This window comes from Rhinoraja longicauda, chromosome 8 (genome assembly GCF_053455715.1).
Source record: "Rhinoraja longicauda isolate Sanriku21f chromosome 8, sRhiLon1.1, whole genome shotgun sequence".
NCBI classification, from domain to species: Eukaryota; Metazoa; Chordata; class Chondrichthyes; order Rajiformes; family Arhynchobatidae; genus Rhinoraja; species Rhinoraja longicauda.
In genome coordinates, this window is record NC_135960.1 from 5,676,609 (window position 1) to 5,820,787 (window position 144,179).

Genomic DNA, 144,179 nt, shown 5'->3' on the forward strand with positions numbered 1-144,179 from the left:
ATTGGCCTGGAAATCTGCACGTTGTCAAATCATGACCTTTCTTTTGACCATTGAAACTCCTGGCTCTGCTAAACTGACAAGATTACTGTGAGTGATGTCCTTAGGCAATGATAGCCACTGGCTGTACTGGTCTCACCAGCATGCTGTGAACTCTTGTTTAGTATTGCCCCCATATCCATGTGCCCATCTAAAAGTCTCCTAGACGCCACTATCGTATCTGCTTCTACCACTTCCCCTGGCGGGGAGGCACGGTGGCGCAGCGGTAGTACTGCGTAGCGGTAGAATTGCTCCCAGGTCACGGGGAGAACGTACAAACTCCGTGCAGACAGCACCCGTAGTCAGTCTGAAGAAGGGTCTCGGCCTGAAACGTCACCCATTCCCTCTCTCCTAGGTGCTGCCCGACCTGCTGAGTTACTCCAGCATTTTGTTGTCTACCTTCGATTTGTACCAGCATCTGCAGTTATTTTCCTGCACCCGTAGTCAGGATCGAACCCGGGTCTCCGGTGCTGTAAGGCAGCAACTCTACCGCTGCGCCACCGTGACTGCCCCAGAGGTCACACAAACAGGATTCCACAACGCAGTAAACAATCTATTTTGCTGCTGCAAACTCAACTAAAACTTGCTAATTGAGAGTCAGCATTGTTCTTCAGCAGAACCCAATGTACGTTTACCAATGTCCTCAGGCATTGAAATCCAGTTGGTGATCACACAGAGAACTGCTGACTAGCCCCAGAGAACAATCGAAGATAGACACAGAATGCTGGAGTAACTCAGCGGGACAGGCAGCATCTCTGGAGAAAAGGAATGGGTGACGTTTCGGGTTGAGATCTTTCTTCAGACTGAGAGTCAGGGGAGAGGGAGACACAGAGATATGGAAGGCTAAGGTCACAAAGAATAGATGTAGAATGAGGGCCATTTGGCCCCTCAAGTCTACTGCGCCATTCAATCATGGCTGATCTATCTCTCCCTCCTAACCCCATTCTCCTGCCTTCTCCCCATAACCTCTGACACCCGCACTAATCAAGAATCTAACTATTTCTGCCTTTAAAATATCCACTGACTTGGCCTCTCTAGCCTTCTGCGGCAATGAATTCCACAGATTCACCGCCCTCTGACTAAAGAAATTTCTCCTCATCTCCTTCCTAAAAGAACGTCCTTTAATTCTGAGGCTGTGACCTCTGGTCCTAGTCCTAGTCCTAGAGTAATGGGAACATCCACTCCGCACCCACTCTATCCAAGCCTTTCACTATTCTGTACGTTTCAATGAGGTCCCCCCCCCTCATTCCTCTGAACTCCAGCGAGTACAGGCCCAGTGCCGACAAACGCTCATTGTAGGTGAACCTACAAATTCACGGGATTGCTCTTGTAAACCTCCTCTGGACCCCTCTCCAGAGCCAGCAAATCCTTCCTCAGATGTGCTCACAATATTCCGAATGTGTCCTGACCAGCGCCTTATAGAGCCTCAACTATGCGATGTGAATGTGAATGTGAATACAGATCAAAGAGGACTGGAGCGGCTAGGCTTGTATACACTGGAATTTAGAAGGATGAGAGGGGATCTTATCGAAACGTATAAGATTATTAAGGGGTTGGACACGTTAGAGGCAGGAAACATGTTCCCAATGTTGGGGGAGTCCAGAACCAGGGGCCACAGTTTTAAGAATAAGGGATAGGCCATTTAGAACGGAGATGAGGAAAAACCTTTTCAGTCAGAGAGTTGTGAATCTGTGCAATTCTCTGCCTCAGAAGGCAGTGGAGGCCAATTCTCTGAATGCATTCAAGAGAGAGCTAGATAGAGCTCTTAAGGATAGCGGAGTCAGGGGGTATGGGGAGAAGGCAGGAACGGGGTACTGATTGAGAATGATCAGCCATGATCACATTGAATGGCGGTGCTGGCTCGAAGGGCCGAATGGCCTACTCCCGCGTCTATTGTCTATTGTCTATTATGTGAATGTGTGAAAATACAGATCAAAGAGGACGATACTTTCACACAAAAGCGTCATTGAGTTGTTTTTTGATTGTACTCACTTTCTCTCATTGCTGCCTCAAGGGTACAGCAGAAAGTTATGGGAGTTGTGTTCAAGGCAATAAAGCAAGTGAATAGTTATTTTGTTTGATTGATCTCTGAGACTTTAAGCCGATCAAACTAAGTGGTTGTTTGTCCTTTTTATTGTGGTTTGGCTCGACGTTTGAACAAATCAGCGTAAAACGGATTAGATTCACTCTTTTAAATTGATATTTGAATGATTTATTTACAATGCAGACACGTTTGATTTTGTTTCTGTTTTATTATCATCCACCGTTAAATGTCAAGCAGCAAATATGGTTATTCGGCGTTCATTGCATTATTGATCTTGGGAGACGAAAGAAAGTCCACAGTACAAATTCAGCACGAAGAAACCACAGAAATGTGGCGCAGCGGTAGAGTTGCTGCCTTACAGCGCCAGAGACTGTGGCGCAGCGGTAGAGTTGCTGCCTTACAGCGCCAGAGACTGTGGCGCAGCGGTAGAGTTGCTGCCTTACAGCGCCAGAGACGCACAGATATGGAAGGGGAAGGTCATAAGGAATAGATGTAGAATTAGGCCATTCGGCCCATCAAGTCCACTCCGCCATTCAATCATGGCTGATCTACCTCTCCCTCCTAACCCCATTCTCCTGCCTTCTCCCCATAACCTCTGACACCCGTCAAGTGATAAATTGAAGATAGACGCAAAAAGCTGGAGTAACTCAGCGGGTCAGACAGCATCTCTATGGAAAAGGAATAGGTTACGTTTTGGGTCGAGACCCTTCTTCAGACTGTGAGTCAAGTGTAATTTATATATATATTTTTTGTGCATTATTAGTTTAGTTTAGAGATGCAGCGCAGAATCAGGCCCTTCGGCCCACCGAGTCCGTACCGACCAGCGGTCCCCGCACACCAACACTAACCGACACACACTAGGGACAACTTACAATTATACCAAGCCAATTTGCCTACAAACCTGTGCGTCTTTGGAGTGTGGGAGGAAACCGGAGCACCAGGAGAAAACTCACGCAGGTCACGGGGAGAACGTGCAAACTCCGCACAGACAGCACCCGTAGTCGGGATCTGGCGCTGTAAGGTAGCAACTCTACCGCTGTGCCACCGTGCCACCCTGTATCTGTGCCTATGAGCCAGTGATGCTGTTGCAAGCAGGATTTTCATTACTACCTGTACCTCACTGTAGTTGTGTGCACATGACAATAAACTCGACTTGACACTTTGTGTCCTTTTGGTAATTAATAACTTATTATAACTTTAGACACAAAATGCTGGAGTAACTCAGCGGGACAGGCAGCATCTGTGGGGAGGATTAATGGGTGATGTTTTTAGGTCGAGACCCTTCTTCAGACTGAAGTCCAAGGAAACTCCCTCTCCCCTGACTCTCAGACTGAAGGACTGTCTCGACCCGAAAGGTGACCTGTTCCTTGGAGGCTGCCTGACCTGCTGAGTTACTCCAGCACTTTGTGGCTATCTTTGGTGTAAACCAGCATCTGCAGTTGCCGAGTGCAAATTGGGGGATCAGCACCTCATATTTCGCTTGGGCAGTTTACATCCCAGCGGTATGAACATTGACTTCTCTAACTTCAAGTAACCCTTGTTTTCCCTCTCTCTCTCTCCATCCCTCCCTCCTTCCCAGTTCTCCGACCAGTCTTAGTGTCTCCGACTACATTTTATCTCTGAAATATAGAAACATAGAAAATAGGTTATTTCGGCTCTTCAACATTGATCATCCAAAATCAGTGCCCCATTCCTGCTTTCTCCCTAGCTCCGTTATCCCTAAGAGCTATATCTAACTCTCTCTTGAATACATCAGGTTAATTGGCCTCCACTGCCTTCTGTGGCAGAGAATTCCACAGATTCACAACTTTCTGGGTGAAAACGTTTTCCTCATCTCAGTCCTAAATGGCCTACCCCTTATTCTTAAACTGTGACCCCTGGTTCTGGACTCCCCCAACATCGGGTGACATGTTTCCTGCATCTAGCCTGTCCAATCCCTTAAGAATTTTACATGTTTCTATAAGATCCCATCTCATCATTCTAATTTCCAGTGAATATAAGCCCAGCCGATCCATTCTTTCATCATATGTCAGACCTGCCATCCCCGGAATTAACCTGATGTATGTACTCTGCACTCCCTCAATAACAAGGATGTCCTTCCTTAAATTAGGAGATCAAAACTGCACACAGTACTCCAGGTGTGGTCTCACCAGGGCCCTGTTCAACTGCAGTAGGACTTTCTTGCTCCTAAACTCAAATCTTCTCACTGTGTTGATACCTTCTCCCAGCTAACAATGATCTATTCTACATTTTAAACAATAGACAATAGACAATAGGTGCAGGAGTAGGCCATTCGGCCCTTCGAGCCAGCACCACCATTCAATGTGATATCATATCATATCATATCATATCATATCATATATATACAGCCGGAAACAGGCCTTTTCGGCCCACCAAGTCCGTGCCGCCCAGCGATCCCTGTACATTAACACTATCCTACACCCACTAGGGACAATTTTTACATTTACCCAGCCAATTAACCTACATACCTGTACGTCTTTGGAGTGTGGGAGGAAACCGAAGATCTCGGAGAAAACCCACGCAGGTCACGGGGAGAACGTACAAACTCCTTACAGTGCAGCACCCGTGGTCAGGATCGTCATGGCTGATCATTCTCAATCAGTACCCCGTTCCTGCCTTCTCCCCATACCCCCTGACTCCGCTATCCTTAAGAGCTCTATCTAGTTCTCTCTTGAATGCATTCAGAGAATTGGCCTCCACTGCCTTCTGAGGCAGAGAATTCCACAGATTTACAACTCTCTGACTTTCCTTGGATCTCTATTCCCTTTGCCCTATTTTCACACCTTACACTTCCTTATCTATGTATCTCCCTCTCCCCTGAGTCTCAGTCTGAAGAAGGGTCTCGACCTGAAATGTCACCCATTCCTTCTCTCCAGAGATGCAGCCTGTGTCGCTGAGTTACTGCAGCATTTTGTGTCCACATCTTCGGTTTTAAACCAGCATCTATCTGCAGTTCCTTCATATACATACACTGATCAGCCAAAACATTATGACCACGGACAGGCGAAGTGAATAACATTGATTATCTTGTTACAATGGCACCTGTCAAGGGGTGGGATATATTAGGGAGCAAGTGAACAGTCAGTTCTTGAAGTTGATGTGTTGGATGCAGGAGAAATGGGCAGGAATAAAGACCTGAGCGACTTTGACAAGGGCCAAATTGTTATGGCCAGACAACTGGGTCAGAGCATCTCTGAAACGGCAAGGCTTGTGGGGTGCTCCCGGTCAGCAGTGGTGAGTACCTACCGACAGTGGTCCGAGGAGGGACAAACCACAAACCGGCGATGACAGGGTGTTGGGCGCCCAAGGCTCATCGATGCGCGAGGGCAACGAAGGCTATCCCGTCTGGTCCGAACTGACAGAAGGTCGACTGTGGCACAAGTCACAGAAAATGTTAATGGTGGTCACGGGAGGAACGTGTCACAATACACAGTGCATCGCACCCTGCTGCGTGTGGGGCTGCACACGGAGGACCAACAGCACATTAGGCAGGTGGTCATAATGTTTTGGCTCATCAGGTCATAATGTTTTGGCTCATGGGTGTATATACTGTATAGTCCTTCCTACACTTATTGTTTGACTCTACACTTTTGTTGAGTGTGAATCAATGTACCAGCCCAGATTTGAACCTGCGATCACACCGTCATCGGGTCATCAAAAAGCAAAGGTCTTTAGCGGCCTGCGCCACAGCGGTGTGATGACGTCATAGCACGGCCAGGTCAGCTCTTTAAGGTTGGCGGCGGGAGCGTGAGGGTGAGCGCATGCTCAGTGGTGGCTGGTGCCGTGGAGCGAGCAGGCCGCGGGTAACCCGGGGCAACGGGGCGGCCTGTCCGCCGGGTCAGTCAGTCAGTGCCGTCCGCGATGTGGGCGGCCGAGGAGAGGAGGCCGCTGCTCGGCCCGCCGCCGCCGCCGCACCACTCCGGCCAGGGCAGCCGCGTGTTCAAGCGCCGCTGGCTGGTGCTCGGGGTCTTCTCGCTGCTCAGCTTGGTGCAGGGAATGGTGTGGAACTCGTGGGGGCCGATCCAGAACTCGGCCCGCCGAGCCCTGGGCTTCACCACCCGCGACATCGGCCTGCTGGTGCTGTGGGGGCCCATCGGCTTCGCACCCTGCTTCCTCTTCACCTGGCTCATGGACACCAGAGGTAGGGGGAGGGGGGGCAATGTGGGGGGGGAGAGGGGGCAATGTGTGGGGGAGAGGGGGCAATGTGGGGGGGGAGAGGGGGCAATGTGTGGGGGGAGAGGGGGCAATGTGAGGGGAGAGAGGGGGCAATGTGGGGGGGAGAGGGGGCAATGTGGGGGGGAGAGGGGGCAATGTGGGGGGGGAGAGGGGGCAATGTGGGGGGGAGAGGGGACAAATGTGTGGGGGGAGAGGGGGCAATGTGGGGGGGGAGAGGGGGCAATGTGGGGGGGAGAGGGGGCAATGTGGGGGGGAGAGGGGCAATGTGGGGGGGAGAGGGGGCAATGTGGGGGGGGAGAGGGGGCAATGTGGGGGGGAGAGGGGGCAATGTGGGGGAGGAGAGGGGGCAATGTGGGGGGGGGGGAGAGGGGGCAATGTGGGGGGGGAGAGGGGGCAATGTGGGGGGGGAGAGGGGGCAATGTGGGGGGGGAGAGGGGGCAATGTGGGGGGTGTGAGGGGGCAATGTGGGGGGGGGGAGAGGGGGCAATGTGGGGGGGGAGAGGGGGCAATGTGGGGGGGGAGAGGGGGCAATGTGGGGGGGAGAGGGGGCAATGTGGGGGGGGAGAGGGGGCAATGTGGGGGGAGATAATGGGAGGGGGTAATGAGGTGGGAGGGTAATGTGTATGTGGGGGGGGGGTAATGGGAGGGGACAATGGGGATAATGAGGTTGTGGGTGAGGGGAGAGGGACAATGGGGGTAATGGAGTGGAAGTGTAATGTGTGTGGGAGAGGGGGTAATGAGGTTGGGGGGTAATGGAAGGAGAGGGGGTAATAGAGTGGGAGGGTAATGTGTGTGGGGGGGTAATGGGGCAATGGGAGGGGAGATGGACAATAGGGGTAATGGAGTGGAGGGGTGATGTGTGTGGGAGAGGGGGGTAATGAGTTTGGGGGTAATGGGAGGGGAGGGCACTGGAGGGGAGAGGGAATGGTGTAATGGAGTGGGAGGTTAAGGGGGTGGGGGTAATGGGGAGGGAGGTGGTAGATAAGCCAGAATGAGGGGTAATGAGGTTGGGGGGTGATGGGAGGGGCAATGGGGGTAATGGAGTGGGAGGGTAATGGGTTGGGAGGGAGGTGATAATGTTGGGGGCAATAGGGGGGTAGGGGGGAGGGATTAGGGGTAATGGAGTGCGAGGGTAATGGGGTGGGAGTAATATGGAGGGAAGGTGGTAGATGAGCCAGAGAGAGGGGTAACAGGTTGGGGGAGGGTTGAGGGGAGGGAGGTGGTAATGGGTCAGTGAGAGGGGTAATGATTAACAATGAGGGTGATCAGCCATGATCATATTGAATCTGAAGTAGGGTCTCGACCAAAATTGTCACCCATTCCTTCTCTCCAGAGATGGTGCCTGTCCTGCTGAGTAACTCCAGCTTTCTGTGTCTATCGTGATCATATTGAATGGCGGTGCTGGTTCGAAGGGCCGATTGTCCTGCTCCAGCACCTATTTTCTGTGTTTTTACGTAATGGGGTAGAGGGGGAGTAATGGGTAGGTATTGGGTGTGGGGGGGGGGGTTAATGAGGAAGATGGGGTAATGGAGTGGGAGAGGGATGGGGATAAGAGGAGCATGGGAAAAGAGGTAGCTAGATGGAAAATGGACAGGCATGGAAAAGGGGAGATGGGCAAGGAAAAAAGAGGGATTATGGGTACAGACGGTGAAGAGGGGGTGTAGAAAGGGGGGGCGAGTGAAGGATGGATGGGGAAAAGAGGAAGGTGGCTTAAAGGAGTTGAGATGGAGGAAGGAATGAGATGGGGAAATGAAGAGACAGGAAGGACTTTCTGTAGCGGGAAATGAGATGGAAAGGGGCTTGATGTGGCAAGGCACTCAAGGCACTCTGTTGATGGAGGGAAATGGTGTTGAAAGTGGATGGTTTGGAACATTTTTTGCTTGTGTTCTGGGGTCTTGAATCTACAGTCACGTGATCATTTTTTCAAATTTTCTGGAGCTTGTTGTGTTTCGTGTGCTGAAAGTCAAGCAATAACAGCTAAATTAATTCCCACCCTCCAAAGTAAGCCAATGGGGCTAATTGTTTTAATCTTAAAATAAATCTTTCTTTTGACATTCTTGGAGTAACTTTCTCAAATATTGCATGGTCATTAAAATTGTTGCAGCCAAGAAAATAGGTCCGAGGGTTTGTTGTTAGGCTGGTCAGTCTGTGTAAGGAAAGTGAACAAGGTAGGCATGCATGCCTGTGTCCCACGCCCATCTGTAGAGCTGAGTTACAGATCTCAGATGGCATATGCACACTTGGACCCTGAGTTCCAGTTCTGCTTCCAAGATGACACCCAACCCAGGCAACCATTTGCATGCTAGCCACAGAAGCAGATCTACAATCGCATATCACAATCGCATATCACAATCGCTCCGCACTCTTAAAACTCTATTCCTGCAGCAACATTTCTTACTTTGACGATGATATACCGTAAATGGCTCGATTGTAATCATGTATTGTCTTTGGTGAAGCATTTCACTGAATAGAATATACATGTCCTTCACCACGCTGCCAAAAATTGTCCCTGGCATTCACATTCCCTAAATCAACTTTGGAAGATGTGGATTACTTTCTCTATCTCAACAGCCAACATCAACAGAGACAACTGAGACTCGCACCGGAGGGGGAGGGGGAGAGGGAGGGGGGGAAGGGGGCGACGGGACTATATCGCACTTTATTGTTTCTTTGATTTCTATATTGAACTTCCCTTTGCTTATTGTCTACTGTGTGCTATGTTTATATATCTGCTGTACTGCTGGAAGTAAGAATTTCATTGTTTCGTTTTGTTTCATTGTTTCCGTTTCCATATGACAATAAAAAATTGTTGATGGCTAATCGCAGTGATATAACGGATAGGACAGGTTCGGAGGGATATGGGCCAAGCGCAATCGGGTGGGACTCGTGTTGATGGGACACGTTTGTTGGTGTGGAGAGGTTGGGCCGAGGGGCCTGTTTCCATGCTATGTGACTCTTAAAGGGGTCTGTTCCAGTTGTGCGATTTTTAAGACGACTGCTGGCGACTGTCAATGTCGTAGCAGATCGTCAAAATTTCCTTTTACCCAACGACAATGACCACGACAATACCGAGTCAGGTCGATGCAAGTTACTTTTTTTTGTGAAACGAGCACCTGGCTAAGAGATTACACCGTCTTCCGAAACATCACAGACTTCCCACGCTTACCTGACCGCCAAACTGTCGCCTCCAATCTACCTGTCAAATGTCCTAGACAATAGGTACAGGAGGAGGCCATTTGGCCCTTTGAGCCAGCACCACCATTCAATGTGATCATGGCTGATCATTCTCAATCAGTACCCCGTTCCTGCCTTCTCCCCATACCCCCTGACTCCGCTATCCTTAAGAGCTCTATCTAGCTCTCTCTTGAATGCATTCAGAGAATTGGCCTCCACTGCCCTCTGAGGCAGAGAATTCCACAGATTCACAACTCTCTGACTGAATTTTTTTTCCTCATCTCCATTCTAAATGGCCTACTCCTTATTCTTAAACTGTGGTCCCTTGTTCTGGACTCCCCCAACATTGGGAACATGTTTCCTGCCTCTAACGTGTCCAACCCCTTAACAATCTTATACGTTTCGATAAGATCTCCTCTCATCCTTTTAAATTCCAGTGTTTGCAAGCCTAGTCGCTCCAGTCTTTCAACATATGACAGTCCTGCCATTCCGGGAATTAACCTAGTAAACCTACGCTGCACGCCCTCAAAAGCAAGAATATCCTTCCTCTAACTTGGAGACCAAAACTGCACACAGTACTCCTGACGGTAAATAAATTGGTTAAACAAAACTATCTTCTGTCATCTTCAAATGCCTTTTCTTAATTGAATATTACGTGCTTCTAAATGCATCTGCCACAAGGGTTTTTCAGGAAACCTCCAGCAGAACCAATGCGTTCCCGTGGGAGACTTGGAATACTGGTTTTAACGGGACGTCCCGGACTTTTTCGAAAGACAGCGAGAACCCGACTGCCAATACTGTTGTCCCCACTGTCTTTGTACCAGCCTCCCCGGTATCAACATCTTTTACTTATCCAGTCCCGCTGAAAATCCCACGGCCACTCTTCCTCCCACTGTTGGGAGATCCGATTCTTTGTAACCTGCTGCAGTCAGCTCGAAGAAAATACACACTAAAAAGCTGGAGTAACTCAGCGGGACAGGCAGCATCTCTGGAGAGAAGGAATGGGTGACGTTTGGGGTCGAGACCCTTTCTTCAGACTGAGAGTCGGGAAACGAGTGATCCCTGGACGTTGGTAATGGTCTGGCCGGACCTTGCTGTCCTTATGGTCAGGTGTCCATACCCCCTTTAATAGCATTGCAGTAACTCTGTTTGTCTTTGTGTCAGTAGTGTCTGTCTTTGTGTGAGCGTTTGCCTTTAAACGTAGTGAAATGCTTGTGTATGTGTTTGCTTCATTGATCAAAATAAATAAACGAATGAAAAGAGTTCTCGTAGTGCAGTGCCTGTGTCAGCGTTTTATTTAATTGGTCAAAATGAATGAGACTAGAATCTATGAGTGAGATGCCATGATAATGTACTTAGAAACACAATAAATTCAGTCTAATTTTTTTTTTAATCACCAAAATCAACTTTATTACAACAAACTATATTCCTCTGAAAGATGGATAACTACATGCCAAAATCTTTTTTTTTTAAACGGACACTTCAAACAATTACAAAATATGCTTAAAAATTTCACTGGCCAGACCTTGCTCTCTGTTTGTTCAAGTGTCCACCCACCTTTGACAGCATCGTGGTCTAGATTTAGAGGTACAGCGCGGAAACAGGCCCTTTGGCCCACCGAGTCCCCGCCGCCCAGCGATCCCCGCACATTAACACTATCCTACACACACTAGGGACAATTTTTACATTTACCCAGTCTATTAACCTACATACCTGTACGTCTTTGGAGTGTGGGAGGAAACCGAAGATCTCGGAGAAAACCCACACAGGTCACGGGGAGAACGTGCAAACTCCGTACAGACGGCGCCCGTAGACAGGATCGAACCTGAGTCTCCGGCGCTGCATTTGCTGTAAGGCAGCAACTCTACCGCTGCGCCACCGTCTCCGCCCCCACTCCATATCTGGCTGTTGCAGTTGCACTTCTGTCAGCTGTCAAAACGGATTTTGACAGTTCCTGTCGGACCTTGTCTTCTGATCCTGGTACCTGTCTCCAGTTGACGTTGGTAGTCGACAATGAAATTCACCCGTCCTCAGTACCGGCGACAACCTAGCAAACCTGGGGACAGCACGCGACAGCGCCCGCAATAAGCTGCGATATCTGGCGACAAGCCAGCTGTTGCCGAGAAATTTCTAGCAGGAAATTTTTCCCGCGACGCGCCGAGATCCGCTATGATTCATTGAAGACTCCTCACGATCATGCCCGCGACACCCCGGCAAACGTTCGGCGACAGCCTAGTCGCCGGCAGTCGCCTTAAAATCGCCTAAGTGGGACAGGCCCTTAATTCATCAGCAAGTCCACTGCACCAGCGCAGAGTTTGCACAAGAAAACTACTTTTGAAGACCAAGACTTCAAAATCCTGCATTAAGCTCACACAATGGTTAAGCGGCAGTGATGCTTCTGTAACGTGGAAACGTCAGAGCACTGGAGCTCTGCAAATAAAGCTGCCTGTGCAAAATTGCATTTACATTGGTTTACCAGATCTATCAACATCAGTGTCCATTATCAGGCCACCATCTCCAGCAATGGGACTCTGATCAAGCTTAATCTGATCTAATCTGTGCTCTGGGGTATTTCCATGCCAGATGCTCGAATTCTGAAACCGGCCTACTACTCTGAAATCAGTCACAGTAAGAGATTACCGGAAGGACAGAATAAACATTTCAAGGATGTTCTCCATTCGCCATCAAAAGATTGTAGCATCCTCACATTGGCATGTCTGACCTGTGACAGCTCGGATCTGAGAAGGAACATCCAGAAAGGTTCTGAGCATCTCCAATCTCTGATGTTAACATGTGGAGTTGAAGAAATGAACTGCGTTTCAAACACCGTACTTAGTGCCCCAGTTGTGTCAAAGTCTTTGGAGCCGAATTAGGCCATTCGGCCCATCAAGTCTACCCCACCATTCGATCACAGCTGATCTATCTCTACCTCCTAACCCCATCCTCCTGCCTTCTGCCTATAGCCCCTGTCACCCGTACTAATCAAGAATCTATCTACCTCTGCCGTAAAAATATCCATAGACGGCCTCCACAGCCTTCTGTGGCAATGAATTCCACAGATTCACCACCCTCGGAATTTTTTTTTAAATCCTCCTCGTCTCCTTCTTACAGGAACGTCCTTTAATTCTGAGGCTATGACCTCTGGTCCTAGACTCTCCCACTAGAAACATCCTCTCCACATCCACAACTATTATCTGTGCTTAGCAGCCCTATGATCCTGGTTTCCTAAATATTAACTTCCATACTTTTTCTGCATAAATCAGCAAACTCTTTGTCTCATGTTTTCTCTTTTGGAACCACTTATTGTCTGCATCAATCTCATGACCGTCCTTACTAATATCATCCTTGCTAACATCATCAGCAAATCATGCTGTTATTGCTCTCTACTATTCCATTACTGATAAATGCTTGTCCTTGTATCCAGAGATCGACGAGGCAAGGATGTTGTATGCATGGATTTTAGTAAGGGTTTTGATATGATCCCTGGTATCACAAAATGCTGGAGTAACTCAGCGAGTCAGGCAGCATCTAGGAAAGATGGAATGGGTGACGTTTTGGGTCTCGACCTTTCTTCAGACTGATGTCAGTGGGGCGGGACAAAGAGAGGATATAGGTGGAGACAGGAAGACAGAGGGAGGAGGGGAGAGGGGGGGGGGGGAAGAGAGAGACAGAGGAACTATCTAAAGTTGGAGAAGTCAATGTTCATACCGTTGGGCTGCAAGCTGCCCAAGTGGAATATGAGGTGCTGTTCCTCCAATTTCCGGTGTACACTACTTGATATGATCCCTAATGCGAGGCTGATCCAGAAGATTAAGGTACACAGGATTCACAGTGAGTTGGTCATATGGATTCAGAACTGGCTTATTCATGGAAGACGGAGGGGTGCGGTGGAAGGAAGATATTCTGGCTGGAGGGCTGTGATTAGTGGCCGCATGGATCTATATATCTCTTCTTGAGTCACGTTCTGCTCAAGATTCCACATTTGCAGTTTCTTCTGCCTCGATGTTGCATCAAAGTTTGCTGATGGCACACAGAACTGTGGCATTGTGAGAGGAGAATGCAGTGTAGTGAGCAGTCAAGGGTCAGGACGGGCCCAGTGAATGGTCAACAATATAATATGCCAAAATGAGTTCAATTCAGTTTAGTTTATTGTCACGTGTACCTTGCTACAATGAAAAGCTTTCGTTGCGTGCTATTCAGTCAGTGCAAAGACAATGTATCAAAGCAATTGAGCTATTTACAGGATACAGATTGATAAGGGAGTAGCATTTAGTGAAGAAATGTTGCTGTAGGAGTAGAGATTGTGGAGCAATTGTAATGTGTGATTGTAGATTTGCTCTGTGGCCAGCACACAAATAATAGCCTGGGTTGGGCGCCATCTTGGAAGCATTAAGTTTATCTACATTGGGGGGAAATGTAGATAAAGACGTACAGGTATGTAGGTTAATTGGCTGGGTAAAATGTGAAAAATTGTCCCTAGTGGGTGTAGGATAGTGTTAATGTACGGGGATTGCTGGGCGGCACGGACTTGGAGGGCCGAAAAGGCCTGTTTCCGGCTGTATATATATGATATATGATATGATATGATATGATAAAATAGAAAAGCAGATTTTATGCAGCATTCAAAGGAGTATGGGTGCCCTTGTACACAAATCACTGACAGTTAACATGCAACTAATTAGAAAGTTAAATGTACAATGGCCTTTAATAGAAATACAGGTGGTACAATTACTTTTATTGGAAAGGCAAGTGGTACAATGCCTTTAATGTCAAGAGGATTTGAGTATGAGCGGACATTTTCCTATGGTTGTAACGGTGCCCCACTAGACTATAATTGCAAAGTGCTGGAGTAACTCAGCAGGTCGGGCAGCATCTTGGGCGAGAAGGAATGGGTGACGTTTCAGGTCGAGACCCTTCTTCAGACTGATGTCAGGGGGGGCGGGACAAAGGAAGGATGTAGGTGGAGACAGGAAGATAGAGGGATCTGGGAAGGAGGAGGGGAAGAGAGGGACAGAGGAACTATCTAAAGTTGGAGAAGTCGATGTTCATACCAAGGCGCTGCAAACTGCCCAGGCGAAATATGAGGTGCTGTTCCTCCAATTTCCGGTGGGCCTCACTATGGCACTGGAGGAGGCCCATGACAAAAAGATCAGACTGGGAATGGGAGGGGGAGTTGAAGTGCTCGGCCACCGGGAGATCAGTTTGGTTAATGCGGACCGAGCGCAGGTGTTCAGCGAAGCGATCGCTGAGCCTGCGCTTGGTTTCGCCGATGTAAATAAGTTGGCATCTAGAGCAGCGGATGCAATAGATGAGGTTGGAGGAGGTGCAGGTGAACCTTTGTCTCACCTGGAAAGACTAAGTTACTCCAGCACTTTGTGAATAAATACCTTCGATTTGTACCAGCATCTGCAGTTATTTTCTTAGGCTATAATTGCAATACTGTTTTGACTTGTGCTGTTGGATAACTACTGTATCCTAGTGCAATAGGATAGACTACTGTAGAGGAGCTTATCCTTCAGAGCTGGAATAGAGGACTGGCTGTCCTTTCCAAGGAAGAACTTATTTGCTATAAAGTGCATGCTTCAAATGTTCACTACGTTGATGAAGGGAGGTATTGTTTACTTTAGACTTATAGATAATAGGTGCAGGAGTAGGCCATTCGGCCCTTCGAGCCAGCACCACCATTCAATGTGATCATGGCTGATCATTCTCAATCAGTATCCCGTTCTTGCCTTCTCCCCATACCCCCTGACTCCGCTATCCTTAAGAGCTCTATCTAGCTCTCTTAAAACACACTAATCGGCCTGTTGGCCCACCGAGTCTGCGCTGACCAGTGATCACCCCGTACACTAGCACTATACTACACACTAGCGACAATTTGCAATTTACAGAGGCCAATTAACCTACAACCTGTACTACTTTGGAGTGTGGGAGGAAGTCGGAGCACCCGGAGAAAACTCACGCGGTCACAGGGAGAATGTACAAACGTACAGAAGGCACCCGTAGTCAGGATCGAACCCGGGTCTCTGGTGCTGTAAGGCAGCAACTCTACCGTTGCGCCACCATGCCGCCCTCTATTCTATGAGATTAAGCTCTAAACCCACCGGAGTTCAGATGAATGAAAGGTGATGTCATGGAAGTATGGGGGGGGGGGGGGGGGGGGGAAAGACTGCTGAGTAGACAATGCAAGCGAAGAGGTGATGTTCCCCCTGCCTTTGGGGTGGAGCCAGGGACCCAGAGGGTGAAGGCGAATCTCTTGTTCTCTATTCAACAGGGGCAGTAGTTAGGTATACTCAAGACAGAGATCAACAGGTTTTTGAACGTTTAACGGAATCAAAGCTTTTGAAAATTAATTAACTTTCTGGATTTGGCCTCGTCAGCACAGCAAGTATTTATTGTCATCCCTAAATGCCCTTGGTCGATACAGGTGGGTTAAACCACTGCAGTCCTCCTGGGTACAGTACTCCCAAAGTACTTTTGCTACCTGGATAGGAAAGTGGTGCTGAGGTAAAAGATCATCTGTGATTCAACTTGAAGTCAAGTCAAGTTTATTTGTCACATACACATACACGATGTGCAGTGAAATGAAAGTGGCAACGCCTGTGGATTGTGCAAAAAAATAATTACAGTTACAGAATATAAATTAAAGTTAATGCCGAGAAGACAGGTACAAGGTGCTGAAAAGCTGCTGCTGGCTTCTGTGTTTTTTACATTTTCTTTTGTATGCTTATAAATTCTGAGGTGCAGTTGGTTACAATGACATTTTATGGTCAAGTTCATAGCTTTAATTAGGGGGAGAGCAAGTATCCTCGAACAAATGATGCAGTACTTTACGACTTTTAGCCATCTTGATTTCTTGGCTGTATCTTCTGGGTCATTTGTGTCATGGTTTGCTGTGTACACATTCATTTAGTGGTCTCATTACAGAGATCTCATTAAAGCTATAGAGCGTGTAGATTCTTGGGTTGATCAAGCATAATTATCAGGATAGGCAATGTAATGGGGCTATTTTCATAAGGTTTAAACTGCGAGGAGTTTTAATACAATTCTCCAGGGTTTTGATGCTAATAGGAAACTCGGACTGGTGATAGCAGTTTCCTTTAGCTAAAGAGTGGCTAACCTTTAATTTACTTCGCAAAGATAACCATTTCCCGATCTTCAAGTTGATGTTGTGCATTTTGGCTTTCACTATTAGACTGTTATGATCTATGAATTATTAATTGTGTGGTCTGTATCAGCAATACCAGCCATGTACCAGAAAAGATGTTTCCTTCTCATTCATAGACTTGCTTTTTATTTATCCACGGGCCACTTCTAATTATGCAACCATATAGCTGCCTACATTTGGGCGGCAAATTGGCGCAACGGCAGAGTTGCTGCCTTGCGGAGCCAGAGACCTGGGTTTGATCCCGACTGCGGGTGCTGTCTGTACGTTCTCCCCGTGACTGCGTGGGGTTTCCCTGGGAGCTCCGGTTTCCTCCCACACTTCCTACACTTTGTAGGTGAATTGGCTTTGTTAAAGATTGTAAATTGTCCCTAGTGCGTAGGATAGTGCTAGTGAATGGTAATCGCTGGTCGCCGCGGACTCGGTGGGCCGAGGGGCCTGTTTCTGCTTTCTATCTTTAAACCAAACAAAACCACCTCCTTCAGTTTTATAACATTTAACGATGAACGAAAAGAATGTGGAAGAATAAATGAAAACTGACATGTTGTAATAGTCACTGAGTGTTGTTCCAATTCCTCACGCCTTCGTTATATTGTGTAATAAAATATTCATGTAACTCCTGGTGTTTTGCAATGTTTTCCTTCCTCCAACTACGTGTTTCTCTTATCGATGTTGTCTGAACTTTAAATGTGGTACTTTAGTGATTATTAATATCCTTTTGGAATGTAAATTTATGAGCATGATAAAAATAAGGTTACAGTTGCAGTACAGGGGTTATGGGGGGAAGGCCAGAGAACGGGATTGGGAGGGAAAAATAGATCATCCACGATTGAATGGCGGAGTAGACTTGATGGGCCGAATGGCCTAATTCTTCTCCTATCACTTATGAACACTGAAAGATCTATTAAGGGGTAAGTAGTTAAAATTTTTGAAAGGTGCGTGACTAAGTGATGATTATTCACAAAGTGCTGGAGTAACTCAGCAGGTCAGGCAGCATCTCAGGAGAGAAGGAATGGGTGACGTTTCGGGTCGAGACCCTTCTTTAGACTGAGATGCTGCCTGACCTGCTGAGTTACTCCAGCATTTTGTGAATAAATACCTTCGATTTGTACCAGCATCTGCAGTTATTTTCTCGTGACTAAGTGATGAAGTACTTGCATTTAATGTGAGTTTTCTTGTTTGGGTTTTAATTTGTGGAAAATTGAGTATTCTGTTATTTTATAAGGGGAAAACACCAGCATATGACTTGATTTTAATAGCTTAGGTTAGTTTATTGTCATGTGGACTGAGGTAAAGTGAAAAGCTTTGTTGCATGCTATCCAGTCAGCGAGAAGACTATGCATGATTACAATCGAGTATACAGATACAAAATAAAGGGAATAATGTTTAGTGCAAGGTAAAGTCCGATTAAAGATAGTCTGAGGGTCTCTAATGCAGTCGATGGTAGCTCACTACCGCTCTCTAGTTGTTGATAGGATGGAATGGAATACTTTATGGAATGGAATACTTTTTTGTCACATGTGACTAGGCACATTGCTTGCATACCCAATATATGGTTCATTTGCCTGGTAACAGCTGGGAAGAAACTGTCCCTAAATCTGGAGGTGTGCTTTTTCACTTCTGTACCACTTGTTCGATGGAAGAGGGGGTGAGACTTATCCTTGATTATGCTGTTGACCTTGCTGAGGCAGCGCGAAGTGTAGATGGAGTCAATGGAAGGGCGGTTGGTTTATGTAGGGAAAAAAATTGCAGATGCTGGTTTAAATCGAAGGTAGACACGAAGTGCTGGAGTAGCTCAGCAGGTCAGGCAGCATCTCTGGAGAGAAGGAATGGGTGACGTTTCGGGTCGAGACCCTTCTTCAGACTGATGTCATGGGAGGGGGCGGGACAAAGATAAGATGTAGTCAGAGACAGGAAGACTAGTGGGAGAACTGGGAAAGGGAGGGGAAGCAGGGACTGTCTGAAGTTAGAGAAGTCAATGTTCATACCGCTGGGTGTAAACTGCCCAAGTGAAATACGAGGTGCTGTTCCTCCAATTTGCTCTGGGCCTCACTCTGACACTGGAGGAGGCCCAGGACGGAAAGGTCAGATTGGGAGGAGGAGTTGAAGTGTTGAGCCACTGGGAGATCAGGTTGGTTGAGACGGACTGAGCGGAGGTGTTTTTTTCCTACGCGTTTGGTTTGTGTGATGGTCTGGGCTGCATATCACTCATTAGTCAGAATTGGCATTTGTTCCAGAAATTATTCTATAGCGGCGAGTTTCCTTATTTGCAATAAGTCTGCCATGTACTGGAAACGATGCTTCCTTCTCAATCACTTCCTTATAAATCCTTCCTTATAAATAGTAAGGAAGAAAAAAACTCTTTTCGTGCTGTAAGATGCAGTCAATCCAAGTTGCCTCTGGGAAAGAAAGACGTGTCTAATGTAACATGATCGTTTGGTATCCCAAACTGCTTGAAAGGCAGTGATGAACTTTTCAACTTCTTTAGTCCTAGGGTGGTGAATCTGTGCAATTCATTGCCAGAGATAGCTGTGGAAGACACTCAAAGGAGATTTTTTATAAGGTGGAGATTGACAGATTCTTGATTAGCAAAGGTGTCAGGGATATGGGGCAAAAGCAGGAAAATAGGGTTGAGAGGGGAAAGATAGATCAGCCATGATTGAATGGGAGAGTAGACTTTATCGGCCGAATGGCCTAATTCTGTTCCTAGAACTTGTGAACTATCTATTTCCCAGTGTTTAGTTTAGTTTAGAGATACAGCGCGGAAACAGGCCCTTTGGCCCACAGAGTCCGCACCGACCAGCGATCCCCGCACGTTAATACTATCCTACACACTCTCGGGACAATTTGCACTTATACCAAGTCAATTAACCTACAAACCTGTACATCTTTGGAGTGTGGGAGGAAACTGAAGATCTCGGAGAAAACCCGCGCAGTCACGGGGAGAACGTACGAACTTTGTACAGACAGTACCCATAGTCGGGATCGAAACCGTGTCTCCAGCACTGTAAGGCAGCAACTTTACCGCTGCACTACCGTGCCGCCCCAGTGCCTCAGAACTTCTGCTAAAAAGCTGGAAGATCCAAGCACAAGCTCTAGTGTTGCCTTTGCTCCACTTAATTGACAGCTCCTGGACACGTGACCTGCACCAGTGGGCTTCTTGTGGAGTCTAACGAGAGAATGTAGACGCTCCCAATTTCCCAGCATTCAGGAGGGAGGATTAATCTGCCCTCTGAATGCACACTGGCAGACCAGGTGCAGAGTCCCGTTTAAATCAATGGGAAGCTGCAGCTTCCAGAGGAATGGTAGAGAGAGACCCTTTTTTAAATTAAATTCAGTCGCTTTAAAACATTTTCTGAGAATTTTAGTTTTACAAAACAATTTTTTTTTTCCTAATATTCCCCAGATGTTTTTGAACTCGCGAATGCGAAAGACATTCACAATCAATAAATTTTAAACAGCAGTTTTAAAAGCTGGTGTGCTCGAGGGCTGGGCCTCGACATCTGTCAAAGCCTTTCGAAAAGTACAGACGGCCATGTACACAGACGGGTCTCGTATTATCCTTCTCAGAGCCCTGTGCTTTCAGGCCTGGGATCACGTGCGCAACCAGCATCTTAACATAGAAAATAGGTGCAGGAGGAGGCCATTTGGCCCTTTGAGCCAGCCCAGCCATTCAGTGTGATCATGGCTGATTATCTACAATCAGTAACCTGTGCCTGCCTTCCCCCCATATCTATGGGGAGAAGATTGGTCTATGGGTGGCTCTCTGACCATGTTCACTTAATTTAGTCTAGTTTAATTTGGAGATACGCGTCTGTGCCGACCAGTGATCCCCGCACACTAACACTATCCTACATGCACTAGAAACTTTGAAAATAGGTGCAGGAGAAGACCATTTGTTGAGTATAGGAGCAAAGAGGTCCTTCTGCAGTTGTATAGGGCCCTAGTGAGACCGCACCTGGAGTACTGTGTGCAGTTTTGGTCTCCAAATTTGAGGAAGGATATTCTTGCTATTGAGGGCGTGCAGCGTAGGTTTACTATGTATGGCGGGACTGTCGTATGTTGAAAGACTGGAGCGGCTAGGCTTGTGTACACTCGAATTTAGAAGGATGAGAGGGGATCTTACCCCGGGGCACATCACAGAGGCCAATTAACCGACAAGCTCGCACGTCTTTGGGATTAGTTTAGCTTAGAAATACAGCCTGGAAGCGGGTCTTTCAGCCCACTGAGTCTGCACTGACCAGCGATCACCCGTACACCAGTTCTACCCGTACACACAAGGGGCAATTTGCAGAAGCCAATTAATCTGCAAACCCTGCACATCTTTGGAATGTGGCAGGAAGTCGGAGCACCCGGAGAAAACCCACGCAGTCACAGTGAGAACGTACAAACTCCATACAGACAGCACCCGTACTCTCTGGAGTACTGTGTGCACCGCACCTGGAGTACTGTGTGCAGTTTTGGTCTCCAAATGTGAGGAAGGATATTCTTGCTATTGAGAGCGTGCAGTGTAGGGTTACTAGGTTAATTCCCGGAATGGCGGGACTGTCATATGTTGAAAGACTGGAGCGACTAGGCTTGTATACACTAGTATAAGAAAATAACTGCAGATGCTGGTACAAATCGAAGGTGTTTATTCACAAAATGCTGGAGTAACTCAGCGGGTCAGGCAGCATCTCAGGAGAGAAGGAATGGGCGACGTTTCGGGTCGAGACCCTTCATCACAGAGGGGGAGTTCGACGAGAGTTTAGCTGCTCCCCCTTAGTGAAGAAGGGTCTCAACCTGAAACGTCGCCCATTCCTTCTCTCCTGAGATGCTGCCTGACCTGCTGAGTTACTCCAGCATTTTGTGAATAAAGTCTTGTATACACTGGAATTTAGAAGGATGAGAGGGGATCTTATCGAAACATGTAAGATTATTAAGGGGTTGGACTCGTTGGAGGCAGGAAACATGTTCCCAATGTTGGGGGAGTCCAGAACCAGCGGCCACAGTTTAAGAATAAGGTGTAGGCCATTTAGAACGGAAATGAGGAAAAACCTTTCCAGTCAGAGAGTTGTGAATCTGTGGAATTCTCTGCCTCAGAAGGCAGTGGAGGCCAATTCTCTGAATGCATTCAAGAGAGAGCTAGATAGAGCTCTTAAGGTTAGCGGAGTCAGAGGATATGGGGAGAAGGCAGAAACGGGGTACTGATTGAGAATGATCAGCCATGATCACATTGAATGGTGGTGCTGGCTCGAAGGGCCGAATGGCCTCCTCCTGCACCTATTGTCTATTGTAAGGCAGCAACTCTACTGATGCACCACTGTAATATGCTGCACTCCATCCACTTCATTCAAGTTGCCAGACCATATTTTATGCTCTTCCAGGAGGGAAGCTGGGGCCTGAATTTAAAGGTTATTTGAAAGGTGAAATATCTGACATTGCAGTTATTGCTCTGCAAGGCAATAATCCAAAATTTGAAATCTCATACAAAGCTGAAATTCAGAATTTTCTGACTGGAGGTAAATATGTTAGCCAGGTGCTATGAAAATGTGGTTATTGTTATTCTTAAGACACTGCAGTGGAATAGTTTCCTGAAACATGTGTGGCTCAGTAGACTGCTCGGTGAGGAATTGGTCTGGATTTTCCAGGGGAACATTTGCAAGTCTCTGTGGAGTTGCTGGAATTTCCCTTTAGAAGTGTCACAAAATTTGGAATAGCTGTGAACGTGAGTGAGGAGTGATACATTTGCTGGCTTTCTCCCCTTTATGTTCATATCCTGCAGAGCACTGTTATGGCTGTTTGGTACGTATTTGGAGTTGGTGGCACAGCGGTGGAGTTGCTGCCTCACAGCGCCAGAGACCCGGGTTCGATCCTGACTATGGGTTTCTCACGGAACAGAGTATGGGTGTGTGATCGCGCGGGTTTTCTCTGGGTTCAGTATGACAAAATTAGTTCAGTTTAGTTTATTGTCACGTGTGCAGTGAAAAGCTTTAGTGTGCTCACCAGTCAGTGGAAAGAAAATACATGATTAAAATCAAGCCATTCACAGTGTACAGATACACGATAAGGGAATAACGTTTAGTGCAAGATAAAGCCAGTAAAAGCCGATCAAAGATAGCCAATTTCCTCCCACACACTAAAGATTTACAGGTTTGGAGGTTAATTGGCTATTGTAAATGGTCCCTATTGTGGAGGATAGTGCTAATGTATGGGGTGATTGCTGGTTGGTGTAGACTTGTTGGGCCGAAGGGCCTGTTTCCACACTATCTCTAAAATCTAAAGTAAAGTCTAAAGTTCTCAGAGACTGGACTGCAAAGAATGTACTGATTTCCTTTCCAATCTCTTTGGTATGTTTGACACCAATCTAAATTCTCAAATTCCTGTGGAGGATTTAAACTCTGAAACATCAATCTAATAGCAAACCCACTTCTTCACCACCTTAGGCAGTCAGGCCTACAGTGCCCTCCGTAATGTTTGGGACAAAGACCCATCATTTATTTATTTGCCTCTGCTCCACAATTTGAGAATTGTAATAGAAAAAATCACATGTAGTTAAAGTGCACATTGTCAGATTTTAATAAAGGCAATTTTTACACATTTTAGTTTCACCATGTAGAAAATACAGCAGTGTTTATACATAGTCCCCCCCGTCCCCCCGTCCCCCCATTTCAGGGCACCATAATGTTTGGGACACAGCAATGTCATGTAAATGAAAGTAGTCATGTTTAGTATTTTGTTGCATATCCTTTGCTTGCAATGACTGCTTGAAGTCTGCGATTCATGGACATTACCAGTTGCTGGATGTCTTCTCTGGTGATGCTCTGCCAGGCCTGTATTGCAGCCATCTTTAGCTTATGCTTGTTTTGGGGGCTAGTCCCCTTCAGTTTTCTCTTCAGCATGTAAAAGGCATGCTCAATTGGGTTCAGATCGGGTGATTGACTTGGCCACTCAAGAATTGACCATTTTTTAGCTTTGAAAAACTCCTTTGTTGCTTTAGCAGTATGTTTGGGATATATACATTAATGACTTGGATGAAGGGATTAAAAGTACCATTAGCAAATTTGCAGATGATACAAAGCTGGGTGGCAGTGTGAACTGTGAGGAAGATGCTATGAGGTTGCAGGGTGACTTGGACAGGTTGTGTGAGTGGGCGGATGCAAGGCAGATGCAGTTTAATGTGGATAAGTGTGAGGTTATCCACTTTGGTGGTAAGAATAGGAAGGCAGATTATTATCTGAATGGTGTCAAGTTAGGAAAAGGGGATGTACAACGAGATCTGGGTGTCCTAGTGCATCAGTCACTGAAAGGAAGCATGCAGGTACAGCAGGCAGTGAAGAAAGCCAATGGGATGTTAGCCTTCATAACAAGACGAGTTGAGTATAGGAGCAAAGAGGTCCTTCTGCAGTTGTACAGGGCCCTTGTGAGACTGCACCTGGAGTACTCTGTGCAGTTTGCGGATGACACGAAGCTGGGTGGCAGTGTTAGCTGCGAGGAGGATGCTAGGAGGCTGCAGAGTGACTTGGATAGATTAGGCGAGTGGGCAAATGCATGGCAGATGCAATATAATGTGGATAAATGTGAGGTTATCCACTTTGGCGGCAAGAACAGGAAAGCAGAGTATTACCTGAATGGTGACCGATTGGGAGAAGGGGAGATGCAACGTGACCTGGGTGTCATGGTGCACCAGTCATTGAAAGCAAGCATGCAGGTGCAGCAGGCAGTGAAGAAAACGAATCGTATGTTGGCATTCATAGCAAGAGGATTTGAGTTTAGGAGCAGGGAGGTTCTGCTGCAGTTGTACAGGGCCTTGGTGAGACCGCACCTGGAGTATTGGTGCAGTTTTGGTCTCCTAACCTGAGGAAAGACTTTCTTGCCTTGGAGGGAGTACCGAGAAGGTTCACCAGATTGATCCCTGGGATGGCGGGACTTACATATGAGGAAAGACTAGATAGACTGGGCTTGTACTCACTGGAATTTAGAAGACTGAGGGGGGATCTTATAGAAACATATAAAATTCTTAAGGGGTTGGAGAGGCTAGATGCGGGAAGATTGTTCCCGATGTTGGGGGAGTCCAGAACCAGGGGTCACAGTTTAAGGATAAGGGGGAAGTCTTTTAGGACCGAGATGAGAAAACATTTCTTCACACAGAGAGTGGTGAGTCTGTGGAATTCTCTGCCACAGAAGGTAGTTGAGGCCAGTTCATTGGCTATATTTAAGAGGGAGTTAGATGTGGCCCTTTTTGCTAAAGGGATCAGGGGGTATGGAGAGAAGGCAGGTACAGGCTACTGAGCTGAATGATCAGCCATGATCATATTGAATGGCGGTGCAGGCTCGAAGGGCCGAATGGCCTACTCCTTCCTGCACCTATTTTCTATGTTTCTATGTTTTGGTCTCCAAATTTGAGGAAGGATATTCTTGCTATTGAGGTCATGCAGCTTAGGTTTACTAGGTTAATTCCCGGAATGGCGGGACTGTCACATGTTGAAAGACTGGAGCGACTAGGCTTGTATACACTGGAATTTAGAAGGATGAGAGGAGATCTTATCGAAACATATAAGATTATTAAGGGGTTGGACACGTTAGAGGCAGGAAACATGTTCCCAATGTTGGGGGAGTCCAGAACCAGGGGCCACAGTTTAAGAATAAGGGGTAGGCCATTTAGAACGGAGATGAGGAAAAACTTTTTCAGTCAGAGAGTTGTAAATCTGTGGAATTCTCTGCCTCAGAAGGCAGTGGAGGCCAATTCTCTGAATGCATTCAAGAGAGAGCTAGATAGAGCTCTTAAGGATAGCGGAGTCAAGGGGCATGGGGAGAAGGCAGGAACGGGGTACTGATTGAGAATGATCAGCCATGATCACATTGAATAGTGGTGCTGGCTCGAAGAGCCGAATGGCCTACTCCTGCACCTATTGTTTATTGTCTAATTCTTCTGTCATCAGCTGTGGAGGTCTTCCTTGGCCTGCCAGTCCCTTTGCGATTAGTAAGCTCACCAGTGCTCTCTTTCTAATTAATGATGTTCCAAACAGTTGATTTTGCTAAGCCTAAGGTTTGGCTGATGTCTCTAACAGTTTTATTCTTGTTTCTCAGTCTCATAATGGCTTCTTTGACTTTCATTGGCACAACTTTGGTCCTCATGGTGATAAATAGCAATAAAAGTTTCCAAAGGTGATGGAAAGACTGGAGGAAAGAGTAGGTGCTGAGAGCTCTCTTGTACCTGCATTAAGGAGGCAATTAAACACACCTGAGCAATTACAAACAGATGTGAAGCCATGTGTCCCAAACGTTATGGTGCCCCAAAATGGGGGGAGACTATGTATTAACACAGCTGTAATTTCTACATGGTGAAACCAAAATGTATAAAAATACCCTTAATAAAATCTGACAATGTGCACTTTAACCGCAGGGTTTTTTATTTAATTACAAATCTCAAATTATGGAGTACAGAGGCAAACAAATAAATGATGGGTCTTTGTCCCAAACATTATGGAGGGCGTTGTAAGTGTACACCTCCAGGTATATGCAAATACAATCACCGTGTGCATGCTGCATTTAGAATATTGAGATTCAGGTGACCTTGGTTCTGGGCAGTAGTCGCAGTAGGATGAAGAGTTTTCCCTTAGTTCAGCATTTAGTCTCCATTTCCACAGAAGATTTTACTTCACTTTAGTATTTTACTTTACGGATAAATCATGGATAGAGCACCTTTGGCCACTGAGTGCACGCCAACCAGCAATCTAGTTCTATCCTACACGAGGGACACCACTGAAATCTGACCATCAAAGCCAGTTTGCTTGTCGAAAAGATGCAATTGGTGGAAACCTGCAATAGAGACAAAATGTCAGAGATGCTCAACAGGCCAGGTTGCACCTGTGGTGTGAGATGAAGGGTTAACATTTCTGAATTAAGAGGAAATATCATTAATCTGAAACATTAACACTTTCCCTCTCCACAAATAACTTTCCAGGATTGCATATTGTTGTGCAAGTGAATTCCGTCCAAGTCTTTTTCTGCTCCCTTTTGCCAAAACATCTTGTATTGTGCTTCCACTCCAATAAACTTCCATTGTGCGTGACTTGTTTTCATTTTGGGCGAGTTCCTGATTTTGTACTGTTGAGACTCGTCACATATAAAATGTGTGCAAAATATTTTAGTTTCCACATCGGGAGACATAAATCACTCTTCCCACTCCGGTGTTTCAACTTTCTATACTCTTGTTTTGTGCGTTAGTTAATAAGCAGTAAATATATATTTTTTAATTTTGCACCTTTATCTGTGGTTACTCTTCGGTGTTACTTGGGTGCTCCATTTTTCTGAGCTTGTACTCAGTTGTAGCTTGGCAATCATGTTGTGCTACATGTTGTGATTGGTATGGCAGGTGATCTCACCAAATAAACATCTACATCCCCATGTGGTCCAATTTACCTCAGGATGTAGTTCTACAGCTTTTGTCAGTCTTGATTTTTTTTATCGATTCATTGATCTTTACTGCATGTATGAGGCTTGCATTTTTAAGCTGAAGGATAATGAATGTATGTTGGCCAAATTTGTCATTGATTGGATCACAACAGGCACAGGGAAAATTTTACTGAAGTTTAATTTGGCTAGTACATAATTAGAAATGGCCCCAAAACATTTGATATATTGGATCTTGTTCCTAAAGTCAGTTGTGGAGGCGACACTATGGTCCCTTGCATCGGTAGCCCACGTAAGCCTTCCATCTTGGAGCCCAATATTTACTTTAGTTTATTGTCACGCGCGCCGAGGTATTGTGAAGAGCTTTTGTTGCATGCTAACCAGTCAGTGGAAAGACAATACATGATTGCAACCGAGCCATCACAGTGTACAGATACATGATAAAGGGAATAATGTGACTAACGTTTAGTGCAAGGTGATCAAAAATAGTCCGAGGGTCTAAAATGGAGTTGATAGTAGCTTAGGACTGCTCTTTAATCATTGGTAGGATAATTCAATTGCCTGATAACAGTTGGGAAGAAACTGTCCCTGAATCTGGAGGTGTGTGTTTTCACATTTCTGTACCTCTTGCCTGATGGGAGAGGGGAGAAGAGGCAGTGTGAGATTCTTCCTTGATTATACTGGTGTCCTTGTCGAGGCAGCATGAGATATAAATGGAGTAAATGGAAGGGAGGTTGGTTTGTGTGATGGTCTGGTCTGTGTCCACAATTCTCCGTACTTTCTTGCGGTCCTGGATGGAGCTGTTCCCAAACTTGGCTGTGATGCATCCCGATTAAAATGCTCTCTGTGGCGCATCTGTAGAAGTTGGTGAGAGTTGCTGGTGACATGCCAAACGTTCTAAGGCTTTGATGTCCTTCATACAGTTTGCTGATTTTCCATGAGTGACTAGTGAGAGTATTAAGCATTTATCCCACGTTGCACCTTTTTAAGCTGCGAACATCCATATCTAATTTTGTCAAGTCCTGTTTGTGAGATGCAGTGAGTTGGCTCCTTATTGTTCTGTTGCCAAACCTATTCCAAGGATTTCAGTTCTTTTGGCAGACTTTACCTGATACTCTTTCCAAAGCTGGCTTTGATTTTTAGTTTGTTCGGTCTTGGACTTTACCTTGGTATTTTTGGATGGATATTTTTTTTATTCATTTGAATTCATTCACAGGATGTGGGTTTCATTGACAATCCCCTCACTAATTGCCCTTGAACTAGATGACCATGGATTTCAGAGTGTAGTTAAGAGTCAGAGGAAGGTCAGAATGGGGAAGGTTGCCAGATATCCTCCCGTTTTAAAACATTTGTGGCTCAGATGGTTTTTGGAAACAATCTATGCAATGCATAAGGGCATTTTTTTTCATGATTGCAGTTACTGATACGTTCATTAGCACAGAAACACAATTTATGGCTCAAGGAACGATTGTGGTTATTTTTCGTACCAGTCTAAACTCCTTCCATAACTATTTGTTAATTGGCTGGAGATGGGAATAAACTGCCCCGCACATCTGCATGCTTTTTATTTCTAATCCACGTACTTATCATAACTCTGCCGCATTCCTGGCCATTTCTGTTTCTTCACAATTTCTTTCCGATTCAGACTCTTCTTTCTCAGAGCACTGTTCCTTTCCCCAATTCTTACATAAGTTCTTTGATTAATATTGTCAATTTGCTGTGGAAAAATCCCATTGGCAGAAATTTGTTGATACATTATTATGCTAAAGACGAGAAGGGATCTTATCGAAACGTATAAGATTATTAAGGGGTTGGACACGTTAGAGGCAGGAAACATGTTCCCAATGTTGGGGGATTCCAGAACAAGGGGCCACAGTTTAAGAATAAGGGGTAGGCCATTTAGAACTGAGATGAGGAAAAACGTTTTCAGTCAGCGAGTTGTGAATCTGTGGAATTCGCTGCCTCAGAAGGCAGTGGAGGCCAATTCTCTGAATGCATTCAAGAGAGAGCTAGATAGAGCTCTTAAGGATAGCGGAGTCAGGGGGTATAGGGAGAAGGCAGGAACGGGGTACTGATTGAGAATGATCAGCCTTGATCACATTGAATGATGGTGCTGGCTCGAAGGGCCGAATGGCCTCCTCCTGCACCTATTGTCTATTTTGTCAATCTCAAAGTGCATGCCCATCATACATAATGCGATTTTTGAGTATTATATGCCCGCTAAAATAGGATTTATTTACTTCGGCTGTTTAAGTAGATTTATTATTTTCTGATTCCGCATTGTTATTTGGTTTTGACTACCATGTTAATTGTCATGCGAAGATCACTCTTACTTCAACTCCACAATCAGTACAAAATGTGTTCCTTTTTCTCCATTCAAATATCCCCTCCTAAAACATGTCCCTGTGGGCGTTGGACTAAATGTGACATCTATTTTTATTCACCTTCTGCAACCTTATCGTGTTGATAGAAATTCCCATTGTGGTACGTATATTATTCTTTTTTTTAATTTCAATTAACCGTTTTCACGTTGCTCTCCCCCCTGATCCATCAATTAATTTTCTGAGTCTCCCATTTTTTCCTTTTCCTACACATATAAATTTGGTTGACACATCAGTTGAATAGCTAATGCATGTCCCATGGTGGTTGAATTCTGATTATGGGACATTAAAATAATTACTTGCAAACTTGGCAAAACATCCTGCTGTGTTATTTAAAAAAATTATTAAATTGCAAATGTTGACCTTGAAGGTTTGTGCAAGATCGTTGAACTTGTGATTGGCACTATATCCAAGCCTTTGCAGCTTGACTTGTAACAATAACATACTTGGTTCTGTTCATTCTCCTGCTTTTGAGTGTGAAGAGCTTGTGGATATCTGGTTTTTCATCTTCTCTACCCGTGATCCGTTCAACTATTTGCCAGGTTGGATTTCCTTCTCTCATAAGGTCATAAGTGCTAGCAAACAGAATTCGGTCATTCGGCCCATCAAGTCTACTCCGCCATTCAATCATGGCTGATATATCTCTTCCTCCTAACCCCATTCTCCTGTTTTCTCCTCATAACCCCTGACACCCGTACTAATCAAGAATCTATCCATCTCTGCCTTAAAAATATCCATTGACTTGGCCTCCACAGCCTTCTGTGGCAAAGAATTCCACAGATGCACCACCCTCTGACTAAAGAAATTCCTCTTCATCTCCTTCCTAAAGGAAGGTCCTTTAATTCTGAGGCTATGACCTCTGGTCCTAAACTCTCCCACTAGTGGAAACATCCTCTCCGCATCCACTCTATCCAAGTCTTTCACTATTCGGTATGTTTCAATGCGGTCCTCCGTCATTCTTCTAAACTCCAGCGCGTACAGGTCCAGTGCTGTCAAACGCTCATCATATGTTAACCCACTCATTCCTGGGATCATTCTCGTAAACCTCCTCTTGACCCTCTCCAGCGCCAGCACATCCTGCCTCGGATATGGTGCCCACAATTGCTCATAATAGCTCTCATGACTGCCAGTATCCACTGCACCTACAAGCATCTGCTTTAGTGATGTAAAATAACCATGCAGGAATCTTTCAAGTTTGGATTCTTTCTTTCGTTCGTATGTCAACTAAGTGGGCGCCCCCATCTTACCGCGGGCCTCCGGTGGCCGCCGCCTTTGCCCCGCCGCGCTGCTACGGCCGCCACCCCTCGTACAACGCAGGCGGGCAGGGCCAGGGCCAGGGCCAGCACCACCCTGCCTCCCGGGGGCAGCACGGCCGGGTTGGAGGCGACTGGAGGTCGGGACAGAAGCCTCGCCGGCGTCGCGGGGAGACTGGAGCCAGTGGTCTGGGCCCTGTACCCGGGGCCTGAGGAGCACCGGCAGACGGCGCTCCCCGCCCTTGGGACAGCAGACCACCGCCCGGAGAGAACCGCCCCGGTCTCGACCGTCCCCCCAAGCCGTGGGATCAGCCGCAGGACTACCCCCGCCCCCACCATGTCTCCACTCTCTTGTGTGCATGCCATATGTACAGTCGGCAAGTCGTTGGTTCCAGCGGCTTTAGGGCTTGTCTATTTAGCACGTGAAGCCTGGGTTCGGCGGATTGCGCGGAGGAAACCACCAGAAGGTTCTACGGGCAGAAAGACGATCCCAGCAAAGCGCCGTGGAGCGCAAACAGGGCAGAGTGAGATACGTAGGACACTTCTGACCATCCACTGCATCCCGACCTGTCCCCAGCCGTCTCGACTATGTCTTGCTGCTGGGGCCCGATAGGCCGGGATGAGAGAGTGAGGCCGATGATCTGTACAACTCCCCCTCACTTAAATCCAAGTCAAGCGCAAGTCATGACCTCAACCTCAACCTCGGCCAGCAGACCGCGGCTGGCGGCGATCCCAATCAGCGGCCGAAATAATAAAATTGAAAGTGAACTCAAGGTCATCTTCGAACCCGAAGGACCAACAACAACAACATGTCAACTACAACAATCAAAAGTGGCAATTGGTGCTTCAGAGTACTGTAGTTGACGCTTTGCTGCAAATTTTGCCAGTTCCGTAGAACTACCCAGGATGGACGACGAGGACATAAAGAGCCCCACCCCAAGGTTGTATTGAGTACACTTAATGATTCCATCCAGTGGATCAGCAGCAATTGGTACCAGATGGGCATAAATCCGTTCAGATGTGTTAAGGTTGGCAGAGTATCTGCATTTCAACCTCAAACAGTACCTCAACAGGATCAGGACCTTCATCCCAAAATGTCCATGCTGAACATGACGGTAAATTAAACTATCTCCTCTTCATGTACATGGTCCGTATCCCTCCATTCCTTGCATATCCATGTCTATCTAAAAGCTTCTTAAATGCCATTTAAATGACCTTGGGCATGGTTTAATTGTACACATGCCAAGTAAGAAAGCATCTGGTGATTTATCTAGCTTGTCACCTGGACAAACACAATATTTGGTAACGTTTGAACCATCCACTATTTATTTATTTTCAATTATTCCACTCTCTTTGTATATTGACCCTTCTGAGCAGTTTAGAGAAGAAATGGATGTAAAGGTATCTCCATGCAACATGTGGGGAACAGCATTCCACAACTACACATTGCAGGTGTCATTTCCAAACTGCTATTTGAGTCAGCCTTCTTCAGAGTGTACTGTACGGGGTGATCGCTGGTCGGTGTGCACTCGGAGGACTGAAAGGCTTGTTTCTGTGCTGTATCTCTAAAGTCTACAGTAAAGTTTAAATTGACTAACTTTATTTGAATATTCATTTTCCTGCTAGTATTCAAGTGTGCTCTATTTTGTGATGTAATTTTATTGGTGCAGTATGCACTTTTGATTTCAAATTTTGCTTTCTTCACAGGCCTGAGACTAACTGTGGTACTCGCTGCCTTGCTCATGACGGTTGGCACCTTACTGAGGTGTATTCCCATAAATAATCTATTAATTAAAAGATGGTAAGTTGATTCTCAATAAGTACAACTGTTTGTGTTAAGTGATATAATTTGTTGTCCATCTGTAACTGGCTATCAGGTGCAGGTCAGACTGCATTTGGAGTATTGTGATCATCTTTGGGGCCTCGTATCTGAGGAAGGATTTGCTGGCGTTAGAATGTGTCCAGAGGAGGTTTACGAGAATGATCCCAGGAATGATTGGGTTAACATATGATGGGCGTTTGCAGGCACTGGGGCTGTACTGCTGGAGTTTAGAAGGATGAGGGGGGGATCTCATTGAAACTTACCGAGTAGTGAATAATATATTCCTAATATATTCCTTTATTCGTCCCACACCGGGATAATTTACAAGTGCCTGGATCAAGTGGATGTGGAGAGGATGTTTCAACTAGTGGAAGAGTCCAGGGCCAGAGGCCATAGTCTCAGAATGAAAGGACGTATCTTTTGAGGAAGAATTTCTTTAGTCAATGGGTGGTGAATCTGCGGAATTTATTGCCGCAGAAGGCTGCAGAGGCGAAGTCAACGGATATTTTTAAGTTCGAGATTCACAGATGCTTGATTAGCGTGGGTGTCAGGGGTTATGGGGAGAAGGCAGGAAAATGGGGTTGAGAGGGAAAGATAGATCAACCGTGATTGAATGGCGGAGTAGACTTGATGGGCAGAATGGCCTGATTCTGCTCCTAGACCTTTTGACAATTTAGCACTGGTGTAAGTGATAGCTTAATGCTCCAAGAGCCTGCTCCAGATATTGCACCAGAAAATGTAGTAGCCGAATGACGTGGTGAACCTTGCAGGTCCACAGAGGACATAGGCTTTGGAGAATCTCTTCCTCAAAATTCACGGCAATAGAATTTGAGTCCCTAAACTAAATGTTGCCTGCAATTGTTGTGGAATTTTCAAGAGCTATGAGTTAACAAAATAGCTGTGCCTTGGGATTTGGAATTTATTGACTTTTTAAAAAAAATGACAATAGACAATAGGTGCAGGAGTCGGCCCTTCGAGCCAGCACCGCCATTCAATGTGATCATGGTTGATCATTCACAATCAGTACCTCGTTCCTGCCTTCTCCCCATGAACTCTGCTATCTTTAAGAGTTCTATCTCGCTCTCTCTTGAAAGCATCCAGAGAATTGGCCTCCACTGCCTTCTGAGGCAGAGAATTTCACAGATTTACAACACTGACTGAAAAAGTTGTCTTCATGTTTCTTCCTATGCAGTTAAATTTAGACTTTTAACAAATGCAGCAGCATGGGCAAACTTTTAGTTGAGAGTTCATATTTAAAGTGAATGAATTTTGAAACTTGATTATGACTCTAATTAAACATTTGAACCAGGATGATAAAACCTGTACATTAAAATCCAAGTGTCTTGATATTAGCTTTTAGGTAATGTATCGCATTAAATTTGACCTCTGCTTTAAACAAAGGTAATAATATTCCTTTTATCCCCATCAACCTAAGTAAGCATTAAAGTTTCTGTTGATATTTAATTTGAATGAATATTTATAAGTATATTGAGAAAGCAGATTTGTAGTATAAAACAAAACTATTATACAATTATGTTCTTGGATTTGACATTCATTAAAGGTTTTAGTACTAAATTAGGTCCTTTAAAGGACTGTGCAATCTTAAGCACAGACATGATTGATTTTATGGCTCGTCCTAATGAGTCTATCAGTTATTATGTCCTAAGAGTTTTTTTATTTAATTGAAGTTAACTACCTTGCACTTCCTCTGTAGTAACCACTTGGGGGAATCTCAAATGCTGACTAATGTATGTTACAATAAGATCTGTTCAACATCCAAGGAGCATTATTTCTGAGGTTAATCTATTGGATGAAGTTTGTTCAGTGTTGCTGAGTCTGAATCCCGGAACTTCTGGTTTAAATACACTGCAGAAACTTGTTCAGATGTTTGTACCAGCTCCAAAGTGTCTTTACCAATGTGTCCTTGATGGCAATTAGGTGTAGGCATTAAATGATGACCTTGTTAGTGATGTCCTTAACATGTTAATTAAATAATGAATCCTGCCATATAAGGAAGAATCTTAATAGCATCAAATGGTAGGCAGAATTTGAGCGTGGCTAATTTTTAAATGGCCATGTTGAACTTGCTGAGAGGAGCCGTGAGAGAAAGGAGGTGCCAAATGGTTCTACTTGAAAAGACTTGAATATCAAGTCTTTCATGGATAGCACGGGTTTGGGGGGATATGGGCCAAACGCAGGCAGGTGGGACTAGAGTCGTTGGGACATATTGGTCGGTGCGGGCAAGTTGGGCCGAAGGACCTGTTTCCATGCTGTATGACTTGCTATCAGATTGTGTCCTGACCACCTCTCTCGTGATATCAACCATTATGTAGCTGTGGACATGAATGATCTGACCCCAGTTGGTGGTGGTGTCACTGCATAAAGGGAGTCCATTGACGTACCTTAATGCTTTGGGAAGCTTTGAAAGAGAAAAAGTGCTCCACACTGGAACAAATCAAACCTTGTTTTGCTAATATTGATACCTTGCCTTTAAATAACCAATAGGTAGAGGACTCTGGATCCAAAATCACTTTTGGCTTTTATTATCAAAATTATTTTTTTTATTTTCAACGATTCAGTGACACTTTATTGTCCCATGTACCTGGGTACAATGAAATGCTTTGTTTTTTAATACAATCGGGTGAAGTCTTACAGCAGACTTCATCTGGACAATACATAAAGATTCGCCACGTTTCTGGTGCTATTAAAGTTCTTAGTGCAGTCTTATCTTCTCGCAGCGGTGAACTAGGCCTGCCACCAATTTCCAAAGTAATCGCTGCAGAAAGCACCTTTGATTTCAGATGACGGGCTAGGTATCTGGAGTTTTCTTTAGTCAGAGGGTGGTGAATCTGTGGAATCCTTGGCCACCGAAGGCTGTGGAGGCCAAGTCAGTGGATACATTTAAGGCAGAGGTAGATAGATTCTTGATTAGAACGGGTGTCAGAGGTTATGGGGAGGAGGCAGGAGAATTGGGTTTGGTGGGAGAGATAGATCAGCCATGATTGAATAGTGGAGTGGACTTGAGCCGAATGGCCTAATTGTACTCCTACCTCTTATGATTCGGTAGAGTTGCTGCTTTACAGCGAATGCAGCGCCGGAGACTCAGGTTCGATCCTGACTACGGGTGCTGCACTGTAAGGAGTTTGTACGTTCTCCCCGTGACCTGCGTGGGTTTTCTCCGAGATCTTCGGTTTCCTCCCACACTCCAAAGACGTACAGGTATGTAGGTTAATTGGCTGGGTAAATGTAAAAATTGTCCCTAGTGGGTGTAGGATAGTGTTAATGTGCGGGGATCGCTGGGCGGCACGGACTTGGAGGGCCGAAAAGGCCTGTTTCCGGCTGTATATATATGATATGATATGATATGATATCTGTGAGACATAGAAACATGGAAAATAGGTGCAGGAGGAGGCCATTTGGCCCTTCGAGCCAGCACCGCCATGCCAGGCAGCGGTGTGATAGAATAGAAAATGTCTGCTTGCCTGGGGTAGGTGCAGCTCCAACAACGCTTGGCTCGACAGCGTCAAGAGAAAGCAGCCGACTTGACTGGGAATCCTTCATCAGTCAGGGAATTGAATAAAGAAGGTGGGACAATTGTACAAGATGTTGGGAGAGACTGCACTTGGAATATTGTGTTGAGTTTTGGTCGCCCTGCTGTGGGAAGGTGGTGGGCATATGATACGAGGTGCCAGATAAAGTAGTCGAGGCAGGTACAAAATAACATTTAAAAGACATTTGAATAGGTACATGGATAGGCAATGTTTATAGGGATAGTGGCCAAGCATGAGCAAATGGGGCTAGCATAGATAGAGCTTCATGGTCAGTATGTATCCAGTGGACCATGTATGTGCTGTGCAATTACTGTGCTGTATGTCTGCACGAGCAGCCAATTCAGCTTCTCATACCTGCACTGTCTATCAATACGATCATAGTTGATCAGATTACAACCTCAAACTATCTGAAGGAGTCTGAAGAAGGGTCTCGACCCAAAACGTTACCCATTCCTTCTCTGCAGAGATGCTGCCTGTCCCACTGAGTTACTCCAGCATTTTGTGTCGACCCTCAACCTCAAACTATACTTCCTTCTACCCACGATAGTCTTTGACTCAATAGACAATAGGTGCAGGAGTAGGCCATTTGGCCCTTTGCTCCAGCACTGCCATTCACTGTGATCATGGCTGATCATCCATATTCAGTACCCACCTCCTACCTTCTCCCCATATCCCCTGACTCCGCTATCTTTAAGAGTTCTATCTAACTCTCTCTTGAAAGCATTCAGAGAATTGGCCTCCACTACCTTCTGAGGCAGAGAATTCCACAGGTTGACATCTCTCTGGGTGAAAAAAAAATTCCTCATCTCTGTTCTAAATGGCCTACCCTTTATTCTTAAACTGTGGCCCCTGGTTCTGGATTCCCCCAACATCAGGAGCATGTTTCCTGCCTCTAGCGTGTCCAATCCCTTAATCTTGTATGTTTCAATAAGATTCCCTCTCATCCTTCTAAATTCTAGTGTATACAAGCCCAGTTGCTCCATTCTTTCAACATATGACAGTCCCACCATCCTGGGAAATAACCTCATGAACCTACGCTGCACTCCCTCAATAGCGAGAATGTCCTTCCTCAAATTTGGAGACCAAAACTGCACACAATACTCCAGGTGTGGTCTCACTAGGGCCAAGTAGAGCTGCAGAAGGACCTCTTTGCTCCTATACTCAAATGCTCTTGTTAGGAAGATCAACATGCTCACTTGCTTGTCATGTTTCTATCTATATTTGCCTTAAAATGCACTGAAAGGAAAACTGACTTTGCCTTAAAATGACTGAAAGGGAAAAAAAAATCCTTACCTCTGTCTTACCTGGTATTCTGTAGGTATATGTTGTCTTGCTAAAAGAATATATGCTTGGCATGGAGAGATTGCAGGAAAGACTCATTAGATTGATTCTGGAGATAGCAGGTTTACTGTATTAAGCAAAATTGAGACGACTAGGCTTGTATTCTCTTGAGTTTGAAAGAATAAGAGATCTCACTTTGATTTATAATATTTCTTCTGTGTTCTCCATACTAAGGATCCTGGGGCGAGTTTCCTCTGGTTGAGGGTGTTTAGAACCCAGATTGAAGGCAAGACATTTGGGTCTGACATGGGGAAACATTTCTTCAAGCTCAGTGTTTAGTTTAGTTTGTAATGCATGATTGCAGATCCACTTCTGGGACCAGCACGTGGAGAGTCGCCTGGTTTGGGCGCCATCTTGAATCAGCCATTCACAAGTGCTTAGTTTAGTTTAGTTGCGTAGGATAGTATTAGTGTGCGGGGATCGCTGGTCGGGGTGGACTCGGGCCAAAGGGCCTGCTTCCTCGCTGTATCTCTAAACTAAACTAAACATTCACATCCTTTCTTAAATAAAGACCGATAACACACAATGCACTCCATTTATAGGTCCACCAATTTGATTGAAGCATAACCTCCCTACATGTGCCTTTAATTCCCTTAACAACAAATGATAACATTCCTTTGATTTTCCTACTTACTTAGTGCAGCTGTTTCCTAGCCTTTTGCAAATTATAGTTTAGGACACTTGGATCCCTCTGCATGTTTGCTTGTTAACTTGGGTGTAAAAAATATTAACTCGATTCCTCATCTTATTTTAAAAGATAATTAGATACTCTATAATGCTTTTAAAATGCCCTCACAACCATTTAAGACGACGTATTCAAGAAGGGTCTCGACACGAAACTTCACCTATGTTCTCCAGGGATGCTGCCTGATCCGCTGTGTTTAGCACTTTGTGTCCTTTTTTGTATTCACGGAAATCAGTGTTAAAATTTGGATCCGAGTCGTTCAGTTATGTGAATAAATACTATGCTTCGGGTATTGTTGCTAGTTTACCAGCTAATCTGAGGTTGGGATGAAAAAACGGCCTTGGTTCTGTGGAAGAAATTGTTTGTTCTGGTGCTCCAGCTATTGCGCCATCCAATTTGTTCAGTCTTAAAAGTTCATACACCAGAATATCTCTAAATAAAGCCAAGAAATTTATGACATTATGTCAGGTGTGTAAATAAATTCAGCTGCTTATCGCTAAGCTCGGTGTCTTTAGCAAAATGATGTGCGTTGTTGGGGGCTCATAATTCCTTGGCTGTTCCAGTCTCTAATTTGGAAGTCGTAACCTATATCCGAAGCAGTCTTTATGTGCCACTCTGCTAGAAAGAACCATGCCTCCATCACATCTTAGTATTTTAGCTATTACTTGGCAGGCCAAGTAAATCACGACAATTTCAGCACCTGCAATCTCTTGAGACTAAATCCCAGAGGTATTTGCATGCAAGTATTTAATTAATAACTATTTTGTCAGTAGCAAATGATTTATAGCGGGAAGCGATCCTTAATTTTTAAAGTTTACTCATTTGCCAGCATTTTTAGCTTGAGTGATGTGTAGGTGGCAATTAGGTATCCCTTGGTAAGTATAGATATTCCTAGATCATTTTATCACAACAAATCATTCGCCCTGCTTGTACCTCAGAGACTAGAGTCTGGACAGTTGTACTTCTCCAATCCAGAGTCCAGTTTAATGTAATTTAGCAACGCAGCATGGAAAGAAGCTCTTCGGCCTACCAAGTCCACGCCAGCCATCGATCACCCATTCACACTAATTTTTTGTGTTGGGAGGAACTGCAGATGCTGGTTTACACCAAAGGAAGACACAAAATGCTGGAGTCCCTCAGCGGGTCAGGCAGCATCTCTGGAGAAAATGAGTACATGATGTTTCGGGTCGTGACCCTTCTTCCAACCCCTTTCTTTAAACCTTCAAACCCGTACGTCTTTTGGATGTGAGGAAATCTGAGCATCCAATGGACAATAGGTGCAGGAGTAGGCCATTCGGCCCTTCGAGCCAGCACCGCCATTCAATGTGATCATGGCTGATCATTCTCAATCAGTACCCCGTTCCTGCCTTCTCCCCATACCCCCTGACTCCGCTATCCTTAAGAGCTCTATCTAGCTCTCTCTTGAATGCATTCAGAGAATTGGCCTCCACTGCCTTCTGAGGCAGAGAATTCCACAGATTCAGCATCCAGAGGAAATCCACGCAGTCACAAGAGCGTGCAAACTCCACACATGCAGAAACAGCGATCACGTACAAACCCTGGTTTCTGGTGCTCTGAGGAAGCAGCACTACCAGCTGCATCATTGAATGTACAAAGGATTGATATTACATTTGATTATAAAGCTCCTTTCTTTATTGAAAGAAAGCTTGAGAAGGAAACATATGGGGAACCTGGAGTTAAATGCATTCCTAGGTAATGTGGTGTGTTTGGAGGGTGCTCTTTAATCACTGCTGATCAGTCCACTGGTTTGTCAGCCTGTTATTGAGTTTAAAGCCATTTTGTTGCGATTGATAAAGTTGCTGTTCTTGCCAACCAAGATTGACTGAAACATTTTAAAATGTTCTTGGCGTTGTGTAAAACAATATGTTTCCATAAAGACGATTACAACTACTTGGCATGTTAGCAATGCGGGGACAGTTCCAACAAATAAGTTTTATTACTCCAATGCACCATTTCTTTATTGGCCTTATCCTTTGCTCTTACAAACATTAAGACCTTCCATAAAATACAGGAACCGTTGGATTAATAGCTCGTCTATTTTAGAACTCTTCGTGCTTTTGTAGTAATTATGATTGCTTCTGAAGAATTTATCATTTCAATATTCACTGCAAGCTATTTTTACTCATGTTTGCACTTGATTTTAAAAGTAGAATGAGATTAATTTTCCTCTTGAAAATGATTTCATCAGTTTTGCAGATGTTTGCATCTATTTCCTATTGTGATTTGTGTATTGTGCTTCCAGGTTGATCCATACAGGACAGCTGTTCAATGGATTAGCGGGTCCTGTGGTCGTGAATGCTCCTCCGTTTCTTTCAACAACCTGGTTTGCACCTGATCAGAGGGCTACAGCCACTGCCATTGCATCTCTCTTCAACTACTTTGGAGGGGCCTGTGCGTTCTTGGTGGGCCCGCTGGTGGTTCCGGCACCCAATGGAACAACACCTCTGCTTATTGGCGACCCCAGTCAAAGCAATGACTCCATAAAGGATCACATTCAAGCATTGTTGTACGCAGGTGAATAACAACGTTACTTTCTTAAACGTTTCCGTAATCTTCACCTGGAGTTATCATCTCAATTTTTAGGCACTGCACTTTAGGAACCGTGCTTCAGTTGGAGAGCAGCTAAATAGGAGGCCAAGAGTGATCTTGGAGGTTTACAAAATCGCCTGGGGAATAAATAGGGTGGATGTACATAATCTTTTTTTTTTAATCCAGTATAGGGGAATCGAGAACAGGAGGGCGAAGGTTTTGATGTGAGAAGGGAAAGATTTAATGAGAAGGGAACCTGAGAGTTAACATTTTCACTCAGAGGGTGATGGGCATATGGAATGAGCTGCCAGATGAAGTAGTTGAAGCAGGTACAATAATAACATTTGAAGATATTGGATGGGTACATAGATAGGAAAGGTTTAGAGGGATATCTAACTACCTTGGCTGGTACATCTCGGTTGGTATGGGCAAGTTGGGCCGAACGGCCTGTTTCTGTTCTGTACGACTCTGCAGATGTGAAGACAGAATTGGGTGTCGGAGAGACTTTCTCTTGAACATCAGTTACATGAATAGATGAAAGAAACTGATGTCGCTCTCTGTAGAATGTAAGGAATCTGATGGAGGTATTAAAATCACAGAGTCCAGACAATATTGATTTGAGTATAGGAGCAAAGAGGTCCTTCTGCAGTTGTATAGGGCCCTGGCGAGACCACATCTAGAGTATTGTGTGCAGGTTTGATCCCCTAATTTGAGGAAGGACATCCTTGCTATTGAGGCAGTGCAGCATAGGTTCACAAGATTAATCCCTGGGGTGGAGGGACTGTCATATGAGGAAAGATTGGAAAGACTGGGCTTGAGTTTAGAAGGATGAGAGGGGATCTTGTAGAGACGTATAAAATTATAAAAGGACTGGACAAGCTAGATGCAGGAACAATGTTCCCAATGTTGCAGTCCAGAACCAGGGGCCACAGTCTAAGAATAAAGGGGAAGCAATTTAAAACTGAGGTGAGAAGAAACTTTTTCACCCAGAGAGTTGTGAATTTGTGGAATTCTCTGCCACAGAAGGCAGTGGAGGCTAATTCACTGGATGAATTTAAAGAAAGTTAGATAGAGCTCTAGGGAGAGTGGAATCAAGGGATATGGGGAGAAGGCAGGCACGGGTTACTGATTGGATGATCAGCTATGATCACAATGAATGGAGGTGCTGGTCCCTAGGGCTAAATGGCCTCCTCCTGCACCTATTTTCTATGTCTCTATGTTTAATATTGGTCGAAAGGTGATAAACCAGTGGACTTTTAGCAATGATAATCATGACTTGAGCAAAACTACTTGCACAATAAATCCTTTGAATCTGCCACAAGTATGAGTACAATAGATAATCTCAAGGAAACAGAAAATTCTTACATGGCAGATTTGACTTCTTCTGGTCGTAGATTCCAGAACTAGGTTTCAGAGTTTTGGATTTATTAATTAAAAGTGTAATAGAGGTGTATTTCTTCACGTAGTGTTGTAAACAAAAAACCTAAAAATGGAAAATTGCCCAGATATTCCCTTATGCTGACAAAAAGTAAGATAAATCCATTTTGGCTATTTGCCACTCAATCAGCCTGCGCCCACTCATCAACAGAATGATGGTAGATTTTGTTGAAAGTGCTATCAGGCAACACAATCACCAGTACCCATTTTTTGGGCTCCAAACTCCAGACTTTTAAACTCCAGACCTCATTCCAGAAGTGGACGACATAGCTGGATTCTAGAGGTGAGTGCAGGCGACTAAATTTATCATCCAGGCTAGTCATTTGACCCACTTGGCATTAAGGATTAAAAACTGGTCAATGGGCATCAAAGGGAAAATGTTCCACGAGTCACAGCTTGTGCAAAAGATGATGATGATTTTAATCATCTCGGCCAAAGGACACCACTGCTGAAGTTCCTCAGGGCAATGTCTTGTGCGTTGAGTTTAGTATATTGTCACGTGTACTGAGTTACAGTGAGAAGCTTTTTTTGTTGGCATGCTATCCAGTCAGCGAAAAGACTATACATGGTTGCAATCTATCCGCCCACAGTGTACAGATACAGGATGAATGGAATAACGTTTGGTGCAAGGTAAAGTTCAATTAAAGATAGTCCGGCTGTCTTCAATGAGGTAGAAGTGCATATGTACACAATCAGCAATTAAGCTGTCAAAATGTATTCACAACGCTTCAAGTAAAGCAGACCATGCCTGCAGCATTCTGGCTGGGGTGGTTATGTGGCAAGTAACGTTCATGCCACAGACGAGCCAACATTGACCACCTCCAGCAAGAGAGAAAGTATAACCTTCTACCTCTGAAAGCACCGAATTAACCATCACATAGTTCCCCCATCATCAGAGTATCCTGTGGGTCTTTACTGACCTGAGACTGAACTGGGCAAGTTGAAGTACTGCCATGGCTACAACAGCAGCTGAGAAGAAGGGTCTCGACCCGAAACGTCGCCCATTCCTTCTCTCCTGAGATGCTGCCCGACCTGCTGAGTTACTCCAGCATTTTGTGAATAATCTGCTGATACGAGTGGGTTGACGTATGATGAGTGTTTGACGGCACTGGGCCTGTACTCGCTTGAGTTTAGAAGGATGAGGGGGGGCGGTGGGGGGATCTCATTGAAACTTACCGAATAGTGAAAGGCTTGAACAGAGTGGATGTGGACAGGATGTTTCCTCTAGTGGGAGAGTCTAAGACAAGAGGTCTTAGCCTCAGAATTATAGGATAGGATTTTGGAAGGAAATTAGGAATTTCTTTAGTCGGAGGGTGATGAATCTATGGAAATTTTTGCCGCAGATAGTTGTGGCCAAGTCAATGGATACTTTTAAGGCAGAGATCGATATGTTCTTGGTTGTAATGGGTGTCAGGGTTTATGGGGAGCAGGCAGGAGAATGGGGTTGAGGGAGGGGAGATAGATCAGCCATGATTGAATGGCGAAGCAGACTTGATGGGCTGAATTCTGCTCCTATCACATGACCTTTTATCACAAGATCATGCTTACAGGTAGTTAGTAGTGTGTAGGATAATGTGCGGGGGGGATCGCTGGTCGGCGCAAACTCAGTGGGCCGAAAGGCCTGTTTCGGCACTGTGTCTCTATACTAAACTAAACTTGTCAATCTGATTCCTTACCACAATCAATTTCAAAGCAGTTACCAAGTGGTCATTTGGTTTAATTTAAACAGTATAGGAATGCGTTAGCTTACTGAAAGGATTATGTGTTCAGTTTAACAACCAGACCCTTTTTTCCCCTTTCAAACTGATTGTGTTGTTCACTGATTTCACCGTACTCTCTTCAATGTTAAAAACGTCTTTGTATTGTCCATTCCAAAGTTGCAATTCTATTAAAGCTGCCACATTTTTGAACATGGTCCAGCCGTTCTCTTGCTATACTTTTTCATCATGCCAAAATCTGCACTCCAGCTGAAATCCTAATGGGGGAAATTAAGCAATTGATTAACGTGCAGTCCTTAAATGTCCACTTCTCTGGAGCAAGAGAATCTCGACTGAAATGTCGTTAATTTAAATTGAGTCCTTCTAATCAGCTAACAGAATTCTTGAAACAGTGCCATTCTCCTTTTGAGTATCTATCTTGCTTAAAAAGGAGGGGTTAAAGACAACGAACTGACCAAGTTGCCAAGATCAATTGTGCATAGTTTCTGAAAAGATTGCTGTTGAAACGAGTTCATTGAGGCACTTTGGGGGGCTATTCCCTCAGCATTTTCACTTACATTCTGCTTGAGCTTTTGATGGCACTGGGCCTGTACTCGTTGAAGTTTAGAAGGATGAGAGGGGGACCTCATTGAAGCGTAGCGACTAGTGAAAGGCCTGGATAGAGTGGATGTGGAGAGGATGTTTCCACTAGTGGCAGAGTCTGAATCTGTGGGATTCATTGCCACAGGCGGCTGTGGAGGTCAAGTCGATGGATATTTTGAAGGAGGAGATTGACAGATTCATGATTAGTAACAGTATCAGGGGCTATGGGGAGTAGGCAGGAGAATGGGATTGAGAAGGAAAGATAGAATTGAATGGTTGAATAGAATTGAATAGATAGAATGATTGAATGGCCGAAAGGCCTAATTCTGCTCCTAGAACTTATGAACGTGTGTGAAATTTGTGCTGATAAGACTAAATTGAGTAGTGGTGGGATGGGCGGTAAATTTGTGCTGTTAGTTCTTTTATTACTTTAGGAAAAAAGGAGAACCCAAGAAAGAATGTGAACGCCATCTGAAAATTGCTTTCATCAGCCATTTTCACAAACGTAATCTTAAAACATCACTTCACCATAATATACAATTTTCTGCAAAGATCTCCCTCAGCTTATACTGGGAGTGATGGATTAGAGTGGTTAGGCAGCAGTGGTTTATTTTTATTGTAAGGGATAGAAGGTACATTTATCAACAAAAAAATCCAAGAATATTTTGACCATCAGCTTGATTGGATAAATCGTCATCAATTTTTTAATGTCTCTGTTATTGTAGATATGAGGTCATTTAATTTGAAGATAGACCCCAAAATGCTGGAGCTCTTAGGGCTAAAGGAATCAAGGGATTTGGGGAGAAAGCTGGAACGGGGTACTGATTTTAGATGATCAGCCATGATCAAATTGAATGGCTGTGCTGGCTCGAAGGGCCAAATAGTCTACACCTGCACCTATTTTCTATGTTTCTATGTATCTCAGCAGGACAGGCAGCATCTCTGGATAGAAGGAAAGGGTGATGTTTCGGGTCGAGACCCTTTTTCAGACTGAGTTCGGGGGAGACTGGTATGTTGGCATTCATAGCAAGAGGATTTGAGTTTAGGAGCAGGGAGGTTCTACTGCAGTTGTACAGGGCATTGGTGAGACCGCACCTGGAGTATTGTGTGCAGTTTTGGTCTCCTAATCTGAGGAAAGACGTTCTTGCCTTAGAGGGAGTACAGAGAAGGTTCACCAGATTGATCCCTGGGATGGCGGGACTTTCATATGAAGAAAGACTGGATAGACTAGGCTTGTACTCGCTGGAATTTAGAAGACTGAGGGGATCTTATAGAAACATATAAAATTCTTAAGGGGTTGGAGAGGCTAGATGCGGGAAGATTGTTCCCGATGTTGGGGGAGTCCAGAACCAGGGGTCACAGCTTAAGGATAAGGGGAAAGTCTTTTAGGACCGAGATGAGAAAACATTTCTTCACACAGAGAGTGGTGAGTCTGTGGAATTCTCTGCCACAGAAGGTAGTTGAGGCCAGTTCATTAGCTATATTTAAGAGGGAGTTAGATGTGGCCCTTGTGGCTAAAGGGATCGGGGGTATGGAGAGAAGGCAGGTACAAGTTACTGAGCTGGATGATAGCCATGATCATATTGAATGGCGGTGCAGGCTCGAAGGGCCGAATGGCCTACTCCTGCACCTATTTTCTATGTTTCTATGAGAGGGAGTCACAGAGATGAGGAAGTGTAAGAGATCAAAAAAGATGAAGCTCAAGGAAAATGTAGAATAGATCATTTGAACAAAGGAGGAATCGGGGGGAATAATTTTGACTATAAAGTAATTCCAAACAATGTGCCAAATTAAAAATGCTCAGGCGTTTTATTTGTGGTGAATTTTAGTCTTGTTCTTGTCCATTCCATAAGAATGGATTTTGTCAATCTGTGGCGTTGCATTTTATGTTGCGATAACTTCTTTTTCCTTCCCAGAATTTGCTGTGACTGCTTTGCTGTCTGCTGTCGTGATCGCCTACTTCCCATCCCACCCTCCTCTTCCACCCAGTATAGCTGCTGCCAGCCAGAGATTGAACTACAGAACTAGCATCTGCAGACTTCTGGGGTGAGTTGCGTTCTCCATCGTATCAAGCAACTTGTGTTCACTGGTCCATCTGAAGAAAGGTCCTGACCCGAAGCGCTGCCTGTCCACTTCACCGCCACAAACGCTGCCCGTCCCACTGAGTTCCTCAGGCACTTTGTTTTCCACTGCAGCGGTGTAGTGTATGGTGCTGAAAATTCTGGAGCACAAAACGTCACCTGATCTTGAAATAGAAATTGGTACTGAGCAGAGCCTCAGCGCCAGGCGATCTGTGATTGACAAACACCTGCACTGTCACTGAAAGGAAGGATAACTTTATTCATGAACCATTACCAGCAGTGAGAAAAAGTCATTCCAAGGATGTCCTCTGATGTTTTGCTGATGCTGATTAATAAACAAAAGGGCGCACAGTGCTGGAGTAACTCAGCAGATCCGACAGCATCTCTGGAGAACATGGATAGGTGATGTTTCGGGTCAAGATGCTTCTTCAGACGAAACGTCGCCTATCCATCTTCAGAGATACTGCCTGACCCGCTGAGTTACTTTGTGTCCTTTTGTACCTTCTTATCCTCGTTATCTACCTGTGCTGCCATAATCAGAGATATTCCTTGATGTTGTGAGGTTGAACATTCTGAACCTGCTATTATGACTGCACTGTTAATTAGTCTAGAAGAATATAAAATGGACTATTTAAATCTCCAAACTAAATGGAAAAGCTGCCATTTAACAATGACATGGTAAATGTTGGTTGGGTCTGATCTTCTGATTGTTTGCTTATAGCACGCCGTCAGTCCTTGCTACTAATTGGAGCAGGCCATTGAGGAGACACAAAATGCTGGAGTAACTCAGCGGGTCAGGCAGCCTCTCAGGAGAGAAGAATGGGTGACATTGCGGGTCGAGACCCTTCTTCAGACCTCCTTCAGTCTGAAGAAGGGTCTCGACCCAAAACGTCACCCATTCTTTCCCTCCCGAGATGCTGCCTGACCCGCCGAGTTACTCCAGCATTTTTTATGTCCCCCTTCAATTTAGACCAGCGTCTGCAGTTTTTTCCCCCAGGCCATTGAGCTATTGTTTTCAGCTGAAAAGATGGCTCCCAGCTGATTGGAAAGGTGCAATTTAGGGCAGGACCCAGAGTCATGCAGCGTGGAAACAGGCCCTTCGGCCCAACTTGCCCACAACGACCAGCATGTCCCATCCGCGCTAGTCCCACCTGCCTCCATTTGGCCCATATTTCTCTAAGCTTGTCCTATCCACCACGTACCTGTCCAAATGTTTCTTAAACATTGCAAAAGGACCTACCTCAACTACCTCCTCCGGCACCTCATTCCGTACACCGACCACCCTTTCTGTGGAAAAAGTTACCCCTCGGGTTCCTATTAAATCTTTCCCACCTCACCTTAAACCTAGGTTCTCTGGTTCTCAGTTTTCCCTCCTCTGGGCAAGAGACTGTGTGTCTACCTGATCTATTCCTCTCATGATTTTGTGCACATCTAAGATTACCCCTCAGCCTCAAAGACTCGGAACTTAACAACCCATCACCTGGATTGCCTTGACATCTTCTGACACCCTGGTTTATTGTCAGTGCTGTTGTTGGAATTTTTATATTCAAATGGATTAAAACCATATAAGCATTAAAATACAAGGGGAAGGATCATCAAAGAACTCATTGAGCAGCATCCTCCACTTTAAAACATGCTGTTCCACTTGGAGTCACAATTTTGTCTCCGCTTAGTTATAGTGTGTTTAATCAATTAGCCTTTAATCTGGTAGCTTTTAAAAAATCGTTTGCATACTTTTATAGTAAGAAATTATTCCTTTGTTAAGTATTTGGGGCAATACTTTGATGTTGTTTGGTAAATTTCTAAAGTGTGTTACAAGCATGATAAAATTTCCAAGATAACTTGCATTCAAATGTTTGTTGCCAGAGACCTGACTTGCAAAGAATCATTTACACATTCTTTGTTATTTTCTTTCCACCTGTAGCAATTTCAGATTTGTAATGATTGCGTCGGCCTTTGCAATGCCTCTAGGCATATTAGCGGGCTGGACAGGAGTACTCGACATAATTGTAACCCCCCTCAAGGTGAGCCAGGTAAGGCATTGTGATCTTCCTCACTTTTCTTTCGGTTTTCTCTTTCCCAGCAAAAGTTCAGCAAAGATTCTCGATGTACAGAGGGGCCTTGGGGTAGTGCAGACCAACGGCATCCGCGCCTTGTTTTAAAGTGAAACGACACAAAGTGCTGGAGTAACTCAGCAGACTGAATCAGTCTGAGGAAGGATCCCAACCTCACCTATCCATGTTCTCCAGCGGTGCTGCCTGACCCGCTGAGTTACTCCAACACTTTGTGTCCTTTTGTATATTGACCATCATCTGCAATTCTTTGTTTCATCTACAAGCAATGATAATAGAAACATAGAAACATAGAAAATAGGTGCAGGAGTAGGCCATTCGGCCCTTTCAGCATGCACCGCCATTCAATATGATCATGGCTGATCATCCAACTCAGTATCCCGTACCTGCTTTCTCTCCATACCCCCTGATCCCTTTAGCCACAAGGGCCACATCTAACTCCCTCTTAAATATAGCCAATGAACTGGCCTCAACTACCTTCTGTGGCTGAGAATTCCACAGATTCACCACTCTCTGTGTGAAAAAAAACTTTCTCATCTCGGTCCTAAAAGACTTCCCCCTTATCCTTAAGCTGTGACCCCTTGTTCTGGACTTCCCCAACATCGGGAACAATCTTCCTGCATCTAGCCTGTCCAACCCCTTAAGAATTTTGTAAGTTTCTATAAGATCCCCCCCTCAATCTTCTAAATTCCAGCGAGTACAAGCCGAGTCTATCCAGTCTTTCTTCATATGAAAGTCCTGCCATCCCAGGGATCAATCTGGCGAACCTTCTCTGTACTCCCTCTATGGCAAGAATGTCTCTCCTCAGATTAGGAGACCAAAACTGTACGCAATACTCCAGGTGTGGTCTGTTTATATTTGTATTGGTCTGTTTATAGGTTATAATTGGCAATACCAGACATCACGCTTCCTCGCCCCATGGTCCATTAGAAGGAAGCTTTACTGTAATTGCAACCAATTCCCGTGGCAAGTGGGTTAACAAATCCTACTGCTTTCCCCTCAGAAATCTCTGAAGAATTAGCTGGATGTAATTGTCTCAGACTTTCAATTCAGGATTGTCTGCATTTGTTGCATTTGGGAATTCTTCAGTTTAGTTTATTGTCACTTGCACAGACGTACAGTGAAAAGCTTTTTGTTGTGTACTATCCGGTCAGCAGAAAGACAATTCTTGATTAGTATGGGTGTCAGAGCACATGGGGAGAAGGCAGGAGAATGGGGTTACGTTACAATACGATATGATAGAACTTTATTTAACCCAGGAGGGAAATTGACCTGCCAACGGTCATATAAATACATGAAACATGAAATTAAAGTGATGAGTGGAAAGGATTGAGGATGTGCAAAGATTGGGTTGGGGGGGGGGAGAAAGAAGGAGAGTCAGTCTCGGTCTACCCATGACCGATGGGGTTGGGAGGGAGAGATAGATCAGCCATGATTGAATGGCGGCGTAGACTTGATGGGCCGAATAGCCTAATTCTGCTCCTATCGCTCATGAATACATGTAGTGTAAGAAGATAACTGCAGATGCTGGTACAAATCGAAGGTATTTATTTCACAAAATGCTGGAGTAACTCAGCAGGTCAGGCAGCATCTCAGGAGAGAAGGAATGGGTGAAGTTTCGGGTCGAGACCCTTCTTCAGACTGATCGCAATTGAGCCATTTACAGTGTTTAACGCTTCTTTAAAGAAAATTGGTGCAGTATATCTTGGTTTTATTGGAGTTTAAGTTTTCTGCTGAGCATTCCGAAGTCTAAACATGCAAAAGTCACTGAAAATGTGAAATCTGTGCAGAGATAAACTTGACATTTCAGTTTCATTGTCCTATCATTCGAGGTGAAAAGTGAGAAAGCAAGTTTAAGTTGAAGAAAGGGGGGCGATTGAGCAGACCGAGGGAATGTCCGTGTTAGGATGGAGACCACGGTTTAGATAAACGATGCTCTCGGGGTGTTGTGCAGCTAGCAGATAAATGTGAGCAGTTAGAAAGGAATGCAAGGGTTACTTGAAATTAGAGAAATCAATATTCATACCGCTGGGTTGTAAGCTGCCCAAGTGAAATATGAGGTGCTGTGCCAACATTACTACCAGACCTGAAGCCTGAATCTCCAAGAAGCACAAGGTCAGTCACCAGGTGCATGGGATTAGCTCCCCATCTCCCTGTTCCACCAACCTGACTTAAACATAAACACTTTATTGTATCTGAAGATAAACACACAATGCTGGAGTAACTCAGCGGGGCAGGCAGCATCTCTGGAGAGAAGGAATGGGTGACGTTTTGGGTCGAGACCCTTCAAGATGCCTATCTGAATCCTGGTCCACTCTATTCAATAGCACTGTGGAAGTATCTGCAAAGATTCAGGAGGTCTAGGGGGTTACCAGTTTCTCCAAAGCTATTGGGGATGGGCAATAAACACAGTCCTTTCCAGTCACACCCACAACACAAGAAAACGAATTCACTTGGGCAATAAAACAATCCAGACTGATGCCTCGAGTATTGCTGAAGCAGTGGTGAAAGTTTATCAACCTTCAGACTGAAGAAGGGTCTTGACATGAAACCTCACCCATTCCTTCTCTCCAGAGATGCTGCCTGTCCCGCTGAGTTACTCCAGCATTTTGTATCTACCTTCGATTCCTACTAGCATCTGCAGTTTTCTTTCCTACACATATAGGATTGGATGTTAATTGACTTTGGTACAAAAAAAAATGTAAATTGTGTAGGAAGGAACTGCAGATGCTGGTTTAAAACGAAGATAGACACAAAAAGCTGGAGTAACTCAGCAGGTCAGACTGCATTTTAGATTTAGAGATACAGCGCGGAAACAGGCCCTTCGGCCCACCGGGTCCGCGCTGCCCAGCGATCCCCGCACATTAACACTATCCTACACCCTAGAGACAATTTTTACATTTGCCCAGCCAATTAACCTACATACCTGTACGTCTTTGGAGTGTGAAATTGTCTTTGTAAATTCTCCTCTACCCATCGAATACATTGTCAAAGGAATTAATGCACTACAATGCTGAGAAGTATATTCTATACTCTATCTTCCTCTTTGCTCCATCTATTGTACTTGAGTTTGAACTGATTGTGTCTGTGTCTGGTATATCTGATCTGTTTGGATAGCATGCTAAACAATGCTTTTCACTGCCCATGTGACAATAATGTAAATAAGCCTAATCCTCGAATTACCGGCTATAATTTATTACAGTATTAAAAAAATGCAAGATAGCTTAATTCCTCTTTAAATTATCTGACCTTAACAGTTAACCCATTCCTGATAAAGGATCTGCAGATGCTGGTTTAGACAACAGGACACAAAGTGCTGGAGTAACTCAGCGGGTCAGTCAGCATCCCTGGAGGACGAGAATAGGTGACGTTTCGGCTTGGTACCCTTGATCTCGGAGAAAACCCACGCAGGTCACGGGGAGAACGTACAAACTCCGTACAGACGGCGCCCGTAGTCAGGATCGAACCTGAGTCTCCGGCGCTGCATTCGCTGTAAGGCAGCAACTCTACCGTTGCGCCTCCGTGCCGCGCGCAATAGGTGACGTTTCGGGTCGAGATCCTTCTTCAGACTGAAGAAGGGTCTCCACCCGAAACATTACCTATTCCTTTTCTCCAGAGATGCTCTGACCCGCTGAGTTACTCCAGCTTTTTGTGTAAATTGTTCCTAGTGTGTAGAACAGTGTTAGTGTACGGGATGATCGTTGTTCGGTGCAGACTTGAAGGGCCTGTTCCCATGCTGTATCCCTGAAGTCTGAATTGGTGTACGGGTGATTGATGCTTCGCAAGGTGGGCCGAAGAGTCTGTTTCCACACTGTGTCTCTAAACTAAACTAAAATCAAAACTGAGCTCCTTCCTGCCTACTCCCTTAGATGTTCGTAAAAGAGCATCTGACGCTGTTTTGAAGAAGCGCAGGATGTTTATCCCTGCACTCCTGAATAATTTACTTCCCTCAGCCATGGTCACCTTAAAAGATTGTTCCATCGTTATGTTAAAACATAGAAAATAGGTGCAGGAGGAGGCCATTTGGTCCTTTGAGCTAGCACAGCCATTCATTGTGATCATGGCTGATCATCCACAATCAGTAAGTGCGGCACGGTGGCGCAGCAGTAGAGTTGCTGCCTTACAGCGAATGCAGCGCCGGAGACTCAGGTTCGATCCTGACTACGGGTGCTGTCTGTACGGAGTTTGTACGTTCTCCCCGTGACCTGCGTGGGTTTTCTCCGAGATCTTCGGTTTCCACACACACTCCAAAGACGTACAGGTATGTAGGTTAATTGGCTGGGCAAATGTAAAAATTGTCCCTAGTGGGTGTAGGATAGTGTTAGTGTGCGGGGATCGCTGGGCGGCGCGGACCCGGTGGGCCGAAGGGCCTGTTTCTGCCCTGTATCTCTAAATCTAAATCTAAAAAAGTAACCCGTGCCTGCCTTCTCCCCGTATCCCCTGATTCCACTAGCCCCTAGACCTATGTTGATTGGAGTTTGCTGTGCTTTTAAAAAATAAAAATAAATCTGTTACTTTTCATGTACCTTCAGCGATGGCTCTTAAAATTACTGCATGTCTGTGAAGGTACTTTGACATAAAGCCAAGATGTATGATTGGAGCTTTGTAAGAGCGATTTAAAAAAAAATTACTTTGCTTCTATTTTTAGGTTGATGCTGGTTGGATTGGGTTTTGGTCAGTAATTGGTGGCTGTGTTGTTGGAATACTCATTGCAAGGTTAGTCCCATTTACATTTACTTGTCTTAAGAATCCCACTTGTCCAACTTGTGCATTTTAATCTTTAAACCAGATGTAGATATAAAGCAGCAACTCTAATTTGGCTTGGGTGGGAAGCTGGATAATTATATGGAGTGGTGGAATGTGTTGTGGAACTTGTAATCTGGTCAGACATGTCAAGGAAACTAGATACCAAAAGCTGGAGTAACTCAGCGGGTCAGGCAGCATCTCTGGAGAAAAGGAATAGGTGGCATTTCAGCTCGAGACTTCTTCAGACTGAGAATCAGGGGAGAGGGAGACGAGAAGGAGAGGTTCCTCAGTCTGAAGAAGGGTCTTGAAACATTGCCATATTCCTTTTCTCCAGAGGTGCTGCCTGACCTGCTGAGTTACTTCAGCATTGTGTGTCTATCTTTTGTGTAAGCCAGCGTCTGCAGTTCCTTCCTACACATGTCAAGGAAACTGCCTTTTTAGCAGTACTCCTCCATATTGAGCAACAAAAGGAAGAAGAACTGAGAGGGGCAACAATAAAGCATCTACTCTGGGCGTACAATGCAGAGTTGAAGGCATTACCTAGACCGAAGGAAAGCAGACTAGGTTATTTGGGTTTCATCAAACTCAAGTCAAGTCAAATTTATTTGTCACATACACATACACGATGTGCAGTGAAATGAAAGTGGCAATGCCTGCGGGTTGTGCACAAAAAGAATTACAGTTACAGCATATAAATAAAGTTAATAAGTTACTATTAGTGTCGACAAAAATTTAGTCTCTGGGGTTATAAAAGTTGACAGTCCTGATGGCCTGTGGGAAGAAGCTCCGTCTCATCCTCTCCGTTTTCACAGCGTGACAGTGGAGGCGTTTGCCTGATCGTAGCATCTGGAACAGTCCGTTACTGGGGTGGCAGGGGTCCCTCATGATCTTGCTTGCTCTGGATCTGCACCTCCTGATGTATAGGTCCTGCAGGGGGACGAGTGTAGTTCCCATGGTGCGTTCTGCCGAACGCACTACTCTCTGCAGGGCCATCCTGTCCTGGGCAGAGCTGTTCCCAAACCAGACTGTAATGTTGCCGGACAGGATGCTCTCTACAGCCCCAGAGTAGAAGCAATGAAGGATCCTCAGAGACACTCTGAATTTCCTCAGTTGTCTAAGGTGGTAAAGGCACTGCTTAGCCTTACCCACCAGTGCGGCAATGTGCGTTGCCCACGTCAGATCCTCTGCGATGCGGACTCCCAAGTATTTAAAACTGCTCACCCTATCCACAATAGGCCCATTTATCTCCAGTGGCGTGTACGTCCTTGGATGTTTAGCCCTTCTGAAGTCCACAATCAGCTCCTTTGTTTTAGTGACATTCAAGAGGAGGCTATTGTCCTGACACCAGAGTGCCAGATCAGCCACCTCCTCCCGGTAGGCCTTCTCATCGTTGTTGGAGATTCGGCCCACCACCACAGTGTCATCAGCAAACTTGATGGTGGAGTTTGAGCTGAACCTGGCCCCACAGTCATGTGTGTACAGGGAGTACAGTAGGGGGCTAAGGACGCAACCCTGGGGGGATCCTATGTTCAGGGTGAGGGAGCTAGATGTGTGTTCCCCCATCCTGACCACTTGGGGCCTGGCAGTGAGAAAGTCCAGGACCCAGGCACCCAGGGGTGTTAAGCCCCAGTTCCAGCAGCTTCTCAACCAGTCTGCTGGGGACTATTGTGTTGAATGCTGAACTAAAGTCAATGAACAGCATCCTCACATAGCCCCCCTGGCTGTCCAGATGAGAGAGAGCGGTGTGTAGAACCTGGGAGACCACATCATCCGTGGACCTGTTCGGACGGTATGCGAACTGTAGTGGGTCCATGTTGCGAGGAAGGAGGGCCCAGATGTGTTTCTTGACTAGCCTCTCAAAGCATTTCATGACAACCGAGGTGAGGGCCACCGGTCGGTAGTCATTTAAACACGCTGGAGAGGCATTCTTTGGCACCGGTACAATGATGGATCTTTTGAAGCATGCAGGGACCACGGACTTGGAGAGGTTGAATATTGTGGTGAGCACTGGAGCAAGCTGAGTAGCACAAGACTTTAGTACTCGCCCAGATATACCATCTGGGCCTCCAGCTTTCCTCGTGTTCACACGCGTCAGAGCCCACCTCACCTCATGCTCGGACACCTAGAATGTGTGCACATCCCGGATATCAAACTGCCTCCGGATATCATTGCACAGGTTTTCAGATCAGCATCCCAGTCCCGACCAACTTCAGCTGCTTCATCCTTGACCTGTTCCTCTTTTCCTGAGGCCAGTTATTCACTGTGTAGCACTCATTTTTATTCGTTGGGAATGTTTGCGGTTAATCGTTACCTGAGAACTGCCAAGCAAAAGAAGTGCTGAAGTAAATCTGCAGATCAGGCAGCATCCCTGGAGAATGTGGACGGGTAACATTTTGGGTCAAGATTTTTCTTCAGACTGATTGTAGAGGGGCAAAGCTGGAAGAGAAGATGGGCGGACAAAGCCTGGCAGGTAGTAGGTGGATACAGGTGAAGATGTGGGTGGGGGGAGTTGATAGGCAGATGGATAGACAAAGGCCAGAGATGACAAGACAGAATGTGTGATGCAAAAGGATTGAAGAGTTGCGAATTGTGAAGCTAGAGGGTGGAGTGTAGATGGAAGGGGGAGGGGGGGAATGGGTGTGAATCCAGGTGGGTCACAGGATGGGAAGTTGGGGGAAGGGATGTGGGGGAGAAGAGAGTGGGGGAGGGTTTTATATTTAGCTAAAATTACAGCATTCATACTGTTGGATTGTGAGCTACCCAAGTAGAATATCTAGTTCCCAGGAGCCACCTCTCAATGAAGGCATTCACTGACAATAAAATTCAGCACCACTTTCAGTGCCTTCAGCTGTCTGAAGAAAAGTGCTTGAAGATCGAGACTCAACACTTTCAGTCTATCGGGCACCAGTGATCCTTGCCTTCCAATGTGTTTTAGAGGGGTGAACTATCTACAACGGGTACCTTTGAACATTGCAGCAGTATCGCCAACACTATCTCTGCAAATTAATTAATTAAAATCGTTGAAAACATTAGCGAGGCAGTGGTGCTGGTTTCCGACGGGCATGGTGATGGACGCCCCACACATCTCTGTCCTCCATACAGTTGGCAAGCTCCTCTTTTGTCTCTACAAATGCGTCTTCCATCAACGTCTTCAGCATGGTCTTGTTTGGTCGTCCCGGGTTCCGTCTTCCACGGGTGGGTTCCCACAGCACAACCTTCTCTGCAAAACTCTTCATATTCATTGGGAGTTAAGCAAATGGGTGTCATCATCTCCCAGGCCACCAGCCCCAGCTCTTACGATTAGAGTCAGTGGTCGAATCGATCATTGCCACTGAACTCCCAAAGCACGCTTTATTCTAAGCTGTCATGTCTAGAGGGAGCTAGGCAGACAAAATTATTGTTCTCAAACCTTCTTTGAAAAGTGTTAACATCCTCGTACCTCCATGAGAACAGCATCTCATATTTCACCTGGGCAACTCACAACTCAGTGGTGTGAGTTTTGATTTCTCCAACTTCAAGTAATCCCTAACTCCCTCTCTCTCCATCCCTCCCCCACCCAAGTCGTACCGGCTTCTCGTTCTCGCCTAGCAAACAGCTAACAATGGCCTGTTTCCTTTATCATCGTTACTTTTTTGCATATCTTTCATTCATTTGTTCTATATCTCTCTACATCCCCGTTTATATCTCTCGTTTCCTTTTACGCCGACTCTCAGTCTGAAGAAGGGTCTCGACCCGAAACACCCACTCATTCCTTCTCTCCAGAGATGCTGCCTATCCCGCTTTAGTTACTCCAGCATTTTGTCTATCTTTGGTTTAAACCAATATCTGCAATTCTTTCCTATACATGGGGGATCATTATATAACTAAATTAAGAAAATCACATAAAGTCACAAATACTTTGGAATTATAGAGATCAGCCATGATCTTGGCTGATCTTGGAGCAAGTTCGCAGAGCCAAATACTGCTGCTTGTATTTCTTATGTTGACAGTTGTAGAAGGAAGAAGCTAATGGCATGTTGGCCTTCATAACGAGAGGATTTGAGTATAGGAGTAAAGAGGTCCTTCTACAGTTGTATAGGGCCCTGGTGAGACCGCACCTGGAGTATTGTGTGCAGTTTTGGTCTCCTAATTTGAGGAAGGACGTCCTTGCTATTGAGGCAGTGCAGCGTAGGTTCACGAGGTTAATCCCCGGGTTGGCAGGACTGTCATGTGAGGAAAGATTGGAAAGACTGGGCTTGTGTTCACTGGAGTTTAGAAGGATGAGAGGGGATGTTATAGAGAAGTATAAAATTATAAAAGGACTGGACAGGCTAGATGCAGGAAAAATGTTCCCAGTGTTGGGGGAGTCCAGAACCAGGGGCCACAGTCTAAGAATAAAGGGGAGGCCATTTAAAACTGAGGTGAGAAGAAACTTTTTGACCCGGAAAGTTGTGAATTTGTGGAATTCTCTGCCACAGAAGGCTGTGGAGGCCAATTCACTGGATGAATTTAAAAGAGAGTTAGATAGAGCTCTCGGGGCGAGTGGAATCAAGGGATATTGGGAGAAGGCAGGAAAGGGTTACTGATTGTGGACGATCAGCCATGATCACAATGAATGGCGGTGCTGGCTCAAAAGGCCAAATGGCCTCCTCCTGCGCCTATTTTCTATGTTTCCATGTCTATGTTTCTAAGCATCCGCGATGCTACTGAGAATCCTGACCACCTTCGTTGTGACCACATTAAATATCTTTCACCTGGTTTCCACGTCCTCCCCCTGTGGCGGAGTCTGGGGGTTCCAGAGCCTTATTGGAAGCTGGCCTTTCTCAATGCTGGGGGATTTGCTAAAGAATGAATTACACTTTATATCACACGCAACATGTCACGGTGAAATTCTTTGATTTGTCTACCATACACAAAGTATGCAAAGAGTTGCCACGTATAGGGCGCTGACAAAATCTTCAAAGGTCCCACCTCGTTCTTGGTACCCCCGTTCCGTGTTCCTCTTTGTTCTCTTGGTGGCCCCTCCTCCACGCTGGGTCCCCCTTTGTTATCGGCGGCTCCCCTATGCTGGGTCCCTCTGGTCATGGTGGTTTGGGAGAGGGGGGAGAGAGAGAGAGAGAGAGGAATGGTGTCAACAAACTCCACCAAGAACTGATGTTGAAGATCTCTATTCATTTTTTTTTAATGCATTTGGCCTTCCTAGTCCCAATGGTTTTCAAGTCATCATGCTTAACTTTATAGAGTCATAGAGTGATACAGTGTGGAAACAGGCCCTTCGGCCCAACTTGCCCACACCGGCCAACATGTCCCAGCTACACTAGCTCCATCTGCCTGCGTTTGGTCCATATCCCTCCAAACCTGTCCTATCCATGAATCTGTCTAACTGTTTCTTTAACGTTGGGATAGTCCCAGCCTCAACTACCTCCTCTGGCAGCTTGTTCCATACACCCACCACCCTCTGTGTGCAAAAGATTCCCTATTAAATCTTTTCCCCTTCACCTTGAACCTATGTCCTCTGGTCCTCGATTCCCCTACTCTGGGCAAGAGAATCTGTGCATCTACCTAATTTATTCCTTATGATTTTATACTCCTCTATAAGATCACCCCCCATCCTTCTGCTCTCCAAGGAATAGAGACCCAGCCTACTCAACCTCTCCCTATAGCTCAGACCCTCTGGTCCTGGCAACATCTTTGTAAATCGCCTCTGAACCCATCAAGCTTGACAATATCTTTCCTATAACATGGTGCCCAGAAATGAACACAATACTCTAAATGCGGTCTCACCATCGTCTTATACAACTGCTACATGACCGCCTAACCTCTATACTCAATACCCTGACTGATGATGGCCAATGTGCTAAAAGTCTTTTTGACCACGTTACCTACCTCAAGTCAAGTCGAGTCAAATTTATTTGTCACATACACATACACGATGTGCAGTGAAATGAAAGTGGCAATGCCTGCGGGTTGTGCACAAAAAGAATTACAGTTACAGCATATAAATAAAGTTAATAAGTTACTATTAGTGTTGACAAAAATTTAGTCTCTGGGGTTATAAAAGTTGACAGTCCTGATGGCCTGTGGGAAGAAGCTCCGTCTCATCCTCTCCGTTTTCACAGCGTGACAGCGGAGGCGTTTGCCTGATCGTAGCATCTGGAACAGTCCGTTACTGGGGTGGCAGGGGTCCCTCATGATCTTGCTTGCTCTGGATCTGCACCTCCTGATGTATAGGTCATGCAGGGGGACGAGTGTAGTTCCCATGGTGCGTTCTGCCGAACGCACTACTCTCTGCAGGGCCATCCTGTCCTGGGCAGAGCTGTTCCCAAACCAGACTGTAATGCAGCTCGACCTTCAAGGAACCATGCCCCTGTGCGTCTAGATCCCTCTGCTCTACAACAGAGGCTAACCATTCACTGTGCCGGTCCTGCCCATGTTAGACGTCCCAAAATGCAACACCTCACACTTCTCTGTATTAAATTCCATCAACCATTTCTCAGCCCACCTGGCCAATCGATCCAAATCCTGCTGCAATCTTTCACAACAATCTTCTCTATCTGCAAAACCACCTACTTTTGTATCATTATGGGTCAACTGGGGCATGTCTGTCTTCAAGTAGTTTGGTTTTTGCTCTTGATCCCAGCATCTACAGATGCCGTTGATTGTTTATTCCAGAGATAGACACAAACTGTTGAAGCGGGTCAAGCAGCATCACTGGGGAACATGTACAGGTGCCATTTTGAGTTGGAACCCTTCTGCAGACTGATTATAGTGGAGCGAAAAAGAAAGCTAAGGGAGAGGAGGGGCAAGATAGGACAGAGGAGAGGCAAGATCGGACAGTCTCTTCATCTCTGGCCTTTGTCCACCAATCTATCTGCCTATCAAATAACCCCCCGGCCTGTGTTCACCTTTTACCGGCCATCCTCCGCCCTGCCTCTCCTCTCTCCTAGCTTACTTTCCCGCCTTCCCTACACTGCCTAAAGAAGGGGTCCATCCTGAAACGCTACCTGTGCATGTCCTCCAGGAATGCTGCCTGAACCTTTGCGTTACTGCAGCATTTTGTGTCTATCTACAAATACCCGTATCCCCTCTTATTAGCACAATTGCAGTGCAGAGATTGTTTTAGCCAAAGAGAGACACAAATGCTGGAGTAACTCAGCGGGTCAGGCAGCATCTCTGGAGAAACGGAATAGGTGACGTTCCATGTCGAGACCCTTCTTTTGGCCACTTTGTTACCACTTCGATGTGCTGGCCCATATTGACCTACTTTAGCTCAGGACTCTTGTCTTATTCTCGCAAGATTCTCCCTCATGTTATGAATTATGCCTGTCACACAATATATATGAATGAGGCCATTTAATAATATCACGGTTGATTGTAACTTTATCTCTGCCTTCTCCTTTCCCCATGATGACTTTTCATCTCCCCCCCCCCCACACTCTTTTCAACTAGTATTCACCTCTATTATATGCAGGTCAATAATAGACCTGTTCTATTTATTGAATGATGATCAACTGCAGAACTGTACTTCCACACACAATAGAATCTGATAGTTTATTTTGCTGCTGACATTTGGAGTTGGTGCTGCTTAATCCATTTTTTCTGTCCTTGTGTATTTTACAGGCATGTCAATATTATTGATTTCAATCTGTATCTATCTTTCAATAGTTTTCTTTGCATTCCTTCCTTAAAGCTTTGCCTTGACTGGAGACTTAAACCTGCCATTGTTAAAGTCACCAAGCACATCTTTTCTGCCTTCCCTCAAACCTTTCTGCACCATGTTGTATCCTGTTGATAACAGTCTGCATCCAACTCATTGTATTTAGTTTAATGTAGAGATACAGCGTGGATACCGGCCCACCGGCCCATCTCTGAATGCATTCAAGAGAGAGCTAGATAGAGCTCTTAAGGATAGCGGAGTCAGGGGTATGGGGAAAAGGCAGGAACGGAGTACTAATTGAGAATGATCAGCCATGATCACATTGAATGGTGGTGCTGGCTCGAAGGGCCGAATGGCCTACTCCTGCACCTATTGTCTATTGAGTCTGCACTGACCAGTGATCCCCGCACATTAACCATAAAACACATTACCCTACACACACTAGGGACAATTTTACATTTATACATTTATAGCAAGCCAATTAATCTACAACCTGTACGTCTTTGGAGTGTGGGTGGAAACCGAAGATCTCTGAGAAAACCCACGCAGGTCACGGGGAGAACGTACGAACTGTACAGATAAGCACCCGTAGGCAGGATCGAACCCACGAGTCTGGCGCTGTAAGGTAGTAGTTCTCCCGCTACGTCACCATGCCGCCTTTATCTTTCCTTATCTTAACCTCTTTGCCTTCCTATTTTCCATCAAAGTTGGTCCCTACACAGTCAAACCTGTCAGTTGTCCTCAGCCAACTTTTCTAATGGTCTTCCTACTGAAATGCTGGCTCGTTCATTTCCCCGCAATGTAAACTGGTTTGGGCTTTTTTTTGGTCTCATTTAAAGTATTGCTGTCATACATTTCTCAGAGCAGTAAAGAATCCATGCTTGCAATTGTATTTTAATGCACGCAGTTACCTGACATTCCACTTTTCTGCTTGCTTCCCATTCGCATTTCAAGTAGGTTTATCTCCAGGGACTTCTACTGATGCCTGTGTAATATAAATTGGTTGTTGGTATTCAAGCAAAGGCTGCAACTAAGCAGATTTCCACCTCTAAAGAGACTTGCTAATGCTACATTCCGCTTTAAAATGAGGCTCTGATACAGATACAGACACAGCTAAAGAACTAATGTCAACACCGTAATTATGGTGCAAATGTGCACACAAGGGTTGTTCTCTTCCAATTCTAATTCTTTTAAAATGATGTCTCCCGCTACACGGTGGCGCACCAGTAGAGTTGCCGCCTTGCAGCGCGAAAGACCCAGGTTCAATCCTAACTACGGGTGCTGTCCGTACAGAGTTTGTACGTTCTACCCGTGGCCGAGTGGGTTTTCCTTGGGTGCTTCAGTTTCCTCTCACACTCCATAGACGTACAGGTCTGTAGGTTAATTGGTAGAATTTTCAAATTGTCCCTAGTATGTGTAGGATAGTGTTGGTGTACGAGGATCGCTGGTCGCCTCGGACTTGGTCTGAAGGGCCTGTTTCCGCGCTGTATCACTAAACTAAACCATTGTTAACTCCGTAGTTACTGTTTGAAGCAAATGTGCACATGAGAAGGGCTGTTCGCTTTCAACTCTTAATTCTTTGCAAAAAGATGTGTAAATGGAGTTGGATGTATACTTGAAAAAGAAGAGAGTGCATGGCTATGAGAAGGAGCAAGTGAATGGAGATAATTGGGTGGTTCTCACACTTCAGTTTGTTATCCTTAGGCATTGTGGATGCAATGCCTGATATGATGAATTATGGGGGACCCAATCACTTGAAGCTTGTTTGACCGCTTTGGAGCATTTCCCAGTTTTGCTCCTCAATTGTTTTATTACTTTCTCCTTTTTATGAACGTCCCTCGAAGACTTACAAACGCAAAAATACCTCGGCTGTTGGAAAATTTAGTTGAAATGGGGAAAAATGCTGGAGGGGAAAGAACTCAGCAGGTCAAATGCTTGTGAAAAGAGAAGTTGGTATTCTCGGAGAGATATGTGCTGAGCTAGTGGTAGTGGTTGAGCATTAAGAGGTTCAAGCCTCAACTGATTGAGATGCACTGAATGCATTATTTCCCTCCCAAATACAGCACTTGAACGAAGCTACTGAAGTTGAAGTGAAACATTTACAGGGCCATGGGAAAGGGCAAGTGAGTGGGAGTAGACAGACAGCCCCTTCAGAGAGCTGGCACTGACATGATGGGCTGCACATTTTTATTGTGAATATTTTATATTTTATGATTTTAATTTGTAGACGCTGCAAAAGCATTAATGTTATTGAGCGAGTAGTGCAGGAAAATAACTGCAGATGCTGGTACAAATCGAAGGTATCACAAAATGCTGGAGTAACTCAGCAGGTCAGGCAGCATCTTGGAGAGAAGGAATGGGTGACGTTTCGGGTCGAGACCCTTCTTCAGACTGATGTCGGGGGGGGCGGGACAAAGAAAGGATACAGGTGGAGACAGGGAGACAGTGGGAAACTGGGAACGGGGAGGGGAAGAGAAGGACAGAGGAACTATCTAAAGTTAGAGAAGTTAATGTTCATACCGCTCAATGTTATTGAGCGATGTACTTACTCTGGCCTCCTGTGTTTAGAGATTGTGTTGTTTAGTTTAGAGATACAGGGCAGAAACGGGCCGCTCGGCCCACCGATTCCGCACCGACCAGCGATCCCCGAACACCAGCATTATCCTACACTGGGGATAATTCACAATTTTGCCAAAGACAACTAACCTACACACATTGGGGACAATTTACATTTATACCAAGCCAATTAACCTACAAACCTGTACGTCTTTAGAGTGTGGGACGAAACCAGAGCACCCAAGGAAAACCCATGTGGTCACGGGGAGAACGTACGAACTCCACACAGATAGCACCCGTGGTCAGGATCAAACCGGGTCTCTGGCGCTGTAAGGCAGCAACTCTACCGCTGCGCCACTGTGCTGCCCTGAACTATTTCTTTAAGACATTTATTCTTTGCGATACGATTTTAAACGTATTTTTTTTTAGTAATAGAGGAAAAGGGATCAGGTCTGAACATTATCCCGAGTACTCTCGCTCAAATTCATTTGATTGGGCTGTCGCCTCTGAGCCCGAAGTTTTGAGTTGTCCCGAAAATAGACATCGCTCTGTGAACTGACATGAACACATCACTAAGTATGTTTTGTGTTGCTGAAGGTGCTATTTCCCCAGTGAAACATTAAACATTGCCTGCCAGCTTCTGTGACCTTGTTAGGAGATGGAAGGGACAGCTGCTGTTTCTCCAGGCCAGCAATCGCCTTGCAACCAGCACACCACAAACATCTGATTTAATCATCCAATTTTTTGGTTTTGTTGCCCCTAACTGTGTGCAGACTGTGATTTGCGTCCATCTAAAAGTGATGATCGTCTTTCAAAAGCAATTCTTTCACAATGACAGTGCCTTCACACGAACCCGAGGATGTGACGAGACAATATATAAATAAATGATCTTCTCTGTACAAGTTCTGCTTTTTGAAACTTTTTTTTTTTTTTTTTTTTTTTTTTTTTTGCTGTTGTCGAGCGTGATTCACTGATCCTAGAGAGCCTCAAATTTCACGTTTGATATTGCAGATTTGCAGACTTCTTCAGAGGAATATTAAAACTCATCCTGCTGCTGTTGTTCTCTGGAGCCACGTTGTCATCTGCATGGTTTGCCCTCACCTGCTTCAACAATGTCACCCATCTGCCTATAACAAGAGGTACCTACTGCACAATCAGATCAGATGAGCACCATTGTGGGTTCCGTCTGAATCTGTCTTCCTTTTATTAACCTGCATGAGCTGCGTTTTTTGTAGATTAACAAAATCAAACGCATTTAATAAAACGTCACCTCAAAGCACGAACTTAAATGACACGTATTTAAATAAAGTCGCAGTCGTACAGCCTGGATGCAGTCCCTTCGGCCCAACTTGCCCACACCGGCCAACATGTCCCGTCTACACTAGTTCCAGCTGCCTGTCTTTGGCCCAAGCAGGTGGGACTAGTGTAAATGGGACGCGTTGGCCGGTGTGGTCAAGTTGGGCCAAAGGACCCGTTTCCACACCACACTGTTTTAGTTATGGAGATACAGCGCGGAAACAGGCCCTTCGGCCCACCGAGTCCGCACCGACCAGCGATCCCCGCACACTAACACTATCCAACACACAATCGGGACAATTTTACATTTATACCAAGCCAATTAACCTGCAAACCAGTACGTCTTTGGAGTGTGGGAGGGAGATTTCGGAGGGAAAACCCACGCGGTCACGGGGAAAATGTACAAACTCTATACAGACAGCACCTGTGGTCGGGATGGAACCTGGGTCTCTGGCGCTGTAAGCATTGTAAGGCAGCAACTCTACCGCTGCACCATTGTGTTGCCCCAACTCTGACTCAATTTAAATATTGCATGATTTAAGTGCGTGCTTTGAAATTAAATTTTATTAATTATGCTAATTTTGCTGCGTGGTTTTTCTTTGTGGAGAGCTGATTAACTATGTCCTCATTTTGTTGCTAAACGCTTCCTTTGTCAGTCCACAGAAAAGTAGCACAATGGGATATTCGATCTCCCTGGGAACCCCATGCATTTTATTCTATAGCGCTTCAACATGACAGTGGAATGCAGTCATGTTTTGTTTTCCTTTCTGAACGCTACTTTGTGTACTATCTTTGTCTTCTGAAAGCGTTCCCATTGTTGACTTCAATATTTAACAAGCTGATGGTTAAAAACAACAGCCGGAGAATTGGCCTAGCCCATCTGACAAGACTGCCTCTGTGAGGGAAGCAAGAACCAGCAAATCCAAGTGACAAACCCTCACGCCTGCCTTCAGGAGAAGAAAATATAAAAGAAGTCCACAATTTGAAAAGAAATAGAACAAGGAACTGGGGGAAGGGAACGGGAAAAGCAAACACTGAAGCTTAAAATCTGAAGTGATCTAAAAAGTTAAAAATTAATATCAATAGACAATAGGTGTAGGAGTAGGCCATTCTGCCCTTCGAGCCAGCACCACCATTCAATGTGATCATGGCTGATCATTCTCAATCAGTACCCCGTTCCTGCCTTCTCCCCATACCCCCTGACTCCGCTATCCTTAAGAGCTCTATCTAGCTCTCTCTTGAATGCATTCAGAGAATTGGCCTCCACTGCCTTCTGAGGCAGTGAATTCCACAGATTTACAACTCTCTGACTGAAAAAGTTTTTCCTCATCTCTGTTCTAAATGGCCTACCCCTTATTCTTAAACTGTGCCCCCTGGTTCTGGACTCCCCCAACATTGGGAACATGTTTCCTGCCTCTAACGTGTCCAACCCCTTAATAATCTTATATGTTTCGATAAGATCCCCTCTCATCCTTCTAAATTCCAGTGTATAAAAGCCCAGTCGCTCCAGTCTTTCAACATATGATAATCCCGCCATTCCGGGAATTAACCTAATAAACGTAGGAGACTTTGTGGAGACTGTGTACCCAGTGCCAGAGGGAATAACCTGTGGATTTGTCACCTTTTCAAGCAATGTCTTCATGGGATTATTATTAATGTTGCTGGCATTTTATCATACAGGTCATTTTAAACTTTTCCCATGTGTACCTTTTCTCTAGAATTTAATGTGTGTTAATTGAAAGCTGAGGAAAGGCATGTTGTGATTTCTGGATCATAAGTGATAGTAGTAGAATTAGGCCACTCGGCCCATCAAGTCCACTCAGTCATTCAATCATGGCTGATCCTCTCTTTCTATCTTGTTTATTGTCTCTCTCTTTCTCTATGGGTCTTGCCCCATCTCACCATCCCTCCCCACAGCCCTGCTTGTTTGCCCTCCCAAACTCAATGCCCCTCCCTTGCTCCCCTTCCCTTTGCCTGACTTGATTGTTCCCATTTGTCCCTCTAATTCTCCAGTTCAATTTCCCCTCCCCACTCTCCCACCTCCACTCAGCCTTTTGTTCACTCGTGCCTTCCTCAGTCGCCCTCCACTCGCTCCCCCTCTTCTCGCTGGGTCATTTGCCCTATCTCTCTCTCTCTTGTTCTCCCCTCCTCCTTGACCCCCATTTTAGTTTGTTCACCTTCATTTCCCTTCCTATTTCCTTGAATGTGCAGCACAAATCTTCCCCCCCCCCCCCCCAACGTGTGATAGGAACGGAAATGATAGCAAATTGGCACTCTGCTCTTGTCCTAATGTTTCATGGTTTAATTGGTGTGTGCTCATGTAACGTTAGTATTAAGAGTTATTCCATTTTCTACTTTTAATTGGTTCTCTTTGGCATTACAGTGACTCTATATACATCGTGCATATTAACTGGAGTATTCATCATCAGCAGTGTACCCTTCTTCTTTGAACTCTTTGTGGAGACTGTGTACCCAGTGCCAGAGGGAATAACCTGTGGATTTGTCACCTTTTTAAGCAATGTCTTCATGGGATTATTATTAGTGTTCCTGGCGTTTTATCATACAGGTAATTTTAAACTTTTCCCAGTGTGTACCTTTTCTCTAGAATTTAATGTGTGTTCATTGAAAGCTGAGGTAAGGCATGTTGTGATTTCTGGATCATAAGTGATAGGAGTAGAATTAGGCCGTTCGGCCCATCAAGTCCACTCAGTCATTCAATCATGGCTGATCTATGTCTCCCTCGTAACTCCATTCTCCTCCCTTTTCCCAATAACCCCTGACACCCGTGCTAATCAAGAATCTATCTATCTCTGCCTTAAATATATCCACTGACTTAGCCTCCACTGCCTTCTATGGCATAGAATGCCACAGATTCACCACCCTCTGAAGAAATTCCTCCTCATCTCCTTCCTAAAAGAATGTTTTTTAATTCAGAGGCCGTGATCTCTAGTCCTAGACTCTCCCGCTAGTGGAAACACCCTCTCCGCATCCAACATCCTCTCCACATGTCACGTGCGATTCTATTGGCATAATAGGTTCGTTTTTTGCATGGCAAATCTATTGTTTTTTAATTAGAAGATAATTGTTCTGATTCTTTTTGCTATTGAAGTCGCAAAGTTACATTGTAAAGCACTTTAAAGGTCTCTTGATTGCAGATCTAGTTATTGCACAAGAAGGAATGAAACAGGACCCTGGATTTTTGTACACCAGGAATTGGAAACGTTCAGCTTCATGAACCATTACTGTGATAGATGTACGATAGCAGGATCCATCATAAACTAGTGCTATTTACAATCACTTGTCCTGTCAATGAGGCATGATTGTGAGGCAGCTGTGTATTTGTAAGCAGCGCGCACATTTTATGCAGCTGTCTAACTGAAAATGGTTACGACTGATAAATTTAATGACTAGGAGGTTTGCACATATACTTTATGAACAGAAAATCTCAAAAACCCAGAACAGACGCAGACTGGGCGATCGTTTCGCTGAACACCTTCGCTCAGCCCGCCTGAACCTACTTGATCTCCTGGTTGCTGGACACTTTAATTCTCCTTCCCATTCCCACACTGACCTTTCTGCCCCAGGTCTCCTCCATTGTCAGAGTGAGGCTAAACGCAAATTGGAGGGACAGCATCTCATATTTCGCTTGGGCAGGTTACACCCCAGTGGTATGAATATTCATTTCTGTCACTTCAGGCAGCCCCGCCATTCCCCTTCTCTCTATCCCTCCCCCACCCAAGTCACACTAGCTTCTCATTTTCACCGTACAAACAGCTAACAATGGCCTGTTTCCTTTATTGTTTTTTTTTGTATATCTTTTGTACATTGTTCTTTATCTCTCAACATCATCTATATCCCATACTCCTAACCAGTCTGAAGAAGGGTCTCGACCTGAAACGTCATCATTTCCTTCTCGCCAGAGATGCTGCCTGTCCCGCTGAGTTCCTCCAGCTTTTTGTGTCTATCTTCGGTTAAAACCAGCATCTGCAGTTCCTTCCTACATATATTAATGCCGTTGTTGGACATGCCAGACATCATGTTTATTGATTCCCATTCCCAACCTACATGCAGCAACTGGCTGTTAACTCACAAAGTAGCATATTTGAAGAGGTACCTTGTGCTTGGCACGTGAAGAATGTGGTGATTGGGGTAAGCCGTTCGTCCGGCAACCTCAGAATATTTTTACAGACTGGAAATCTTCACATTTCACACCGCAAAGGCAACTGAACACCAAAGATACTAGAGGAGCAAGATAGACCACTCGACCCTAAAAACCGTAGTATGTCATGGCGCCATTTTAGTAGGCAGAAACTTGCAGAAACATTTAAAAAGATAAATAACAAAAAATTGTGAATTGATAGATGAGATATATTCTGCATTTTAATGGTATCATCACACGTACTGTTGCCCCAAAACACTGATTACACTGCGAGAGGCATAGCGAACGGCGGATTTTGCCTACTAAAATGGCAGACGTTACGCTCCTTTGCGCACTGCACTTCAGTATAGGCGATTTCAACGGAGTGGTCCATCTTGTTGCTCTAGTATCTTTGCTGAACACTAAGGTTAGATGAAAAGTCTTCAAAGAGTTGCAATTTTTAAGGAATGCCACAGACGGCTTGAGTAGAGCAAGGCCCCACCGTCAATAAGACACGTGTTTGTCTGGATTGCCTCAGCTGTCGGGTGAATGGTAACGATTCCTCTGTAGCATTCCCGTTTATCTGCAAATCGTGCGAATGGACTTGCCCCCGAGAGGGCAGAGGTTATGTTTCTTTGATGTCAAAATGTATCAAAAAGGTAGTTTCTGTACACCAACGAGATCTCTTGAGTATCAAGCGTTCACAGCAGCATAGACACAAAATGCTGCAGTAACTCAGCGGGAAAGGTAGCATCGCTGGAGAGAAGGAATGGGTGACGTTTCGGGGTCGAGTTAATCCAGTTTTTTGTGTCCATCTCCCAACTTCTATACACGATACTCTGACTGTTGAAGGCCAATGTGCCAAAAGCCTCTCTACCTGTGAAGGAAAATAACTGCAGATGCTGGTACAAATCGAAGGTATCACAAAATGCTGGAGTAACTCAGCAGGTCAGGCAGCATCGCAGGAGAGAGGGAATGGGTGACGTTTCGGGTCGAGACCCTTCTTCAGACCTTTCTTCTCGACCCGAAACGTCACCCATTCCCTCTCTCCTAGATGTTGCCTGACCTGCTGAGTTACTAGAGCATTTTATGATACCTCTCTACCTGTGATGTAACGTTCAAGGAACTATGTACTAGCACCTCATATTTCGCCTGGGTAGCTTGCAGCCCAGTGGTATGAACATTGACTTCTCCAACTATAGATAGTTCCTCTGTCCCTCTCTTCCCCTCCCCTTCCCAGATCTCCCACTGTCTTCCTGTATCCACCTATATCCTTCCTTTGTCTCGCCCCCCTGATATCAGTCTGATGAAGGGTCTCGACCCGAAACGTTGCCCATTCCTTCTCTCCTGAGATGCTGCCTGACCTGCTGAGTTATTCTAGCATTTTGTGAATAAATACCTTCAGCATCTGCAGTTATTTTCTTATACTACCTGCACTCCTAGATCCCTCTGCTCTACAACACTCCCCAGAACCCTAACATTCACTGTGTATGCCAGGCCCTTGTTGGACTTCCCAAAATGCAACTCCTCACATTTTATTTTATGGTATTAAATTCTATCAATCATTCCTCAGCCCACCTGGCCAACCGATCAAGATCCTGCTGCAATCAGATAGATGGATAAAGACGTGTGAAGGTGTGAAAACGGCAAAGGGAATGGAGATCAAGGCAAATGTAGAATAGATCATTGTTAGCTGGGAGAAGGTAGCAACAAAGCATACAGAGATAAAATGTAGTCGGAGACAGTAAGACTGATCGGAGAACTGGGAAGGGGGAGGGGGAGGGATGGAGAGAGAGTGAAAGCAAGGGTTACTTGAAGTTAGGGAAGTCAATGTTCATGCTGTAAGTTGCCCGAGCTAAATATGCTATTCCTCTAATTTGTGCTGGGCCTCACTCTGACCCTGGACAGAAAGGTCAGTGTGGGAATGGGAGGGGGAGTTAAAGTGTCCAGCAACCGGGAGAGTACTGAGCGGAGGTGTTCAGCGAAACGATCACCAAGCCTGAGCGTGGTCTCGCCAGTATACCTGGAACAGCGGATACAGTCGATGAGGCAGCTTTATGCAAAATGGTCCTGGAATCCACAACCTTTATACAGCGTGGCAAGGCTGACACTTTAGTTACTTCCTCGTCCAAATGCCCTAATTTGAGCGTATGCATCTGATACGGGCTACTTAAATTCCAACTTAAATATTAATTAGATAATGCCAGATCTTAAAAAGGCCCGTTAAGAGGGCTTTAAAAGAGAGTTAGATAGAGCTCTAGGGTCTAGTGAAATCAAGGGATATGGGGAGAAGGCAGGCACAGGTTACTGATTGTGGATGATCAGCCATGATCACAATGAATGACGGTGCTGGCTCAAAGGGCCAAATGGCCTCCTCCTGCACCTATTTTCTATGTAAGATTGAATTTGAAATCAATGGGGTTTGGGGTTCTGTCTTAGAATAATTTATGAATTCTCCTTGTGAATCGAAACAACGGAGAGGCAGTTGTCGACCATGCTGCCCCACGGTGACTGATTCCATGGACACCATAAATATAAAAGCTCTGGGACTGTCAGCCGAAGCATTTGCTTCTGGATTGAGAGGTAGTCTTTGGACTTTAGAGATACAGCATGGAAACTGGCCCTTCAGCCCGCCGAGTCTATGCCAACCAGCATTCGCCCCCGTACACTAGCACCATCCTACACACTAGGACCAAATTCACAATTCTTACTGAAGCTAATTATCCTGCAAACCTGCGTGTCTTTGGAGTGTGGGAGGAAAACGGGAGCACTTGGAGATAACCCACGTGGTCACTAGGAGCAGAATTAGGCCATTCGGCCCATCAAGTCAACTCCGCCATTCAATCGTGGCTGATCTGTCTTTCCCTTTTATCCCCATTTTCCAGACAGATAGCACTTGTAATCACGATCGAACCCAGGTCTGTGACGCTGTGAGGCAATAACTCTACTGCTGCACCCGAGTTAGTGCAAGAATCTTTTGAAGGGAGGGCTATACTTGTGTATTTTAAGAGGTCAAGAGCTACTATCATATCATATCATATCATATATATACAGCGCGGCAACAGGCCTTTTCGGGCCACCAAGTCCGCGCCGGCCAGCAATCCCCGTACATTAACACTATCCTACACCCACTAGGGCCAATTTTTACATTTACCCAGCCAATTAACCTACAAACCTGTACGTCTTTGGAGTGTGGGAGGAAACCGAAGATCTCGGAGAAAACCCACGCAGGTCACGGGGAGAACGTACAAACTCCTTACAGTGCAGCACCCGTCATCGGATCATCTGGGAGTGGCCCACAGAAGTGATCTTTGCTGCTTGCATGAAGAGTTGGCTATCATTTACTGGACCTAAAGTTATTTGTGGGTGTAGCCGTTATGAATGCCTTGGGCTCGCTTCTGCATTCCTTTAAATCCTTCTCCACTTGGTACAAGCACAGGAATTTTAACCTCTGTGCTGACTACAGCTATCTGCATTTGTACATTCTCTGAGATAAACTCCTTCAAATATTATCTCTGTGGCTCACTCCACTGGTGTAGTCCTGTCCCATTTAATAACTGTTCCAGGATTGTCTGTTTTTTCCTGCGTGCGTTTGAAAATCCAGACGTTTTGTGCACAATGAATGGGTACGTTGTTGAAGGCAAGTCTAACTTCTCTATTCTTGCGAATGTGTAGAAAGGAACTGCAGATGTTCTGCAGTCTACAGGTGGGTTCCAACCTGAAACGTCACCCATCCTTTTTCTCCAGAGATGCTGCCAAACCCGCTGAGTTACTCCAGCACTTTGGGTCTATCTTCCATTCTTGAGAATCGTCTTTCCACTCTTGCTGAGCAATATAGTTAGCTCTTTGGTTTTTCCTTTATTCTCTTTTTTCGGTTCCCTTTTTATTTAATCTTTTGATAGTGCACTTTTTTTTTCAGTTTAGTTTATTGTCCGGTGCACCGAGATACACTGGGAAACTTTTTTTGCTATCGAGTCAGCAGAAAGGTTATACATGATTGCAATCAAGTCATCCACAGTGCACAGATACAAGATAAAGGGAGTATTAATAAAGTCCGATTAAAGATAATCTCCAGAGTGGTAGATGATAGGTCAGGACTGCTCTCTAGTTGGTGATAGGACGGTTCAGTTGCCTGATAACATCTGGGAAGAAACTCTCCCTGAATCTGGAGGTGTGCGCTTTCATACTTCGGTGCCTCTTGCCTGATGGGAGAGGGGAGAAGATGGAGTGGCCGGGGTGAGACTCGTGCTTGATTATGCTAGCAGCCTTGCCAACTCATCGTGAAGTGTAGACGGTGTCAATGGAAGGGTGGTTGGTTTGCGAGACGGTCTGGGCTGCGTCCACAACTCTCCGCAACTTCTTGCGGTCTTGAATGGAACTGTTCCCAAGCTATGCTGGGTGTCCTATAGACAATAGACAATAGGTGCAGGAGGAGGCCATTCGGCCCTTCGAGCCAGCCCCGCCATTCAATGTGATCATGGCTGATCATTCTCAATCAGTACACCGTTCCTGCCTTCTCCCCATACCCCCTGACTCCGCTATCCTTAAGAGCTCTATCTAGCTCGCTCTTGAATGCATTCAGAGAATTGGCCTCCACTGCCTTCTGAGGCAGAGAATTCCACAGATTCACAACTCTCTGACTGAAAAAGTTTTTCCTCATCTCAGTTCTAAATGGCCTACCCCTTATTCTTAAACTGTGGCCCCTTGTTCTGGACTCCCCCAACATTGGGAACATGTTTCCTGCCTCTAGCGTGTCCAACCCCTTAATAATCTTATACATTTCGATAAGATCTCCTCTCATCCTTCTAAATTCCAGTGTATACAAGCCCAGTCACTCCAGTCTTTCAACATATGACAGTCCCGCCATTCCGGGAATTAACCTAGTAAACCTACGCTGCACGCCCTCAATAGTCCTGTCTCAATGACACAAGCAGTGACCAAATGGTTGCTATAAATTACCGTGGGATATGGGCGTGTTATGTTCCCATCTCTTGACGTCCAGTCACTCAATTGGAAATGGCATTTCCACAGATGCATTATTTATCAAGTGGATTCTGTAATACTTATTGAGTAGCATTACATTGATGGGAAAATAGCACATGTTATCTCATTTATAATTGACATTAAAAATACAGTTTAGGAATGTGTATTCCACAAAGACATTGTTGATGACAGGAGTGCCTCCAAATAGACTTTTAGACTTTAGAGGTACAGTGTGGAAACAGGCCCTGTGGCCCACCGAGTCCATACTGACCAGCAATTATCTCCTACACTAGCACTATCCTGCACACTAGGGACAATTTACAGTTTTTAACCATACAAATTAACCTACAAACCTGTACATCTTTAGATTAGGGGAAGAAACCGACCGCAGCATCCGGAGAAAACTGTCGTATGAGGAAAGATTGGAAAGACTGGGCTTGCAATCACTGGAGTTTAGAAGGATGAGAGGGGATCTTATAGAGACGTATAAAATTATAAAAGGACTGGACAAGCTAGATGCAGGATAAATGTTCCCAATGTTGGGGGAGTCCAGAACCAGGGGCCACAATCTAAGAAAAACATAGAAACATAGAAAATAGGTGCAGGAGTAGGCCATTCGGCCCTTCGAGCCTGCACCGCCATTCAATATGATCATGGCTGATCATCTAGCTCAGTAACTTGTACCTGCCTTCTCTCCATACCCCCTGATCCCTTTAGCCACAAGGGCCACATCTAACTCCATCTTAAATATAGCCAATGAACTGGCCTCAACTACCTTCTGTGGCAGAGAATTCCACAGACTCGCCACTCTCTGTGTGATGAAATGTTTTCTCATCTCGGTCCTAAAAGACTTCCCCCTTATCCTTAAGCTGTGACCCCTGGTTCTGGACTTCCCCAACATCGGGAACAATCTTCCCGCATCTAGCCTCTCCAACCCCTTAAGAATTTTATATGTTTCTATAAGATCCCCCCTCAGTCTTCTAAATTCCAGTGAGTATGAGCCTAGTCTATCCAGTCTTTCTTCATATGAAAGTCCTGCCATCCCAGGGATCAATCTGGGGAACCTTCTCTGTACTCCCTCTAAGGCTAGAATGTCTTTCCTCAGATTAGGAATACAGGGGAGGCCATTGAAAACTGAGGTGAGAAGGAAACTTTTTCACCCAGAGAGTTGTGAATTTGTGGAATTCTCTGCCACAGAAGGCAGTAAAAGACAATTTACTGGATGAATTTAAGAGAGAGTTAGATAGAGCTCTAGGGGCTAGTGGAATCAAGGGATATGGGGAGAAGGCAGGCACGGGTTACTGGTTGCAGATGATCAGCCATGATCACAATGGCTCGTAGGGCCAAATGGCCTCCTCCTGCACCTATTTTCTATGTTTCTAAAACTTATGCGGTCACAGGTTGAATGTACAAAGCCTGTACAGACAGCGCCCATAATCAGGATCAAAGCCAGGTCTTTAGTGCTGTAAGACAGCTGCTCTACCGCTCCGCCACTGTGTTGTTCACTGATACTTTGAAGAGATTTTGTATTATTGTTATAGCTTTACCACTAGCAAGCAAGTACCCTTTAATGCCACAAAATTCCGTTTGATATGTGATATTTCCATTTGCAGTTGGCTAGTGTCATAGACTTGCAGAATGAAAAGAGGCCCTAGGGCCCAACTTGCCCACACCAGCCACATGTCCCATCTACACTAGTCCCACCTGCCTATATTTGGCCCATATCCCTCAAGACCTGTCCTATCCATGTACCTGTCGAAATGTTTCTTGTACGTTGCGATAGTACCTGCCTCCACCAGCAGCCCGTTCCAATACATTTTGTGTGGGAAAAAGTTACACCTCGGGTTCCTGTTAAATATTTACCCCCTCGCCTTAGATCCTCTGGTTCCTGATTCCCCTACTCTGGGCTAGAGACTCTATGCGTCTATCTGATCTGTTCCTCATAGACAATAGACAATAGGTGCAGGAGTAGGCCATGATTTTGAGAGTACAGATTTAGTGCATGCAATACACTCATAGAATCAGCAGATACAATAAATAGCCAGTAAACTTGTTTTCAGTAATGTTGGTTGAGGGAAGAATGTTAGGGGAGCTTCCTGTTTCTCTTAGATAGACACAAAAAGCTGGAGTAACTCAGCGGGACAGGCAGCATCTCTGGAGAGAAGGAATGGGAGACGTTTCGGGTCGAGACCCTTCTTCTGACTAGTCAGGGGAAAGGGAAACGAGAAATATAGACGATGCAGAGAGATAAAGAACAATAAATGAAAGATATGCAAAAAAGTAACGATGATAAAGGAAACGGGCCATAATTAGCTGTATGTTGGGTGAAAATGAGAAGCTGGTGCGACTTGGGTGGGGGAGGGATGAAGTGAGAGGGAATGCCGGGGTTACTTGAAGTTAGAGAAATCAATATTCATACCACTGGGCTGTAAGCTGCCCAAGTGACATATGAGATGCTGTTCCTCCAATTTGTGTTTAGCCTCACTCTGACAATGGAGGAGACCTGGGACAGAAAGGTCTGTGTAGGAATGGGAAGGAGAATTAGCAACCAAGAAATCAAGTAGGTCCAGGCGGACTGAGCGAAGGCGTTCAGCGAAATGATCACCTAGTCTACGTTTGGTCTCGCCGATGTACGAGTCCACAACTTGATCAATGGATACAGTAGATGGATGAGGTTGGAGGAGGTGCAAGTGAACCTCTGCCTAATGTGAAAGGACCGTCGGGGTCCCTGGACAGAATCGAGAGAGGAGGTATAGCGACAGGTGTTGCATCTTCTGCGGTTGCAGGGGAAGGTACTTGGGGAGGGGGTGGTTTGTGTGGGAAGGGACGAGTGGACTAGGGAGTTGCGGAGGGAACGCTCTCTGCGGAAGGCTGAAAGGGGTGGAGATGGGAAGATGTGACTGGTGTTGGGATCCGGTTGGAGGTGGCGAAAATGTGTTGTGTGCGACGGCTGATGGGGTGAAAGGTAAGGACTAGGGGGACTCTGTCCCTGTTGCAACTAGGGGGAGGGGAGCAAGGGTGGAGCTGTGGGGTACTGAGGAGACACGAGTGAGGGCCTCTTACTCAGCTGGAAAAATATGGCGGCATGGTGGTGCAGCGGTAGAGTTGCTGCCTTGCAGTGCTTACAACGCCGGAGACCCAGGTTCGTTCCCGACTAAGGGTGCTTGTCTGTACGGAGTTTGTACCTTCTCCCCGTGAGCGAGTGGATTTTCTCCGAGATCTTCAGTTTCCTCCCACACTCCAAAGACGTACAGATATGTGGGTAAATTGGCTTGGTAAATGTAAAAATCGTCCCTAGTGTGTGTAGGATAGTGTTAATGTGTGGGGCCTGCTGGTCGGTGTGGACCCGGTGGGCCAAAGGGCCTGTTTCCGTGCTGTATCTTTGGTCGCCATTTGATGATGAGAGCAGGTTGCTTGCTTTGTTGTTCAGGACAGCTGCATTGTGTGGAGGTTTGCATGTCCGTCCAGCAGTGGATCAGATTTCACTACCAGTGAAAATAATTCTACATATCTGAATATCTAGCATCTGGGATTGCACAATACAGGGCTTCAACGTTCACTTAAGAAAAAAAAAGAAATATCTACAACTCCACAAGGATTCCTGTTGTTTATTTGTAACGTTGTAACCTCTGGCCCTCTGGCAGTCATGGCAAGAGCACATTTATAATGACATGTTATCCTTAATAAACTTAAACATCCAAGTTTGAGTTTGTATGTGTATGGATGGATGTTTGTGTGTGTGTGTGTATATATATATATATGTGTGTGTGTGTGTGTATATATATGTGTGTGTGTGTATATGTGTGTGTATGTATGTATATATATATATATATATATGTGTGTGTGTGTATATATATGTGTGTGTATATATATGTGTGTGTATATGTATGTGTATATATGTGTGTGTGTATATATATGTGTGTGTGTGTATATATGTGTGTGTGTGTGTATATATGTATATATGTGTATATATATATGTATATGTATATATGTGTGCGTGTGTGTATATGTGTGAACACAAAATGATGGAGTAACTCAGCGGGACAGGCAGCATCTCTGGAGAGAAGGAATGGGTGACATTTCAGGCCGAGACCCTTCTTCAGACTCTGGCAGACCGTTCTTTCAGATTGGTTATTGTTACAGAATAGAGCAAATTGGATTGAACTCTATCGTGCCATTGACATTTTGAAGGAGTCTGGTGCGTTCTTTATCGTTTATCCTTTTTGAGAAAGGTTGTCTAACATGGTGGTGATGGGGATTAAGTCAGCACAGTTTTGAGGAGAGATTGTCCACCCTGCAGCTGTTTTCTTTGGAACAAAGTGAGTGGAGATTTATTTGAGAGAGATAAAATTATGAAAGGCATGTTAAACAGAAAGGACTTAATTTCTCTTAGCAGAGAGGTCAGTAACAAAGGGCTATAGATTTGTCAATTGGTAGAAGGATTAGAAAGCAGTTGAGGAGAAATTATTTCATTCTGTTAACAGGAGAGTTTGGAACTCTTTTTAAAAAAGGATAATTGGTTCATCACCAATTTTTGAGAAGAATCTGCAGCACCACTTGAAGTGCCATAATCTGCAAGGCAATGTATTGAGACCGAATTCATTTTTGGGCTAGCAGTGACCTTGATGGGCTGCATGGCCTCTTGCCAAAAAACATCTGGGCAGGAATGGCATTTGTCTTCTGGCTGACACCACCACAGAGAAGATGGAGACCACATGGGAAGTCCAGAGCATCTGACCACTTTGCAGAGAAACGCAGGCCTCCTGAAGTGAGAGGCCAGATGCACTTTGCATCCAGTCCCACAGCTCCATGCAGGCGATGCTGGCTTGAAGGGCCGAATGGCCCACTCCGGCACCTACTCTCTCTGCCAAGTACTCTGCATGTAGAGCACGGCCCATTTTTTTTGAATGAGCTGGCTGACCCAAGGCTATAAACTCTTTTTCTGTTATTTCCTTTAAATGTTCTGGTTTTAATTTGGTTAGTTTAAGGCATTATAAACCTTGTTCAAAGGTTGCTCAAAGGATGGCAGTGGCAGCTTCATCGTTTTTGCTGGGCCAGAAAGTAAGTACCATCGCGGGAAAAACATGGGCAACGGGCCCAGTCTGGTGCAATTCAAACTAATAATTTGATATTTCTAAGGAATGCATTACCTTCTCTTGGCATTGGTGGTATTGCAAAGCTGAAGTAGGAAGAATAGGCTCAGCGCATGGAGGTTTTTACACATTCTATGCTTTTGCTCTTTGTATCCAATGAGGTTCGAAGGATATTGGGAAGGAACTGCACCGAAGACAGACACCAAATGCTGGAGTAACTCAGTGGGACCGGCAGCATCTCTGGATAGAAGGAATGGGGTGACGTTTCAGGTCGAGACCCTTCGTCTGAAGAAGGGTCTCGATCCGAAATGTCACCCATTCCTTCTCTAAGGGGTAGGCCATTTAGAACTGAGATGAGGAAAAACTTTTTCAGTCAGAGAGTTGTGAATCTGTGGAATTCTCTGCCTCAGAAGGCAGCGGAGGCCAATTCTCTCAATGCATTCAAGAGAGAGCTGGATAGAGCTCTTAAGGATAGCAGAGTCAGGGGTTATGGGGAGAAGGCAGGAATGGGGTACTGATTGAGAATGACCAGCCATGATCACATTGAATGGCGGTGCTGGCTCGAAGGGCCGAATGGCCCCCTCCTGCACCTATTGTCTATTGTCTCTCCAGAGATGCTGCCTGTCCCGCTGAGTTACTCCAGCTTTTTGTGTCTTATCTTCAAGGTTTGAAGGATGCTTGTAATCAGCGGAAACTCTGAGCAGATTAATTCGGGTTGTCTCAAACCATGCCGTAGATATATGCAAGTGTTAGTTGTGATTCAACGATTTGCCTCTGACTTGAAAAGTTTAAGAGTTAGTTCAGAAACTTGAGTACAAAAAAGCTGTGGCGACATGAGTTCAGTGCCAGCATCACTTTCAGAGGTGCTGCATTTGGATAAGGCATTCAAGGGACATCCTCCTTTCTCATTAAAGACTGAATTGCAGTATTTCGATGGGGCAGTATTGATCCACACGGCCTGGCTTCTATTTACAGCACCGTCCACGTTGCCGAAATAATTTTATAAAGGACATCAAGTGCTACAGTGACTCAGTGGGCCAGGCAGCATCACTGGAGAACATGATTAGGTGACCTTTGGGTCCGGACTCTTCTCCAGAAATGCTGCCTGACCCAAAATGCTGGAGTAACTCAGAGGGTCGGGCAGCATCTCTGGGGGGAAAAAAGCGCAGGTGACATTTCGGTTTGGGAGCCTTCTTCAGAAGCACTCTTATTTTCTCCAGAGATGCTGCCTGGTCCCCTGTTACTCCATCACTTTGTGTCCATCTTTGGCACAAACAAGCATCTGCAGTTCATTTTTATTACACATTGCCTGACCCTCTAAGTTACTCCAGCCCTTTGTCTTTTTTCTTTGTAAACCAGCATCTACTGTTCCTTATGCCACCAAATAGTTTATCTGAACATCGTTGCTTGTGCAAAGTCTGTGCTGTGTTTGTTTATTAAAGCAGTGACAATGTGTTTCTATAGTATATGGTGGCATGGCGGTAGAGTTGCTGCCTTACAAGGCCCGAGACCCGGGTCGATCCTGACTACAGGTGCTGTCTGTACAGAGTTTGTATGTCCTCCCTGCGACCACGTGGGTTTTCTCCGAGATCTTCGGTTTCCTCCCACACTCCAAACACGTGCAGGTTTGTAGGTTAATTGGCTTTGTAGAAATGTAAATTGTCCTTGTGTGTGCAGGATAGTGTTATTGTGCGGGAATCGCCGGTCGTTGGAGACGCGTTGGGCTGAAGGGCTTGTTTCCATGCTGTATTTGTAAACTAAACTATTTAAATGGCAGTGAAGGATTTGGTGAAGTCTTGAGTAGTGAAGGACTCTCCTTAAAATGTAAAAAGAGACCTGGGCAATTTAAATGTGGAGCGGGCCTTACTTGTTCTGTATTCAAAGCTTTCATTGCTACCATACCACTATGAAGAATGATTAACTGCAGTCTGGACAGGCTACTTCAAGATGATCAGCACCTGGCCTTTCAAGAAACAAATTAGTCCCCCCTCTCCACCACTGCCAGCCAGTTTGGTAAATATCTTTTAAGCAGCGAATTGTGGACACAGCCCATCGCACAAACCAACCTCCCTTCCATTGACTCCATTTACACCTCACGCTGCCTCGGCAAGGCCAGCAGCATAATCAAGGACGAGTCGCATCCTGGCCACTCCCTCTTCTCCCCTCTCCCATCAGGCAAAAGGTATGGAAGTGAGAAAAGGCACACCTCCAGATTCACGGACAGTTCCTTCACAGCTGAATCATCCCACCACAGTAAACGTTATTCCCTTATGTATCGGAACACTGTAAATGGCTCGATTGTAACCACGTATTGTCTTTCTGCTGACTGGTAGCACGCAACAAAAGCTTTTCACTGTACCTCGGTACACGTGACAATAAACTAAATGGAACTGAACTTGAGGAAGGCAATTGCCAAGACTAGTTGTGATTTTTGCAGAGATGGGAACCAACAGCGGTGATGAGAAGCCACCTTGGGCAATCTCCAACAATTGCATCAGACTTCTACAGTACACCTTCGCTCAGTCTGCCTTGACTTGCCTGATCTCCCGGTTGCCAAACACTTTAATTCCCCTTCCCATTCCCATACTGACCTTTCTGTCCTAGGCTTCTTCCATTGTCGGAGTGAAGCTAAATGCAAATTGGAGGAACAGCATCTCGTATTTCACTTGGGAAGCTTACACCCCCAGTGGTATGAATATGGATTTCTCTAACTGCAAGTAATCCCTGCACTCCCTCTCTCTCTCCATCCCTTCCCCATCCAAGTCGCACCAGCTTCTCGTTTTCACCCAATAAACAGCTAACAATAGCCTGTTTCCTTTATCATCGTTACTTTTTTGCATATCTTTCATTCATTTGTTCTATATCTCTCTACATCACTCTACATATGTCACTTCCCTTTCCCTTGACTAGTCTGAAGAAGGGTCTCGATCCGAAACATCACCCATTCCGTCTCTCCAGAGATGTTACCTGTCCCGCTGAGCCACTCCAACATTTTGTGTCTATCTACAGTGAAACAAGCAGGTTACAAATAATCATGTTCATGCTAAAGTATAAATCCACTTGTACTGAGTTAATCTAGTATTGATCAAGGTTCTCTTGATCCTCAAGTTCAGCGTTTCAAGAATGTTAACACTATTGTGACGCTACAGGTTTTTCTTTTGCAAATTAATCACTTTCATTGAAAGAGTGCTGAAGTTGTGTTTCTGCACCTAATATTTTGGGGACCGTAATTGTAAGTTGTAGTGCCCACACTCTTACAGCTATTACTGCTTGAGACTGTTACCTAGTGGCATGTGTGTACAATGTACTTGGCTCCCATATATTTCACTCACTCTTTAGACTTTAGAGATACAGTGTGGTAAAAGCAACACCAGCGCTATCCTACACACTAGGGACAATTTTACAGAAGACAATTGACCTACAAACCTTTAGTGTAAGAAGATAGCTGCAGATGCTGGTACAAATCGAAGGTATTTATTCACAAAATGCTGGAGTAACTCAGCAGGTCAGGCAGCATCTCGGGAGAGAAAGAATGGGTGACGTTTCGGGTCGAGACCCTTCTTCAGACTGATTGCAGTGGGGCGGGACAAAGGAGGTATACAGGTGGAGACAGGAAGACTAGAGGGAGAACTGGGAAGGGGGAGGAGAACAGAGGAACTATCTAAAGTTGGAGAAGTCAATGTTCATACCGCTGGGCTGCAAGCTGCCCAAGCGAAATATGAGGTGCTGTTCCTCTAATTTCCGGTGGGCCTCACTATGGCACTGGAGGAGGCCCATGACAGAAAGGTCAGACTGGGAGTGGGAGGGGGAGTTGAAGTGTTCAGCCACCAGGAGATCAGGTTGGTTAAGGCGGACTGAGCGAAAGTGTTGAGCGAAACGATCGGCGAGCCTGCGTTTGGTTTCGCCGATGTAAAGAAGTTGACATCTAGAGCAGCAGATGCAATAGATGAGGTTGGAGGAGGTGCAGGTGAACCTCTGTCTCACCTGGAAAGACTGTTTGGTTCCTTGGATGGAGTTGAGGGGGGAGGTAAAGGGACAGGTGTTGCATCTCCTGCGGTTGCAGGGGAAAGTGCCCGGGGATGGGGTGGTTTGGGTAGGAAGGGACGAGTGGACCAGGGAGTTACGGAGGGAGCGGGCGAAAACCTTTATGTCTTTGGAGTGTGGGAGGAAACCGGAGCTCCCGGAGAAAACCCACGCAGTCACGGGGAGAACATATAAACTCCGTGCAGCCAGCCCCCACAGTCAGGATCGAAGCTCGGTCTCTGGCACTGTGAGGCAGCAACTCTCCCGCTGTGCAGCCCTTGCGAGTGGTGAGATTAAACATTTCCCCCTCGATCTATTAGCTGGAATTCAGCTCATGGGGAGGCTGGCTTTGTGGCGTGCTGTGGTAACTTCTGCTAACCTGGTAAATGTGATATTGATTCTTTTACTCAGCAGTTTAAGAATGTTGCACCTCTTGTGATTTTCGCAGTGCTTTTTGTAAATTAGCCACTTCAATGTAAAGTGCTTCTGCAAGCATTAGTTGTTCGGAATGACATGGATGTCCTTGAAACGGTAGCTCATAGTTATGGATACTTAAACAGGATTGGTGTGCATTTGAATCATTTTGACCTAGATTTGCTGTCTCGAAGATTAATGATTTATTGACGCATTTTCATGCTACAAGACATACAGCCTTGCACCTGTTAATCTCCAGACTGCTGGAATAGACTTCAGACTTGTTACAGCACGCTGGCTATCTAAGCTCACAACTACGATTCACTGATGCAAAGTACATCGATCTCTTTTATTTGTGCAAAGCATGTATTTTTGCACCAGTTCCAGGAAATCTGTGTTGGGCAGTTCTCCAGTACATATCCTCTAAACTCAACCATGCCGTTAATGTTTGACTAGAGTCTAGTCTAAACTGCTTTCCGAAATATGTCTCGTAACGCACTGCGATGCGTTTAATCAACTGAATTTCTTTCGCTGTGTACAATGAAGGAGCGAAGCCCATGACTAATGTTGAGATTGGTCTACCTGGGACTTGGCCTTTTTTCCTCCACCTCCTAAACTCTAGATTGGAAACTTTCAGCTGCAGACTTATGAATTATGTATTCCCCAAGGCGGCTTTGATATGTTTCTATCTGGTCGTTGGGGCATGACGGAAGTGTTTGGCATGCACTGGTAATGCTCACTCGGGTCATGTCCAAGTCTGCATAAATTGAGATTCCTTCGCTGAATGTGTGGCAGAGATAAAGCTTTAAAATAAACACAACTTGATTTTAAAAGCTTGAATAAAATGATACGTTAATGAAGTGGGTCATTGGGGGCGGTGAAATGGAAAGAATGGACAAGCAAATTTTTGGGGGCAAAATTAACATAAGCAACGGGACAAATGGAACTGATTGACAGAGGATGCTTCTGTTGGCAATCGCTGTCAGCCATTCACAGCTCGGGTTGTCCTGTACTTTCAACGATGCTTGGCTAAACTCTGAAGTTTTATAGGAGCTGGGGTCAGATGCCAACACATCAGTCCTCCCACTTTGCCACAAGACTTGCCATTGAGTCGTGCCGTACAACACTGATATCTGGAGAGACACAAAATGCTGGAACAACTCAGCGGGGCAGGTAGCATCTCTGGCGAGAAGGAATGGGTGATGTTTCGGGTCGAGACCCTTCTTCAGACGAGGAAAAAGCCCACGCGGTCACAGGGAGAACGTACAAGCTCCGTACAGACAGCGCTCATAATCAGGATCAAACATGGGTCTCTGGAGCTGTAAGGCAGCAAGTGTTATAAGGTTGTAGAGTTGCTGCCAAACAGCACCGGAGACCCGGGTTCGATCCTGTCTACGGGTGCTGTGCATTCGGAATTTGTACATTCTCCCTGTGACCTGTGTGGGTTTTCCCCTCTATGCTCCAGTTTCCTCCGATACTCCAAAGACGTACAGGTTTGGAGGTTAATTGGTTTTGGTAAAATTGTACAATTCTTCCTAGTATGTAGGATAGTGCTGGTGTAGGGGGTTGATCGCTGGTCGACATGGACTAGGTGGGCCGAAGGGCCTGTTTCCCCATTGTATCTCTAATGCCTAAGTATATTTACATACATGTACGTACACATACAGTCCATTCTTGGCGTGTGTCAATCCTAACACACCAACATTGCTGAGTCCTGATTATTGACTCGTTAGGGATGGACAATAAATGTCAGCCTTATCAACTATCGGAATCCTATTTAAAGAAAATAATAATAATAAAATCTGTATTGCAAAAGAATTTAAAATATAAAATTTAAACTCTTTCTTTTCTCCTGTCTCTTGTGACATCTTCCTATTTATTCATTTCTATTTCAGCACAGTTTCTTTGAACCTATTTTGCCATACTTCTACTTTTCTCTAATGTTTTGAACATATTGATTATGGTTAAATATTTCTCAAATTGACTTAATCAGGTTAATTATTGATAAAGGGATGGCACAGTAGTCTTCTTCTTGCGTATGGAGTGCACAGCCAAACGTTGCAGGTCAAGGGTAGACATCCAGGCCAGGGCAGCAGCAGTTACTGGGTGGATGGCCTTGATGCCACCAGGGAAAGGCCTCAGTGAGCAGTCGTTCACAATGTGTGGGATGGTCTGGTCTGGATATCTGCAGTCACAAGCAGGGCTGTCTGTCACCCCCCACTTGTGCAGGCGATGGGCTGTTCTTGCATGGAGGGAGCAGACCCTGTTCAGGGTTAGCCATTGCTTGCGATGGAGGTCAAATCCTGGTGGTGTCATGGTGGGGTCTGTGATGACCTCTCCGTTGATGGTGTTGGCATCTTTCCAGGCTCTGCGCCACTCAGTCTTGGGGTCAAAGTCTTCCAGGGATTTGGCTGGAGACCAGAAGGGTTTGCAGGACTTCGGGCGCATGTTGGGCAGATTGTTCAAGTCAGCGTGGATGGGAAGGTCAGGGTTAGCCTCGATGGTGCACCAATCTGTCAACATCCTCTCCCTTCTGCGTATGCTGGGAGGGGCGATGTGGGAGAGGACAGGGAGCCACTGCAAAGGTGAAGACTTAAGCGTCCTTGTGATGACCCGCATCGCAGAGTTAAGGACAGTGTCCACTCGTTTGATGCGGCAGCTATTAGCCTAAGCTGTTGAGCAAAACTCGGCTGTTGAGTAGACTAGGGCTAAGCTTGCGGTAGGGAGGGTGTGTGCATTGGATCCCCAGCTGTTGCCTGCAGGTTTCCTGATGATGTTGACCCTTGCTTCTTACAGTTGCTGCCTTACAGCGCCAGAAACATGGGTTCAATCCTGACCACGGGTACTGCCTGTACGGAGTTTGCACGTCCTCCCTGTGACAATAGACAATAGGTGCAGGAGGAGGCCATTCGGCCCTTCGAGCCAGCACCGCCATTCAATATGATCATGGCTGATCATTCTCAATCAGTACCCCGTTCCTGCCTTCTCCCCATACCCCCTGACTCCGCTATCCTTAAGAGCTCTATCCAGCTCTCTCTTGAATGCATTGAGAGAATTGGCCTCCACTGCCTTCTGAGGCAGAGAATTCCACAGATTCACAACTCTCTGACTGAAAAAGTTTTTCCTCATCTCAGTTCTAAATGGCCTACCCCTTATTCTTAAACTGTGGCCCCTTGTTCTGGACTCCCCCAACATTGGGAACATGTTTCCTGCCTCTAACGTGTCCAACCCCTTAATAATCTTATACGTTTCGATAAGATCTCCTCTCATCCTTCTAAATTCCAGTGTATACAAGCGTCGTCTCTCCAGTCGTTCAACATATGACAGTCCCGCCATTCCGGGAATTAACCTAGTAAACCTATGCTGCACGCCCTTAATAGCAAGAATATCCTTCCTCAAATTTGGAGACCAAAACTGCACACAGTATTCCAGGTGCGGTCTCACTAGGGCCCTGTACAACTGCAGAAGGACCTCTTTGCTCCTATACTCAACTCCTCTTGTTATGAAGGCCAACATTCCATTGGCTTTCTTCACTGCCTGCTGTACCTGCATGCTTCCTTTCAGTGACTGTTGCACTAGGACACCCAGATCTCGTTGTACGTCCCCTGTTCCTAACTTGACACCATTCAGATAATACTCTGCCTTCCTATTCCTACCACCAAAGTGGATAACCTCACACTTATCCACATTAAACTGCATCTGCCATGCATCCGCCCACTCACACAACCTGTCCAAGTCACCCTGCAACCTCATAGCATCTTCCTCACAGTTCACACTACCACCCAGCTTTGTATCATCTGCAAATATGCAAATGGTACTTTTAATCCCTTCATCCAAGTCACCACATTGGTTTTCTCCGGGTGCACTGGTTTCCTCCCACATTCCATTCAAAAGCATGTTTGTAGGTTAATAAGCTTCTGTAAATTGTCTCTGGTGTGTTGGATAGAATTAGCGTACGGGTGATCTTTGATCGGCACGGACTTTGTGGACTGAAGACCCTGTTTCCACGCTGCATCTCTAAACTAAAATCACAGATACCTTTGTGCTTTCTGATTATCCAGCATGCAACTCCTGAGACCTTGTGTATCTAACATATTTGAGGTTGAAATGTATTTGACCGTTGAGCAAACTAGCATTTGACTATAGTTTGTGTCGGTGTTGCATCTCAAGACTTCAAATGAACCTCAATCTTCTGACAAAATGTGGAGGAAAGAACTGCAGATGCTGGTTTAAATCGAAGGTAGACGCAAAATGCTGGAGTAACTCAGCGGGGGACAGGCAGCATCTCTGGAGAGAAGGAATGGTCACTCATTCCTTCTCTCCAGAGATGCTGCCTGTCCCCCGCTGAGTTACTCCAGCATTTTGTGTCTACCTTCAATCTTCTGAGGTGGTCTTGGTTAGGACTGGAGGCCATAGTTGGATGCAAGAGAACACACAACCCTGCATGCCCTTGTGTTGTCATTGAATCTTGTGTGTGCTTGATGAGGCTGAATTGGAGGTTTTATAGACTTGGGATAGTTTTGGTGAAAGTGGAAATGTTTCCGTTCCCACTCTTTGCAGAAAACAATTTGGAAGCTACCAGGGTCAGAGTCCTTTCGCGAGTCACAATCAAAGTAAAAATTGGACAATTTCTCTTGTGTCTGTTTCTCTGAATATGTGCATTTGTCAGGACTTGAGATGGAACTATAATAACAAAGTAACTGTTCCTGGCCTGGTTTCATTAGGGTTTTATTCAGAGAGCAGAGATGTTCCTTGGTGACATTTTCAATTGAGGTCTTGGCTTTTCGATTTGATCCTGTGCCTTCGTGGAACCATTGTGCAGTGCAGTTCTGAAACTTTGGTTATTCAGAGCAAATGATCTAAAAATTGAATGGTTCTTTTTTTTTTCTTTTGATATTCCTGATTGCCTTTTCTGTTTATGTGCCTTCACAAACTCGGCTGAATGCTCAGTACTACAAATCATTCTCCGGAGCAAACTGGCAGACAAGAGAACTTGTGGACAAGAATAATAATCAAACGATTGAACTTTATAAAAATGGTTAGAAATAAATGTGTGAAAAAACCCCCCAACAAAAATGGGGGGAAAAATGTCAAAATTAAAGAGATTCTCTGCTTTGATTCTGACACTGATTGACAATTCTGCCAAGAATATATTCCCTCATGCTCTGTGACTAAAATGATTTATTGGTTGTTATGTTAGCTTATTTTAGACCATATATTTACTGCAATATTGCAAGCTCAAATTCAATTATTTCTATGTGGTCGTTACAGAATCATTGAATGCTCACAGCACCAAAAGATATTTGGCACATGTAAGCGCTGTTTTTAGTCTGCCCCACACTCGTTTTATTAATAGCATTTGAAAAACTGAAGTGGAAATAGGCCAATTGATACTGCTCCACCATGCAGAACTACCAGAACTCGTCCTCTTTCTCAACATCATGTTGCTCTGACCCCTTGATGTCAATTGTGTCTAGGAATCTCTTTTTTTTTTCTCCTGGAGTATATTTCAGTGACTCGGTTTTCTCCCCATTTTGTGGGCAAGAGTTCCACGGGTTCATGACTGGGTGCTGCCAGACGCGAGGGTCTGAGCTATAGGGAGAGGTTGGTGCAGGCTAGGACTCTATTCCTTGGAGAGCAGGAGGATGAGGGGTGATCATGGAGGTGTACAAAATCATGAATAGATTGGGTAGATGCAGAGTCTCTTGCCCAGAGTAGGCGAATCGAGGACCAGAGGACATAGGTTTAAGGTGAAGGGGAAAAGATTTGATAGGAATCTGAGGGTACCTTTTTCACACAGAGTGTTGATGGTATGGAGCAAGCTGCTAGAGGAGGTAGTTGTGGCAGGGATTATCCCAATAGTTAAGAAACAATTAGACAGGTACATGGATAGGACAGGTTTGGAGGGATATGGGCCAAAAGCGGGCAGTTGGGACTAGTGCAGCTGGGACATGTTGGCCGTTGTGGGCAAGTTGGGCCGAAGGACTTGTTTCCACGCCGTATCACTCTATAACTTGCTGAGTGAAGTTTTGGTTGGCCCAGTCTGTTATTGTCACACTTCCTTTTCAGTCCCAATTTCTTTGCCCTAATCCTGAGACACTGACTCCTGGTTCTAGGCATGCCAGCCAAGGGAACACGCCCCTCTCATCTAGTGTGTTGAGCTTTGTCAGAATTTTGTACCTTTCTGTGAATTCTCACACTTCTACATTTTACAGGCCTTGTCCAACCTATGTTTTTCTCATCCAACAGTCTTGTCAATAAAGGAATCAGTCTTGAGGAACTTAGGGTGCACTCCCTCAATAATAAACATACCACCGGGTGGCGCCGCGATGACAGCCTCGCCAACAGCCTGTCCGTATTTTTCATCCTTTTTTGTTATTTTTAGAAAGTATATTTTAACGTTCTCTAGTTTGTTTCATGTGTGGGGTGGGGGGGGGGGGAGGGGATCGGGGGAAACTTTTTTTCAATCTCTTACCTTGCCAGAGATGCGATTTTTTTTTTTTTAATTAAAATTCCCGGATCGTATCTCCGGTCACTCTGCGGCCTAACATCGTGTAAGGTGGAGGCCTTGCTCGGGACTGACTTTGAGCCCCACCACGGGGGCGTGGACTTGCCATCTCAGCCGATTCCTTACGTGGGGTCGACGCTCCAACTGCGGCCGGCGGACTTTTACATCGAGGAGCTCGCAGTCTCGGGTTGAAACCGACGTCGGGGAGCTCCAAAGCCGCACTAGGTTCGACAAGCCCCGACCCGGGGTAGATCGCCCGGCGCGGGGAGCTGAGATTCCACCCCCCCCCCCCCCCCCCCAGTGCAGGAGCTTGATCGCCCCGACGAGGAAAGCCCGCCGCTGGCTACAGGAGTCAAGATCATCCCGTCAACGGATGGTTCGAGGCCCCCGACCGCTGGAGAACAAAGAAGGGAGAGATTGAACTTTTCTTTTGCCTTCCATCACAGTGAGGAATGTGGAGGAGTCACTGTGGTGGATGTTCATGTTAAAATGTATTTTGTGTTCTGTTGCTTTTTATTGGTATGACTGTATGGAAATGAAATTCCTCCTATATTGCAAAACATACTTAAAGAAGGGTCAGACTGAAGAAGGGTCTCGACCCGAAACGTCACCCATTCCTTCTCTCCTGAGATGCTGCCTGACCTGCTGAGTTACTCCAGCATTTTGTGAATAAATACCTTCGATTTGTACCAGCATCTGCAGTTATTTTCTTACACTACCTCCTCTCCATATTCACTCAATCCAGGCCTTTCACAATTTATTCGGTAAGCTTCAATGAGGTCAGCCCTCATCCATCTAAACCTCTCCACATCCCTTTGCCTTTACAGGTTTTTTTTTTGACACCAAAATAAATGACTACACATTTATCCACTTTATTCCATATCTTCTGTGCATTTGGTTATTACCACTTGTCTAATTCTCTGTGAAGTCTTTAACAGCGCACAATTCCTCCCTCCTTTGTGTATTCGGCAAATTTAGAAACCTTGCATCCATCTTCCCCATCCAAATCATTGACGTATATTGTGAATGGTTGGGTCCCAAGCTTTGCAGTACCCTACTGCTACCCTGAATAAGACCCATTCATTCCTGCTGTTTCCTGTCGACCAATATTCCATTTGTCAGTTATATTACCTCCAATCTCACGGGCTTTTATTTCATACACTAACCTCTTGTGTGGAATTTAATTAGGGGCATTCTGAAACTCCAAATACTTCAATTCTGCTGATCATTATTTTCCCCCCTAACGATTCATTAGTTACCTACTCAGAAAAGACACTTATTCAATTGCAAATAACAAAGTTCTAAGGGATTCCACTCCAGCCATTCTTTCCAGTAGAAGACTGCAAATCTCCACAACTTTTTATTAAAAAAAAGCAAATTTCTCCATTTCTTATGGCACGTCTTATTAATAGCACAATCACGTTGTACAGCAACGTAAGTGGATAATGCTGGAAACACTCGGGTCGGGTGGAATCATGAGGGATTTTTCACTTTGACCTATTGTCAGCTGTCTAATGAAGCGAATGTTATTAAATTTTCTATTTTCTATGAACCAGCGGACATAGGTTTAAGGTGAGGCAGGAAGGATTTAATAGGAATCTAAGGAGTAACTTTTTCACACAAAGGGTGGTGGGTGTATGGAACGAGCTGCCAGAGGAGGTAGTTGAGGCAGGTGCTATCTCAACATTTAAGAAACATTTAGACAAGTGCATGGATAGGACAGGATAGGTTTAGAGTTGGGCCTAAGGGCCAGTTTTGCCACTGTTATCATTCTATGACCATGCCTCTCTTTACTTGTTGCCATGTGTATTTGATGGTTGTACATAATGGTACCGTTACATTAGAACCACTGAAATGGACTTTAAACCTTCCCCAATAAATGTGGTGAGACTTTTTCTTTAGAGCTAATCCTATCAACGCATACCATCAGGTATAAAAGATCAGGCGATCCTGTCAGATTTAGCTCAGTATTTAACTGCATACACTTGTAAAAAGGATGAACAATTTTCTTGCAGGTACTAACGTTGTTCTCTGTCTGTTTTTCAGAAGTTACCTGGCTGAATTGGTGCCTGACTGCATCGTGTATGTTCAGCCTTGTCCTTATTCTGCTGTTCAAGGAATCCTATGATCGACTCTACCTCGATGTTCTGGTCTCTGTTTGACCACCCGTCGAATGACGGAGGAAACGGACGATTTTAAACCCCCCCGCCCCCCCCGTAGAATTGAATTGCACACTTGTTAGGATTTGCACTTTCTCCAAACAAAAAGGAACGGATAAACTCAGACGTGTAGGTTTTTTTCCCCACTGGTGTTTTTTAAAAAGAATTGTGAACTTTGTGTCAGAAATAAGAATTGCTAATTAATATTGTTAGATTGGAAATGTGTGTGAGATAATAAGCTGACGCGTGTTCTGTGAATGATGGACTGTTTTAATGATGCAAGTTTATGGTTTTGATTATGCAATCGAAAGAGACATGGTGGGCTGCAGTTAAAAATTCTAGGGAACTCTGGGCGGTAACCGCAGCCGAATAATCAAGCTTTCGATTTAATTGTGGCAAATGCCTTTCCGCGGCACGGTGGCGCAGCGGTAGAGTTGCTGCCTTGCAGCGACGGAGACCCAGCTTCGACCCCGACCGCGGGTGCTGTCAGTACGGAGTTTGTACGTTCTCCCCGTGACTGCCTGGGTTTTCTCCAAGATCTTCGGTTTCCTCCCACGCTCCAAAATCGTACAAGTATGCAGGTTAATTGGCTTGGTCTGTGTGTAAATTGTCCCGTGTGTGTGTGTGTAGGATAGTGTTTAATGTGCCTGGATCGCTGGGCTTGAGGGCCTGTTCTCCCATGCTGTATCTTTGAACTAAAATAAACTAATTATTATTTGATGCAATTGAGTAAGAAGAGGTTGGTAATAGATGTAATATCAAGTGAGTTCTTACTGCCTTTGGATTAAGCAGTACAGTACCCCTTGACAAGATGGGGCTATGGTCTGAATTATTAGATTGTCTTGACCCTCCATTCGATGGGCATTTTATGTTGCTACAGATTGCACAGTACTGGAATTGCCAACGGGAGACATTAGTAAAATACCGAATTGCAAAGTAACAGTTGCTGTTTACACTGTTAATTATCTCCTGAGAGATTTCAGCATCCAGCCACTGCTCACAGGTGCATCACATCCAAACCTAATGTGAATCTTTATTTTCTCGGTTAGTTCTGCTTTCAATTATATTTTTCCCCTTCTTTTCTGGTGCGGCCCACTGTAGTTATCAACAGCTGGCAATCGTGAGCGACTGATGCCCTGAAACTGATGTGGGAGGGAGATACTTAAAAGCACAGCAGCAGCCCAGGTACTCTGATACCAAGGGATGCGTTAACTGCCGGGACTGACAGCCCGCATGCATTTTCGCACCTCGCGTTGTGCAGAGATTCTGTGACGAGTTGCAAACGAGTTGAGCGCTTTCTGTCAGAGTCCATACGATCCACAGGTTAAATCACATCCATAAGGTCATAAATGATGGGAGCAGAATTAGGCCATTCGGCCCATCAAGTCTGCTCCGCCATTCAATCGCGGCTGATCCGTCTCTCCCTCCTAACCCCATTCTCCTGCTTTCTCACCATAACCCCTGACACTCTTCAGCGTGCAGTTCCGACGGTATATTCTGGGACTTTTCTTTGATCGGCAGAGCCTGACTTTACCGGACGGAGCCTGTTGTAGTCATGTCCCAGCAATTGTGTTTGTTTACCCAAAGCCACTTCGGACTGCGTTTGGTTAATTCTGCTTGAGTGTTTCTTCAAAAATCCCTCAGTGAATGACAGGGAACGGAGTTTTGTTCTTATCAAAGTGACACCGACATCATCCCGACTGGAACTCCAGATGATGATCAGACAGGGGGAGCTTCACGAGACTGGAGCGTCTTTGCTGTTGGTTGTTTACAGAATTAGAATGTCTGGTCGTGCCTTTAAAATAAGTCCAAAATATATTCCTAAAAGAAGTATATATTACCCATCGAAGGTATTTATTCACAAAATGCTGGAGTAACTCAGCAGGTCAGGCAGCATCTCAGGAGAGAAGGAATGGGTGACGTTTCTTCAGACTGAAGGGTCTCGACCGAAACGTCACCCATTCCTTCTCTCCTGAGATGCTGCCTGACCTGCTGAGTTACTCCAGCATTTTGTGAATAAATACCTTCGATTTGTACCAACATCTGCAGTTATTTTCTTATACTATATATTACCCATGTTATTTATCTGTGTCCATTACCTGTTTAGTTCAAAACAGGACTGTGGAGTGTTAAGCATCTGTTAGCAAAGGCAATATTTTTATTTTATTTATATTTTAAAAAAAACCTACATTTGTTGTCCGTTATACCAAGTTGGCAATGAAAGAGAAAGCAGTTAATCTGTTATCAGATCTCCTTAATAATAAAAGTGCTCTTCCATGATATCTTGTTTTGGCATGTCAAGGCCCTTGTCTTCGACTTCTCATGAATACGTTTCCCTTTCATCATCCACCCACTCTCCCGTTCACCACCGCACGAAGATTAGAGAGTGAGTGCCATTAAATATGACGCAGGTGTGTAGAATCAATGATACATAGAGAGAGAGAGAGAGAGAGCCCGCAGTGATCTAGTTATCTATCTTTCCCCACGATAGACACAAAATGCTGGAGTAACTCAGCGGGACGGGCAGCATCTCTGGATAGAAGGAATGGGTGACGTTTCGGGTCAAGACCCATGACCCTTCTTTTAGTCGGAAGAAGGGTCTTGACCCAAAATGTCACCCACTTCCTCTATCCAGAGATGCTGGGTGATGTCCTGCTGAGTTGCTCCAGCATTTTGTGTCTATCTTCGGTGTAAACCAGCATCTGCAGTTCTTTCCTGCACACTATCCCCATCATGATAATAGGATAGAATTGCAAAGATTGACCGTTTTTCAGAATTAAATTCTAGTCTTTCCCTGTCCAATATACCTAAGCCTTTATAAGCATTGTTGAGTGGTATACCTATTTCTCCTTTCTGTTCCATGCTATCTCTAGATGGATGCTCTTTTGTAATCTGTGTCCGAAAATTCCGATCTTAACTATTTTACTTTGAAGGACTAAGTCCTGAAAATGAAGTTGCGGTTAAATATTCTTCTAAGAACAACTGTGGGCTAGATTTATTTTCTAAGTTATAATATTTGTATGAGTCGAGTTTTTAAACATTCTGTATTCTCACAGGTTTCGCAAGTGTACCTTTTTCCCTGCGTTTGTGTGTATATTGTTTTTGCAGGGCACTTACTAATTAAAATGTGACGTTGTAAATAAAAATGTGTGGAAACTGTTGGATACCTGTTGAGTTGTGAAAGCTGCACTTAATCACTCCGAATCTAACCATACAGTTTATGATAGAGAGGCCAATGATAAAAAGGGATCGGTGATATTAACATTGAAACATAGAAAATAGGTGCAGGAGGAGGCCATTCGGCATTTTGAGCCAGCACCGCCATTCATTGTGATCATGGCAGATCATCCACAATCAGTAACCCGTGCCTGCCTTCTCCCCATATCCCTTGATTCCACTTGATACCCCCAGAGCTCTATCTAACTCTCGTTTAAATTCATCCAGTGAATTGGCCTCCACTGCCCTCTGTGGCAGAGAATTCCACAAATTCACAGCTCTCTGGGTGAAAAAGTTTTTTGTCGCACCTCAGTTTTAAATGGCCTCCCCTTTATTCTTAGACTGTGGCCCCTGGTTCTGGACTCCCCCCCCCCCCCCCCCCCCCAACATTGGGAACATTTTTCCTGCATCTAGCTTGTCCAGTCCTTTCATAATTTTATACTCTATAAGAGTGTAGTGCGTTCGGCAGAACGCACCATGGGAACTACACTTGCCCCCCTGCAGGACCTATACATCAGGAGGTGCAGATCAAGAGCCAGCAACATTATGGGGGACCCCTACCACCCCAGCAATGGACTGTTCCAGCTGCTACGGTCAGGCAAACGCCTCCGCTGTCACGCTGTGAAAACGGAGAGGATGAGACGGAGTTTCTTCCCACAGGCCATCAGGACTGTTAACTATTATAACTCCAGGGACTACATTTTTTTTGCTGTATTAATGTAAATTTTTATGCTGTAATTGTAATATATATATTTTTTGCACAACCCGCAGGCGTGCCACTTTCATTTCACTGCACATCCTGTATGTGTATGTGACGAATAAACTTGACTTGACTCGATCCCCTCTCATCCTTCTAAACTCCAGTGAATACAAGCCTGGTCTTTCCAATAACGAACAATTGTTTGCTGTAGAGTGAACAATAGCGAGGGCTTATAATTAGTAACCAGGCTTGTGGATCGTGGTGACGGGAAACCTCAGGCTAAGCCCAACAGGAAATTAATTGATTACGCGTGTAATTGTAACAGTAATTTGGATCTCCCGTTAATGAATTTAGACTTTTGGATAATCATCTCATTCTATTTGTCACCTAACTACAAGATTGATTCCAGGAACGAGTGGGTTAGCATATGATGAGCGTTTGACAGCACTGGGCCTGTACTCACTGGAGTTTAGAAAGTTGAGGGGGGACCTCATTGAAACTTGCAGAATAATGAAAGGCTTAGATGGAGTGTTATTTGGAGAGGATGTTTCCACTGGTGGGAGAGTCCAGGACTAGAGGTCACAGCCTCAGAATGAAAGGACGCTCTTTTAGAAAGGAGGTGAGGAGGAACTTCTTTAGTCAGAGGGTAGTGAATCTGTGGAACTCGTTGCCGCAGAGGGCTGTGGAGGCCAAGTCAGTGGATATATTTTTAAGGCAGAGATAGACAAATTCTTGATTAGAACCGGTGTCAAGGGTTATGGACAAAAGGCAGGAAAATGGGATTAGGAGGCAGAGATCAGCCTTGATTGATTGGCGGGGTAGACTCGATGGGCCGAATTACCTAATTCTACTCCTATAACTTGTGAACCAAGTCTTTCTGAGTTCCATTCTGCAATTAAGACCTCGTTTATTGTTAATCAAGTCTCTGGGCAAAACCTCGTCATCTGAGAATATTAGAAAAATGTACCTCGGTCACACCCGGCAGGTCAGCTTTGTCTGCCCTCCTGGTGCCTTAGCACCAATTCAATAAGTCGCCTGTTACAACGAACGCCAACTCCGCGTGGCCTTTCCATTTTGCTCTCACAATATCGGGGCCCCAAGCCCTCCAGCAGGCCTGGCTCGCCCACCATGGACCGAGGAGTCTCTCACCGAGCAAGGAGGACCCGTCTGGTAGGCCCGGCTCCCCCACCTCCCAACTCAGCCCCTTCAACCTATGTCCTCTGGTTCTCGCTTTCCCCTCCCTCGATTTTATACACCTCTATATGATCACCTCTCATCCTCCTGTGCTTCAAGGAATAGAGTCGCAGCCTGCTTGACCTCTCCCTATAGCTCAGGCCCTTGAGTCCTGGCAACATCCTCGTATCTCTTCTCTGCACCCTTTCCACCTCGACAACATGGGCAGCACGGTGGCGCAGAGGTAGAGCTGCTGCCTTGCAGCGCCAGAGACCCGGGTTCGATCCGGCCCACGAATGCGGTTTATACGGAGTTTGTACGGTTTCCTCCCACACTCCGACGTACAGGTTTGTAGGTTAATTGGCTTGGAATTAATGTAAAAATTGTCCCTAGTGTGTGTAGGACAGTGAGGGGATTGCAGGTCGGCATGGACTCAGTAAGCCGAAGGGTTTGTTTCCGCTCTGTATCTCTAAACTAAACTAAACATCTTTCGTGTAACATGGTGCCCTAAACTGAACAAATGCGGCCACATCAATGCAGGCAGTGAGAATGGGCCCGCACCTGTCCTCCACTATCACCCTGAGTACCGGCACACCACAGGGCTGTGTTCTGAGCCCCATGCTCTACTCCCTCTTCACACACGACTGTGTTCCTGCATTCGACACCAACACCATTGTCAAGTTTGCAGACGACACAACGGTGATCGGGCTGATCACCAACGGGGATGAAACAAACTATAGAGCAGAGGTGCAGAACCTGGCGGACTGGTGCTCGGATAACAACCTGTCCCTAAATACCACCAAGACCAAGGAGCTGATCATCAACTTCCGTAGGTCACATAACGGGGAATATGCCCCGATCTCTATCAACGGGGACAGTGTGGAGAGAGTGTCCAGCTTCACGTTTCTGGGCACTCACATTTCGGAGGACCTAACATGGTCCAATAACACTGCTGCGCTGGTCAAGAAGGCACAACAAAGACTGTTCTACTTAAGAACACTGAAAAAGTCTGGTCTACCCCAACAGCTGCTGACGACCTTCTACCGCTGCACCATAGAGAGCATCCTAACGCATGGCATCCCTGTGTGGTACCTCAGCTGCACGGAGGCAGAAAGGAAAGCTCTACAGCGGGTAGTCCATAAATCTCAGAGGGCCATCGGAACACAGCTACCAGACTTGGAGGGCATCTACAACACACGATGCCTCAGAAAAGCCACCAGCATCCACAAAGACTCTTCACACCCCTGCAACAGTCTGTTCGAACTCCTTCCATCGGGCAGACGATACAAGGCCTTCTACGCCCGCACCTCCAGACTCAGGAACAGCTTCATCCCCAGGGCCATAGCTGCTATGAACCGGTCCTGCTGAGCCGGATGGCCACAACGCATAGATCAACTTGCACTTTACCCTGTCCAAAACTGTTACAACTGTTTCGTTTCGTTGGGTTGCTGCTGTCTAAATTACTTAAACTATTGCATCGTATGGGAGGCGCATTCCCAATCTCGTTGTACCCCTGGGTACAATGACAATAAAGATATATTGTATTGTATTGTATTGTATTGTATATTGTATAACTGCAACATGACCTCCCAACTGCGATATTCAATAGTTTGACTGATGAAGGTCAATGTGCCAAGAGCCTTTTCGACCACCCTATCTATCTACCCGTGACGTAATTTCAAGGACCAAGCGTGGAACCTGCTACCTCATTATGAAACTGGAGCAAATAGTGCAAAGTCTTCAAAGAATGGAAGGATATCTTGATGGGCTTTTGTGTTCGTGTGGCTCTGCATCGTGCTGGAAGGGGCAGCAAGGATTGTCCATCCCAATCTGCCTTTCACATGGCAATAGACAATAGACAATAGGTGCAGGAGGAGGCCATTCTGCCCTTCGAGCCAGCACCGCCATTCAATGTGATCATGGCTGATCATTCTCAATCAGTACCCCGTTCCTGCTTTCTCCCCATACCCCCTGACTCCGCTATCCTTAAGAGCTCTATCTAGCTCTCTCTTGAATGTATTCAGAGAATTGACCTCCACTGACCTCTGAGGCAGAGAATTCCACAGATTCACAACTCTCTGACTAAAAAAGTTTTTCATCATCTCTGTTCTAAATGGCCTACCCCTTATTCTTAAACTGTGGCCCCTGGTTCTGGACTCCCCCAACATTGGGAACATGTTTCCTGCCTCTAACATGTCCAACCACTTAATAATCTTATACGTTTCGATAAGATCCCCTCTCATCCTTCTACATTCCAGTGTATACAAACCTAGTCGCTCTAGTCTTTCAACATATGACAGTCCCGCCATTCCGGGAATTAACCTAGTAAACCTACGCTGCAGGCCGAGGCACCACTTTGAACTGTTGTGGCTCTTCTGGTGGATGTATTTTCAAGGTAACATTGGGGAGAAACTTCCAAGAGTGAGATCCAGTGACAATGAAAGAACAACAATGTATTTCCAAGTGTTAATGGCGCTGCTCCCAAGTACCTGACCCTCTCAAGTGGAAGGGGACATGAATTAGGAGGATACAAAGTATCGGAGTAACTCAGCAGGTCATAGAAAAATAGAAAATAGGTGCAAGAGTAGGCCATTCGGCCCTTCGAGCCAGCACCGTCATTCAATGTGATCATGGCTGATCATTCTCAATCAGTACCCCGTTCCTGCTTTCTCCCTATACCCCCTGACTCCGCTATCCTTAAGAGCTCTATCTAGCTCTCTCTTGAATGTATTCAGAGAATTGGCCTCCATATGATCATGGCTGATCATCCAGAATCAGTACCCCGTTCCTGCTTTTTCCCCTCATATCCCTAGATTCTGTTAGCCCTAAGACGTATATCCAACTCTCTCTTGAATACATCCGGTGAATTGGCCTCCACTGCCTTCTGGGGCAGAGAATTCCACAGATTTGCAACTGACAACTGGACAGATTCACAACTGGACAGGTCGGGCAGCATCCCTGGAGAATATGGACCGGTGACGTTTTGTGTCGAGACCCTTCATCACCCTTCACTCACGACCCGAAACGCCGCCTATCACTGTTCCCCAGAGATGCTGCCCGACCTGCTGAGTGACTCCCAACCCATATCCTGTCACCAAGAACAAGGACTTTGTGTCCTTTTGTGAATTGACCATTATCTGCAGTTCTTTGCTTCCACTTGGGCCGGGAGATGTAATCACTATGGCATCGGCTATTAACCACATTAATTTTGTAGATGGTAGACACTGTAATCAATCAAAACTAAAATTACTGATTTCAGTAACTTCCTCTTTAAGATTTTGAACAGCTCTATAAAGAGGTTTTGTAGAGGTACTTGAATGAAAAGAATCTTGTTATACACGATCCCTACTCGTCCCATTATATACACCAATTAGCCAAAACATTATGATCACTGACAGGTGATGTGAGTAACATTGGTTATCTTGTTACAATGGCAAGGGGTGGGATATATTAGGCAGCAAGTGAACAGTCAGTTCTTGAAGTTTATGTGTTGGATGCAGGAGAAATGGGCAGGAGTAAAGACCTGAGCGACTTTGACAAGGGCCAAATTGTTATGGCCAGACGACTGGGTCAGAGCATCTCTGAAATGGCAAGGCTTGTGGGGTGCTCCCGGTCAGCAGTGGTGAGTACCTACCGACAGTGGTCCGAGGAGGGACAATCCACAAACCGGCGACATGGTGTTCGGTGCCCAAGGCTCATCGATGCGCGAGGGCAACGGAGGCTATCCCGTCTGGTCCGAACCGACAGAAGGTCGACTGTGGCACAAGTCAGAGAAAATTTTAATGGTGGTCACGGGAGGAATGTGTCACAATACACAGTGCATCGCACCCTGCTGCGTATGGGGCTGCACACGGAGGACCAACAGCATATTGGGCAGGTGGTCATAATGTTTTGGCACATCAGGTCATAATGTTTTGGCTGATCGGTGTAAATACCAGCTAAAACGGGAATACTGAGAGCAGTTAAAATCTTCTTTCAAAGAGGAATGTTGAATAGAATTATTAAAGGAATGATAATATTTGATCAATAAACTTTTTGTTTGATGTTACAAGTAGATGTCAAGACTGCAAGAAATTGCAGTGGATGTATCTCCAGTCCGTTAATGTTTACTCCGTCTACACTTCACGCTGCCTCGGCTTGGCCAACAGCATAATTAAGGATGAGTCTCACCCTCTTCCCTCTCCCTCTTCTCCCCTCTCCCATCAGGCAAGGGGTACAGAAATGTGAAAACGCACACCTCCAGATTCAGGGACAGTTTCTTGCCAGCTGTTGTCAGGCAGCTGGACCATCGTACCACCAACAGGAGAGCGGTTTTGACCTACCAGCTTTGTCATTGGAGACCCTTCGACTATCCCTGGGATGGCAGGACTTTCATATGAAGAAAGACTGGATAGACTAGGCTTGTACTCGCTGGAATTTAGAAGACTGAGGGGGGATCTTATAGAAACATAAAATTCTTAAGGGTTTGGAGAGGCTAGATGCGGGAAGATTGTTCCCGATGTTGGGGAAGTCCAGAACCAGGGGTCACAGCTTAAGGATAAGGGGGAAGTCTTTTAGGACCGAGATGAGAAAACATTTCTTCACACAGAGAGTGGTGAGTCTGTGGAATTCTATGCCACAGAAGGTAGTTGAGGCCAGTTCATTGGCTATATTTAAGAGGGAGTTAGATGTGGCCCTTGTGGCTAAATGGATCAGGGGGTATGGAGAGAAGGCAGGTACAGGTTACTGAGCTGGATGATCAGCCATGATCATATTGAATGGCGGTGCAGGCTCGAAGGGCCGAATGGCCTACTCCTGCACCTATTTTCTATGTTTCTATCTTTACTTGGCCTTTGCTGGATTTTATCTTGCGCTAAACATTATTCCATTTATCCTGCATCTGTACACTGGATGGCTTGAATGTATAGTCTTACCGACTGGATGCGCACTGACTGGATAGCACGCAACAAGAAAGCTTTTCACTGTACCTCTGTGCACGCGACCAATAATAAATTGATGCGATTGACATGGTTAGCAAGATGTTTAACGAGATTATCTTTAGAAAGGAGATGAGATGTGGAGGGAGGGAGGGGGGGAGGAGGTAGGATAAGGGGGGTTGAGGGGGATGGGGGATGGAGGGAGGGGGGGGGAGAAGGAGGGCGGGGAGAAGGAGGGGGGGAGAAGGAGGGGGGGAGAAGGAGGGGGGGAGAAGGAGGGGGAGGAGAAGGAGGGGGGGGAGAAGGAGGGGGGGGGAGAAGGAGGGGGGGAGAAGGAGGGGGGAGAGAAGGAGGGGGGGGAGAAGGAGGGGGGGAGAAGGAGGGGGAGGAGAAGGAGGGTGGGGAGAAGGAGGGGGGGGGGAGAAGGAGGGGGGAGAGAAGGAGGGGGGTGGAGGGGTGGGGAGAAGGAGGGGGGGGGGGGAAGAAGGAGGGGGGGTGGGTGCTTCACCAATGCAGGAGATGTTTGGGCCCGACGGGTCCACTTGGTCTAATGTAAAAGTGCATGTATGTCAACTTGTCTATCTCCCTTGCTACCTGCGAACGTCATACCCAGACCGTTTAACTCCTGCGAGTCCCTCAGCCTTTTCCTTCCTTTGCGATATTTCTCCAGACTGAATTGTATTCAGCTCTTTTCTGACAAGCCAAATGTTCACCTCATATATTTAATCATTCTCTGGCAACTTCCTTGAGCATTTCCTGTGAACTCTCCCCAAAGTCTCGCTCGCACTGTCTTCCTGCTGTCTGAACCTTCCCTCCACGCTGTGGCCAATCGTTTGCATATTTCTGAATCATGCCTCTGAATGCGACCGGAATAAGGCAGGACGCCAGGTAGATATTAAAGGTCTTTTTTAATAAAGCAACATCACATCCACACACACTCGCGAGTCCCAACGAAGGAATGCTTAACTAACCCCTTAGGGGAAACCCCCATAGCCTTGGGCCATCCCTCAGCCTTGTCCATCCAGTGCAGAGGGGGAGGGGGGGGGGGGGGGGGGGGGGTGACCCAGGGGGTGGTCTAATCCCCAGGAACCGCCACACCTCCGACAACTAAGAACGTAGAACGGTTTAGGCCAGGAACAGGCCCTTCGGCCCACCACTTCTATACTGAACATGGTGCCAACTGCACGATCCACATCCCTCCATTCTCTGCATATCTGTGTTCAGTTTTAGAGATACAGCGCGGAAACAGGCCCTTCGGCCCACCGAGTCTGCACCGTCCAGTGATCCCCCCCCCCCCCCCCCCCCCCCCCCACATTAGCACTATCTCACACACACGAGGGACAAATTATATTTATACCAAGCCAATGTAACCCACAAACCTGTGCGTCTGTGTGGAGTGTGGGAGATCTCAGAGAAAACCCACGCAGGTCACGGGGATAACGTACAAACCCCGTACAGACAGCACCCGTAGTCGGGATTGAACCTGGGTTACCAGCGCTGTAAGGTAGCAACTCTACCTCTGTGCCTCTCTAAAACCCTCCTAAATGACACCACCTTATCTATCTTCACCACCACCCCTTACTCCAGGAACCCATCACACAGTATTATCATCTTTAAACTTTCCCCGTCTTGCTTTAAAGCTGTGCCCTATAGTCTTTGATTTTTCCACCGGGGGAAAAGGGGGAGGTTCTGACTGTCTATCCTATCTGTACATCTCAGATCCAAATCCAAGTCTTGATCCAAATCTTTTTTCTGCCATTAAAACGGCCCTGTTATAGGAACCACAAACCCCATCGCATGCAACCATCCATCAAAGCTGCCATTATTCTTTTCTTCCCAGCACTGAACAAATTTTGCATCCCATTTTTAGATTTCCTTTTTTTTTTTTAGTTTAGGGATACAGCGTGGAAACAGGCCCTTCGGCCCACCGAGTTTGCACCGACCAGCGAATCCTACCCGCACTAGGGACAGTTTACAATCGTACCAAGCCAATTAACCTACAAACCTGGACGTCTTTGGAGTGTGGGAGGAGCTCCTGGAGAAAACCCGCGCAGTCCACTGGGAGAACGTACAAACTCCACACAGGCAGTATCCATGGTCAGGCTTCGAACCCGGGTCTCTGGCGCTGTAAGGCAGCAACTCTACCGCTGCGCCACCGTGCTGCTCATGTCATTCATTCTTTGGCTTCCATGAGCTTTTACTTCCCCGATCAGCCTGCTCCAAAGATCCTCGTCGAATATCCTCACGGAGTTCCTCATTGATTTAGTCATGCGTATTGATTTCACTTGTTATCTTCTCTAAATATTTGATCGTTAATCAGAAGCAACCTTCCTTTAACGAATCCTTGTTGACTGCTCCGTCTCAAGTCATTCGAACGCTTCCAGAATATTTTACAATAATTTTCCATATCCTGTTTGGCTAATTACCCTGTTAGTCTCTTTTTAAAATAATGATACCACGAAGGGCAGCACGGCAGGAGCCAGTGGTCGAGTCTCTGCCTTGTAGCACCAGAGACACGACCACGGGTACAGTCTCTACAGAGTTTGCTCGTTCTCCCCGTGACCCGCGTGGGTTTTGAGGCCGAGATCTTCGGTTTCCTCCCACACTCCAGAGACGTACAGGTTTGTGGGTTAATTGGCTTTGTTCAAATTGGAAATTGCCCCCAGTGTGTGTGTGTCGGGTAGTGCTAGTGTACGGGGTAGTCGTTGGTAGTTGCCGACTCGGTGGGCTGAAGGGCCTGTTTCCGCGTTGCATCTCTAAAGTCTGAAGGCCTTTATGTTTACCAGAGACACTGGAGTTTAGAAGAATGAGGGGGGGGGGGGGGGGGGTGGGGAGCCTCATTGAAACATACCGAATAATGAAAGGCTTGGATAGAATGGATGTGGAGAGGATATTTCCGCTAGTGGGAGAGTCTAGGACTAGAGGTTGTAGCCTCAGAGATAAAGGACGTGCCTTCAGCATGAAGATGAGAAGGAATGTCTTTAGTCAGAGGGTAGCGAATCTATGGAATTCTTTGCCACTGACGGCTGTGGAGGCCAAGTTAATGGATATTTTTAAGGCAGAGATAGGTAGATACGTGTTTAGTACGGGTGTCGGGGTGATGGGGAGAAGGCAGGAGAATGGGGTTGAGAGGGAGAGACAGATCAGCCGTGATTTTAACGGCCTAATTCTGCTCCTATTATTATGATGTATTCAAGAGAGAGTTAGATTTAGCTCTTGGGGGTTAACGGGATCAAGGGATATGGGGAGAAAGCAGGAACGGGGCACTGATTGTGGGGCAGCTATGATCATCGACTGCCGTATGTTGAAAGACTGGAGCGACTGGGCTTGTATACACTGGAAATTAGAAAGATGAGAGGGGATCTTATTGAAACATACAAGATTATTAAGGAATTGGACATGTTAGAGGCAGGAAACATGTTCCCAATGTTGGGGGAGTCCAGAACCAGGGGCCACAGTTTAAGAATAAGGGGTAAGCCGTTTAGAACGGAGATGAGGAAAAACTTTTTCAGTCAGAGAGTTGTAAATCTGTGGAATTCTCTGCCTCAGAAGGCAGTGGAGGCCAATTCTCTGGATGCTTTCAAGAGAGAGTTAGATAGAGCTGTTAATGATAGCAGAGTCAGGGGGTATGGGGAGAAGGCAGGAACGGGGTACTGATTGAGAATGATCAGCCATGATCACATTGAATGGCGGTGCTAGCTCGAAGGGCCGAATGGCCTCCTCCTGCACCTATTGTCTATTGTCTATGATCACATTGAATGGCAGTGCTGGCTTGAAGGGCCGAATGGCCTCCTCCTGCAACTATTGTTTATTGTCTATGATCACATTGAATGGCAGTGCTGGCTCGAAGGGCCGAATGGCCTCCTCCTGCATCTATTGTCTATGATCACGTTGAATGGCAGTGCTGGCTCGAAGGGCCGAATGGCCTCCTCCTGCATCTATTGTCTATGATCACATTGAATGGCAGTGCTGGCTCGAAGGCCCGAATGGCCTCCTCCTGCACCTATTTTCTCTGTTTCCATGACATGATCTTCTGACCTTAGTGGTGGCCGAAGGGCGGGTTCTCTCGCGCTGTGCTGTTCTGTTTGAATCGTGGTTGCATCTCATTGCTTTCTGAGCTTCTGATTAAATTACGACGTGGTTAAATGTAATTAAAATTCTAATCCTCCGGTCTTCTCGTTGCATGGCTGAGCACTTAAGTAGCTGACTGCTACCCAATGTCACTCCGGCATGCTGCACGTTACACCAGAAACCCCAGAGGACACCTTGAAGCTCTGTGAGTCAGCGCTGGTAATTAGATGTACGCCAGCTGCCTCCTTTAGAATCTCAATCAACTAATTTCCACCCAAAATGTTGCTGCTTCCCCTCCTCTTTTCCCTTATTGATCGGGTGTCAGCGTTTGCTGAAAATACCCTGACGTCTGTTGTCATTTGTCCAGTCACCTTGGTCGGCAGCCTTGTCGAACAGATGACGGTGGTTTGGCACGATTGATTTGAGTAGAGGAGTAAAGAGGTCCTTCTGCAGTTGTACAGGGCCCTGGTGAGATCACATCTGGAGTACTGTGTGCAGTTTTGGTCTCCTAATTTAAGGAAGGACATCCTTGCTATTGAGACAGTACAGTGTAGGTTCACGAGGTCAATCCCCGGGATGGCGGGACTGTCGTATGAGGAAAGATTGCAAAGACTGCGCTTGTATTCACTGGAATTTAGAAGGATGAGTGGGGATCGTATAGAAACGTATAAATTTATAAAAGCTAGATGCAGGAAAAATGTTCCCAATGTTGGGGGAAGTCCAGAACCAGGGGCCATATTAATGACCCTTGGACTATCCTTGATCGGACTTTGCTGGCTTTACCTTGCACTAAACGTTATTCCCTTATTATGTTTCTGTACACTGTAAATGGCTCGATTGTAATCCTGTATTGTCTTTCCGCCGACTGGTTAGCACGCAACAAAACCATTTCACTGTACCTCGTTACACGTAACAATAAACTAAACTGAATTAACTAACTAAACACGATAAGTTACTCCAGCACTTTGTGTTTCTCTTTGGTTTAAACCAGCATCTGCGGTTCTTTGTTCCTAACTTTTATGAGTGTTTACCATCTGGATAATGTGGGACTGAATTGGTCATGGAGTCATAGAGTCATAGATTGATACAGGCCCTTCGGCCCACTCGCCCACACTGGCCAACAATGTCCCAGCGACCCTAATCCCACCTGCCTGCGCTTGGTCCATATCCCTCCAAACCTGTCCTATCCATGTACCTGTCCAACTGTTTCTTAAACGATGGGATAGTCCCAGCCTCAACGACCTCCTCTGGCAGCTCGTTCCATACACCCATCACCCTCTGTGTGAAAAAGTTACCTCTCGGATTCCCTATTAAATCTTTTCCCCTTCACCTTGAACCTATGTCCTCTGGTCCTCGATTCCCCTACTCTGGGTAAGAGACACTGTGCATCTCCCCGATCTATTCCTCTCATGATTTTGTACACTCTCATGAATCATAGAGCACAGACGTAGGCTCTTTGGATCATCTTGTCCATGCCAATCAAGAGGCCCCATCTCTCCTCTTCACCTCTCATGCCTCTAGTGTGTGGGACCCGGAATAGTGTGTGGAATCATGGAATACAGCACAGAAATGGGCTCTTTTGACCCACCTCATTCTTGCCAACCAAGACACATATCTTCGCTGATCTGCATTAAGACCTACCATTTAATTGCTGATGTTTCCTCCGGTACCAGTTGACAGGGTCCAAGTCAATCATTGAGTTTGAGTCTAGATTATTGTCACGTGTACCGAGGTACAGTGAAAAGCTTTTGCTGTGTGCTAACCAGTCCGTAAAAAGACGGTACATGATTACAATCGAGCCGTCCACAGTGTACGGATTCAGGGAATAACGTGTAGTGCAAAATAATGTCCAGTAAAGTCCGATTTAAAGATAGACCGAGGGTCTCCAATGAGATAGACGGTAGGTTAGGACCGCTCTCTGGTTGTTGGTTGGATGGTTCAGTTGCCTGATAACAGCTGGGAGGAAACTGTCCCTGAATCTGGAGGGGTGCGTTTTCACACTTCTGTACCTCTTGACTGATTGGAGAGGGGAGAAGAGGGGAGCGGTCGGGGTGAGATTTGTCCCTGATTACGCTGGTGGCCTTGTCAATAGACAATAGACAATAGGTGCAGGAGGAGGCCATTCGGCCCTTCGAGCCAGCACCGCCATTCAATGTGATCATGGCTGATCATTCTCAATCAGTACCCCGTTCCTGCCTTCTCCCCATACCCCCTGACTCCACTATCCTTAAGAGCTCTATCCAGCTCTCTCTTGAATGCATTCAGAGAATTTGCCTCCACTGCCTTCTGAGGCAGAGAATTCCACAGATTCACAACTCTCTGACCGAAAAAGTTTTTCCTCATCTCAGTTCTAAATGGCCGACCCCTTAGTCTTAAACTGTGGCCCCTTGTTCTGGACTCCCCCAACATTGGGAACATGTTTCCTGCCTCTAACGTGTCCAACCCCTTAATAATCTTATACGTTTCAATAAGATCTCCTCTCATCTTTATACGTTTCGATAAGATCTCCTCTCATGTCAAGACAGTATGAAGTGTAGATGGAGTCGGTGGGGGGGGGGGAGGATGGTTTTTGTGTGATGGTCTGGGCTGCGTCCATAAATCTTCGCAACTTGAATCTGCCCGTCCCTTTGCTGTGCTGTTCAGCGTTCTGCCAGGCTGCGTAACGGTGGCTCAGACCAATGGTTTATTGATGTGGCATCTGCAGAGCAAGCAAGCAAGGAAGGAGAGATTTTGCAGTCCAGACGGGTAAATGGAGAGTAATTCACTTCAGCCCTCATTGAAGTTTAATCTGTTAAACTTCCCTTTGAACTTTTATATATGCAGATTCAAATTGATGCTGAGGTATAACTTTCAGCTGACCAGCCACAGCTCATTGGAACTATGAACGGACACTGCATCACTGGCAGGGTAAGAATAACCAAGAATACAAAAAGCAGGCTATAAATCAGCGGTGTTGACAACAGGAATGGTGAGAGGGGATCTTATGGAGACGTATAAAATTATAAAAAGGACTGGACAAGCTGGATGCAGGAAAAATGTTCCCAATGTTGGGGGAGTCCAGAACCAGGGGCCCACAGTCTAAGAATAATGGGGAAGGCCATTTAGTCAAGTCAAGTCAAGTCAATTTTATTTCTACAGCACATTTAAACACAACCAAAGTGCTGTGTATCAGTGCAGGTACTAAAAAAGAACGTACAATAGCACACACACCTAACAACACTGGCATAAACATTCACAGCGCCCCCTCAGAGGGCCTCAAACACTAGGGGTGTTTAAAACTGAGGTGAGAAGAAACTTCTTCACCCAGAGAGTTGTGAATTTGTGGAATTCTCTGCCGCAGAGGGCAGTGGAGGCCAATTCACTGGGCGAATTTAAAAGAGAGTTAGATAGAGCTCTAGGGGGCTAGTGGAATCAAGGGATATGGGGAGAGGGCAGGCACGGGTCACTGATTGTGGATGATCAGCCATGATCACAATGAATGGCGGTGCTGGCTCGAAGGGCCGAATGGCCTCCTCCTGCACCTATTTTCTATGTTTCTATGAAGTTATTCGTTGTTTAGTTTAGTTTAGTTTTGATACAGGTTGGAAACACGCCCTTTGGCCCACTGAGTCCACACCGACCAGTGATCCTCGCACACTAGCACTATCCCACACACACACACACACACACACACACACACACACACACACACACACACACACACACACACACACACACACACACACACACACACACACACTGGGGACAATTTACACTTACACCAAACCAATTAACCTACAAACCTGTACTTCTTCGGAGGGTGCTCTGGTTTCCTCTCACGTCCCCAGAAATTGGGGGGTTTTAGGTTAATTGGCCTCTGTTAATTGCCCCTAGAGAGTGGACGAGAAAGTGGGATAACATAGAACAAGTGTGAGCAGATGGTCGATGGTCGCTGTCAAGCCGATGGGCCGAAGGTCCTGTTTCCACGCTTTAGTTTAGCTTAGATTTGGAGATACAGTGCAGGAACAGGTCCCTCGGCCCACCAAGTCCACACTGACCAGCGACACACTTACACTATCTTACACACACATTTACATTTATACCAAGCCAATTAACCTGTACGTCTTTGGAGTGTGGGAGGAAACCAAAGAACTCGGAGAAAACCCACGCATGTCACGGGGAGAACGTACAAACTCCGCACAGACAGCGCCCGTAGTCGGGATCGAACCCGGGTCTCCGGCGCTGCAAGCGCGCGCTGTAAGGCGGCAACTCCACCGCCGCGCCACCGTGCCGCCCAGAATCGGTCAGAGAATAGACCTCAGTATCACAGGAGACAAATTGTTTAGATGCTTTCAAGGAAGTGCAGGAGCCGGAACCGAGATACATTTGATGATCAGGGATACATCTTTGTATAAGAAGATAACAGCAGATGCTGGTACAAATCGAAGGTATTTATTCACAAAATGCTGGAGTAACTCAGCAGGTCAGGCAGCATCTCGGGAGAGAAGGAATGGGTGACGTTTCGGGTCGAGACCCTTACATCTTTGCTCAGAGGGAGGTTAGAGATGAGGAACCGCAGATGCTGGTTTGCAGACAAATACGCAGTGCTGGAGTACTCGGTGGGTCAGGCAGCATCTCTGGAGATAGACACAAAATGCTGGAGTAACGCAGCGGGACAGGCAGCATCTCTGGAGAGAAGGAGTGGGTGACATTTTGGGTCTCGACCCAAAACTAAAACTTTTTTTAAAATTCTTCATTCTCCCAGTGAGGACGTTTCTTTTTACTCGATTAACCCAGAATTGACATTGTATTAATGAGGACGTCTCAGCATGAGCAAGGATCAATTCAAAAGCATGACTGGACATTTATTAATGAGCAATTTTGAAGGGGAATTGAAGGAAAATGTAATTGTGTGAATACTGACTGTGGTGAAGCAACAAATTGGTTCAGTTCAGCAAAGTTGAGGGGAATGAGAGACGATCAAGGTTCTGAGAGTGACTGAGAGGAACTGAGAGAGTGTGTATGAGGGGACTGCAGATGCTGGTTTAGGTCATAAGTGATAGTAGAATTAGGCCATTCGGCCCATCAGGTCTACTTCGCCATTCAATCATGGCTGAGAAGGCAGGTACAGGCTACTGAGCTGGATGATCAGCCATGATCATATTGAATGGCGGTGCAGGCTCGAAGGGCCGAATGGCCTACTCCTGCACCTATTTTCTATGTTTCTATGTTTCTATCCTAACCCCATTCTCCTGCTTTCTCCCCACGACCCCTGACACCCATACTAATCAAGAAGTATCAAGAGGGCAATCAAAAACTGCCTCCTCTGGCAGCCCGCTCCATATCCTCGCAAGGAATTGAGTGCAGGAATTGTGAATGTCTTGTCACACTGGCACGAGATGTCAGTGAGGCCACACCTGGAGTATTGCGTGCAGTCTCGGTCACCCTGCTGCAGGGCAGGCGGCATTAAAGTGGAAAGAACGCAAGGAAGGCTAACGAGGATATTGTCAGAACTCGAGGGCCTGAGACGCAGGGAGAGCTCGGGCGGGCTAAGACTTTATTCCAGATGGGGAATAAATAATAATAATGTTGTATTTGTCATATGTAGGTTGGCACGGGGTTAACGGTACAGTGAAATGTATTTGACAAGACAACGGGTCACCTCAGCAGTAATATTCCAAGGATAAATAAGATTAAAAAATGACATTAGTAAGGTAAAAAGACAATATTAAAACTAGGTAAAAAGACAATATTAAAAACAATCAACATATATGATGTGAAATGTGTTTATGAGTTCAGAAGCCTGATGGCCTGATGGTAGAAACTGTTCTTGAGTCTGGTGGTAGGTGCAGCCATACTCCAGTATCGTCTGCCTGACGGTAACAAGGAGAACAGCCTGCGTGCTGGGTGGCTGTGGTCCTTGATGATGCCGCGTGCCTTCCGCAGGCACCGCCGGTAGAAAATGGCCTGAATGGCCGGGAGACAGTTGCCAGTGATGTGCTGTGCTGTCTTCACCACTAACTCTCTGTAGTGATTCGTGGCTGTGGGTAGAACACTTCCCGTACCAGACTGTAGTGCAGCCCGTCAGCAGGCTCTTGATGGTGCATCTGTAGAGGTTTGTGGGGATGCTGGCGTTCATGCCAAATCTCCTCAGTCTTAGACAATAGACAATAGACAATAGGTGCAGGAGGAGGCCATTCAGCCCTTCGAGCCAGCACCGCCATTCAATGCGATCATGGCTGATCACTCTCAATCAGTACCCCATTCCTGCCTTCTCCCCATACCCCCTCACTCCGCTATCCTTAAGAGCTCTATCCAGCTCTCTCTTGAAAGCATCCAACGAACTGGCCTCCAGTTCTTCTGAGGCAGAGAATTCCACACCTTCACCACTCTCTGACTGAAAAAGTTCTTCCTCATCTCCGTTCTAAATGGTCTACCCCTTATTCTTAAACTGTGGCCCCTTGTTCTGGACTCCCCCAACATTGGGAACATGTTTCCTGCCTCTAACGTGTCCAATCCCCTAATTATCTTATATGTTTCAATAAGATCCCCCCTCATCCTTCTAGGAAAAAGAGCCGCTGGGGTGAATGCACAGTTTATTTTCCTCCAGGGTAGGAGAATCAAGAGCTAGATGCCATGGGTTGAAGACATGCCCACCAGTTCTTGATTCCTTACCCAGGACAAAGTTTTAATAGGAACCCGAGGGGCAAATTTTTCACACGGGGGAGTGGTGGGTATGTGGAACCGGTGGAGGTTTAGTTTAGCTTAGAGATACGGCATGGACACAGGCCCTTTGGCCCACCGGCTCCGTGCCGACCAGCGACCCCCCATACACGCGCACTACCCTACACACGAGAGACGATTTACAAAAGCCAATTAACCTTCAAACATGCACGTCTTTGCGAATGTAGGAGGGAATCGGGGCACCCGGAAGAAACCCATGCGGTCTCTGTCTGTGCAGAGTGCAAACTCTGTGTACAGACAGCACCCGTAGTCAGGATCGAACCCGGGTCTCTTGTGCTGTCGGGCAGCAACTGTGCCACATCAACTACTTGATACTGGCACAATGGCAGCCTCTGACAGATATGTGGACAGGTACGTACATGGACAGGGAATTGTTCGAGACCAAATGCGGGCAGATGGGACTAGCATGGACAAGTTGGGCTGAAGGGCCTGTTTCTGTGCTGTGTGACTCTGGCCAGTGGGAAGATGGAAACATCCTGCAGGGAAACAGAGCTGGATGTTTGTGGTCTGGGGATTATTGGAGGTAAAGTGGTGGGAGGGGAAGGATGTCAGGGAGAGAGAGGAGGCGTGGGGAAAATCTACACTGAGGAATGACTAATAGTCATTTTTTCTCAATTCATTCAGTGGGAAAAAAAACCCCACCTACTTTCACAGTTGAAATCTATGTATTGAATTATATGTTGGATGGTATACAAGAAGTGAATATTTAATATTAATCAACTTCACATGGACATGCTGGGAATGGAGGGGTATAGATCATGTGTAGGCAGATGAGATTAGTTTATCTTGGCAGCATGTTCTGCGTGGATGTTGTGGGTCGAAGGGCCTGTTCATGCTGTTTCACTGTTCCATGTTCGAATTATGCAGAAGGACATCTGGTTGAACATCCTTGCATTAAAGTGAATTAGCAGAGCTTGTGGCAACATTAAGCTCAGTGCATGGAGAAGTAAGCTAAAGCACATCTAAAGGGAAATAAAAGGTGGCAGGTTACACATTGGGATTTTATCAGGATGCGTTTTATCCGGACGCGTCACAGCTTGGTTTGGGAACAGCTCCGTCCAAGACCGCAAGAAATTGCAGCTGATTGTGGACGCAGCCCAGACCATTGTACAAACCAACCTCCCTTCCATTGACTCCATCTACCCCTCGCGCTGCCTCGGCAAGGCCAGCAGCATAATCGAGGACGAGTCGCACCCTGGCCACTCCCTCTTCTCCCCTCTCCCATCAGGTAAAAGGTATAGAAGTGTGAAAACGCACACCTCCAGATTCAGGGACAGTTTCTTCCCAGCTGTTATCAGGCAACTGAACCATCCTACCACAACCAGAGAGCAGTGCTGGACTACTATCCACCTCATTGGTAACCCTCGGACTATCTTTGATAAGACTTTGTTGGCTTTACCATGCACTAAACATTATTCTAAACATCAGTCTGAAGAAGGGTCTCGACCCGAAACGTCACCCATTCCTTCTCTCCTGAGTTGCTGCCTGACCTGCTGAGTTATTCCAGCATTTTGTGAATAAATACCTTCGATTATTCCCTCATCATGTATCTGTACACTGTAAATAGCTCGATTGTAATCATGTATTGTCTTTCCGCTGACTGGTTAGCACGCAACAAAAAGCTTTTCACTGCACCTTGGTACACGTGACAATAAACTAAACTGGAACTGAATGAACTGGAAATGATGGAAGTGGCATCTGGTTTCATACTACATTTAGCATTTATCTTGTCAGTAATTAAGCTGCAGCTTGCAGAATTATGTTGGCAAATAGTTTTGAATGCTTGTCAAACTTTATCACCCAGACAGACTTGGAGACTGTTTATATTCAGTATTGATAATCAAGACAAATGCAATGCATTTTAATTGGAGCCATTGATATCAAAGGACTACATTTTCCTTTAGTGAAGCTGAATGCAGTGTCAACAATCGTCTCTGAGTCTGACCACTTTGGGCTCGAGCTAGTGTCCAGTGTAAAGTCTAGGATGTTATTAGTTTAGTTTAGTTTAGTTTAGAGATACAGCGCGGAAACAGGTCCTTTCGGCCCACCAGGTCCGCGCCGACCAGCGATCCCCGCACACTAACACTATCCTATACACACTTGGGACCATTTACATTTATACCAAGACAATTAACCTGCAAAGCTGTACGTCTTTGGAGTGTGGGAAGAAACCGGAGCACCCGGAGAAAACCGGACCACGCAGGTCACGGGGAGAAGGTACAAACTCCGTACGGACAGTGCCTATATTCAGGATTGAACCTTCAACTCTGGCACAGTAAGGCAGCCACTCTCCTGCTGCACTATCGTGCTGCCCTTATTCCAGTAGAGTTCTGGGGGATTAGAACATAGCGCATTTGTTTAGTGCGTGTTGTTGTTGTTGTTGTTCGTCCTTCGGGTTCGAAGATGACCATGACTTCACTTTCAGTTGGAGGATTGATGATTGTGGGTCCGGAAGTGACCGGTGAGGCCAATCCGGGCCCGGAAGGCACGCCCACACGTAGGACACAAGTGGATGGGCGCTGCAGTGGAAGTGGAGGTAGCCCGGGCCTTGCGTGCGGTGCGTTTCCTCTGGGCCTCTGCAGTGCGTCTGTTCTCTGCTGCACGGGCTCCTGTGGTGAGCTTGCTACGCCAGGTTGGACGGTCCAGAGCAAGAGACTCCCAAGTGCTGAGGTTGATGTCCAAGTCTTTGAGGGACACTTTGAGGCAGTCCTTAAACCGTTTCTTCTGTCCTCCTACTGAGCGCTTGCCCTGGCACAGTTCTCCATACAGAAGCTGTTTTGGCAGACGACTCTCGGGCATTCTGACGACATGGCCTGCCCATAGTGCATAGTACATTGTCTATTGTCTACTGTCTATTGCTTGTGCAGGTAATGGAGGGATATGGCTAATGTGTCAGCAGTTGAGAGTTGGTCTTGGCATCAAGTTCAGCAGAGACATTGTGGGCCGAAGGGCCTTTTCTTGTGCTGTTCAAATGTAGAACAGTGCAGCATAGGAACAGGTTCAGCAAAAAGCTTTTATGTTGTGTGGCATCCAGTCAGCGGAAGGACTGTACATGATCACAATCGAGCCATGGGAGGAATGTTTAGCGTAATATAAAGCCAGTAAAGTCTGATCAAAGATAGTCCGAGGGTCTCCAATGAGATAGACGGTAGCTCAGGACCGCTCTGCGATTGGTGGCAGGATGGTTCAGTTGCTTCAGATAACAGCTGGGAAGAAACTGTCCCTGAATCTGGTGGTGTGCGTTTTCACATTTCTGTACCTTTTTGCCTGACCTTGATTAGTGCGGGTGTCAGGGGTTGTGGGGAGAAGGCAGGAGAAAGGGGTTAGGAGGGAGCGGTGGATCAGCCATGATTGAATGGCGGAATAGACCGGATGGGCCGAATGGCCTAATTCTGCTCCTATTCCTTATGACCTCGTGATCTTATGACCCCCCTTCTTCAGAATGAAGTTCTAAGCGGAGGTAGTGGAGAGATTGCAAACGCCAACACTGAGAAGAGAATCCAACGTGGATAACAAGGGAGAGGTATTATCCGTGACCAGCACAGGAGGGATTCGAGTGGAATTTGCAAACTGCCAGGCTTTTTGTTTTTGAGTAGGAAGGAACGGCAGATGCTGGTTTAAACTGAAGATAGACACAGAAAGCTGGAGGAACTAGAGGACTGGATAGAAGGAATGGGTGACGTTTCGGGTCGAGAAACGTACAAAATTCTTAAGGGGTTGGACAGGCTAGATGCAGGAAGATTATTCCCGATGTTGGGGAAGTCCAGAACAAGGGGGTCACAGTTTAAGGATAAGGGGGAAGTCTTTTAGGACTGAGATGAGAACGTTTTTTTTCACACAGAGAGAGTGGTGAATCTGTGGAATTCTCTGCCACAGAAGGTAGTTGAGGCCAGTTCATTGGCTATATTTAAGAGGGAGTTAGATGTGGCCCTTGTGGCTAAAGGGATCAGGGGGTATGGAGAGAAGGCAGGTACGGGATACTGAGTTGGATGATCAGCCATGATCATATTGAATGGCGGTGCTGGTTCGAAGGGCCGAATGGCCTACTCCTGCACCTATTTTCTATGTTTCTATGAGACCCTTCTTCGGACTCTTTGTTTTTTGGACAGAGGTACGAGCATTGCAAGCAGGCACGGACTCTGCCAGTAATTCTTTGGAATTATACTGAGCCTGTGGCAGGGGATTGGCTTGCTTGTGATTCACTTTGTTAGGTGCTTAACACACTGTTTCACATTCACCAAAATCGTGATGTTTTAACAGCCCCGCACGCCTGTGAACTTTGACTGTGTATCATTAGGACGCATTAATTTCTAATTTCGCACCTGAACCCAGTGGATACCTGTTCCCGAGACAGGAATTATAAACGGTCGGAAATGTATCATGTGCAGTTTTGGTCTCCTAATTTGAGGAAGGACATCCTTGCTATTGAGGCAGTGCAGCGTAGGTTCACGAGGTTAATCCCCGGGATGGAGGGACTGTCATATGAGGAATGATTGGAAAGACTGGGCTTATGTATTCACTGGAATTTAGAAGGACTTGAGGGGATCTTCCATAGACGTATAAAATTATAAAAGGACTGGACAAGCTAGATACAGGAAAAATGTTCCCAATGTTGGGGGAGTCCAGAACCAGGGACCACACTGTCTAAGAATAAAGTCAGGGGGTGTGGGGAGAGGGCAAGAACGGGGAGCGAGGAGATCTTATCGAAACGTATAAGATTATTGAGTGATTGGACACGTTAGAGGCAGGAAACATGTTCCCAATGTTGGGGAAGTCCAGAACAAGGGGCCACAGCTTAAGAATAAGGGGTAGGCCATTTAGAACGGAGATGAGGAAACCTTTTTTACTCAGAGAGTTGTAAATCTGTGGAATTCTCTGCCTCAGAAGGCAGTGGAGGCCAATTCTCTGGATGCTTTCAAGAGAGAGCTCGATAGAGCCCTTAAAGATAGCGGAGTCAGGGGGTATGGGGAGAGGGGAGGAACGGGGTACTGATTGTGGATGATCAGCCATGATCACAATGAATGGCGGTGCTGGCTCGAAGGGCCAAATGGCCTCCTCAAAGACTGGAGCAACTGGGCTTGTATACACTGGAATTTAGTAGGATGACTGGCGATCTCATTGAAACATATAAGATTATTAAGGGATTGGACACGCTAGAGGCAGGAAACATGTTCCCGATGTTGGAGAAGTCCAGAACCAGGGGCCACAGTTTAAGAATAAGAGGTAGGCCATTTAGAATGGAGATGAGGAAAACCTTTTTTACTCAGAGAGTTGTAAATCTGTGGAATTATCTGCCTCAGAAGGCAGTGGAGGCCAATTCTCTGGATGCTTTCAAGAGAGAGCTCGATAGAGCCCTTAAAGATAGCGGAGTCAGGGGGTATGGGGAGAGGGGAGGAACGGGGTACTGATTGTGGATGATCAGCCATGATCACAATGAATGGCGGTGCTGGCTCGAAGGGCCAAATGGCCTCTTCCTGCACCTGTTTTCTATGTTTCTATGTATCCTTTAACAGGGAATACATTCTGCAATAATTTCATACGGTGGAAGCAAGTTATTCCCATTAGTAACTGATGTGATTCCATACATCGTCCACCCGCTTTCGCTGGCTAAGCAACAAACTCACCAGGGACCGGTCTAATGCAAGATATGTGTATGTATCCAATTAAAGACAAACTCTGTGAAAATCCTCCAAAGGTTCTCAAGGCAATGGAATCAGCTCCGGGACACTGTAATGGCTATAACTCGTTGGAATTTCAATTGGCATCATAATCCCTTGGCCTGGAAATTATTTTCCCCTGAGTTGTGTAGAATCATTGAGTCATACAGTGCATATGCAGGCCATTCAGTATGAAGAATGGTCTCGACCCGAAAATTCACCCATTCCTTCTATCCAGAGATGCTGCCTGTCCCGCTGAGTGACTCCAACATTTTGTGTCTATCTTGGGTGTAAGCCAGCCTCTGCAGTTCCTTCTTACACTATTCACTCCAGCCCAGTCCTTGGATGAGAACATACAGGTCAAGATTAGCAGGTTTGCTGATGGTACAAAAGTTAGTATTTTCGCAGATAGTGAAGATGGTTGTGAAAGATTGCAGCAGGATCTGGATCGATTGGCCAGGTGGGCGGAGGAATGGTTGATGGAATTTAATAGAGAGAAGTGTGAGGTGTTGCATTTTGAGAAGTCGAGCAAGGGCAGGACCTACACAGTGAATGGTAGGCCTCTGGGTAGTGTTGTCGAGCAGAAGGATCTAGCAGTGCAGGCGCATGGTTCCTTGAAGGTCAAGTCGCAGGTAGGTAAAGTGGTCGAAAGGGCTTTTGGCACTTTGGCCTTCATCAGTCAGAGTATTGAGTACAGAAGTTGGGAGGTCATGTTGCATTTGTATACATTAAGACGTTGGTGAAACCGCATTTAGAATATTGTGTTCAGTTCTGGGCACCATGTTATGGGAAAGATATTGTCAAGCTTGAAAGGGTTCAGAGAAGATTTACGAGGATGTTGCCAGGACTAGAGGGTGTGAGCTATAGGGAGAGGTTGAGTAGGCTGGGTCTCTATTCCAATGCACGCAGGAGGACGAGGGGAGATCTTATAGAGGTGTACAAAATCATGAGAGGAATAGATCGGGTAGACGCACAGAGTCTCTTGCCCAGAGTAGGGGAATCGAGGACCAGAGGACATAGGTTCAAGGCGAAGAGGGAAAGATTTAATAGGAATCCGAGGGGTAACTTTTTCACACAGAGGATGGTGGGTGTATGGAACAAGCTGCCAGAGGAGGTAGCTGAGGCTGGGACTATCCCATCATTTAAGAAACAGTTGGACAGGTATATGGATAGGACAGGTTTGGAGGGTTATGAACCAAGCGCAGGAAGTGGGACTAGGATTGTTGGCTGGTGTGGACGAGTTGGGCCGAAAGGCCTGTTTCCACAATGTATCAATCTATGACTCTATGACTCTATGACTGGATGAGTATTGATTGGTCGTTGATTATGCTGCTGGCCTTGCCGAGGCAGCGTGAGGTGTAAATGGTCATGGTCAATGGGAGGGAGGTTGGTTTGCGTGACGGTCTGGGTTGCGTCCACAATTCTCTGCACTTCCTTGCGGTCTCGGAAGGAGCTGTAATCAATGTGCACTCTGGACTCCCATTCACCCCATGTTGCCAGGGCTGGACGATCTGAACTACAGGGAGAGATTGAGCAGGCTGGGTCTCTATTCCTTGGAGTGCAGGAGGATGAGGGGTGATCTTAGGGAGGTGTACAAAACCATGAGAGGAATAGATCGGGCAGACGCACACACAGTCTCGTGCCCAGAGTAGGAGTGGAGAACACAGGTTCAAGGTGGAGGGGGAAAGATTTAATATGAATCTGAGGGGTAGCCCTTTCACACAAAGAGTGGTGGATGTATGGAACGAGCTGCCGGAGGAGGTAGTTGAGGCTGGGACTATCCCAACAGGCGGCACGGTGGCGCAGCGGTAGAGTTGCTGCCTTACAGCGAATGCAACGCCGGAGACTCAGGTTCGATCCTGACTACGGGCGCCGTCTGTACGGAGTTTGTACGTTCTCCCCGCGACCTGCGTGGGTTTTCTCCAAGATCTTCGGTTTCCTCCCACACTCCAAAGACGTACAGGTATGTGGGTTAATTGACTGGGTAAAATGTAAAAATTGTCCCTAGTGTGTGTAGGATAGTGTTAACGTGCGGGGATCGCTGGGCGGCGCGGACCCGGTGGGCCGAAGGGCCTGTTTCCGCGCTGTATCTCTAAAAAATCTAAAATCTAAAACATTTAGCAAACCGTTAGACAGGTACATGGATAGGACAGGTTTGGAGGGATATGGACCAAGCGCAGGCAGGTAGGACTAGGGTAGCTGGGACATGTTGGCCTGTGTGGGCAAGTTGGGCCGGGGGGCCTGAATCCACACTGTATCACTCTGTGACTCTATGACCACCTACCTCGCAGTGGATGGGCTTCCTGCTCACATTCCCGGTGAATATTCCTGTCAGGTTTTCCAGGTTAAGGTGCAGCCATGGGGAATGGCATTTGAAGCTCATTTAACAGTGGATGAATTGAAAATAAGCCTCGCCGTCTCGCTCTTTTGAATGCACAGCATATGTAATTAACAGCTAATCTATACACAGCTCAAAGTGCTGGAAGAGACAGCGGAGGGAATGGACAGGCAACGTTTCAGACCAGGGCCCTTCCTCAGACTGGATAGAGTGGATGTGGAGAGTGTGGTGCTGGAGAGGGTCAATAGACAATAGGTGCAGGAATAGGCCAATCGGCACTTCGAGCCAGCACCGCCATTCAATGTGGTCATGGCTGACCATCCACAATCAATACCCCGTTCCTGCCTTCTCCCCATACCCTCTGACTCCGCTATCCTTAAGAGCTCTATGTAGCTCATTCTTGAAAGCATCCAGAGAATTGGCCTCCACTGCCTTCTGAGGCAGAGAATTCCACGGATTTACAACTCTCTGAGTGAAAAAGTTTTTCCTCATCTCCGTTCTAAATGGCCTAACCATTATTCTTAAACTGTGGCCCCTGGTTCTGGACTCCCCCAACATTGGGAACATGTTTCCTGCCTCTAGGGTGTCCAATCCCTTAATAATCTTATACGTTTCAATAAGATCCCCTCTCATCCTTCTAAATTCCAGTGTATACAAGCCTAGTCACTCCAGTCTTTCAACATACGTCAATCTCGCCATTCCGGGAATTAACCTAGTAAACCTACGCTGCACGCCCTCAATAGCAAGAATATCCTTCCTCAAATTTGGAGACCAAAACTGCACACAGTACTCCAGGTGCGGTCTCACTAGGGCCCTGTACAACTGCAGAAGGACCTCTTTGCTTCTATACTCAACTCCAGAGGTTTACCAGAATGATCCCAGGAATGATTGGTTTAACATTTTCTTTTTTGAAGGGCGGCACCGTGGCACAGCGGCAGAGTTGATGCCTTACAGCGAATGCAGCGCCGGAGACCCGGGTTCGATCCCGACTACGGGTGCCGTCTGTACGGAGTTTGTACATTCTCCCCGTGACCTGGGTGGGTTTTCTCCGAGATCTTCAGTTTCCTCCCACACTCCAAAGACGTACATGTTTGTAGGTTAATTGGCTTGGTAAATGTAAAAATTGTCCCTAGTGGGCGTAGGATAGTTAATAAACGGGGATCGCTAGCTGGCGCGGACCCGGTGGGCCGAAGGGCCTGTGTCTGTGCTGTATCTCTAAACTAAACTAAACTAAACATATGATGAGCGTTTGACAGCACTGGGCCTGTACTCACTGGGGTTTAGAATGATGAGGGGGGACCTCATTGAAACGTACAGAACAGTGAAAGGCCTGGATAGAGTGGATGTGGAGAGTCTAGGACCAGAGGACACAACCTCAGAATAAAAGGACGTACCTTTAGAAAGGAGACGAGGAGGATTCTCTTTAGTCAGAGGGTGGTGAATCTGTGGAATTCATTGCCACAGTTGACCGTGGATGCCAAGTTAATGGGTCGTCTTAAGACGGAGATTGACAGATTCTTGATTAGTTCGGGCATCAGGGGTTATGGGGAGAAGGCAGGAGAACGGGGGAAAGATAGATCAGCCATGATTGAATGGCGGAGTAGACTTGATGGGCTGAATGGCCTATTTCTGCTCCAAGAACATGATGTGCACATTGCCTCAAGGGTGCCTGGCAGTTATCATTCACGGACACTGAGTGTAGGGCCGACTCGGATCAACGTTGTGCAGGAAGGAACTGCAGATGCTGGTTTACACTGAAGCAAGACACAAAATGCTGGAGTAACTCAGCGAACTTGGAGCTCGTCACGTACTCTCTTTCCTCCAGAGATGCTGCCTGACCCGCTGAGTTACTCCAGCATTTTGTGTCTCTTTGGTGGATCGCAATCACAATCAATCACAATCACGATCATACTTTATTCGCCAAGTGTGTTTTGCAACATACGAGGAATTTCATTTGCCGTACGGTCATAACAATAAAAAGCAACAGGACACACAAAATACATGTTAACTTGAACATCCACCACAGTGACTTCTCCGCATTCCTCACTGTGATGGAAGGCGAAGAAAAGTTCAATCTCTTCCCTTCTTTGTCCTCCAGCGATCGGGGGCCTCGAGCCTTCGGTTGACGGGACGATTTTGACTCCCGTAGCCGGCGGCTGGCCTTCCTCATCGGGGCGATCAAGCTCCTGTGTTTGGGGGGCGGGAAGAATCTCAGCTCCCCCGAGCCGGGCGATCTACCCCAGGTCGGGGCTTGTCGAACTTCATGCAGCTTGGAGCTCCCAACATCGGTCTCAACCTGAGACTACGAGCTCCTCGATGATCAACCGGCATGCTTCTTTCCAGTCACTTTTATAGACCAATGAATGATTCAGCATGTATTCTGCTCGGAACAGACCGAGAAATGAAGTCCCCGTATTACAGTTTGCGTTGTTTTCTTACGGCACTAAGCTGAGCTGTAGGGAGGGGTTGATCAGGCTGGGACTCTATTCCTTGGAGCGCAGGAGGATGAGGGGGTGATCTCATGGAGGTGTACAAAATCATGAGAGGAAGAGATTGGGCAGACGCACAGAGTAGGGGAATCGAGGACCAGGGGATGCAGGTTGAAGGTGAAGGGGAAAAGATTTAATAGGAATCTGAGGGGATAACGTTTTCACATTATAGGGTGGTGGATACATGTAACGAGCTGCCGGAGGAGGTCGTTGAGGCTGGGACTATCCCAACGTTTAAGAAACAGTTAGGCAGGTACATGGATAGGACAAGTTTGGAGGGATATGGACCAAATGCGGGCCTAGTGTTGCTGGGACATGTGGGCAAGTTGGGCCGAAGGGCCTGTTTCCGCGCTGGATGACTCTATGAAAGTCATGTTCAGCTTTTTTACGGGCATAATCCTTTTAATTGTACTGTCAATTGGGACGTCAGTTATTTTTGGACCATCAATCAAAGAAACCACTTGTGATTCATTGCCAAACCTTGAAGGAAGAAACTTCTTTAGCCAATCCAATAAATTCAAGGCAAGTTGGAGGAACAGCTTCTCATATTTCGCTCTGGCAGCTTGCAGCCCAGCGGTATGAATATTGATTTCTCTCACATCAAGTAACCCTTGCTTTCCCTCTCTCTCCATCCCTCCCCCACCCAAGTCGCACCAGCTTTGCGTTCTCACCTAGCAAACAGCTAACACTGGCCTATTTCTTTTTTTCTTCTTTTTTTTTAGAGATACAGCGCGGAAACAGGCCCTTCGGCCCACCGAGTCTGCGCCGCCCAGCGATCCCTGCACATTAACACTATCCTACACACACTAGGGATAATTTTTACATTTTACCCAGTCAATTAACCTACATACCTGTACGTCTTTGGAGTGTGGGAGGAAACCGAAGATCTCGGAGAAAACCCACGCAGGTCACGGGGAGAACGTACAAACTCCGTACAGACAGCGCCCGCAGTCAGGATCGAACCTGAGTCTCAGGCGCTGCATTCGCTGTAAGGCAGCAACTCTACCGCTGCGGCACCGTGCCGCCCGATGGTTTCCTTTACCATCGTTACTTTTTTGCTTTTCTTTCACACATTCGTTCCGTCCATTTCCCTCGTTTCCCTCTCCCCTGACTCTAATCTGAAGAAGGGTCTCGACCCGAAACGTCACCCATTCCCTCTCTCCATAGATGCTGCCTGTCCCGCTGAGTTACTCCAGCTTCTTGGGTCTCTCTTCGGATTAAACCAGCATCTGCAGTTGCTTCCTACATAAACTCCACGGTGCTGGTTTGAAACTCCTGGTTCCTAACCCTGCTAGTTTTTTTGCCTGGGATGTATTTATAACTCGAAGATAGACACAAGATGCTGGAGTAACTCAGCGGGTCAGGCAACATCTCTGGAAAGAAGGAACGGGTGACGTTTCGAGTCGAGACCCTTCTACAGACTAGTGAACCCAAAACGTCACCCATTCCTTCTCTCCAGAGTTACGTAGATACATAGACAATGGGTGCAGGAGGAGGCCATTCGGCCCTTCAAGCCAGCACAGCCATTCAATGTGATCATGGCTGATCATCCACAATCAGTACCCTGTTCCTGCCCTCTCCACCTATCCCTTGATTCCGCTAGCCCTAAGAGCTCTATCTAACTCTCTTTTGAATGCATCCAGTGAATCGGCCTCCACTGCCTTCTGTGGCAGAGAATTCCACAAATTCACAACTCTCTGGGTGAAAAAGTTTTTCCTCTTCTCCGTTCTAAACGGCCTACCCCTTATTCTTAAACTGTGGCCTCTGGTTCTGGACTCCCCCAACATCAGGAACATGTTCCCTGCACCTAGCAGTGCCCAATCCCTTAATAATGTTGTATGTGCTGCCTGTCCCGCTGAGTTACTCCAGCATTTTGCGTCTGCCTTCGGTTTAAACCAGCATCTGCAATTCCTTCCTACACACTATGTATTTATAACTCATCGCATTCACATGACTAATGAGAGAAATTTGATACCTTAAAAAAATATTTACTTTGCGCTTCGTTCTGGAGGAAATGTTTAATATGTTTCTTGGCCTGCACATCGTAGAAAAACCGTGACCCTTGTTTGAATTATAATTAATACTCAGATGTAGCCAGTGTGCAGAGAGTTGATGTGGTTAGTGTAATTTTACGGTGCATTGGCAAAGTTTTCAATAGCGTTGCATGAAGATCTGGCTGCACTTAGCTAATCAGCTTGGCTTTTATTCTGTTCCGAGTGCCTTCAAATGCATCTCTTCGAACACATCTGCCTTTCTCTCATTGTAGACTTTAGACCCTGTACAGAAGCACAGAAGCAGGCCCTTCGGCCCAAACGAGTCCGCGACGATCATAAGGTCTTTATAGGAGCAGAATTAGGCCATTCGGCCCATCAGGTCTACTCCGCCATTCAATCATGGCTGTTCTATCTCTCCCCCAATAACCCCATTCTCCTGCCTTCTCGCCACAACCCCTGATACCCGTACTAATCAAGAATCTATCTATCTCTGCCGTAGAAATATCCATTGACTTGGCCTCCACAGTAGGGTTGCCAACTGTCCCGTATTAGCCGGGACATCCCGTATTTTGGGCTAAATTGGTTTGTCCCGTACGGATCCGCCCTTGTCCCGTATTAGGCCCGGGGGGCGTTGTAGGCCCGGACACTGTAGGCCTGCAGGCCGCTGTAGGCCGGACAGTGTGGGCTGACGGAGTGTGTGTTCGGGGAGCGGGGCCGAGTGTGTTCGCCTAACGGAGGTTGCGTAGCAACCCGTACGGGAGATAATACGATATTATTTTCTGCATGATATTATTTTATACATTAGACATTGTTACGGTATTATTTTATACATTGTTGTTTAAGGTTTGTAACTACTTAGGCATTAGGCGCCTCTCTGTAACTAATTAAGGTGCTCTAGACATTCCTTACTCTTGACACGTCTCTGTAACATAACACTCCTTTGCTTTAGCCTGTACCTTTGCTTTAGCCTAGATGATAAGGGTAGCAGAATCCGAAGAGATGCAGACATTCATCAACGAGTAGGATTTAATGGTGGCAAGAGAAGAGATAAGGAAAAACATAGGCCTTGGGGTGATGGATGGATGTGAGGGATGGACTAGCAGGAAATAAGGGAGGCGAAATATGAAGGGATGTGAGCATTGAGATAAGGATATATTACTAAATGGGATTTAATGGTGGCGGGACAAACGGGTACTACAAAGAAATGAAGGACTGAAGAAAGGAGTGTGGGTATGAGGTAATGCAAAGGAGATAAGGTTTAGAATAATAGGCTGCCCGGTGTACTAAGTGGGCAGTCAGATGGTTGACATCCTGGTTGTTCCAGCCGTTGTTTGCAAATAAAGGCTTTTAACTTCTTGAAGAATTCTCCGTGTCATCTGCTTCATTTTGAACACCGGTAACCACGACACCCGCCTCCCGGCCCGGGCGGCTACCATTGGTTGAGTGGGAGCACGTGGCCGCTTCTACCATTCGTGGAGCGTGAGGACACATGGGGCGTGGGCGGTGACGTCACCTATTGTCCCTTATTTGGGGGTGAGAAAGTTGGCAATCCTACTCCACAGCCTTCTGTGTGGAATGGGCCAGTGATCATCCCATACACTAGCACTATTCCGTATCCTCCACTAGGGACAAAGTACTACTTACAGAAGCCAATTTACCAACGAAGCCTAATCCTCCAGGCCTTTGAGTTCATACCGACGAACGATCGCCTGTACACCAGTTCAACATTAACCCAGTTTCGCACCCTACACACGAGGTGTAATTTACAGAAACCAATTAACCTACAAACCTGTACGACTTTGGAATGCGGAAGAAAACTGGAGCACCTGGAGAAAACCCATGCGATCACAGGTAGAACGTGCAAACTCCGTACAGACAGCACCCGTAGTCAGGATCCAACCCAGGTCTCTATTGCTGTAAGAGTCTTAGAGTGATACAGTGTGGAAGCAGGCCCTTCGGCCCAACTTTTCCACACCGGCCAACATGTCCCAGCTACACTAGTCTCACCTGCCTGCGTTTGGTCCATATCCCTCCCAACCTGTCCTATCCATGTACCTGTCTAACTGTTTCTTAAACGTTGGGATAGTCCCAGCCTCAACTACCTCCTCTGGCAGCTCGTTCCAAACACCCACCACCCTTTGTGTGTAAAAGTTACTCCCTCAGATTCCTGTTAAATCTTTTCCCCTTCACCTTGAACCTATGTATGTCCTCTGGTCCTCGATTCCTCTACTCTGGGCAAGAGTCTCTGTGTATCTCCCCCGATCTATTCCTCTCGTAAGGCAGCAACTCTACCGCTGCGCCCATTTTTGACCGCTGTTTGTCTGAGGCTATTGCCACAACGCTTAGACGACCTTGCAAGGGGATTTAAGAGGAAGTTTTGGGGGTTTTTTTGGGTTTTTTTGCATCAAAGTTCCTTTGGTTACTCTGGTCGCTCGGCGTCTTGACTGTCATTCACGGCTCGTTGGGTTGTTAACGTGGCAAGCTAACCGACACGCCACAGTGATAGCCTGACAGATCGCCACGTCGAGTGGAGCGTCAGGTAAACCGAGAAATGATGAGACGCCGGCGAAGTGGGACAAAGACTGCCCCACCGGACTGGCAGTCCATCCATCATCTCGTGGAGCGGTGCAGCACAAGAGGAGAACAAAGGCACAGACAGAGAGGACGTGGAGAGGGTGTTTCCACTGGCGGGGGAGAGTCTAGGCCCAGAGGTCACGGCCTCAGAATTAAAGGGCGCTCGTTTTAGAAAGGAGGTGAGGAGGGGCCACAGTTTAAGAATAAGGGGTAGGCCATTTAGAACTGAGAAGAGGAAAAACTTTTTCAGTCAGAGAGTTGTGAATCTGTGGAATTCTCTGTCTCAGAAGGCAGTGGAGGCCAATTCTCTGAATGCATTCAAGAGAGAGCTGGATAGAGCTCTTAAGGATAGCGGAGTCAGGGGGTATGGGGAGAAGGCAGGAACGGGGTACTGATTGAGAATGATCAGCCATGATCACATTGAATGGCGGTGCTGGCTCGAAGAGCCGAATGGCCTACTCATGCACCTATTGGCTATTGTCTATTGAGGATGAACTTCTTCACTCAGAGGGTAGTTCATCTGTGGACCGCACTGCCACAGAGGGCAGTGGAGGCCAAGTCAGTGGATATTTTTTCTAAGGCAGAGACAGACAAATTCCTGATTAGTAAGAAAATAAACTGCAGATGCTGGTTTAAATCGAAGGTAGACCCCAAAAAAGCTGGAGTAACTCAGCGGGTCAGGCGGCATCTCTGGAGAGAAGGAATTCCTTTCTCTCCCGAGATGCTGCCTGCCCACTGAGTTACTCCAGCTTTTTGTGTCTACCTTTAAATTCCTGATTAGAACGGGCGTCAATGGTTTTTGGGGAGAAAAGGCAGGAAAACGGGATTAGGAGGCAGAGAGATCGGCCATGATTTGAATGGCGGAGTAGACTCGACGGGCCGAATGGCCTCATTCTACTCCCTTCGAGCCAGCACCGCCATTCAATGTGATCATGGCTGATCATTCTCAATAACTCCTGCCTTCTCCCCATACCCCCTGACTCCGCTATCCTTAAGAGCTCTATCTAGCTCTCTCTTGAATGCATTCAGAGAATTGGCCTCCACTGCCTTCTGAGGCAGAGAATTCCACAGATTTCCTCCCACACTCCAAAGACGTACAGGTTTGTAGGTTAATCAGATTGGTAGAATGTTAAAAAAATTGTTCCCAGTGTGTGTGTTGTGCGTGTAGGATAGTGTTAATGTGCGGGGATCACTGGTCGGCGCGGACCCGGTGGGCCGAAGGGCCTGTTTCGGCGCTGTATCTCCAATACTAAAACTAAAACCCAAAGGCAGCATTGAGGCCTTGTTTACTGAAGAAGAGAGAAGACCCATTTATGTGGACACTTTGTGGGTCAGGACTTGTTATTAACACTGCAAGTGGGGCAAGATTGAGGAAATGTGTTCTAAAGTTAGGACCAACCTATTTCAAAGATGCAAAATGATGAATAGTTGACCGTTTTTAACCACACAGATCTTCACCGTGAGAGACCCACTAACCACACGAGCTTTCCACGGGCTATTTACATCCAATAAAACAATGCACAAAAAGCCTTCTGAGGCCCGTACTAATCAAGAATCTAGTGATTCAGTGATTTCTGCACTAAATTAGTATGGGGTTAGTACGGGTGTCAGGGGTTTAAGGGGAGAAGGCAGGAGAATGGGGTTGGGAGAGAGAGAGAGAGAGAGAGAGAGAGATAGATCAGCCGTGATGGAATGGCAGAGTAGACTTACATAGATAGATAGGTTACATAGAAAATAGATGCAGGAGGAGGCCATTCGGCCCTTCGGCCCTTCAAGCCAGCACCGCCATTCATTGTGATCATGGCTGATCGTCCCCAATCAATAACCCGTGCCTGCCTTCTCCCCATATCCCTTGATTCCACTAGCCCCTAGAGCTCTATCTAACTCTCTCTTAAATTCATCCAGTGATTTGGCCTCCACTGCCCTCTGTGTCAGGAAATTCCACAAATTCACAACTCCCTGGGTGAAAAAGTTCCTTCTCACCTCAGTTTTAAATGGCCTCCCCTTTATTCTAAGACTGTGGCTCCTGGTTCTGGACTCGCCCAACATTGGGAACATTTTTCCTGCATCTAGCTTGTCCAGTCCTTTTATAATTTTATACGTCTCTATAAGATCCCCTCTCATCCTTCTAAACTCCATTGAATACAAGCCTAGTCTTTTCAATCTTTCCTCATATGACAGTCCCGCCATCCCAGGGATCAATCTCGTGAACCTACGCTGCACTGCCTCACGGTCCATGACTTCTAAGTTGCCATTGTAATCCAATAGACAATAGACAATAGGTGCAGGAGTAGGCCATTCGGCACTTCGAGCCAGCACCGCCATTCAATGTGATCATGGCTGACCATCCACAATCAGTACCCCGTTCCTGCCTTCTCCCCATACCCCCTGACTCCGCTATCCTTAAAAGCTCTATCTAGCTCTCTCTTGAATGCATTCAGAGAATTGGACTCCACTGCCTTCTGAGGCCTTCTGCCAGATGCTACACTACTTTATCCAAGGCTGTGGTGATGCATGTGGATAAGTTGCTGGACTGGCATCCGGAAGTCTGAATCATCTCTCAAGATACATGAGTTCAAATCCCACCTTGGCAGCTGGGAATTCATTTTCGAGTATCTGAGATGTGGTATTGGCTGCCAGAATGTTGTAAAATCCCATCCTATTTGTTAATGCCGGGAAGGAACCTTTGTAGTCCTTACCTGTGCTGTCCTAAATGTAACTCAACATCCACCGTTGACTCGTGACTGTCTACTTAGTTCAGGGGCAATGAAGGACAGGAAATTAATGCTTGCATTGCCACCGAGGGTTGTGTCCTATCAATGACTAAAAACAAATCTCTTAGAGTCATTCATGCAGCAGGGAAACGGGCCCTTCGGCCCAACTTGCCCATGCCGTCCAAGATGCCCCATTGAAACGTATAAGATTATTAAGGGATTGAACACGTTAGAGGCAGGAAACATGTTCCCAATGTTGGGGGAGTCCAGAACCAGGGGCCACAGTTTAAGAATAAGGGGTAGGCCATTTAGAACGGAGAAGAGGAAAATCTTTTTCAGTCAGAGAGTTGTGAATCTGTGGAATTCTCTGCCTCAGAAGGCAGTGGAGGCCAATTCTCTGGATGCTTTCAAGAAAGAGCTGGATAGAGCCCTTAAATATAGCGGAGTCAGGGGGTATGGGGAGAAGGCAGGAACGGTGTACTGATTGTGAATGATCAGCCATGATCACAGTGAATGGCAGTGCTGTCTCGAAGGGCCGAATAGCCTACTCCTGCACCTATTGTCTATTGTCCTTTATCTATGCTAGTACTATAGTGGTGCAGCGATAGAGTTATTGGCTTACAGCGTCAGAGCCCTGGGTTTGTTCCTGAGTACGGAGTTTGTACGTTCTCCCTGTGACTGCGTGTGTTTTCTCCGGGTGCTCCAGATTCCTCCCACTTTCCAAAGACGTACAGGCTTGTAGGTTCACAGTAGACAATAGACAATAGGTGCAGGAGTAGGCCAATCGGCCCTTCAAGCCAGCAACACCATTCAATGTGATGATTGCTGATCATTCTCAATCAGTACCCCGTTCCTGCCTTCCCCCCATACCCCCTGACTCCGCTATCCTTAAGAGCTATATCTTGCTCTCTCTTGAATGCCAATTAATTGGCTTCTGTAAATTGCCTCCAGCTCTCTTTTAAATTCATCCAGTGAATTGGCCTCCACTGCCTTCCGTGGTAGAGAATTCCACAGATTCACAGCTCTCCGGGTGAAAAAGTTTTTTCTCACCTCAGTTTTAAATGGCCTCCCCTTTATTCTTAGACTGCGGCCCCTGGTTCTGGTGACGTTTCGGGTTGAGACCCTTCTTCAGACAGTAAATCAGAATCTCAGTGTAAACCAGCATCTGCAGTCCCCTCATACACATTCTCTCAGGCCCTCTCAGTCACTCTCAGAATCTTGATCGTCTCTCATTCCCCTCAACTTTGTTGAACTGAACCAATTTGTTGCTTCACCACAGTCAGTATTCACACAATTACATTTTCCTTCAATTCCCCTTCAAACTTGCTCATTAATAAATGTCCAGTCATGCTTTTGAATTGATCCTTGCTCATGCTGAGACGTCCTCATTAATACAAAGTCGATTCTGGTTAATCTAAGCAAAAGAAACGCCCGCACTGGGAGAATATGGGAAACTCAAAGTTTTAGTTTTTAGTTTTAGAGGCATGGTGTCACATTGGTAGAGTTGCTGCCTTACAGCGCCAGAGACCCAAATAGTTCAATCCTGACTATGGCAGCTGCCTGTACGGAGTTTGTACCTTCTCCACGTGGCCTGTGTGGGTTTTCTCTGAGATCTTCGGTCTCGTCCCACACTCCAAAGACGTACAGGTTTGTAGGTTAATTGGCCTGGTATAAATGTAAATTGTCCCCGGTGTATGGAATAGTGTTAGTGTGCGTGGGGATCGCTGGTCGGAGCAGACTTACATAGAAACTTAGAAACATAGAAAATAGGTGCAGGAGTAGGCCATTCGGCCCTTCGAGCCTGCACCGCCATTCAATATGATCATGGCTGATCATCCAACTCAGTATCCCATACCTGCCTTCTCTCCATACCCCCTGATCCCTTTAGCCACAAGGGCCACATCTAACTCCCTCTTAAATATAGCCAATGAACTGGCCTCAACTACCTTCTGTGGCAGAGAATTCCACCGATTCACCACTCTCTGTGTGAAAAAAAAACGTTCTCATCTCGGTCCTAAAAGACTTCCCCCTTATCCTTAAACTGTGACCCCTTGTTCTGGACTTCCTCAACATCGGGAACAATCTTCCTGCATCTAGCCTGTCCAACCCCTTAAGAATTTTATAAGTTTCTATAAGATGCCCCCTCAATCTTCTAAATTCCAGCGAGTACAAGCCGAGTCTATCCAGTCTTTCTTCATATGAAAGTCTTGCCATCCCAGGAATCAATCTGGTGAACCTTCTCTGTACTCCCTCTATGGCAAGAATGTCTTTCCTCAGATTAGGAGACCAAAACTGTACGCAATACTCCAGGTGTGGTCTCACCAATGCCCTGTACAACTGCAGCAGAACCTCCCTGCTCCTATACTCAAATCCCCTCGCTATGAATGCCAACATACCATTCGCTTTCTTCACTGCCTGCTGCACCTGCATGCCTACTTTCAATGACTTGGTGGGCCAAGGGTCCTGTTTCCGCGCTGTACCTCCAAAACTAAACCAAGCCACCAACCATCGATCATCTGCTCACACTAGTTCTATGTTCGCCCACTTTCCCATCCACTCCCTGCACACGATGGGCAATTAACAGAGGCCAATTGACCGAATACCCGCTCTTTTGTGGGACGTGGGAGGAAACCAGAGCACCCGGAGGAAACCCGAAGGAAACCCGGAGCAAACTCCACACAGACTCCACACAGACAGCACCCGAAGTCAGGATCGAATCTGGTGTTGTGAGGTAGTTGCTTTACCAGCTGTGCTACTGTAGCCGCCCCATTCATTTCCACTACTGACTACGGGCGCTGTCTGTACGGAGTTTGCACGTTCTCCCCGTGACCTAGGTGGGTTTTCTCCGGGGTCTCCGGTTTAATCCCACACTGCGGCACGGTGGCGCAGCGGTAGAGTTGCTGCCTTACAGCGAATGCAGCGCCGGAGACTCAGGTTCGATCCTGACTACGGGCGCCGTCTGTACGGAGTTTGTACGTTCTCCCCGTGACCTGCGTGGGTTTTCTCCGAGATCTTCGGTTTCCTCCCACACTCCAAAGACGTACAGGTATGTAGGTTAATTGGCTGGGCAAATGTAAAAGAAAAATTGTCCCTAGTGTGTGTAGGATAGTGTTAATGTGCGGGGATCGCTGGGCGGCGCGGACTCGGTGGGCCGAAGGGCCTGTTTCCGCGCTGTATCTCTAAATCTAAATCTAAAATCTAAACTCCAAACAGGTTGGTAGGTTAATTGGCTTGGTATAAATGTAAAATTGTCCCTAGTGTGTGTAGGATAGTGTTAATGTGCGGGGATCGCCGGTCGGTGCCGACCCGGTGGGCCGAAAGGTCCCGCTTCCCTGCTGTATCTCTAAACTTTTCCAGAAAACTAGAGAGATCTCATAGCCCGTTTCTTACTGCCTTCTATCTGCTTCTGAGCTGTGTCATTTAATCTCTTTCCCCCCCTGAGCTTTGAAGATACTCCATTCTTTCAGAACCAAGGAGTTAAAACAATTTTCACAAGTCAATCAAGTTCAGCTTGTCTCCCTGCTCCTCACCAGTGACCTCTTTGAAACCCTTATAGCAGGATAATGGTGGCACAGCATCCCAAATCACATTGGATTTAATCAGGTTGGTGGGCACTATCTTCCAAGAGTCCCCCTTGGTTCCATTTACCATCTCCTGTCAAGGTCACTTATCATTACGAAGTCAAGTGGGAAGCTGACCACTCACGATGTCATTTTTTATTTTATTTTTAGATTTAGAGATACAGCGCGGAAACAGGCCCTTCGGCCCACCGAGTCCGCGCCGCCCAGTGATCCCCGCACATTAACACTATCCTACACACACTAGGGACAATTTTTTAAAACATTTACCCAGTCAATTAACCCTACAAACCTGGACGTCTTTGGAGTGTACGAGGAAACCGAAGATCTCGGAGAAAACCCGCGCAGGTCACGGGGAGAACGTACAAACTCCGTACAGACGGCGCCTGTAGTCAGGATCGAGCCTGAGTCTCCGGCGCTGCATTCGCTGTAAGGCAGCAACTCTACCGCTGCGCCACCGTGCCGCCCTAATTGCAGGAGAGAGCTTTGAAACCGCCAAGAATTGCATTGAAGATGGGCACAAAATGCCGGAGTAACTCAGAGGGACAGGCGGCATCTCCAGAGAGAAGGAACGTTCCGGGTCGAGTAAGCATGCAGGGTCAAAGTAAGCATGCAGGTACAGCAGGCAGTGAAGAAAGCTAATGGCACTAACTAGCTCCTCTAGCAGCTCGTACCATACACCCACCACCCTTTGTGTGAAAAAGTTACCCCTCGGATTCCTATTAAATCATTTCCCCTTCACCTTGAACCCTTGTCCTCTGGTCCTCGATTCCCCTACTCTGGGCAAGAGACTCTGTGCATCTACCCGATCTATTCCTCTCATGATTTTGTATACCTCGGAAATTTTTGTATACCTTTGCTCCACCTCGCCCAGGATTCACAGCAACTGGGACCTCAACGCCTGTCATCTCGTCACCCTTTCTCCCGTCATGCAGCGACCCTCTGTGGCTCCGGTTTCAACATACTAGGAGCATGGAGAACCAGCTGGGAACAGACATCGCCACCTCCTCGATTCACTGTCGCACCGAACACCACAGCCCCACCCGGCTCGGACACGCCCCGCGAAGAGTGTGTCGCCCTGAACCGGCTCCACACAGGGGTCGGCCGGTCCAACGCCAACGTGCATCGTTGGGGGTTGCGTCCATCAGCAGCCTGCGTGTGTGGAGCAGACCGGCAAACAGCGCTGCACGGCATGTTCGACTGCGCTGTCCTCGTTAAATACGCAACGAAAAGCTAGTTCACTGTATTTAAGAATAAGGGGTAGGCCATTTAGAACTGAGATGAGGAAAAACTTTTTCAGAGGGCGTTACATAACTCCTGCTGCCTCAAACGCAAGAAGAAGATGAAGGAGAAGATACCTCGAAAAGATCTTCTCTCATCCTCCTGCGCTCCATGGGGGGGGGGGGGGGGTGGGGTGGGGGGGGGGGTGGGGGGGGGGGGGTGGGGGGGGGGGGGTGACCAGGGACACACTTTAACAAATAAAGGGGAGGCACTTTAGGACTGAGATGAGGAAAAGCTTTTTCACCCAGAGAGTTGTGAATCTGTGGAATTCTCTGCCTCTGAAGGCTAGTGGAGGCCAATTCACTGGATGTTTTCCAAGAGTTGGATTTAGCTCTTCGGGCTAACGGAATCAAGGGCTATGGGGGGAAAAGCAGGAACGGGGTACTGATTGTGGATGATCAGCCGAGATCGTATTGAATGGCGGTGCTGACTCGAAGGGCCGAATGGCCGACACCCGAACCTAGTTACTGTGTTTCTATGAAGCAAGCAGGTAATTAAAGTGGAAAGGAAGTCAAATGGAAAAGCCCCTTTGCTCGAAGCATTCAATTTAACCAAAAACGAAAACCAATCAATCAATAATTTAGATCTCCTTTGGTCAAGAAGTATTCTCCCCAAATTCCCTTCGATCTAAATCGTCGCGTGGCACGGTGGGTGGGGCAGTGGTAGAGTTGCTGCCTCACAGCGCCAGAGACCCGGGTTCGATCCTGACCACGGGCGCCATCTGTACGGAGTTTGTACGTTTTCCCCGTGACCTGCGTGGGTTTTCTCCGAGATCTTCGTCTCGAGACGAGACGTCTCGACCCGAAACGTCACCCATTCCTTCTCCCCTGAGATGCTGCCTGACCTGCTGAGTTACTCCAGCATTTTGTAAATTGTTCCTAACGCGTTAATGTGCGGGGATCGCTGGTCGGCGCGGACTGGGTGGGCCGAAGGGCCTGTTTCCGCACTGTATCTCTAAGCTAAACTAAACGAAACAGAGGCAACTTGTTTCTCGGGCCATAGGTGCTTCCAACAGTGGAGTTTGTTCTTTTTTGTTCTTTTTACTGAAACGTCCAAAATCGTTTCAGCTCACACACAAAGAATCTGATTAAATTTTAACGACTCCGATCTAAACAAAGATGATTATGCGTCGGCATCTGTCCTTGAAGAATCTTAATCGCATGCCAGTGGTTTCAAGAAATAATCCTGGCCACCTTTCATAAAATGTGTCCATTTGCATGAAACAAACAACTTGTTTGCAAATTTATTCCCCTTTAAATGTGGGCAGTTGTTGTTAGTTGCGAATACTAACGCCCTTCCCCTGTGTAATAATTACAAGACATTTGCAGTTTTCATACGGAATGTATTAAGAACTGCACTTTAAAAATTATGGATCTGACTGCCTTCGGCAAACTTAATCATCATTTTCAGTCAGCTACAAAATTCCAAATCACTTCACATAAACTGGGATTTTGATTCATGCACAATGATTCCTATCACGAGTGATCAGCATACTAATCACCATCTATCTCCTAAAGAAGCAGACTTGTCATAGTTTAGTTTAGTTGAGAGATACCGGGCAGAAACAGGCCCTTCGGCCCACCGAGTCCGCACCGACCAGCGATCCCCGCGCACTAGCACTGTCCTACACACACACACACGCACACACACACGCACACGCACACGCACACGCACGCACGCACACACGCACACACGCACGCACACACGCACGCACGCACGCACACACGCACGCACACACGCACGCACACATGCACACACGCATGCACACACACACACACGCACACATGCACACACGCACACACACTATGGACAATTTTACACTTACACCAAGCCAATTAACCTGCACGGCTTTGGAGTGTGGGAGGAAACCGGAGATCCCGGAGCAAACCCTTGCAGGTCACGGGGAGAACGTACAAACTCCGTACAGACGGCGCCCGCTGTTGGGATCGAACCCAGGCCTCCGGCGCTGCAAGGCCGCAACTCCACCCGCTGCGCCACCGTGCCATGCCTGTCTCGTAAATGATTTTGCTCATTTTAGCACCAGTCACGCCATTCATCGCCAGTTGTAATGGCATGCCCCACATTCACACAATTGAGAGAGCAGAATGGTGGCGCTGTGGTAGAGTTGCTGCCTCACAGCGCCAGAGACCCGGGTTCGATCCCGACTACGGGTGCTGTCTGTACGGAGTTTGTACGCTCGCCCCGTGACCTGCGTGGGGTTTCTCTGAGATCTTCGGTTTCCTCCCACGCTCTCTAAAGACCTACAGGTTTGGAGGTTAATTGGCTTGGTATAAATGTAAAATTGTCCCTAGAGTAGGATAGTGTTAATGTGCGGGGATCGCTGGCCGGAGCGGACTCGATGGGCTGAAGGGCCTGTTTCCGCGCTGTATCTCCAAACTAAACTAAACTAAACTAAACTAAACCAATCTTATCGAAACGTATAAGAATCTTATCGAAACGTATAAGATTATTAAGGGGTTGGACACGTTAGAGGCAGAAAACATGTTCCCAATGTTGGGGGAGTCCAGAACAAAGGGCCACAGTTTAAGAATAAGGGGTAGGCCATTTAGAACGGAGATGAGGAAAAACGTTTTCAGTCACAGAGTTGTGAATCTGTGGAATTCTCTGCCAATTCTCTGAATGCATTCAAGAGAGAGCTGGATAGAGCTCTTAAGGATAGCGGAGTCAGGGGGTATGGGGAGAAGGCAGGAACGGGGTACTGATTGAGAATGATCAGCCATGATCACATTGAATGGCGGTGCTGGCTTGAAGGGCCAGATGGCCTCCTCCAGCACCTATTCTCTATTGTCTATTGTCTATTGTCTAAACTAAACAGGGAACATAGAACAGTACAGCACAAGAACAGGCCCTTCGGCCCACAATGTCTGTGCCGAACATGAGGCCTAGACCATCACCTATCTACCTGCACATAATCCATATCGCTGCATATCCAAGTGCCAATCCAAATGTCTTAAATGTCATTATCGCATCTGCTTCAACCACTGCCCCTGACAGCACGTTCTAGGCCTGTTTCCGCGCTGTATCTCTAAATCTAAAAAAAAATCACCCACCCGCTATGTAAAAAACCTGCCTTACGCATCACCTTTAAACTTTGCTCATCTCTTTCTTAAAGCTATGCCCTCTGGTATTTGAAATTCATTTTCTATTAATAACAAAAGGTACGCGCAAAATGCTGGAGTCACTCAGCGGGTCAGGCAGCATCTCGGGAGAGAAGGAATGGGTGACGTTTCGGGTCGAGACTCCTCTTCGGACTGATGCTGAGGAAGGGTCTCGGACCGAAACGTCACCCATTCCTTCTCTCCCGCGATACTGCCTGACCCGCTGAGTTCTCCCCTTCCCAGATCTCCCTCTATCTTCCTGTCTCCACCTATATCCTTCCTTTGTCCCGCCCCCCTGACATCAGTCTGAAGAAGGGTCTCGACCCGAAATGTCACCCATTCCCTCTCTCCCGAGATGCTGCCTGACCTGCTGAGTTACTCCAGCATTTTGTGAATAAATACCTTCGATTTGTACCAGCATCTGCAGTTATTTTCTTACATTACTTCAACATTTTGTGTCTACCTTCAATTTTAACCGGCGTCTGCAGTTTTTTTTCACCTACACTATCTATTAATAACAGTTTGAAGCCGAGTGAACCTACCAATAAATAAAATGAAACTTGGAGTCAGAGACCGTGCCAGAGACCCTGGTTCATTCCTGACCTCGGGTGCTATAAGAAAATAACTGCAGATGCTGGTACAAATCAAAGGTATTTATTCACAAAATGCTGGAGTAACTCAGCAGGTCAGGCAGCATCTCAGGAGAGAAGGAATGGGTGACGTTTCGGGTCGAGACCCTTCTTCAGACTGACCTCGGGTGCTGTCTGTACGGATTCTGCACGTTCTCCATGTGACCGCGTGGGGTTTGTTTGGACGCTACGGTTTCGACAGTCAAGAGTGTTCTATTGTCATAGGTCCAAGACAGAACAATGAGATTCTTACTTGCAGCAACACAACAGAATATGTAAACAGAGTGCTCTGTTAACAATATAATAAACAAACAAAAAAGTTTAGTATATATATATATATATATATATATATATATATATATATATATATATATATATATATATATATATATATATATATATATATATTCATTTTTTAATTAATAACAGTTTGAAGCCAAGAGATCCTTCTTATGAATCGAGGACCAGAGAACAGAGGTTCAAAGTGGAGGGGAAAAGATTTGAAAGGAATCCGAGGGATAACATTTTCACACAAAGGGTGGTGGGTGTATGGAACAAGCTGCCAGAGGAGGTAGTTGAGGCTGGGACTATCCCAACGTTTAAGAAACAGTTCGACAGGTACATGGATAGGTCATATGGTCATCAGGTCATAAGTGATAGGAGTAGAATTAGGCCATTCAACCCATCAAGTCTACTCCGCCATTCAATCATTCAACCTAGGACAGGTTTGGGGGGATATGGATCAAACACAGGCAGGTGGGACTAGTGTGGATGGGACATGTTGGCTGGTGTGGGCAAGTTGGGCTGAAGGGCCTGTTTCCACACTGTATCTCTCTATGACTCTATATACACATACATACATACATACATACATACATACATACATACATACATACATACATACATACATACATACATACATACATACATACATACATACATGCATACATACATACATACATACACACAAACATACATACATACACACACACACATACATACATACATACATACATGCATACATACATACATGCATACATACGTACATACAAACATACATACATACACACACATATATATGTACACATACACATATATACATATGCATATACATACACACACACACACACACACACACACACATACATACATACATACATACATACACATATATATACACGTAGATATATATATATATATACACACACATATGTATATACATATATATATATACATATATACATATACATACACACACACACACACACACACACACACACACACACACACACACACACACACACACACACACACACACACACACACACACACACACACACACACATATATATATATATATGTAGGGCCTGGTTCATGCTGTAAGCCTCTACATTTCTAATATTTAAAGAGCTGGACGGAGAATGGGATGGAATGCCGTCAAAACTGGCCAAGATGAGAAGCCCAAGAGGCAGCGTGGGTAGTGTTGAAGGTACAACAACTTGAGTGAAGGCAAGAATTTCAGGTCAGTTGGCTTGGGACTGGGAGAGGGCAGGTTATTAGGGTGCGGGGAGTTTATTGCGATGGAAGCAATCCAGGCTTATCTTGAGGGACAGAAAGCAATCTAGACCCATCAGCATGGGTCCAGGCGAGAGAGATTGTTCCCGTACGTGTCACTGGAGTCTGGTGTCGAGGATGACTTTGAAATGAGGCTGTGAGCGGAGCATCGCAGCTTGCAGGAGTGTTTGTCAGCATCCATCAACGGTGGGCTGAAAGCAAAGGTGAAGGCTCATTGCACCTGTGGTCAAAGGGTAAATTGACTGGAAAATTGGCTGCATGACAACTGAGAGAATTCAAAAAAATGATAAGACTAGAGCCTGGGAAACATAGAAACATAGAAAATAGGTGCAGGAGTAGGCCATTCGGCCCTTCGAGCCTGTACGCACCGCCATTCAATATGATCATGGCTGATCATCCAACTCAGTATCCCGTACCTGCCTTCTCTCCATACCCCCTGATCCCTTTAGCCACAAGGGCCACATCTAACTCCCTCTTAAATATAGCCAATGAACTGGCCTCAACTACCTTCTGTGGCAGAGAATTCCACAGATTCACCACTCTCTGTGTGAAATTTTTTTTTCTCATCTCGGTCCTAAAAGACTTCCCCCTTATCCTTAAACTGTGACCCCTTGTTCTGGATGGATGGAGAGGGTCCAAATGCAAAGGACCGCTGCAGCTTGTAGCAGCGTTTACAATCCCCCGTTAAGTATGGTCGATGGAAGGTCTCACTTCAGCCCGGCAACATTGCCTTTAAATCTGGTGACACTTCAGCATACAGTGTTGCCAGATCACACCTGAACAAAGGTATTAAAAGGGCCAAAGACACCCATAGGCAACGGGTGGAAGACCACTTCAACACCACGGACACCAGAAGCATGTGGCAGGGTGTCAGGGACATCACTGGCTACAAGAGCAGCCCTGCCTGCCCCCACAGCGATATGGCACTGACCAACGAGCTTAACACCTTCTTTGCCCGCTTTGAAACTGGCAAAACCACCTTGAGTGGAAGAACCCCAGCCGAGGCGGAGGGACAGGTCTTGCAACTGAGCACAAAGGAGGTACAACGCGCTCTGCAAAGGGTCAACCCACGCAAGGCTGCAGGACCGGATGGAGTTCAAGGAAGGGTACTGAAAGACTGTGCTGAACAGCTGGCTGAGGTATTCACCAGGATCTTTAACCTGTCATTATCTCTGGCTACGGTCCCCAAGTGCCTGAAGTCGGCTATCATAGTTCCGGTGCCGAAAAAAGCAAAGATCTCCAACCTGAACGACTACCGCCCGGTTGCCCTAACGCCGATAGTCATGAAGTGCTTTGAGAGGCTGGTCCTCTCACACATCAAATCCAGCATCCCTGACTAACTGGACCCACATCAATTTGCATACAGGGCAAATAGATCCACAGAGGACGCCATCTCTCTGGCTCTTCACACTGTCCTGACTCACCTGGAGAGACAGGGCACGTATGTGAGGATGCTATTCATTGACTATAGTTCTGCCTTCAACACGGTCATCCCCACCAAGCTCATCACCAAACTCCACCAGCTAGGCCTCAGCTCGTCGTTATGTGACTGGATCCTGGACTTCCTGCTGGAACGACCGCAGGCAGTGAGAATGGGCCCGCACCTGTCCTCCACTATCACCCTGAGTACCGGCACACCACAGGGCTGTGTTCTGAGCCCCATGCTCTACTCCCTCTTCACACACGACTGTGTTCCTGCATTCGACACCAACACCATTGTCAAGTTTGCAGACGACACAACGGTGATCGGGCTTATCACCAACGGGGATGAAACAAACTATAGAGCGGAGGTGCAGAACCTGGCGGACTGGTGCTCGGATAACAACCTGTCCCTAAATACCACCAAGACCAAGGAGCTGATCATCAACTTCCGTAGGTCACATAACGGGGAATATGCCCCGATCTCTATCAACGGGGACAGTGTGGAGAGAGTGTCCAGCTTCAAGTTTCTGGGCATTCACATTTCGGAGGACCTAACATGGTCCAATAACACTGCTGCGCTGGTCAAGAAGGCACAACAAAGACTGTTCTACTGAAGAACACTGAAAAAGTCTGGTCTACCCCAACAGCTGCTGACGACCTTCTACCGCTGCACCATAGAGAGCATCCTAACGCATGGCATCCCTGTGTGGTACCTCAGCTGCACGGAGGCAGAAAGGAAAGCTCTACAGCGGGTAGTCCATAGAGCTCAGAGGGCCATCGGAACACAGCTACCAGACTTGGAGGGCATCTGCAACACACGATGCCTCAGAAAAGCCACCAGCATCCACAAAGACTCTTCACACCCCTGCAACAGTCTGTTCGAACTCCTTCCATCGGGCAGACGATACAAGGCCTTCTACGCCCGCACCTCCAGACTCAGGAACAGCTTCATCCCCAGGGCCATAGCTGCTATGAACCGGTCCTGCTGAGCCGGATGGTCACAACGCATAGATCAACTTGCACTTTACCCTGTCTAAAACTGTTACATTTGTTTCGTTGGGTTGCTGTTGTCTAAATTTCTTAAATTATTGCATCGTATGGGAGGCGCATTCCCAATCTCGTTGTACCCCTGGGTACAATGACAATAAAGATATATTGTATTGTATTGTATTGTATTGTATATGGAATTGGCTAGATGTCAAATGAAGAATATAGAATATAGAGTAGGGGAGGGGAAGACTACTTAAGTAGGCTTACACACACCCACAACTGGACCGAACAATAGGTGGAATCAAGTGTCAAGAGTATCTTATTGCCACAGGTCCTGAGATGGAACAGAAATTCTTACTTGCAGAAGGATAACAGAACACGCACACACACCCCACACACGCACACGCACACGCACACGCGTCTATATATATATAAGAAAATAACTGCAGATGCTGGTACAAATCGAAGATATTTATTCACAAAATGCTGGAGTAACTCAGCAAGTCAGGCAGCATCTCAGGAGAGAAGGAATGGGTGACGTTTCGGGTCGAGACCCCTCCTCAGACTGATGTCAGGGGGGCGGGACAAAGGAAGGATATAGGTGGAGACAGGAAGATAGAGGGAGATCTGGGAAGGAGGAGGGGAAGAGAGGGACAGAGGAACTATCTAAAGTTATACATATATATATATATATATATATATATATATATATATGTGTATGTATAGGAAAAAACTGCAGATGCTGGTTTAAATCGAAGGTAGACACAGAATGCTGGAGTAACTCAGCGGATCAGGCAGCATCTCGGGAGAGAAGGAATGGGTGACGTTTCGGGTCGAGACCCTTCTTCAGACTGACCCGCTGAGTTACTCCAGCATTCCATAAATATGTAGATTGTCTGGGAGGAAGGGTCCCGACCTGAAACATCACACCAGAAACATCACACATCCTTTTTCTCCAGAGATGCTGCCTGACCCGCTGAGTTA

General features: G+C 46.2%; 1 protein-coding gene across 3 annotated transcripts; it reads left to right on the forward strand.

Annotated features, from left to right (window-relative positions):
* The first annotated feature begins 5,856 nt into the window (after positions 1–5,856).
* Positions 5,857–95,198, forward strand: slc49a4 (solute carrier family 49 member 4). 3 transcript variants are annotated; one of them, XM_078403296.1, is made up of 9 exons: positions 5,857–6,242; positions 32,353–32,446; positions 40,308–40,579; positions 46,248–46,377; positions 48,337–48,445; positions 53,133–53,200; positions 64,434–64,561; positions 67,102–67,284; positions 91,927–95,198. In XM_078403296.1, the coding sequence occupies exons 1-9, from the start codon at positions 5,963–5,965 to the stop codon at positions 92,037–92,039; spliced, it is 1,377 nt and encodes a 458-aa protein (XP_078259422.1). In that variant the 5' UTR covers positions 5,857–5,962; the 3' UTR covers positions 92,040–95,198. The 3 variants fall into 3 exon arrangements, with proteins under 3 accessions (XP_078259422.1, XP_078259423.1, XP_078259420.1); XM_078403297.1 differs by having other exon boundaries at positions 48,337–48,436; positions 91,924–95,198; XM_078403294.1 differs by having other exon boundaries at positions 5,858–6,242; positions 91,924–95,198.
* Positions 95,199–144,179: the final 48,981 nt, after the last annotated feature.

What these genes read in the sequence shown, in the direction of transcription:
- slc49a4 (XM_078403294.1), top strand. Translation starts at nt 5,963, where the DNA reads ATGTGGGCGGCCGAGGAGAGGAGGCCGCTGCTCGGCCCGCCGCCGCCG. An exon ending in CCCCCCTCAAGGTGAGCCAG is followed by an intron (nt 48,446 to 53,132) that starts GTAAGGCATTGT and finishes TTCTATTTTTAG; the next exon opens with GTTGATGCTGGTTGGATTGG. An exon ending in CCATCTGCCTATAACAAGAG is followed by an intron (nt 64,562 to 67,101) that starts GTACCTACTGCA and finishes TTGGCATTACAG; the next exon opens with TGACTCTATATACATCGTGC.